This window comes from Zeus faber, assembly GCF_960531495.2.
Source record: "Zeus faber genome assembly, chromosome: 16".
Taxonomy (NCBI): Eukaryota; Metazoa; Chordata; class Actinopteri; order Zeiformes; family Zeidae; genus Zeus; species Zeus faber.
The window spans coordinates 12,470,818-12,614,996 of record NC_137202.1 but is presented as its reverse complement, the minus strand read 5'-3'; the positions used below and the strand labels follow the sequence as shown (position 1 = coordinate 12,614,996).

Genomic DNA, 144,179 nt, shown 5'->3' with positions numbered 1-144,179 from the left:
CAGGAGGCATCTGCTGCACCATGTGTTGCAGTTCAACTGCTCCAAACTATCACCGTTCTCGGCCACTCTCTCCATATTCTAAATTATTTAAGTGCCGTTTGTCATTTGTGTTCTAATGGAAACTAAATGCCGGTGGGAGTTTAAGCACCGTTTGGAATGCATCGTACTTCCATCCATTCATCTTTCACTCATATACTGTATGACTCAACTGTGATTCTACAGGAAATGTCTAAACAACAAATGTGTTCATCTGTGATAAAGTATGACTGCCTGTATGCAACACGTTGTACAGCTCTGTGAACCGCAGGAACGGTGCTTCATTTCTGACGGCTGGGACGTGTTTATGGGTGTGAATTCCACTTTGCGTCTGTTATTCCACCACGAGTGGTCACTTTGCTCCGGGAAGGATGTGGTCCGCGAATGAAAAGAACAGTCAACCTCAGGTGAACAGTGAGAGTGTCAGTTAATGGTGTTAGCTCATCCAAGGCAGTTCAGGACTGTGACTGTTAACTCTGACCAGACATTGTTAAATGTGGTAAAACTTTGTGTTTGAAATAGCCAATTACATCAGCATTAACTGGAAAGTTTATGCCGTGCGCGGACATGGAAGCTCAAACACAAACCGCTTGTTCTCGAGCTAATAGCTAAATGGAAGACACGCAGAGTCGAGCAACGTGAAAGGCTTCGGTTTAGTTCCCCTTAACAATGCTTATTTTAAATTAGACGTTGGAATAATTCAGGTTGGACGTAAAAGCCTTTACAACAACTATTTTCTGTATTCTGTGCGTTTCCAACCAGTAAAAGCTTCTTCCATCTACCCAGTTAGCCAATATATTAGCGACATTCTAATGCTAGCTATTGAACAACAACAAAAAAAGCAACATTAAACATACATTAAAGTATTGAACTCACCACTCATATAGATTCTTCCTCTGAGGAATACTTTGCTCCAGAGACATGTTTCAACAAAAAAAAAAAACTCCCAGATCTGACCAAAAAAGTGTTTTTTGATCAATTGAGACAGAATAGATTCCGATGCCAAAAAACAACCCAGGTTGACAGCTGATGATCAAGATTCGAGCAGCTTTCCTTTAACAAGCCCAAATTAAAACACCAACCGACATCCTCTGGATAGTACACTGATATATGATAATAATAATAAATAATAATACAAAGAAGCTCAGTGGGAAACATAAGGTTCCTGTTCAACTCATCGCTGCATGTGCACAGAGCTGCATTAATCTATTTAGACGCTGTTTGCAAATATATTTATGTTTAAGGGACACGGTTATTTTCATTTTTCATATTCGTTAATAAAGTATAATATGACATACAATATATTAATAAATACAACATTACCCACCACTCCTGTTCCTCTCTTTCTCTCTTGCTTTTTTCTTTCTATCTCTTGCAGTCTTTAACTAATGCTAAAAAAACAAAAAACATTGCAACCTTCTTCCTCTCTGTTGATGTGTGTGTGTGTGTGTGTGTGTGTGTGTGTGTGTGTGTGTGTGTGTGTGTGTGTGTAAATGTACATACAGCAGTAGAGAAAAAAACATAATATGTAATTATCTATTATATATGTAATACATTACATATATAATATATATAAAATTTACTATATACTGTATATGTACCGTATATTTACATTTTATACCTGTCAGATAAACTTCTCGAAAAATCTTCCCATGCGTTCTGACCATGTGATTCGTGCTACATGATCATCCTGTACATGGAAAATCTTTTTAATCAAACTATCTTGAAGTACAGGCACGGTCTCCAACCACAACTTAACTTCCACAGAGATCCAGCTTGGACTTTCACTTGAGTGCATTGCATAATAACCTCACCGGGGATCCCAACTCCCTCCCAAATCTTCTTCCATGCATCATTTTTTTTTGTTATTATTATGTCTCTGTAAATGAACAGAGTCACATCGTAAATCACGCAAGCAAGCTTCTCCTCCATTTTGGGAACAAACTTTTGGTAGGAACCAAGGCCAAGGGTTTGTTCAGGGTCTTTTAGCGGATGGAAATGCATTAACGCTGTTTCGTGGCTAATTGACATAAAGTTGAAATCAGTTCAACTTTCTCCCATCGCCTATTCTCTAAGATGGCGTTGCGTCACTTCACGTCGCTCTCCTTCGCTCCTCGTCGCCATCTCCGATTAGAAATGAATGACTTCTCGTCACTTCGCCGCCGTGTCCAGTAAGAGTATTGTCCTGATTAGATTATATTAGTGTGGGGGTCTCTGCCCACAGGTAAGGGTTTAGGGAGGGAGACAGAGTCTTTCCAGCCGCGGGGCGCCAACACAGCGAGAGTCTTTATTGTCACTTTAAACAATATGGTACACTGGCCACAAGTATATATAACAAAATTATGATTATTATTATTATAATAATAATGAGGTGGATAATAATCATCTCAGGCGCAGGAGGAATGGCGTTCCGCTGCTGACGAGCCTGTGCACCGATCCCCTCTGCAAGACAGACAAACATTAAGAAATCCATCTGCCTCGAGTCGGCCCAATCAGCGCCGCGCGGGTGCTGATTGGGCTGATTCGAGGCAGCTTGGCGGCTGCGGGAACGGGAACCGTGCTGTCGTCCGCAGCAGCCGGTGCTTGACCACAGCCCTTTGTCCGCCACAATTAGATTCACTTTTATTGTCATTGCACAAAGAACAAGTACTGAGACAACGAAATGCAGTTTAGCATCTAAACAGAAATGCAAGAGAAGCCGTAAAGTGCAGAGTACGTATAAAATATAAGTATATGAATAATATATAAATAGAGTTAACAGTAGTGGGTATTGATATACTAAATATGTACAGTATGAACAGAATTAACAGTATTGACAGAATTAATATGAATGCAATAAAATATATACAGTATGAGAAGTATTAACAGAATGATGAGCAGTATTAACAGTATTTACAGAATCGATATGGATGCACTAAGGTATATACATTAAGAGCTGTATTAGCAGTATGAATATGCTACAATATAATTCAGTATTAACAGATTGACATTAGTTTAAGCGGTTAGCAGGTTAAGGTGCAATGTGAAATGTGCAAGTTCAGTCACTGGAGTGCAGTTTGTATGTGTAAGGGGGTGGGCAGGTATTCCGGAGGTGGGTGATTTTTAAGGTGGGGGGGTGTAATCCAGGTATGGGGGGGCTGTCACCGTGGTGTAGAGTTCAGCAGGATGACAGCTGAGGGGAAGAAGCTGTTCCTGAACCTGCTGGTCTTGGAACAGAGGTTCCTGTAACGCCTCCCAGAGGGGAGGAGGGAAAACAGCCTGTGGCTGGGGTGAGAGGTGTCTCTGGCGATGCTGCACACACTCTGCAGGCACCGCTTGTTCTGGAGAGCCTCAATCGTGGGAAGTGGAGTGCCGATGATGTGTTGGGCAGTATTCACCACCACCACCACCACCACCTTCAGCCACCTGCCAAGTGGCAGGTGGCTGAAGGTCAGGGAGGTCAGGGACCTGGAGGGTCTAGTATAGAGATTACCTGATATAAATGAGGAAGCTAGCAAATGATTAGGATATTTGAAGAGCAGACTATGGGAAATGTAGTATCAGTAGAGGACCTGAAAGCACTGTTGGCATGAGTACTGGGGACGACCAAAATGGAATGTATACTGGAAAATGGAGGCCTAGGCGTGATGAAAAGGACAGTGGATGGGGATGAAACCACGTTAGACACCTTCAGACAGAATATATGGTGCGCTCTGAGGGAGGAGTACCTGACCCAGATAGATCCAAAAGCACTAAAAGATCAAATGCTGGGGGACTCAGATAATCCCGCCGCCCACATCCAAGATCAAGTCAGATGGTGGCAAATGGAGACAGAAAAGGACCCAGAGACAGACCCGATATTATCAGTCCTGTTCAGAAACTCAATGATTGAGACACTACCGGGGCCAGTGACAAAAAAACTGGATGATGTGGTAGGACTGACCACATCCAGGAGCCACAAGGAATACTGTGACTATGTCATTCATACAGTAGACAAATACCGCCAAAATGAACAAAAACTGGCAGAGCAGAGCAAAGAAATACGAAGGAAACTGACTTAGCTCCAGTTGGAGGAAATAACATAAAAGAAAAAGAGAGGAAAAGAACACAAGGCGTGGTGAACACTGCCGAAACAGGCACCATGGCACCAGTCGCTCAACCCGGTCCCTACCGAGTGCAGCAACCACAGGGTCAAAGAGCACCTACATAGACGCCTATACTCAAAATGCAGGGCGAGCCCTAAATCAGTGGGATAGGCTGAAAATTGGTCAAAGGGGACCCCAAAATAGAAATCATAACCAAAGAGGACCAAGGGGTCCACAAGGCAGGTGTCGGGGCTGTCACCAACCAGAACACATCCGTAGACAGTGTCCTGTCAATCCATGGGATCAAGGACAAGGACAAGGACAGGATCAGGGAGCTTGGCAACAGTCCCAGGGGAAGGCCCCCGAGGGCCCAGCAAACCCCTGGACAGGACAGGGTTACTAGGGGTGCCCAGAGAATACAAAAGGGGAGGGTCAGCTAATAGCAGTAAGTGAGCCGGCTGATTAAGAACCTATGCTGCAGGTTTTTTTTAAGGAGAAGAAGAAGAATCTTTAATCATCACACAGCACACCACACTACAACACATGCATGCACACACACACACACACACACACATGCACATGCTTTGGATGGTGGCCGGTGAAATGAGGCCTCTGCGTTTAACCCATCCTGGCTTGTCCTTCCTCCGGGGGCACAGCCAGGAGCAGTGGGCAGCATTCGTGGACGCGCCCGGGGAAGGTTCAGGTAAACAATAGAGGCACACCAATGATGATAGATGCAAGAGCTACTTAAACATGTGTAAGTCTGAATTATGCCTCTCACCTCGCCCAAAGATGCAAAGAGACTTGGATTCTCGGGACGAACGCAGCTTATACCTATGACAGCTCCGGTAACTCTTCAAAACACATGGCTGTGACCAAAATACCCACATTAGCATCAGAAAATACGCCAGTGAATTTACTCGGAAGGGATGCATTATGTAAAATGGGTTTGGAAATAATGTGCAACACTCAAGGAGTGATATAGAAAAAGCAGGATTATCTACACAGATGCCAAAAAGGCAGGTGCATGCACAAATTGTTTCTTGCATAGGAGAAATTCGACAGCCAGTGGATCAAACTGTGAATAAATGGGAAAAGTTTATTAAGGCACAACTTCCCAAAGCCAGAGGATCCAGACTAGGTTATCACTGCACGCTGCAGTACGACCCAAACCATGATCCAATATAAGAACAATTATGGCAAACGGAGGCAGTAAGAAGCAAAGCTTTGAGACAATCACAATATGTGATAATTGGCTCACAAGAGACAGCAATAGAGGTTCAGGATCAACCACAAGTGTTATAAGAATTTTATATGTCTATGTTTTGCTGTACTTTTTACATGAACTTGTGTCAACGAAACTGCCCCATTAGCGAGACTGTTTCATCAGAGGGACCCATGCGCAGGCATCGCGACATCTGCTGACCGACATCTCAACGACTCGTCAGCTTCGCCACTCCTAGAAAACTGTATAAAAAACTCAGACCTCCAGTGAGAATTGAGCACTTAGTCTGTGGCACTCTGTTGTGATGTTACACTGAAACTGCTCCTCTTGTACAAGATTTAATACTTTATTAACCTAAAGTATTTGTCTCCGATTCCCTCTGTAACGATTAGTCCGTCTACAAACAAAGTTTATAACAATTTAACTTTAACATTAATTTGACGGCCAACATGGGGCTCCAATATCTTCCTCTTCTCTCCAGAGTATCGGACCTGAAACCTTGCAAGGGGGACTCCTAAAGAAAGTCCTCAGCCGCGGACCGTTAAAGGTTCGTTTTGAGCAACAGAGGCCAGGCTCCGCTGGAGAGTGGAGCAGTGACGGAGCCAGGACTACAGAGGAAAAGAGATGGGTAGGAAAACATCAAAAGGTAAAAAAAATATTCATTTAAGGGTGAAAGCCCGGTTCTGGGAACCAAGCATTTAAAGGGTGAGAGGCCCGGTTCTGGGAACCAAGCATTTAAGGGTAAAGGGCCTGCTTCTGGGAACCAAGTATTTAAAGGGTAAACTCTGGAGTCAGGGACGCGGAAAGACGTTGTTTGGAAGGACGTAGACTTAAAATAATCCCCCAGGTCCTGAGTTAACCAAATATCGATGAAAGCGCTGACAATACCAAAAACATGAAATTTTAGGTAACGTAAAAATTAACCATAGCTAATATTTATGGCCCCAATGAGGATGACCCAAATTTCTTTCAAATATATTTTCAAAACTTTTAGAATTCTCTGAATCAATTATTATATTGGGAGGAGACTTCAACACAGTACTTGATCCAAATTTAGACCGTTCTCAAGCCAGAAATATTCTCAAATCCTGGCGTTCGACAGACACTATAAAACAATATATGAGTGATCTTGCTCTTGGGGATTGTTGGCGATCAAATAACCCACATTCTAGAGAATACACATATTATTCACCCCCCCCCCCCAAAGTTTCTCTAGAATCTACCTTTTTTTGAAAAGTACCTCCGCACTGTCCAAAATCACTAATCCAGAATTCCACCATATTGTAATTTCCGATCACGGGCCGGTTAGTTTCAACCTGATAAATGAAACAAACTGGAACCCTCCCTGCATGTGGCGGTTTAACACCTCACTTTTTACAGATAAAGAATTTAACCATTTATTTTCAAGAGAATGGACTTCCTTCATTGAACTGAATGACTCCCCAGAAATATCACCATCCTTACTTTGGGAAACAGCTAAGGCAGTTCTAAGAGGTAGTATTATTTCATTCTCCACTCACAAAAAAAAGAAAGGACAAGAATGCCAAAATAAACTTGAAAAGGAGTTGCACTTCCAACAAGCCCACTCATCTTCTGAGCAAATCCGAAATGAGATCAGGACAATTACATCTCAACTTGAAACTATCATCCATCAAAAGACACAATTCCTTTTGCAACGAACAAGAACAAATTATTTTGAATTCAATGACAAATCAGGTAAATTTCTTGCCAATCAATTGAAACGTGACAGAGAAAAATAACTTATTACAGCCATCAAAGATTCAAAGGGTAGAATAACATACTCTCCGCAAGACATCAATAACATATTTAGAGATTTTTATAATAGCCTATATCACTCGGATAATGAATCGAATATATCAAACATTCACTCATTCCTTGATGATATTGACCTTCCCAAACTTTCGACGGAGCAGGCTACCACCTTAGATCAACCACTTACTCTTGAAGAACTCAGGAAAGTGCTTCTTTCTATACCCAGCAATACATCCACCTGGATCAGTTTACCCAGTGGAATTTTATAAACACTTCTGGCCACTTATCTCCCCATTATTCATCAGAATGATTACAGAAGTCAAGTCAACCTCCAAAATGCCTCCGCACATGAATACTGCTCTCATTTTGGTTTTGCTCAAACCCAAAAAGGACCCAACCCTCACCTCCAATTACAGACCCATAAGCCTTATTAGTTGTGACCTTAACATTATAAGTAAAACACTAACCAACAGAATTGAAAAAGTAATTCCATTTATAATTCACCCAGATCAAACGGGCTTTGTCAAAGGCAGACGCTCATCCAGCAATATGCGTCGTTTATTCAGTCTGATGAGCATATCTAAAAGAAACAACTTAAATACTATTATTGCCTCTTTGGATGCCGAAAAAGCATTTGATAGAGTTAATTGGACATATCTCTTTTCAATCCTCAGCAAATTTGGCTTTGGAGAATCCCTCATTCAATGGATCAGAATCCTCTACAACTCTCCATCTGCTTCTGTCATCACCAATGGTTACACTTCACAGCGCTTCACTCTAAAACGCAGCACAAGACAAGGATGTCCACTCTCCCCCTTACTATTCGCCATCTTTATTGAACCCCTTGCGGTGGCTATCCATCAAAACAGTAATATTGTAGGCATACAAACATGAAATTCTGTTCACAAAATCAGTTTGTATGCAGACGATATCCTGTTGTACATACGGAACCCAATATCATCCCTACCGAAGGTGTTCAGTCTTACATCTAAATTCTCAGCTATCTCAGACTATTTAATAAATTGGACTAAAACCACAGTCTTACCACTCATTAGGGGGGACTGTAATGCTGCAACCCAGAAACTTCACTTAACCATCACAACGGGCAATATTAGATACCTTGGTATTGATATCTCCCCCAATCTATCAGACTTGTTTACCCTTAACTTCTCTCCATTCCTCAAATCCATTGAAGAAGCACTCATTCGATGGAACAACCTACCCATCTTACTAATTGGTAGGATAGCAGCAGTGAAAATGAATATACTTCCAAAAATGAACTACATATTTTCAATGACCCCAGTGTAACCAACAGTACATTTAATACTCTCGACTCAATAGTCAACAAATTTTATTGGAAATTCAAGAAACCGAGAATTAAACTAGCAACACTACAAGAAAACAAAGACTGTCGAGGCCTAGCAGCGCCAAACTTTAGATACTACCATCTAGCAAACCATCTTCAATTTATAATTAAATGGTTACAACCAGAGCAACAATTGGCCCGTGGATGGCGAGACATTGAACAATCTGAATGTCAGGAGTTATCATTATCCGATCTCCCATTCCTTACCGAATCTATAAGGAAACATAATTGCTTTAAAAACCCATTTATCGCAACAACTCTGTCAGCCTGGTGGAAATTCCTCAAAGTCAGTGGTCACACTCTAGCTCCAAACAAATTGACGCCAATCTGGCACAACCCAGATTTCTTAGTTAAAAACAGACCAATAATCTTTAGGTCTTGGAAAAGATAAGGAATTACTCATCTGGAACACAATTTTGAAAACAATTCCCTCATATCCTTCCCAACCTTAAGCTAAAGTTATAATATCGGTGGCCACGGCTTCCTTCAATTCCTTCAATTACAGCAGTCTCTAAAAGATAACAATCAAATTGAAGAACAACATCCTACAACCACCTGAAATGATTGAACATCTCACTCATATTTGTCACTTGAAAAATCAGTTTTCCAGAATATACAAACTTTTATTAAAAACAGACGACACCTTCTCTTTACCTACAATGAAATGGTAAAGAGACCTTGCTGTTCCCACCGATATCAACCTGTGGAAGCTTATTTGCAACAAAATCTTTTCTATATACATTTACATTACATTTAGTCATTTAGCAGACGCTTTTATCCAAAGCGACTTACAAGGGAGAATAACATTCAGCTACATTGCGACAGAGATTAGTGTAACAACAAATACTGCAAGGTGGTGCTAAGTAATTGTAGGTTAGGACAGGAGGTACTCACTGAAGAGCTGGGTCTTCAGGTGCTTCTTAAAGACAGAGAGGGAGGTCCCCGCTCTGGTCATTTTTGACAGCTCGTTCCACCAACGTGGAACTACAAATGAGAATAGCCTGGATTGCCGTGGCTGTATGGCCGGCAGAGCCAGGCGACGCTCGTTTTCTATGACCCGCAACTCCAAAATGCAACTCATCCAATATAAGATTTTGCACGGAGCCCATATCACAGAAAACAAAATGTTCAAAATGGGTTTTGTGGATGAAGACATTTGCTCTCACTGTTCCCTTGATACCAGAGATGACTACCTCCATGCCTTCTGGCTCTGCCCACCTATCGTAGCATTCTGGACCAACATCACCAAGAAGCTATCAACCCTTCTGGGTCGCAGCATTCCATTCTCCCCGTCTATATGTCTTCTCGGTGACCTCTCCTCAGTCGACCCACCACTGAAACACCATCAACCCATTTTGATCGCCTTAACAATGGCCAAGAAAACAATATTACTCAATTGGAAAAAGAGAGATAATCTCACCACATCCCAGTGGTTGCAGTTATTAATAGATTACATCTCAATGGAAAAACTATTGGCAATATCCCAAAACAATGTTGATTCATTTAATGAAATATGGGGGTTCGGCCTGTGGGGGTGCCATCTGCCGCCCTCTGTTCTGTAGTCCGCATGCTCGGCAGCTGGGGACTGACCAGGGGCCAGATGGGGGCACGGAGCTGCCTGACATGGCGGAGGCGCATAGCGAACGCTCTGCGCCCTTGGCTGATCGCTGTAGGTTGGCTGCCACCAGGTGCGGGAGGTGGGCGCACTGGGGCGCGTTTGGGTCCAGGGGGAGGGGGTCTGGGTGGTTGCTCCCCAGCCTGCTACGCCCCTGGGTCAATCCGGTCGTGACCCTATCTCTCCCAAAACTGCCCCCCCGACCGCCAGGGGGCGGTCGGGTGGGCCCCCCCCCCCCCGCCTGGCTGGAGTCCTGACGGCTTGCACCTGGTGGCTTGGGGAGTGCTGTGACCTGGTGGGGCTAATGAGAGCTCCGCCGGGTGCCTTCCGGGACCCCTGGGGGGACTGCTTGCAGTTGTGGGTGTGGGTTGGGGTGTGGGGGGAGGCTGTTGGCCTTTCGCTTCTGCGGCGTGGCTTCTCTGCGGCGGGTGCCCTGGGTGATGGGGGTGGGGAAAGGCCTGTATACCTGGCGGCCTGCTGGCATCGCCGGAGGCAGGGGAGGACTAACATCGAGATGCCCCGTGCTGGGCACACACTGCTATGTGTATGGGCACTTGGCACTCACGCCGGGCGGGGTGTCTGGTCGGTTGTGGTCGGGCGGGCCTCTCCTTTGTGTGGGGCGTGGGTGGACGTGGGGGTCTTGCCGACTCGCCCGTCAGGCGGGCGGCTCGGGCGGGGTGTTGGTCTGTTGCCGTGGGGCCGTGATCCGGCCCGTGGTCCGTGCCTTGCACCCATGGCCCGGGTTCTGTGCCAGCGGCTGCGTCTTGTGCCTGCAGCTGGGGGTTGGTTGTATGTGTGCGCCCCTGGGGTGCGGGGTCTCCTCGTGCTCCCTGGGACTGGCTCATGCTCCTCGGGGCTGGCGTGGGGCCACGGCCCTCTGGCTTCTCTGGGGGCCCGAGGCTGTTGAGTTCCGGGGGGCTTCGGGGCCCCTTCCGCTGCTTGGAGGCGCCACGACATAATACCCACCTTCTACACCAGTACCGATGGGGATAAGTCATGTACACTCACTTGTGGACATCTTACACACACACACACACACACACACACACATACACACACACACACACACACACACACACAGCTGCTTCAAGTGCACCCCAGCACCCTCCTGGTTTCATTCCTCTCCTTTCCTCCCTCATTTGCTGCCATAATTATGACAGGAAGAAGCCACGTGACCAGTTGTAGTTCCAGTTTTCTTGGACCTAATTCACTGTTTTTCAATACATGTTGTCATCCAGTGTTCATGTTTTTGTGTAAATGTTGTTTGTTTCTATGTTTATCTGTCTCACTGTGGTGATTCTCCCCGTCTTGGAGTAGTGATCAGATGTTTATAGACTCAAACATGATAAATAGTTCTCCAAAGAGGGGGGTTGGTGATGACTCTCCATAACCAAAAACTGTGCTCTTGTCATTCTACAAGTCGTCCACAGGACAGAGTAATTGCAGCAGTTCTTGATGACTTAAGAATTAATACAGAGTTGCATTGCAGGTTGAGAACTTGAACTCCACTTGCAGACTAACTCTGTCCTAGATGCAATGGCATACAAATACTCTGTGTTGTATGCCCAGCATGCTGACAGCACAGGTTAAAAAAATAATAATTATTGAAAAAGCATTACGATTTTCAGGGAAAGTTAGAGGTAGAAGAGTGTAAAAGGTTGGTGTCAGCAATAGATGACAGATCAAAAGGGAGAGAAAAGCTGAGACGAAAGAATGGGTATGAGGAAGTGAAAGCATGGTCAGCTGAAGCAGAAAAATACATAAAGGACAGCAAAGACAAGGAGAAAGAAAGGCAGTGGAAGAGAAAGAGAGAAAAGAAGCCAAACAAAAAGATAAAGATAAAGAAAAATCAGAAAAACCAAAGGTGACTGACATGTACACTGTTCTTTGTTCCTGCCAAGACAAACAAAGGAGAGAGTACGTTCCTCTGGGTGCCCCACCACATCCTCCACCCTATCCTGAACCACCAGTCTTCACTCCTCATCCAATGCTCTACGCTCCAGTTCCTCCAACCTCCTCGGAACCACCACGTCTCAGCCCACAGGCCACAGCTCCTCCAGGGCAGTACCAATCTGACGAGACCCCAAAAAGAATAACTCGCAGCGGTAAGTCATACAATCCTTTTTCCTCACCGATCAAAAATAAACCATTGCCGCCAGAAAGAAGGCGAACCAGTCATAATATCCAAACAACATGCACCCAAGTTTATCTGCTTTTGTAAAAAAAAAAAAAAAAAAAAAAAAACACCTAATCGCCACGGCACAGCAGGCTTGCGCGTCATAAGGGAGCACGCCCTGCATGTCGAAGGAGTGTAACGCACAAAAAAGAAAAAAGGAGGTGAGTGACACTTTTGTAATAAAGACGGAGAGGATGAGAATAATGATGGTCATGCTTCCGTGTATTTCCGAGGAAATGCACCTTGAGGACAAGGTGGCTGGCGAGGATGTGGTGGAAGTAGTGGAAAAGGTGGAGTGGGAAGGAGGAATGGACACGAGAGAGACGATGACTGCTACAACTGTGGCAGATCTGGACATTGGGCAAGACATTGCCGATCAAGGAGGGAACACAGAGGTGGAAGAGGTGGAGGAGGAGGAGAAAGGGGAACTAGACCGAACAATGACTCGCATCTGGCGTGAATGCCAGAGAGAAAAACAGGTCATGCACCCACACACACACACACACCCCTCACACACACACACGCACACACGGACTTGGATAAGGGCGATTCAGAAAGAAACCCAACCTAGGAAACGCAGACATGATGATTAGACCTGTATGAGCAGAAACCTGCGATTCGGGAGCATGCAAATCGATTATACGGGAAGAAAATGCAGACGGTTTAAAAATATCTAAAGAAAAATAAAATACTTAAATGAAAATAATTATAGTAATTAATAAACTATTAAAATAACACCACGGGGATCATTTAGGACATATATTTGTGAACTTATATTTATATAAGTGTGAACCCCGTGCATATCTATTGGCTGCAGGATCAGGATATTAGTCTGCCTCAGTGCATGAAATTAATCATTTTGAGACAAAAAGAAAATCTATTATCCCGTACAAACTATGATTACAGTAGGCCAGGAAAAATAATGTAACGTGCCTAAGTCTAACAAAGAACTGCACTGAATTTAATCTAACAGTTAATATTTTCTTCTCTGCATAGACTACTGTACCTTCTGTAAATTTGGAGCATTCATCATAATATACTGCAAGTGCCTGGATTATTCTGCTAAAAACAAGTCTTTATCAAGAATTTATCAGTCTATACGCAAACATTATGAAAAACTCATCTTGTATTGCACTCAATTTAGGTGAAACATCACCTGACCTCCAAGTGAACATAATATATTAGATAAAATGTAGAATAACAATAAAAAACAAACTTTAAACATGCGATTAACAATAAAAATAGGTATTACAACAACATACTGTTAGACAATAAGTGTAATTAACAATTAACTGTTGAATAAGCCAATAAATCATCAAGAAGTTAGAATAAATTGCAAAATACACTAACTGAGAATTAATTTAGAAATAAAGAAAGACCAATCGCTAACTACTCGGCAAGATTAGATACAATAGCGAGAGCATTACCGCCGTGCTTACAAGCTGTGCAAGCAGCAGCCCTCACGATCCAACAATCAGCACCAATAGTGTTGTTTCACTCTCTGACGTTAAAAGTTCCGCATGCAGTCTCAATGCTTCTCTTACAGAATAAAATCGCTTTCCTGTCCCCTGCCAAACATCTCGGGTGTATGTTAGAACGATGTACCACTCTGAGTGCATCCACCCTTTTACCATCTGCCGCGGACAGGGAGACGCATGATTGCATCTACCGATAGTCAGTACACTTTCGCCACCCTACACGTCTTCGCGGCACAATGGAAGAACAGAGGTATGGTCACATCCACGGGAAAACCAATTACACATGCGGAACTATTATTAGCACTACTAGACGCGATTCTCCTACCAAAAGCTCTAGCAGTCTGTAAATGCGCCGCACACACCAACAGAACAGATCCCGTTTCACAAGGCAATCGCTTCGCTGACGAGGGAGCGAAACTCACGGCCACCTCACCACACATGAACACAGACACATACACGGCTGAAGCTGCGGTGACGCATATACATACGATACATGCAAGAGACGGCTCCCGACAACGAAAATACAACGTGGAAAAACAAGGAAGCGAGATAAACAGATAATGGCATTTGGAAATGACCAAACGGTAAACCTATCCTTCCTAAATCTCTTTTAAGATTTGCAGCTTTTTTGCAACATACGGATTTCATAATTACTCCAAAAAAATGTTGTGATATCATGTCAAATTTGCTCCAAACAAAACGCACAGGGCAGATTACGACCAAAGAGAGCTACCTATCCGTTTCAAACAATATGCATGGATTTTATAGAACAAAATAAAGCAGAAGGTAGGAAGTATTGTTTAGTGATAATACCAACAGTAACTAATGATGCTATCACGGTGGCCACAGTGGCTCTGGCTACCATAAAATCACCAAGAATCGGGTTTCCAGAAACTATATATTGTGACAACGGTCCACATCTTAGAAATCAAGTCATATCAAAATTATCAGAAATATTTGGCATACAATTAAAATGTCATTGTACCTACCATCCACAATCGGCAGGTCTGGTAGAAAGGACTAATGGAACAATCAAAGCTAAATTAAGAAAAGCTATGGATGAAACAGGGAAAACATGGTTTGTGTGTTTACCAGCAGTAGCACTTAGCTTACACATTTTACCAAGTACCCTCAGCATATCACTATTTGAAATGTTATATGGAAGACCTTATAGAATACCTCTCATAGAAATGAAACGAGATGATACATTTACATTTACATTTACATTTAGTCATTTAGCAGACGCTTTTATCCAAAGCGACTTACAAGGGAGAATAACATTCAAGCTACAAGATTCATTCAAGATACAGAATTGACAGAAACAATTGTTGATTACATGAGTAAAATGTTGTCTCAAAGACTCATAGAGAATGCCATGACTAAAACTATGCTGTACACATGAGTTCCTAATGACGACAACAATGACAGTACAAATGCAAATTATGGATTTCTGATCAAACCCAATAAGGAGGATTTTAATGATCTAACCCCTGTTAAGGATATGCTCAAGATTGCAGGTTCAGATGTCGATCTCAACATCGCCGGACTCTTTGACGACACCAGAGTCTGATGGCCAAAAACGAAAGTTGACACAAACCACACCAACGGAAATTCTTACAATCACACAAAAGTTCAATTAGATAACAAGTTTTAGGCATTATGAAGAGTTTATAGAAAATCTCCAAAGGAAGTTATAAGTCTCTGATGGCATAATGTATGCAGCCAATTAAGATTGTTTATCTCAACTATGAACGTACATGTAGAAGGTTGATGTCTTATATTTTGTTTATCGTGCTAGGGAAAGTCTTACCTAGGCAGGGAAAGGTCCAGCTGTAGCATCCGATGGGACAACCAGTCTGTGTTGGATACCGTTTGATTTTTTATTTTGGACCTTCTTCCCTCTTATTACACAGAGATTAAGAATTGTATTATTAATGTTGGGTGGTCGCCTAGGCAGAGGGACTGTGAGAGAGTTTCCCTGTCTGAATGGATATTGAGTTTAGGAAACTGTATAATTGTACTGCCCGGCAGGGTTTTTGCTCTCACACTCCATATAAAATATAAAATGTTGTACTTGGAATAAGCATAAACAGGGGGGAATGTTATAAGAATTTTATGTCTTTGTTTTGCTATACTTTTTACATGAACTTTTGTACAAGGTATGTGTACTTTGCTTTTCTTATAAAGGCTAAATAGAGTTCATGTCTTTAAAAGACATGAACTACTCACTTTCTGTGCCATAATGTGAAGAGGAGAAAGGCAACATGTCTCGACCATCAGATAAGGGAACTTCAACAGACGACCCGTCTCAACGAAACTGCCCCATCAGCGAAACCGTCTCATCAGCAGGACCCATGCGGAGGCGTCGCGACATCTGCTGACCGACATCTCAACGACTCGTCAGCTTCGCCACTCCTAGAAAAACTGTATAAAAAACTCAGATCTCCAGTGAGAATTGAGCACTTCCTCTGTGGCACTCTGTTGTGTTGTTACACTGAAACTGCTCCTCTTGTACAAGATTAAATACTTTATTAACCTAAAGTATTTGTCTCAGATTTCCTCTGTAACGATTAGTCCGTCCACGAAGTTTATAACAATTTAACTTTAACAACAAGCACATACAATACAAAAATGGCACCACATGCCTAAGATAGCACCACATGTCACCCTACTGATAAACAAGGGGTACAAAAGCTAAAGATTATATATGTCCTATATGACCTATATGATGAAACAGAAAGAGGAGAAAGAATGGAAAGAAACAGATAATCCTCTAATACTCAGATCAAAATTCAACAGTCTCATTAAAATACTTTGTTTCACAGAAATGTCAGGGGAACTACAGGAAGTTGTGATAGCAGAAAAACAACAGATGCAGGAGATAGGAGAAAAAAGCAGACAGGAAGTGTAGAGGGAAGAAATGGAACGCGTAATCCCAGAACAGATATGGTCCAAACATGACACTGATGTAGGATGGGTGAAATCGGCTCTCCAGGTTCTGATACTGGTAAAACCAAACACTGCCACAGAGACTCTATGACAGTGCTACAGAAGCTAGCGATGGGAGGACATAGAGTTTCCCAGAAAAAAACTACAATACTGCCAACTAGAGGTAGAATACTTGGGTCACACGATAGCCCATCAAACGAAAGCAATACTGTAGCTCCTAGCCAGCTGGAAGGAATCAGCAAAGCCCCACAACCACAGACAGTGAGACAAATGATGATATTTTTAGGAATGACAGGGTTTAGCTCAGATTGGATCCAGAACTATGCCCTAAAAACCGCCCCACTCAAAGAACTAATGAAAAGTGTAGACCAGACAAACCTGCATGCTCGGTTAATATGGAACAGCGACGCAGAAGCAGCCTTTGAAAATATAAAACAGGAAATGCAGGGAGCTAGCACATTAGCAAAACCAGATTACACCAAACCGTTTTTCTTGTACTGAATGTGGCTAATCGTAGTCAAGGCTGTGCCTCAGCTGTTCTTATGCAGGAAACATGCAGTGGCCCCCTAAAGCGACCAATAGCATACTACAGCGCCAAGTTAGATGCAGCAGCCCAGGGGTACCCGCCATGTTACCAAGGATTAGCTGCCATACTGTATGCAAATTACACAGATTCAACGATTACAATGGGGTATCCAGTGACGATATATACCCATCACAACAGAAACGGTAGAACAAGGAAGGTTTGTGCTAACCAATGCTAGGATGTCACAATAGATTTAATGTCCACCTCTATAGTAGATGCGGACAATGAGTAATTTGTGGATGGATCATGCTTCAAAGATCACATTGGCAACCATGCAGGTTTTGCTGTGGTACGGCTCCAAGCAAACCAGCAGTTTATTACGATTCAAAGTGAGGCCTGTCCACAACCTTGTTCAGCGCAGTTTGCGGAATTAAAAGCCTTAACAGCAGCATGAAAAAGCGACGGACGAATAGTGAATATCTATTTGGATTCTGCATATGTTCATGGCGTTTGCCACCTGTTTGGGGCAGTGTGGAAACAAAGAGGATTTAAGAAAACTGATGGTACTCAGTTTCGTCAGAGTCAAATTTATGAGTTGATGCCAGCATTACTGTTACCAAAATGAGTGGCAATAATCAAGTGTCAAACACATAAAAAAGGAAATCATTACGTAAACACAGGAAATAACGCAGCTGATGAGGTGGCGAACCAAGTCTTAAAATGTGCAACAGCAATCCAAGCGTCGTCAATCATGCCTGAAGTGTCGCCAACCATAGACGACATCATAGAAATGCGGGAGAAAGCAGGCATATACGAACACAATATGTGGCTAAAAAGAGTTGCTAGGCGTGCTGATAATGGCCTATGGAGGGCCCAATATGGACGAATATTAGCACCTACAGCCCTACTAGGAATCTTCATCAACAATGGCAATGGTTTTGACCATTGCGCAAGGGGGGGGGGGATGGCGAGGAAGATTAAAATACAAGGATATTGGTCTCCATACCTTCAAACAATTATAGATGTGCGCTTAGCTGAGTGAAATTTGTACCCAAAACAATGTGCGGAAAGGCATTACTACATCATTAGGTCTTAGTGTTAGATTATGTAGATATGATCAAAAAGGTCCATGGTAAAAGATACATGCTGGTGGTAATTGATAGATTCAGCAGATGGGTAGAAGCAGTCCCATCAGCAGACCTCTGAGCAGGAACAGTGATACAATTCCTAACTAGGGAAGTAATGACCAGATTTGGCATTCCAACAGAAATAAGTTCAGATAATGGATCATCATATATACAGAAGACAGTGAAACAGGTGATGCAGTCCAGGAGGAACCAAACCTCTCCCCGGAATATCCTTTTGGTCAAAATGCTGCTGATATGTTGATGGCAGGAAAGGGGTGTGTGTGCCATATTTCATTCCCAACAATACCACACCAGATGGAAGTTTCACTTTAGCCATGAATAAGTTGAAGAAATTAAGACAGGAAGTAAAGGCCAATGCGGGCAGAAATGCCCACACCTGGGATTGGTTAGAAAACAGTCTAGAAAAAATGTGGAGCCATGTTAACAAAAATAGCAATAGCAGCAAGAGTAGAGCTTGTCATAGTTGGAATAATCTTCTGCTGTTTGCTTACTGTACTAAGGATCTATTTAACCAGGATATTGGTTGATCAGATGATAGTCCAGGCGGCTGTTCAACAGGCAATTGTTGTTGCTCATCACCGTGGAGCAGCCATTCCGGTGAATGGCAAACCAGGACATCATGTTACAACCAAAGGACTCCCATGCAATGGGAGGGTGGTCATCTCGACCGCCCATATCGTAATTCTGAGTGTGAATGGCCGCTCAGAATTGATGCTGAGTTATCCTGCAATGCTTACGCACAGAAGGTCTTCATGAAGTAAAAGCACCTGATCAGTTAAGGAGAGAACATCCTTGAATTACAGCTGTCTGATGTTTTCAGGACCGAATCGGGTGACGGGAGATAAACATACATATGTATATGTGCATATACGCATGAATGTTTAGAGCACAGTCGTGGATGGACGGTTGCTCATGACAGGACCAACACAAAAGAAGACGTATTAAAACTGTTCCAATTTGTATCTCAACTGTATTCTACTTTTACTTAACACCTGCTATATAAAGGTTTATATTTGGTAATCTTTTTTTGTTTATCCCACAGAGAAGATGGTTTTGCATATTTTTATCTATCATGAATATAGTATAAACAGCTTTTTCTGATAAGCAAATATAACCATGCATTACAATGTTTTCGTATTATTTGCAATGCATGTAGGCAAGAGCCCCCAGAAGATTCCTTCAGGAGATATCCACTTAATTGCTTAGTGTGTGTTTTTATGTGTTTTTGTGTGTGGGGCTAAGTGAGCCCCAAAGGGGGGATATACAGTATAATTTTAAGCTAAACTAAACATGTTTTTGCATTAAGTATGCCACATTTAGAAGTAGATGTGGAAGGCAGTCAGGAAAAGGGCCCCCTAGAAGGGGGCCCCCATAAATCATCGAGAGAAAGGAATGCAGGAGGATTTAGAAAAAGATTCTATATATTTGAAAACACTGAAAAGGGAGGTTTTTTTGCAAAAACAACCTGGCTTGTTACTCTGTAATAAAGTCTACCTGCAACTCAATCCACCTCGACAGCTTGCTTTATTTTGTAAACAAATAACTGGACGTGCTGTGCTTTTATCAGACTGGGGAGACAGAGGTTGATTCTGATGGCTTTTGGGGGGGTGTGGGGGTGGTCGTCGTAACTGTTACAATTGTGCCAATGGTGGAGGTGGACGCGAAGGGGGGTTTAGGGGAAAGAAAGTACGTACGTAAGTTGTACTTCTGATTTGTTACGGAAAAGTCCATCCTCATTAAAAAGATGTCTCCGCGGCCACAAAAAAGTTGAAATTGGCTATTAATTGCACTAAATGGCACTGGAAGCCATGTGTTCAGTGCCAACAATGTGCTGAATCTCTCAACTCCTCTTCAGATCGGTGGTAGAGGGCCACTGATTAACACCTCAGCATTCAAGGAACTGACTGTGTTCAACAGATCAATACAGTCTTGTTTCAGTACTTCATACTGTTGTTTCACAACATCATTGGTCTCTATGTGCACTATGATGGTTTTCACAGTTGGATGTGCAGCCACGACATGTCCGATTCTTTTTGTCATGTCAGAGACTATCCTTGAGAAAGCAGAGTATTTTGGTGTTCTTACTGCACGTGCTTCTTACATCTTTTACAGCTAAGTCACCCACATTCAGAGTTTGGGGCCCAGTTGTAGCCTTTTACTTTGAGTTACTCTCAGTGTTAACCTTGCTGTGTGAAGATGAGAGGTTTTCCAGGTTGTCAGATGGAGATCCAGGGTCCTACAACAGTCGAGAAAACTTGTTCTCCAGTTGCACACTGTTGTTGGGGAGGTTTGTTGGTAGTTCTCCCTTTCGCAGCTGTCCACGGTTGTGTCCAACCAAAGACAGGGGTTGAAGAGGCGCTATGCCTGGATGATAATGCAGGCCAGCTGGTCGCATCACAGATCTCAGGGCACTGGGCTCTGCCTGTTACTCATCCTCTCATTTCCTAGGGAAGTGATTTACTCTTAGGCTTACCACAGAGAGGGTCCCAGGGAGGAGATTTATGACCCGGTACACAGCCTTCCTGTTTCTCGGTCGTCTTATTGATGCTTATTAGCCGTGTGTTAAAATGATCTTGTCCACTGTTTTGAGTAAAGTGGTGCCATTCCCATATAGTCCATCCACTTCCACGTTCACTTCTAACCAGTGAATTGTGGTTTCCAGCACTGCAATTTTCTATAGAAGTTTGTGGAAGTCGTCTGTGGAGAAGGGGGGCATCTTGCTGCTAATTAGCTTAGCTTAGCTTACTGAAGCGGGGTGAGCCATGTTTACTCAGTTTCCTTATGTGTCCCCCCACTTCTCAAGCCAAAGTTTTGCCCTTGGGCTGACCCATAAGGTAGGGGCAATGTGGCGCCCACGGAGATCCCAGGGTCCAACAGGTGTGCTGTTCTTTCACCTGTGCACCTGGACTGAAAATGACCTCTGTATTTATGACCCCCCCTTCCTTTATTGTTATTGAGTTGTTGCTCTGTTAATAAAAGTTGTTAGTTCTATTGCAAAACAGCGTTCTTGTTCTCTTCATGTTGCTTGCCACAGTATCAGCGATTTTATTAACCTGTGGGCCGTAGCCCACAGTGGCCTCAGGGGGTACTGCAAATGTGCCACCAAAAAAAGATTGTAAACATTTATTATTTGTTGTGTAAATTTGGTAATTGCTAATATTTGTTTACTTTTAATTTTAATTTAGGACTTTTAAGATAATGTAATAGCATTTTTCTTTATATTTTGGTTGGGTGTGGGCTGTAAACACTTTCAAGTTTTTCAAGTGGGCAGAGAGTTTGAAAATGTTGGGAACCACTGCACTAAATAAAATAAATCAAAATAAGAAATTAACCCCTCAAGAAATAAACAGTGTAGTTATATATAATAATAAAATATTATAATATGAATATAAATATTAATATAATAAGTTTATTATAAATATTAAACACAGTAGTGACAAATGCCTAAGTTCATTCATTATTAGGGGGTAAACCACTGTCTAAATAAAATGTAGTAACGATAAAAAATGCATAATTGCAAATATTAATAGAGCTTATTGTAATTGGTTATTGCATAAATATATTATATTTTAGTTCTTCATTTGTCTACGTTATCTCTGTCTCTGTCTATGCTTTCTCTTTCCATGTGTTGCATTTCCTGTCTGTGTGAATCCACTGCACATACAATTTATTCAACACCGATTAATTCAACAACAATTTAGCGACAGAATGCACACCCTTCTGATTTACAACGTTATTAACAATCACATTTATTTGCAATGAAATTGTTGTTGTTATGATGTTATTTTTACGTTGAAACTCCATCTCGGGATGAAAGGAGATCCGGTGCATGGAGGCGAGATGACCCCACCCCCCCACGTCCCCAAAAGACTGAAATGAGGATTTTCACTTGTTTCACTGGAGCCAAAGGAAGCGGAGTCCTCCTCCGTCATAGGCCACCTCTTGTTTATAGAAAGAAAAAAAGACATCAAACCTCAAGAATTTTCCCTCCGGACAGAAAGCAAGCGGATAGGTTGAAGTGAAGTGGGACGTTTTAGCGATATAATGAAAAGAGATTACGAGGCCGAGACCCAATGTCGTGAGACTGAGACAAAGTTTGGGCGTTGTAACAAGGAATCCGGTGACCACCACGAACAATCGAATCAAGATTTTTTGGGGAGGTAAGCGATGGTGGTGGTGGTGGAACATGGCAGCACTATAAAGAGCACGGCGAGCCGACGTGTAATCGCTGTCGGCGATGATGCAATGTGAAATAGTTGTTGAAGGATGCAATCCTCTAGACGCTTCGCCGGTATCTGGGTTACAGGAACAGGGGATAGCATTCGGAATTCGGAAGGGGGGGAGGGGTCCGTTAGTCTCAGAGAAGGGGAGAAAAAAAAACGAAATACAAAAAACAAAAAAACCCTCACAGGGTTGGGACAGGAAAAGGACTCCAGGGTCAGATAAGTGTCTTAACGTGCTCATGGGAAGGGTCACGTCATGCTTTGGTTTTTGGTTTCTCCCTTAAAGAGAGAGCAACTCAAAGATCTGTTTGAGGAACGAGACAAAACTTTATTCTTTGTGATCCCAAGTCCCGATCCTGAGTGAGCCCTGCTAACATCTGGTATGAGTCATTGTTTTCAGTTTGGGATGTTGAAGGTGTTTTAGGGGTGATTTTCACTTGTGGCCAATGCGGTGTCCACAGCTTTTAACTTTATCGGGGCGTTCCCACGCTGTCCATCAAAACGGTCGTCCTTACAATCTGAAATGGGTACACCATGGAAGGTCTTAGTTATTTGAATTGCAATTTAACCTGTTATACCTCTGTGAGTGTCTTTTTATTACCTGTTTTTAGCTTTTTATTCTTCTTTTATATAATGGGACAGGTTATGCATCATTTAAAGCACTTTTAATTGGCTTTGTGTATGAAGTGTGCTGTACAAATAAACTTGCCTTCCCTCAATCGACAAATAAGAAAACTAACAGCTTTGGCAATCTTAAAAATATTTAACGTTAACTAATAAAAAATAAATAAATAAATCAATAAGGCTCTTATTCCCCAAGCAACTGACAAACTGTCCCCTCTTTATTGTGATATACAGTTTACACCGATCAGCCACAACATTAAAACCACTGACAGGTGAAGTGAATAACATTGCTCATTTTGTTCCAATGGCACCTGTAAAGGGGTGGGATGTATTAGGCAGCAAGTGAACAGTCAGTTCTTGAAGTTGATGTGTTGGAAGCAGGAAAAATGGGCAAGTGTAAGGATCTGAGCCACTTTGACAAGGACCAAAATTGTGATGGCTGGACGACTGGGTCAGAGCATCTCCACACCAGCAGGTCTTGTGGGGTGTTCCCATTATGCAGTGGTTAGTACTTACCAAAAGTGGTCCAAGGAAGGACAACCTGTGAACCGGCAATAGGGTGATGGGCGCCATTGACGGCTCGCCCGTCTGGTCCAATCCCACAGAAGAGGTACTTGTGGTGTGGGCATGGTTTGGTTTGAGCAACCACACCTGACTTGGGTCTAGGTAATTGTGCCCAGGATTAGTGTGGCTATACAGCTGTTGCTCATTAGAGTAATGAACGAGCAACAGTTAAAACCTCCAGCCTCACATACACAGGAGAGGAGCTCTGTCATGACATGTTGTCCATCTGCTGCAGGCTTGTTCCAACTTGGTGGAACAGTTAATGCCGCTATGATAGAAAGGTTTCAGAACATTGCTTGCTGTGTATGAGGCTGCGTAGCCGCAGACCGGTCAGAGTGTCCATGCTGACCCCTGAAAAACAGCCAAAGCGCCTACAATGGGCATGTGAGCGTTAGAACTGGACCATTGAGCAATGGAAGAGGGTGGCCTGGTCTGATGAATCACATTTTCTTTTACATCATTTGGATGGCCGGGTGGGTGTGCGTTGTTTACCAAGAGAAGAGATTGCACTAAGATGCACTATGGGAAGAAGGCAAGCCAGCAGAGTGGTGCCCTGGACAATGTTCTGCTGGGAAACCTTGGGTCCTGGCATTCATGGGGATGTCACTTTGACATGTACCACCTACCTAAACATTGTTGCAGACCAAGTACAGTACAGCCCTTCATGGCAATGGTATTGCCTGATGGCAGTGGGCTCTTCCAGCAGGATAGTGCACCCTGCTACACTGCAAAAATTGCTCAGGAGTGGTGTGAGGAACATGATGTTTAAGGTGTTGACTTGGCCTCAAAATTCCCCAGATCTCAATCTGATGGAGCATCTGTGGGATGCGCTGGAACAGCAAGCCCAATCCATGGGGGCCGCACCTCGCAACTGACATGACATAAAGGATCTGCTGTTAACGTCTTGGTGCCAGATACCATAGGACATCTTCAGAGGTCTTGTGGAGTCCATGCACCGGGGGGTCAGAGCTGTATTGGAAGAGGGAGGGGGACCCATAAACATTAGGCAGGTGGTTTTAATGTTGTGGCTGATCGGTGTCTATAGACCTGAAGTAAAATAGCATTGCACTTTATCCTTTCTGGTCCCTGATGTATTTATCTATACCCATGCTGTATTTATTTATATTTTTACCCTACATGACCTCACTGGGGTGTTTCTCCTCAGTGCGCTGACTGCTTTACGAGGCGGCTGCTCTTGACTTGGGGCAGCACCCAAAATCTCAGAGAGCTTGAACAAGCAGACCTCTGTTTTCTCACCTCAAAGGGAGTCCTCCTAGAGGCTCTGACATAATAGTGGCTGCGTCAAATAATTCCAGTAATTTAGAGACTTTTTTTTTTTCTCGGAATACTGCTTGGAACATTTAAAACAACATTACAAGATAGGCTTTTGACTTGTGTCACACTTGCCGTGTGCACGTCCTGGGGATATGTCTGTGGGGAAAAAAATGACCTCCAGAGGGGTATTTTCTCATCTTTTATTACAAGATGAAGGGACATTTCAGATGGAAAATACTCATGATAGAATACACAAACTCCTTTAAACTGTTGAAATCCTGTCATACACTAAAGAATTCCTCCCGACACGCATTTGTTGTAAACATTGTGTGACACGTTCAAATCCATCAAATCGCAACATGACATGAACCTCCATTACCGGTATCTGTGCGCGGAGCTCGGCGGATTGAGATAGCGCTCACGCTCGTATCTACCATGTAAAAATTCCTTCACTTCCTTATCAGTCATCTACAATTGGCTTTTTTTTTCTCCCTCTTGGACACAGCCAAGCAGGAGGCACTGCTGGTCAGTTGACGTGATATAGGCAAAAAGAAAAACATCCTCTCTGTGATGGTCATAAAAAAGGGAAGTAAGATTAAAAAAATAAAAATAAAACAAGGTGTCAAGGTCATTTAGCCGCCGGCAGAGAGAGAGAAACACATCTAAGAGAAGATTGTTGAGTCCTCCTCCCTGCCGCGGCCAAGGGGCATAATGATGAGGGACCTGGCCGACGCTGGATGCATCATGAGCCAGTGAGAGGTGTGTGTGTGCGCACAAAAAATACTCCTTCTATTCCAATGCCAAAGCCTGCGTGCTGAGAAGTCTATGTCAGTGTGCATGCGGTGGACGTTTGAACCTGTGTGTGTGTGCTTGGAGATGACACTTTCATGGCCGACTGCCCCTGCAGTGATCAACGTGCACGCTCAGGGCCTCAGCGTCTGGAATAGCTCTCAGCTTTCCCCTCATTCTTACACCTCTCATCCTCACAGCGGCACAGACACTTCTATTTTTTCGGGGCGGGGGGGGGGAATTGGGGTCTCAGAGGCCCCAGTCCACTGTAATAATAATAATAACAATGGACCACGGGCGAGAAAAGGTGTTTATACTGTTGCAAAGGAAACATTTCATACAAGTTATGTATTTTTTCATGCCGTGACAGTAAAAGTGTGAGTCAGAGTTCTCCAAGGGCCGGACACTACAAAACATTATTCTATAGTGATACAAGTTGGCACACCGGCTCTAAAACTATTTGACCCTTTCTGTGGTGCTGAAGACTGCGGTCCATTTTGAAATGGAAATATAACTCTTTCCAACAAGGGGGAAAAATTAAAAGCACATTATGAAAATAAAGCTTTTAGATACCCTTTGGGCTTAAAGTCATGAATATAGATAAAAGTTTGAGTGTTTGACAGTGCTGATGTTATGTTACTGTGAGGCCAACACAGATAATATAAATTCCACTTCAGTGATTACAGTCATTCCATTGATTGAATAATTTTGCATCACAAGTCAATGTCCGTAGATTTGCTCAAGTTCAACTCAGGAAGGTCAGGGATTCTAAAAAGCACACAAGGATCCAGCCGTGAGGAGTCTCTTTTCTTTTGAAGTCTGTGACTGCGCAGTCTCTCGGGGTGGTCAATCACTCTGAGTGTCCGCGCAGCTCGCCGCTCAGCTCCTGCAGCTCCGTGATCCGCCGCTCCAGCTCCGAGACACTGGAGCTCAGGTCTGCATGGATTTCGCCGGTGGTGACATCCGTGTGCGTTTGCTGGGGGGGGGGAGTGGGGGGGGGGGGTAGCGGGAGTGAAAATCTTTCTCAAACACACACTGCACGAACACTCGCAAAAAATCATAGTTCATTCAGCTTTAAGGACTCGGGGTGAACCGCCGCGCTGAGTTCCCTGGAATCGACGGTACCTTGGCTTTGGTGGCCAGACTCCTCAAGCTGAGGCGTGAGGAGGAGAGCATCTGGAGAGCTTCCTGAATGTTGCTCTTCTTCTTAGCACAGCTGATGGCAACTGGGCAAAGGAAAGGGGGGAAGAGAGATTGAGAAAGATGGGGCGAGAGAGAAACAAATGAGGGCAGTGAGAGAGGCGATTCTCGGTTTTGCTTTAAGTCCTCGATGTGATTTCCCCCCTGCACTTCGTCCTTACCTCAATGCATTTACAATGTCTGTCCATGCTTATCATACGGGATGAAAGGTGTGTACAGAACGGAAAGAGAAAAATCCGCAGGAAGTTTTAAATGGTCCCATTCCCCGCCCTCAAAAAAGAAAACTTGTGAGATGCCCTTGCTTTGGGACCTTGCGGTGAATGGACCGCACGGCAATGCAGGAACGCCTGCAAGTCCGGCTCACCCTCCCTCCACCGGTGAAGGTGTTAAAAGAAAAGGCTTGGCAGCCAAAAATGCAATAAATGAGTGCCATTTCACGTTATTGCGTTTCCATTTTAACACTGCTTCACAGATCTCCCAGCGGAGTGGAGGAAAAAAAAAAAAAAAAAAAAAACCTGCCGGACTGAACATTTCACAGATTCCAGGCTGCCGTCGGATGGGATGGATGACCGTCAGTGTGAATGGCAGCCAACAGTAGACATAGCGTGAGACGATGATGATGATTCATATGTTTGAGGGGCGTGGGGCGGTTGCCTCGACCTTCTGGGAATCAGGAGGGGATCTCTTGACCCCTCCCTGACCCCAGCAGAACCAACACACTCGGTATTTGCAGTGAACCTCCGCTGAACGGACGAGGACACAAGATGCCATAAAGGGAAGGGCAGCGAGTGCAACGTGTCTCCAGAGGCTCGGTGATGAGGTGTCCCTCTTCACCTTGCGGGGTGATCGTTATCCGCAGAGTGACAGCGAGAGCGAGATTGGGTTTGGCTGCGTTTAGAAAAATGAAACGAGCGAAACAAGGCGTGACGGAAGCACAAGACAAAACAAACAGCGAGCCAGAGGAGAAACCATGAAAAGCCTTCTTGATGATTTAAGAATGAATAAAGAGTCGCATTGCAGGTTGAGATGTTGAACTCCACTTGCAGATTAACTCTGTCCTCGATGCAATGGTATAAAAAAACTCTGTGTTGTATGCCCAGCATGCTGACAGCACAGGTTAAAAAAAACATTATAATAATAAAAAAAGTGCAAGAGGAATTATTCCATCAAGTCTCTTTGGATAGAAGAAGAAGAATCTTTAATTATCACACAACACACTACAACACACACACACACACACACACACGCACACGCTTTGGATGGTGGCCGGTGAAATGAGGCCTCTGCATTTGACCCATCCTGGCTTGTCCTTCCTCCGGGGGGGCAGCCAGGAGCAGTGGGCAGCATTCATCGACCTGGTGACGAGTGTCCATCGCTGGTCAGACGATGATGTGTGCATGTTTTTGGTGGGGGGGGGGTCCTTACTGACGTTAGGTGGAGGAAACCCCATGTGATCACAGGGAGAACATGCAAACTCGAACCCAGTTACTTCTTGCTGTGAAGGCAGGAGTGCAATGCACTGCGCCACCGTGCCACGATAAACCTACTGTATGAATTGAAAGGGAAACAGTCGGTTTTGAGGCGCAATGTCATAGTAGATGGCGCTGTATAAGATTTTAGAGATCATCTTATCGCTTATCACGATTGCACTGATTCTGTCTTCAGGACATATTTCAATCAAGAGTGTAGAACAACAACACCAACCGGCTTCAGTATAGCGAGGACACACAAACAAACACACGAGTGTTGCGTCTTGGCTGTTTTCCCAGCTCCCTCCTGCTCTGGTAGAAGCAACATGAACAAGTCGGCTCTTGTTGAGAACATGTAACGATGGGTTCGTTCACGCAAAAGGGAGAGAAAAAAACCGAGCTGGCTTCAGCGAACACGACGACGCAAGTTCAGCCGGAAAACCCGCCGCAGCGGCTCAGTGATCCGACAGGTCGGAGTTATCCGGGGAGCGGATCTACAGTATGTAAACATCAGAAGTTAGAGGGATTAAATCTCCGCTGCCACGATAAGCTGAGTTTCTGCGAAATCAGAGTCCTCGGCGCATCCCGACGTCCGACGACCACCACCAGCATGTGCTCCGGACATGACACCCACCCTGCGAGCCTCGCCCTCAGAGCCATGTGTTGGGATGACTGAACTCAAGTGTACGCGGCGCTGCACAAACTGTTTCCGCCCAGTTCCACCTGCGCTGGTGTGAATTTATTCACACGTGGAGGGGAGTTTGAGTGTGCGCTCAGGGGGGGTTCTAGTAAGCAGATTTTTGTTTTGCCACTGAAGAAAATATACATTCTGTATTATAACTATACTTAACTCTAAGTGTCGTTTGTATACACGGCTCCAATAAACAACTCATTATTCACACTGTGACAATATATAATCACGGTGAAGGGATTTTAAATGTAAATAATCGACTTTAAAACCATTTCAAGATTCAAGATTCAAGATTTTTTATTTGTCACATACATATACATACTTTCATACATATATGCAGTGAAATGTAGTTCAACACTGTTGTGTGACTTTTACTTCAAAGATTCTGTTGCATCTGAGAGATGCAGGCACGCCGGGACTGGAAGGACGGGCTTTTGGAATACAAGCACCAGTGAAACGCGGAGACAATCATCGAACTCGACAGAAAAGAGAGGTGAGGAGAGATTCAGGTGGCGAGACGAGTCAGAATGTGACCCGGCAGAGCCGCATCGACGCGCCAGACGCGGCACATTAATAATTAGCGACCTTTAGCGGGCGGGGGCGGCTTTAATCACACCGCCGTCACCGTCCCTGACAGCCAGATGAAACCGTCCGGTTCTGGAAGAGACGCATCGCACCTACATACACCCTCTGCCGGAAAGCTATTACTAACAGCCCATCATCGCGACAGATTTATGGATCTTTTCCCCAGGTGAAATTATATATATATATATATATATATATATATATATATATATATATATATATATATATATATATATATATTATAATATATCACAGAATTTAGGAAGTCGCCTCTGGCAGAGAGTTCTAACAAGAGCTCATAAGAAGCAGGTCAAAACAAACTGATATTGCATGATATTGCAGCTGCTCTGAGGCTACGTTACCATCCCTCCTTCCCTCCCTCCCTCCCTCCCTCCCTCGCTCCTCCAGTGCTTCTTCTGCATTCCACTTTGGCTGAAAAGGTCACAACGCGTAATTTACGAACGCCATTCATCTCTTGACCCTCCCTCTCGCACGGCTCCAGTCTAACTCTTCTCAGGAACCTCCCTGCAAACTTCCCTGTCCAACTGATTGTGTGTGTGCGTGCGCATAGTGATACGAGGCGTGTTCGCGTGCGAGCGTCACACTGAAACGCGCGGCCGTCAGGGTAAAATGGCCGCCCAGACGGAAACAGAGAAGCGTGGCTCCGCGGGGCCACATTGCTATTCCTCGCGTGTTGCCTCCGTGATCCCTCGACTCCGCGTCAGATGTTTAATTCATGGCAGCGTCCCGGTGTGAGGAAAATCAAAACAACACCAAAAAAAAACCAAAAGAAAAAAAACAAAAAACTAACCCCAGTGATTTCTGGAGATTTACAACTTGGACGGAGCCCGGGTACAGGACTTCTCTCCTTTCGTTTCTCCATCCTTTGCCCCCTCCTCTGCCCTTTAATAATCCCGAGACAGAAAAGCAAATCCAGGACTAATTGTTTGGAGCGTGGATCTCAGCTCGGCCAAGGGCGACGGGATAAGCGGGGCTTGTTTGTCTTCCTCTCCCCCGGTACCGCCGCCGTTCATCCATCACGGTGGAGCGGCAGGCGACTTGGGGGGGGGGGGGGGGGGGGGGGGGTGGCGTAGGCAACGTGACATTAAGCCTGATGGAGCGCCACCCGCCCCCCGTCCATCTAAACACCAGATAGCTGCCACGCCTCACGCGGGGCGTGCCGAGAAGTGGGGGCCGTTATCTGTGTTATTGCCGCGTTATTGTGTGCGCGCGCCAGAAAGACCGAGATACGGTGTGCGCCGGAAACGAAAAAGAATGGCAGTGGTGCGTAATTGTCTGTGAGGAGACGGGCTGAAATAAACAAACCGGAGGGGAAAGCTTCAACGGAGGGCTCTGGGGGCTGCTTCCTCTAGAAACGAGGTTCGGAGCACTCCCTTCCAAAATGATTATTTGATGTGGTTATTTGGGATTGGTTTGACGAGTGACCAATGACCAGCCCCTGGCGGGAGCAGACGTGGATTCAAAGTTTACCGCAACTTCTGACTTGCTGAGCTGGTTATTAATGTTGAGAAGATCAAATTCCTTTTTCCTCTTTCATTCGGTGATCAAATCCCTCAGTGGATTCAGATCTGAACGTCACCCTTTCACCGGATCATCGCCGCTACACACGGTACACACAGTACACACAGTGGGCTGATTGCAACCATTTCAGAATGTGGTTACAAGAATGAATACAATCTCATCCAGTTGGTTCCCAATCATATTTCTCCAAGTTTTTAGTCCCTCCCACCGGATCAACTTCCTGGAAATGGTGCTAAACACAGTGATCACATTGGTGTCCCTTGAACACATTGGGGGAAGATGGGATGGCCTGATGCTTTCTCATGTCATTCGCAAACAATTTTATTTGAATTTCCCGTCCACCTACACCTGAGCAAGATAACGACTCAAAGGTTGCCATGATTTGGTGCGACCATTGCGGATGTCTTTGTATAGTAATAGTTGTATTGTACTGTAATAGTATTGTATAGTAATAGCTTTGTACAGTACTGGATAGTAACAGTATTGCATAGTAAGTAATGGTTGTATTGTATAGTAATAATATTGTAAATTAGTAATAGTATTGTATCGTAATAGTTGTATATTAATCGCATTCTACTGTTATAGTTGTATTGTACACTGTAATAGTTGTATTGTACAGTAATAGTTGTACTGTACAGTAATAGTTGTATTGTATAGTAATAGTTGTATTGTACTGTAATAGTTGTATTGTACTGTAATAGTTGTATTGTTAGTTATAGCTGCATTGTACTGTAATAGTTGAATTGTATAATAATAGTTGAATTGTACAGTAATAGTTGTATTGTATAGTAACAGTTGTATTGTTAGTTATAGCTGAATTGTACTGTAATAGTTGTATTGTATAGTAATAGTTGTCATGGTGGTGGTCTTACCATTGCCCAGGTCGACAGCTCTCTGGATCACCTCCTTGAAGGTTCCTGGGTCCTTCTCCCAGCCGCTGCTCTGCAGCTCACAGCGCTGAGCCTTGCTCAGGAACTGAAGCGCCTGCAGACCAGGAGACAGCGTAAGTCAGAAAACAGCATTTCCCCATTTCAAAAGAATCAATGAAAACCAATTCTCAACTAAAAAAAATTGGACTAGATACATATATACAGTAAACATGCATATTCCAAAAAACTCAATTCTACACTCCATTCTTTTTCATTTTATTTTCCAAGAGGGGGAGAATCCCCACGGGTGAGACAAATAAACATAGAAACAAAGAGCATGTACATGGAAAAACATTAGCATAGAAACATCAGATGACAACGAGGTATTGAAAAAACAAAGTTAATTAAGTCCAGGAAAACTGGAACAGCAATTGGGCACATGGCCTCTTCCTGTCACAGTTATGGCAGTAAATGAGGGAGAAAAGGAGAGGAATGTAATCAGGAGTGTGTTCAAAGCAGGTGCTGGTGGTGTGTGTGTGTGTGTGTGTGTGTGTGTGTGTGTGTGTGTGTGTGTGTGTGTGTGTGTGTGTGTGTGTGTGTGTGTGCGCCTGTGATGAGCCCGCCTGTCTGTGTGTGTGTGTGTGCACGCACGCGCGCACACAATGTCTCCACTGGTGAGTGCACGGGACTTGTCCCAATTAGTTCTGGTGCATGAGGTTGGAATTATATCGTAGCCCCTCCAAGCAGCGGAAAAGGCCCCGAAGCCATCCCTGAGTCCCGCACCTGTATAAACACTTTACGACCTCAGCAAAAGTTCCGAGCACCGTGCCCTGGAGCCACAGAGAGCCCGGGAGCCTGTGGAACACCACCTACACACGGCCTTGAGGCGCATAAACCTGTCCCACAAAAGACGAGGAGACCCTTCCCCCCTGAAGCGCACACATGCAGCCCACCCCCACGTGCAGGCATAAGACGCACCCACAGGCGCAAAACCCGGGCCGCGGACGCCAGGCAGGGACCACAGGCCCGGAGCCAGACTGGCACCCCGCCACAACTGCCCGCCCCGCAGGCGAGCCGTGTGGGACTCAGGGATGGCTTCGGGGCCTTTTCCGCTGCTTGGAGGGGCTACGATATAATTCCGACCTCATGCACTAGAACTAATTGGGACAAGTCTCGTGCACTCACCAGTGGAGACATTGTGCCCACGCACACGCGCACGCACACACACACACACACACACACACACACACACACACACACACACACACACACGGGCCCCCACGCCCACCAACGACCTGGGCAAAGGCGAGGCCCACCATACTGCAACCGGCTAGATGCCCCCCCCCTGGCCAGTAAAAATGTATACTTCAAAAAATTATACTATGATACAAGTTTTCTAGATTAACCAAATTACATCCATTTTCCTGATTTGGATGAACCAGCAAACCTTTAAAAACTCTCTCATGCTACACTGGCGTGGTGAACTGATGAACTGGGACCACAGCAGGCACCAGTAGGGAGCAAATGACAAACGACATTCCATTCCGTTCTCAGGATAATGTCATGGTTGAAGTCATCTAAGGATGTTAGAGGAATGTTAAAGGACGCATACCGGCGTAATTACTAGTCTGCACACGTTACATTACCCCTGACCATTTGCCCGATGATAGCTGACGTCAGATTTTTAATATCTATTCGTCGCACTGACAATTACAGTAGATATCTTTGTCCAAGTTTGCATTTGTGAATTCCATTAAAAAGATGGAAACACTCCATTGATTTAGCACAGAATTAACAAATACAAAACATGGCAACATTGTCAATATGACAATTGATGAGTCAGTGGGAGCAGCAGTGAGATTATTTGAATGAAGGCTTCTCATCACGTCATTACAAATCCAAAACCCTATAGAGACTGTATTAAAAATCAAAAAAAGGGAGCTAACACCAGGGAAATGGTCATGGGTAATGTCAACGTGTGTGCTGACTATTAAACCTGCTAGAACTCGATTATAGCCGTATGGAGTGTGAGATGAACGCAGACCTTTTGGTCGTCCTCGGGGTCGGTGCTGTGGCCGTTGCCGTAGAGCAAGGCATACTGCCGCCATATCCGAGCATCGGAGCTGTGCCGGGCGGTGACGTGGCCCAGCAGCTCCTGCAGGTTCGGCCGTAAACTTTCTCCTCCCTGCCCTTGGCTGTCCGTCAGGTTCTCCACCACGACCCGCACCAGGATCTCTATCACCTGGAAATGTAATATAAATCAATTAACATAACCTTAATATGTGATGCAGAGTCCAAATTTGCAGCAGTGGTTTGAGGCTTGTGATTTTACTTAAACCTCCATGTGTGATGACACATAGGGCTTGGACATTCCGAGTCACAACTCAAAGATGTGACTAATATAAGAAGAGTGACTCAGACATATTGCGTGAACCTATTTTACAGCATCTCCCACAAGACTCTGACATCCCACTACTCCAGGCTCATACCAGTGAAAAAGGAAATTGTCTCCATCTGGTGATATATATTTAAAAAATGTGGTGATTGTTGCAACCGACCACACACAAAAGCAGCACATGTCCTCTGGTCACATGGTGGGATGGGACCGAGTATTCACCATGTCTGGGCATCGTAGATTTAAGTCGGAAAACAGATTTTGCTTGACTCATTTGTCAGTGCCAAAATCAAGGAAAAAAAAATATATATATATTGGCAATGTATAGGCAGCCAGGATTTTTCTCCAGCAATTAAAAACAGTGCAGGGGAAAACAGCCCACAGGCCTGAGCGATAAGAAATCATCATTTCCAACCGCCTTCATGTTTACATACATGAATTAAATATTTACTCCTGGGAATGGTGAGGCGAGTTTCATCTGATTAGAAAGTTAAATTGAGTAGGAAATTGAACGGCAAAGTCGGAATTCACGGTCTCACACATACACACACACACACACAACGGGAAGAAAGGCTCAGACTTCAATAACCGCACCGTACTCGCATCAATAAACCAAGGTTGCAGCACTCGCCTGCAAACCCAGATTCACAGATAGACAGACAGACAGACAGACAGACATGTTTTGTAGTTTTAGAGTGACACCAAGCCACTCGAGTGACAGCCCTGAGTCTGTCTTAAAATAACAACCTTTCATTCAAATTTGAAGCTATTTAGAGTCACGTCACAGAAAGCCGACGTCGTCACTTTTACACTAACGCCTTTCATATCATGAGTGAAGGGAGGACGGGGTGGAGCTGGGTGGCAGCAGCACTGTGTCTGAATCATCGCACATTTGGTTGTTATTCACTATGAAACATGGTTTTGCAGACGACGTAGGACACCCAGGCACGGTGACGTGGTTAAGCTGCCGAGACTCTTTCAAGGGACAGCCACACGGAACAGGACGCTGGCCGCGGACACTGAATACCGACTGTATGAGCTAATTTATGTACATTCATCAAGTGTTGGGGACAGGCTTCCCTCCAAAGTTGTTCTGAACCTTTCTATAGTTATATATAGTTATAGTGATGGTTCCCTTACACATAAACACATGAAATGGGTCTCATTTTAACAAACCTTTGTTTATCATATGATCTCATAAAATCCCAGCTTCGGAGAACTTTCTCTGGAATCAGAAATGCTTCTGGGAGGAGTATTTCTTTCTGAAGATACGACAAATGACTAGCCTGCGCACGTAATGAGGATTTGCACAAAATGAACACTCGACATCCTTCCAATGACATGAGGACCACGATGCATTTGCAAGTCGCAATCCATCGCTTAAGTGCTGATAAATGAACAGATATAAAATCAGATAATATCTCGTGGCTTCATGGAGATGGAAAGAAATAATAATATCCAATTACAATTCCTCCTGGTCGTGTTTCATAAATGAGGATCATGGTCGCTCTCCTGTTCGTGCTTCGTGCAGTGAAAATAAAATAAAGGACCCACTCGTTCCCCGGCAGAGAGAGGGGACTCTTGCTGTGAAGTCGTGTCATTCTTCGCTTTTGACCTGACTCGGCATTTTGTTTTGAATTGTTTCGATTGCCACAGGATGAAATATCAAAAATCACCGTTTCAGTACATATTTCAACCTAGCCTGTATGAATAACGGTTATAACTCAGAATGTTTTTATGCATCCTGTTACAATAACTATAATGAAATTGTCATTTGCTATGTTAACTTCACTATGGAGGTGCATATTATAGACAGAACCTTTTGAGCAAAAATGTGGGTGTAGAAAAGGACAAATAGCCATCTTGGCAAACTATTCCACAGTTCAAAGTTCAGAGACCTCCCTCTTTCTGCAATTGGTCCAACCGTTACATGGAGGGTGGCATCAGGGTTGAACAGATGTAGGTCTCCTCACATTAAGTATACTGACAACATGTTTTGACAACATGGTAGTTCTTTTACAGACACCGGGAAAATAACACTCACAGGATTCTTCACTAGATACACATCATCAATTCTATTACTAAACAAACAGTGCTTCATTTTAAATCTTATGTGAGCCACTGTGTTGCAGTCTCTCGTGCCCTGTCTGCTCTCATGGTGAACTCCATGCAATCATTCATACTCTTTTGCATACATCATTTGTTGTGTGCATAGTTTTCTTTGAAAATCAGCTCAATAATGTTCAATTTGAGCTGACAAGTGTCTATGTGTAAAGGGGGAAGCTATCAGGCTCCAAACCTTAGACCCGCGGAGCAGCAGGACATCACCGGTGAATGTGTGTTTACGAGAGTGCATGTGCATACTGTTTGTACCCTACCTGTGTGTTTGTGGGGGGATATTCAATCCATCTGTCTCAACCTGCCATCTCAACACTCTAATATAACATGCCAATCTCTCTCTCTTCTACTTCCCGCCTTTCAGGTAGTCCAAGCCTCCAAAGCGGAGTTCTAGCTGATATTTGCTTTCCGGCTGCTCTCTCACCCCGACGCTAACAAGACAAACTCTGAGCAGCATCCGCAGTGACAATAGGATGAATCGAATCAAAGGCTGCGGAGCGCTTGTGCATACTGCCCATTGGAGAAACCTGCAAGTCTGCAAGGCAAATCTGATCCAAACTGGGGAGTTCGGCTGCAAAGACGAGAAACTGAAACCCGGCCAGTCTCTATGGAGACAGGTCTATATTCGTAGATTTTATTACTTTATTCTTCTTAAAAATGCAGCTCAGACACTAGATGGGTCTTTTGCAGTGAAGGGTGCTTCGCTTGCCCTTGCGCTTGGAGGGAGAACGTTCATTCTCCCGAGGCAGAGAGTGTAGGACAGGTTGAAAATGATCACACTGATTTAATAACATTGCGTTAGGGTTATTGCATCTGGGAACGGGGGCTCTGTCCCCTCCAGTCAGTGGAGGGAAGAGTCCGCGGGGCAGGGAGACGGGGAGCGAAGCACTGGTCTAATAATAATACGCTTCCCATTGCGCGAGCAAGGGGAAGGGAAAGAATTTGACGAAAGCCTGACTCAAAGCTTCATGGTTACCCATTTAGAATGAATTTTACTTAATAAAAATGGAATATTGCATTTGGCTGCATGTGTGGATTGATTTCCTTTTGTCTAGACTCTGGTTATCTACCAGCTTACTAGAATTTTTTCGCCCAGAGAGTGGTGGTCTCTACTCGACTTTGTTTCAAGACAAAGAGGAATGATTTTGGGCGACTGTGATTCATCAATGTTGTCGTTTTTATTCTTTCTTTTTTTTTTTTAATACAGTGATACTAATTTAGATATTCTTGGTTGGCGGGTATATATATATCAACTTTTCAATTTGGATCTTCGGCAATTCTGAATTTCTTAAGATAAACATGATTAGGAGGTGTAATGAAGTCGAGCAAAATCATGATGCGCCATGTCATCGTCATTCTGGTAAAGATTCCGAACCTCGCTGTTTGTTTGACTCTATTATCACATCTTTTCATGTTAAACTCAACTAGCAGGCTGTTGTTGCTGAAAATAAAACGCAAGGTAACTTGTAAATGTCCAATTTCGATTTTTGGATGCAGATGAATAATTTTGAGCACCTCTCAAAGTAGATGTGTATCCCATTTGCAGTCTAAAGAGATATGTCTAAATGCACATGTGCAAAGCCCCCTATGCCTAAACACCGATCAGCCACAACATTAAAACCATCTGCCTAATATTGTGTAGCTTCCCGTCGTGCCGCCAAAACAGCTCTGACACGTCGAGGCATGGACTCCACAAGACCTCTGAAGGTGTCCTGTGGTATCTAACACCAACACCTTAGCCGCAGATCATTAAAGTCCTGTAAGTTGCGGGGTAGGGCCTCCATGAATCGGGCTGCTTGTTCCAGCACATCCCACAGATGCTCCATCAGATTGAGATCTGGGGAATTTGGAGACCAGGTCAACACCAAGTCAACTTTGTCGTGTTCTTCAAACCATTCTTGAACACACAACGCAGGGCGCATTATTCTGCTCAAAGAGGCCACTGTCACCGGGGAATACCATTGCCATGAAGGGATGTACTGTACTTGGTCTGCAACAGTGTTTTGGTAGGTGGTCAAATGTGTCAAAGTAACATCCCCATGAGTGTTAGGATCCAAGGTTTCCCAACAGAACATTGCGCAGAGCATCACACTGCCCAGAGCATCACAGTGCTTCTTCCCATAGTGCATCCTGGTGCCATCTCTTCTCCAGGTTAATGATGCACACACACACACCCGCCATCCACATGATGTAGAAGAAAACCAGGCCACCTTCTTCCATTGCTCCATGGTCCAGTTCTGATGCCCACGTGCCCATTGTAAGAGCTTTCAGCGGTGGACAGGAGTCAGCATGGACACAATGACCGGTCTGCAGCTACACAGCCCCATACACAGCAAGCTGTGATGCACTGTGTGTTCTAACACCTTTCTATCGTAACAACATAACTCTTTCACCAATTTGTGCTATAGTAGCTCTTCTGTGGGATCGTACCAGATGGGCGAGCCTTCGCTTTCCACGCGCATTAATGAGCCTTGGGCGGCCGTGAGCCTTGGGCAGCCGTGAGCCTGTCGCAGGTTCACCAGTTGTCCTTCCTTGGACCACTTTTGGTAGGTACTTGCCACTGCAAACCAGGAACACCCCACATGACCTGGAGATGCTCTGACCCAGTAGTCCAGTCATCACAATTTGGCCCTTGTCAAAGTGGCTCCGATCCTTACGCTTGCCCATTTTTTCTGCTACCAACACATCAACTTCAACAACTGACTGTTCACTTGCTGCCTCATATATTCCACCCCTTGACAGGTGCCATTGGAACGATAAGATCAATGTTTTTCACTTCACCTGTCAGTGGTTTTAATGTTGTGGCTGATCGGTGTATGTGTGAGTGTAGGGAACCTTTCTATCTCGGCCTCCATTACATAACCATTTAATAAAAGACAATCGGAGCACTTCTCTCCATCGCTCTGTCCTGCATGTTGGAGAAGAAGCTCTCTTCAAAATATTTTTTTTTTGGTCACAAAAAAACCCCAACCAAAAACAAAAAATATTAACATGAAATACAAAGGGTTGTTATTGTGCTCGAATGAGGGGGTGGGGCACATAGACAGCATGACAGACAAGTCATTCCCAAGAATAGATCTGATTAAAAGTTTAAACGACGGCAACGCAGCCAGTGCAAAACAACTACTCAAAAAATGAAAAAAGGTGCGAGCCGGGGCATCTGCAAAAAAATAGAAAGGCAGGAACAGGCTTTTGATGAGAAGAGACTTTGTAGTTACGCCTCCAAACACATTTTGACAAGTTTGTTTCCCCAGGAGAAGTAAAAAAAAAAAAAAAAAAACAAAGGGAAAAGGAGGACGAGGTTTTAAATCTTTACGACTGATGCTGGCAAAAATCTCTGTCGCAACACGACTGAGAAACAAAAGAGCCGGTTGAGAACCCCTTCTGAGGGAAAGAGGCCTTGCAAACTCTTGACGTGAGGGGGGGGGGCTCGCTCGACCGCTTTGGGCCGAGAGCCTGGAGGCCAGGAGCGGCCGGAGAAGAGAGGATCCAAGTCCGCCACGCTAATCCCAATTTCTCTGAGAGATCTACTTTACTGGAGTTGGCAGAGGCTGTTGAGAACGGTGCCGACCTTCCTCCACGCGTGTGCTTCTTTGAGTCTCGGGCCTAATTGATGGGACTGGCGCTGAACAACAGCAGAAGTAAATTAATGTTCTAGGCGCGGGGGGTAAGAAAACAACGTGCCAGGAAAAAAAAAAAAAAAAACAAGGACAGCGGTGGATGGAAAGACTGCGGTGGTGGGGGGGAAATAGATTAAAATGTAATAAGCTCATCCTACTAGTCACAATAGAGTTTGAGAAGATTAATAAAGAGATGCAGTTCCCTCTAGAGATAAAGTTCCTCGAGAGTGATGTCAGTGGAGTCGTGGGCGGAGGTGATGAGCTCGGCGTGCACGGAGGAGCGTGCACGTGCACGTGCGGCGCGGCTCCGCTCTCGACAGCCGAGCGGCAGTTCAGAGCGATGCCTCCGTACAATTTAATTGCTCATATTCCCGACGACCGCAGTTGTCACGGGGGGCGGAGCGCGGGAACAGCAATGCTCAAAACGCTACTGCTGGCCGTGTTCTCGATTTGAAGCGGCTCCTGTTAATGTTGATTTTCTGTTAATTTTCTCCTTAGCATGCGTTGGCGGATATGCAATTAGCGAGATGTGATTCAATGAGGCTTTTCACCTCCGTCCCCCCCTCGTAAATGCTTTTGAAAGTGCAACCACAAGGAGATTAATTAGGACTACGGGAAAGAATATACAATTAGTTTGTCTTTTGAAGAGCCGGGTTATTGCAGGATGGTTTTGAGTGTTGTTTGGAGTACCTTCATCGCCGCTTATGGAGGAACACGCTTTGAGTGCATCACAACACTGTTTGGCCCGGTACACGCAGCATCACTTCCTGCTTTGGAGCGCACCAGAGTGCCGTGTCCCGTATAATCCAATCATCTTCTAGACTCGTCAAAATCATATTCAAGACATTTTAAGACCCCAAATTCAGATTATTGGATGTTAGACTTTAAGACTTTTTAAGGACCCGCGGAAACCCTGTAGAGCCATGAAACCACTGTCATGGGAGGCTCACCAGGGTTTTGGCCACGTTTTTGCAATTGTCTTTATTTTATTCATTTATTTTATTGTATTTGGAACCAAATGTCCTCCTACCGGTATTACGTCATCTATTGCGCAAAAGACCTTCTGACCCAACCACAGAATGACATGGATTTGAACCCCACCCCAAAAAACACTGCAGCATTGAAGAGGAAGTTAATTTGACAGCTAATTTGATTTGTATATTACACTAATTTGAATTGCAATATGTACAAGGCCACATGATAATAAAACAAAAACTAGTTACCAGGCGCACCATCCGTACACTGAACCCCTCTTCTGGGAGAAGTTTGTTGCAATTTTGTTCTAAAGGGCAGTTTTATGAAGTACTAAGAAATGGATAAATCCCCTTTCTCAACAGATCTAAAAACCAAATGAACAGGATTCAAACGGTGAGCCAGACAACCGAACTAAGTCAATTTGCAGGGTTGGCAAAAAAAATAAATAAATAATAATTAAAATAAAGTTCATATGGAAGGCACTCAAACTTTAAATCTAAGGCCCTCCTTTCCAAGCCTGTATGATCTGTGTTAAGCTTCTCTCAAATGAGGTACGGAGTGAAATGAAGAATAGAAAAGGTGCTGGGTAGAGTGAGCGGACAAAACGTAACCGTGTCCTGGGCGGCGGCCGTCTGAACCTGGTCCCCTCCGTCATCCAGCCGCGAAAGCGCGGACTCTCTCCTGGAGCGACTCCAACGCCGTCGGAGAGTCAGGAATCTTTAAATCGGGAACGTTCTCACGCACACGACCAGCCACTCGGATCAAACGGCGCCATATATCCTCTGTCCCACGAGGCGATATCCATCCCCTCGCTCCCGACGGCAGGTCAAGGCGGCTTTTCTTATCAGTTTCAGCCCGGGCTGCGTATGATGGATTGTGGGTTTTTTTTGTTGTTTTTTTTTGCAATTTCTCTCTCTTATATATATATATTTTTTTTTTCAAGGATTTGGGGGTTATTGATTGGAGAGGGTCAATTTTGTTTACCAATATCCCACTTCAAGAGAGACTTGTTTGCTAAATATTTATTGGATTTCATGTATAATATATTTCTACTTGTGTTCTTTCTTGGTCTCAAATAAAACTTCAGAGAAATCCATACGCTGGTGAACTCCTGCAAGTATTACTACAGGCAAAAAATTGTATCTAACACCAAGAAATATTAGGATCGAGCTGTGAAGACAACTGTGATGCTGTGTGTCCGATACACCAACAGCTGTATCAGCTCCTGGGAGATATTAACCAAGTCGGACTTCGCACTCACACTCCTCCGGGGCGATGAGAGGGAAACAAGCCAGAGGAGTCCATCAACATGGTGTGACGACTCCCACATCCTCCAAAACAAAAGAGCCGTCTATTTAATTTAGGAAAACGCTATGAAAGGACTGCATCGGTGGCCACAAACACCTCAGATTCATCTAGTGTCATGAACCCTTTGTCTTCGGTCCTTTTACCTCGACGTCCTTGTACTTCTCGCGGATGTCCATCAGGCGGTGGTAGGCCTTGATGGCCTCGGCAAACTCCCCGATGTCAACGCAGACAGTGATGAAGTTCTCCCAGATCTGCCAGTGCTCATAGTTGCACTTCAAGGCCTCCCGCAGCGTGCGAAAGGCCTTGACCCTGTCGGCGAGAAGACACAGGAGGAGGGAGAGGGACAGAGAGGGAGGAGGGAGAGACAAGGAAGGAGCCTCTCTCAGTTTCCTGTTACATCGCAGATCCTCCTGTTCAATTTCAAAGTGCTGATTCCCCCCACCCCCTTCGTCTATTCTACAATCTCACCCATATCAAGTAATAAGGAAAACAATAAAGACAGCGTTGCTCAAAAGAGAACCCAAACTTGAACAATACATGCAATGCTACTTTCAACACAGCTGGCAATCATATAACCGAAGGTGGCAATTTAGAACTTTAAACTTTTTAAACTTTTTTTTAACGAATAGTATTGGTGACTATTGCTGCGTATTTATTATACAGACATAATGGAGTGTGTGATGCTTTCTTTTCATCACCCTTTCTTGTTCCATGTGCCAACGCTCATATCAACAGAAGGTTGCGTAACTTGGGACACACTTTTGTACCGTGACCTAGAGGTGATCCTGATAGGAAATTGGAAAAAGATTTTGCACCCTTTTTTTTTTTTGTAAAGAAAGTTACATATGAGGGGAAGGGTGGAATTGAGAAGGCGTGGGCGCCGTCAACCCCCCCCCCCAAAAAAAACCTGGTACCTCTCACCTCATCCCCACCATTAGAGAAAAAAAGAAGAAGAAGTGCTTCGACTGGATTAGAAGCGTTACTAACCACCAGGGTTTAATAGAAGCTTCCCTACTTTTTTAATTTCAGGCCTGAAAGCACAGAGGGCTGATTTGAATAGAAGCGAATGAGCAAGAGGGAAAAGGGAGAGAGAGAGAGAGAGAGGAAGAGAGACGAGGGAGAAAGAAAATCACAACAGGAGTAACTGCCTTTTACCTCTTAGGTAATCTGCTTTAAAAGGCAAAAATAAAGTTCCCGCGTGTCATGACAAGACATTGCTGTCGGAACAGTCAAATTACTAGTGAACAAATCACACGCAAAACATACTCCTCCATCTCCAGGAAACATGGCTTCCACAGGGTGACATTGGGTTCGTCAGATGAACCTGAGCTTGATGAATTGTGCTGTGGGGACGGGTATGATGGGGCTTGAGCTGGAGATAGGTGGCCGGGTGTGGGTGAAAGACATCCCACGAGTGGAGTAACAAGCGTAAGTGTGTGTGCGAGAGAGAGAGAGAGAGAGAGAGAGAGAGAGAGAGAGAGAGAGAGAGAGAGAGAGAGAGAGAGTGTCAGCCCCACGGAGGCATCAATCCAATGCCTGTGTCGAGTGAATCAATCAGCGCTATCAGCACAGCGGCCGGTTCTGTTGTCCGGCTGATGTTGTGTTTGATAAATTCGAGGTAATGTCCCTCTTCAATCAGCTGCCCTGTCCCTGTCTTTTTTTTTTCTTCCCCCAGCCAACTCTGCACTTCTCCCCCTTCAACCCCTCTAAACCCCCTCGCCCCCACCCCCCCCCCCCATTTCTCTGAAGCCTCTTACAGGAGACCAGGGCTCCCGTGAACCAATGCTGCCAAGCTAAACAGGGAACTGGTGGCTAATTCAATAGACGTCTGAGGTGGATTTGTGTTCATTCTACGTCTGGGTAGTAGACGCATGTGTGTCCAGGTGTATATATAAAAAAACAAAAAAAAACATGGCCTACGAAGGCGACTCAGAGATAAAGATGAGAGATGGAGAAGGAAAGCAAGGAAATCATAACGACAGAAGGAGGACAAGAGAGGAAAGCAGCGACATCTGAATTTAAAGGAGAAAGTGAGAAAAGGCTGAAGTCATCGCAGCAAAGACCAGGTGATTGACGGCGAGACGCTACCTCTTGATCCATTTCCCCCGACCCCGGAGCAAACTGCAATTCAAGCTTCAAATATAGCCGCGAGCAGTGATTAACGGGACGCAAGCGGCCTCATACAAGAATCGCCTCCCGACAGATTCTTAAATACTGTTGCTGGCGCATGCTGCGGTTGCACTGACATGGTATAGGTTTGAATTTCCTCAGGCACAACGCTAATTATAAGTATCTGATTTACAAGATTTGGTTACACGCCCTGCGGTGGGAACTCCCAACAAGTTGCCATGCATGTTGAGCTTTGGTGGTCCTGATTTCCATGAATATCTATTGCTACTAAAGTATAATTGACAGAGGAGCTTTGAGAGAACAAATACGAGGATAAATAAAAGCTTTGAAGGGCCTTCATAAGCAGTGTCCTAATATGCAAGTGAGTGCCGTTTAGTCAAATCATTCTGACGGTCAGAAATAATGTCAAATATTTTCTAGAATCAGTCGATTTATTCAATGTTCTTTCTATAGTACCTATTACATTAAGGCATTTAATAACCTTTTACTCTTATTTGCCTCCACGATGCAATGCATCTTAACGTGTTGGTGTTAAAGCTATGTGTTAAACCAGAGTAACACTGTACAACATACATACAACACAAGTTTTGCTATGTATATTGTAATTCCCCTGTTATCAGATGCATATGCAGATATTAAATCAGTGTGTCTGTTATTCAGTATTATATTATTCAGACACACTGATTGAATATCTGCATGTAAGTTTAATAGCTTCTTTTCTTTATTTTTTTTTGTTATTTCAACACCCTAATTAGGTATACATGGAAACATACTCTGCAATGTCCGGGAATACCGAAAACCAAAAAAGGTGTTTTAACTTGATTTTCCACACGATGCAAGCAAACCAAGCGTCAATGAGATTTTGTCTGAATTCCGGAGAATTAAACCAACATTCCCTCCGTTGGTGGAAAATAAATTCATTGAAATTGTCTCAGCACACATTTGGGTAATGAAAAAAAAAATTCAAGTTCCCACTCGGACTGTTCCAACGTGGGCAGAGAAGCGGCGGGGTGGCAAGGTTTCCTTCTACTCACTTCTGTTTGAGGCGGATGTAAGCCGTGGAGAGGTTGTTCCATGCCTCCGCATTCTGAAAAAGGGAACACGTAAACTGATGGATAAAAACTGTAATGGGAGCATTCAAGAGGAGACGTCAGACACCATAGGTTGTAGGAAGGCATGAGGATTTTCAGTTTTGGCATTACCAGCATGACTCCCAAATAAATTTGCATTGTTTTTGTCTAGTCAGGAAACCACTGTTTGGGATGACATTACACTTTAAGTTACTCAAAGAGAGAACACTGCTTAGGACTCTCTTTGCACACAAATTCAGCATCTAGATATTCTGTTATTGGGCTGTTGGAGTAGAGGAGCATAGTGGCATTGACCTGTCTCAGGAACAAATGATTAGATTTTTGGCTGAATGGCTTCTTCCAAACATTTATGTCAGTATATTCTGTAACACACACACACACCCAGGTGCGTTGGTGTGTGTGTGTGAGATGGAAAAGGCTGGAGAACAAGGGAGTGGGAGTGACAAGCGACAGAGCTATGGCACCGCTACGTTCTCCTGGTGTGACGATAATTTATTTTAGCCCAAGGTGGGAGGGGAGTACTTACATCTGGCTCCAGTCTCACACAGTTCTTGAAGGCCTTGGCAGCTCCTTCGTAGCCCTCCAGGGCAAAGTAGGCGCAGCCCAGGGAAAACCAAACCCCGAGCTGACGCGCGCGCACACACACACACACACACACACACACACACACACACACACACACACACACACACACACACACACACACACACACACACACACACACACACACACACACACACACACACACACACACACACACAGTTCAAAGAAAGTGGTGAACCTGCGTGTGATGTTCACAAAGATGCTGCGCTGTGTACTGTGTGAATGTGAAAAATGTTCGAAGATCACAGGAGGAAAATCAAACAACAACAAAATCAGCACAAACAAATGACCAAATAATCCGGTCCTGGGCATGTTGACGTGGGCTGTCATGACAGAGTGCTTCCTTTTCAATATATGCGGCGCAGCTGAGGCTCTAAGCTGCTTGGACCTCTGAGGTCGTACCGTGTCCTGACCTGCATTGGTTATATCCTGTTTTCCATTAAAGTTAAATCAATAAACCATTAGTAAGTGCGGACATTACTGCAGTATGAATAAATAATCCTCAGCGCCTTCACATATTTATTCATTATTACACTATATGGCATTTTATTCATTAATGCTTCCGGAACAAATTCCAATATGTGAAAAATGGCATAAACTAATCGTTTACCAGGCACCAACGCGTTCCCTTGATTCTTTATGGAACTTTGCCATTCTGGATTTGGAGTTTGTGTGTTGCATACTACTTAATGATATTGTTAAGGACTAAAAATCTGTATCTCAGTGTAACAATATGCTCTTAACAACATGTTCTTTTAAATAAACTACATACACTTTCACACAACAACATACTACGCTTAAGAGCTATACAAACAATGCTGATTTGTTTAAAAAAAAAAAGTAAACCATGACTTTGTTCGACCTCTGGGATGATGATAATTGGCAAAACCCAATATCATCTTATTCTGGTCATACACTTTATTCTGATTAACGTGTGCATATAAACGTACTGTGCTGTGTCGAGTACGGCGAGATGTTGCAATTTTTGTCATAATTATAGTCATAATGACATAATGAGAACTGATGCATAATTCTCACTATCAACATCCAGATCAAAGCTGGTCTGAACCGAAACAAACAACTTGAAATTGCTTCATAAGTTTAGCCGGCGGTCTAAAGATAAAGACTTCTCATTCAAGAATATGGAATATTCTGCTGAAGGTGTGAAAAGGCACATGTTGGGAAAAATTTCTATGATAATGTATATGAACTTAACTGATTATCAGATTATTAAAATGTTCTAACCATAACCCTGACAGTACACTTTCAAGCTGAAAAGGAACTCTTGGAGAAGATTCCCCCATGATTAACGTTTGGTTGTTGGAAAAATAGTAAATAGCTAAATACAACAAAATAGCAAAGTAGTTAGCAATATGGCTTGGTAATCAAAAAGCCATCGCTAAACACAAAACTATGAAGTATTGTCATATGATATTGTTGGATTTTCTCAAGGGTAAGGAAAGATGCACGCTTGCTCACGCCTCTCACGCCTCTCACAGAGAGAATTGACAGTTCAACACAGTGGCTTTGCGACTGACTGTGGTCACAGAATTAATTATGCAGGCGCTTCGTTCCAATTGCATTGGCTAGACTAACCGCTGTTTACAGTACCTGCATGGAATTGACGCGCAGCGACTGCTCGAAGCACTCCACGCACAGCTGGAACTCCTTGTCACGGAGGTGCAGCAGGGCCTTGGAGCGCATGGCCCGGGCGCTGCGCTGGCTCGACAGCTCCCAGGCTCGGTCGAAGTATTGGTGATCCCTGAGGACGTCCCCCAGCAGACAGTACAGGCTGGGGGTCTCCTTCTTCTCCAGCTCCCTGCGTATAATCTCCTCTGCCTGAGGGGAGGGAGAGAAAATGATTAAGAGTCTGAAAGAGGAGGGAAGAGAAGAAGATGGAGGACCTAGGGATGAGGAGAGCGAGGGTGTATTTATTATAAAAAAAAAAAAAAAAAAGGACGTCAGGGCAGGCAGGGCCGGCTCTAGCCATTCTGTCGCCCTAGGTAAACTGTCGACAGGGGTGGGCTGGGTGGTGGAAAGAAACTGACGGAGAAAGTGTTTCCATTACGCATAGTGCTTGCTTTGTTCCATGAGGAAACAGAAGAAAATAAAATAGCCTATATCTAAAAAAAAAACAAAAAAAAAACACGGCTCTGCCACACCGATCACACCTGGGTTGGCACCATGACCATGGGTAAATGATAATGACGGGGGCGGGGAGCTTGCGTAACAACTGCGGCAACCTTCAAACGACCTGTAGAAGGAAGGCTGGCATTCCTTGACATTCTACTTACACACTTTGGATTAAGTCTTGTCTGAGACCGCAATACACATCACTTATTGGCGGATGCTACGCAGGCCCAGATCAACAAGGAGCGGTTCCCTCGTCCACTGTGCCTTGTCCAGGCCGGACCCAAAACCAACACACACAGCTTAGCAGGAAGGTTGGTTCCCAGGGAGGCCCATGGAGTCAAAACACTGCTGTGTGAGGAGAATAATGAGCGGATTCCTCTGGTCTGCAAAATCCCTGTAGTTCAACTGTGAGATGGAGGCCAATCCAATTGGTGCTCAAGTTGAGGGCCAAGGGAGTTTTGGTTTTCACCACGTTCCCGGGCTTGATTCTCTTGTCAGGTGTGATGTGTGGCCAAGACTTCCCAACCTCCTTAAAACGAAAACACTACCCATAGTGGACCTAGAACTTGGAACTTCGTCGGAGACAACCGATATCTTGATTGTGAAGTTATTGAGACGTTGTTTCTGACTTTCGTAAAGACTGCTAGTTTTCTTGCAAAACAATTATGAAACCATCATCCGTGAATATTAAACACGTACTGCACATTTTGACGCAAACAATTCTAGAGTTTCCATGTAATATAAATACAAACCTCAGAAGCAGCATGTAATGACTGATCAAATAAAATTTCTGTGGCTATTTGACTGCGTGACTCCACCAGTGAGACAGGATGGTTTTAACAAATAAATGACATACTTTAGTGGAACATAATTGGAATGCCTGAAACTGTTAAGGTAACTGGAAACAAAACCTAACCACGGGGAGTATGACAAGAGCGAACCACTTCTCACTTTAAACACTGGGCCCTTGTTATGATCTGCGCTGCAAAATAAGCGTGACTGGAACAACTGGGCTTAGTGTTACACAAGCGAGTGGCCCTACAACCATAACATCAGCTTGACATTAGCGTTTCTGTGGACCAGTGATTCAAAGGAGGAGTAAGGAGTGAGGAGTGATTGTGAAGGAAGTTTAATTAACCACGGCGCGTAGACCCCAGTTGCTTTGTTAGAAAAGAGACAGAAATGCAGGGAAAGAGATCTGATGAGTGAAAAAAAACAAGTTGGAGTGAGGAAAAGGGCGATTAGAAATAGAGACGGACAAACGGTGGCCCTGGTTGGTGAGGTAAGATTATACTTTCTCTAAAAACTCTGGAGAAAACCCAGCCTCGCCGTGCCCATGTGGATACGTAGGAAGTTCAGTGAACCCATTGACCCGTTGCTTAAGATCGGAGCTGGGCAGTATTCGGCCCTGGGCTCTATCTGTTAAATAGGCCTTGTCCTTTTAATGTGAATTGTGGCCCCTTTCAGTGAGATGAGCGTCATTTTCCACACCACAGCAGCAAATTCAGTCAAGAGACTCAAGTTGTGAAAACGTCAAGTAATGAATAACGATTTCTGCGTTTATGAATGTGAACTGTGTGAATGGGGCCAATGTCGGCGAAGCAGTGGCAGAGACACTGACGTGAGATGAACTCTCATTTGTGCCGCACAGAGGTGCTTAAAATATTACCCCATGTCTCATTCATCTCACAATATTGCAGTTGGACTTGGAGTTGCCATACTTACCATAATTATCTGTCATTCAAATTGGGGTGATTCAAATTTATTACAAAAGTATTGCACCAGTACATGCAAAGTATTCAAAGCATGTTCACAATTAAGAATTACAAATGCAGCTGGAATAGTGAGTCATGTAAGGTTGACTGACATGACATGCTATTCATGCAGGTCAGCAATACAAGAGATTGGACAATCAGCACCAATTGTCGTGTGACTTCCAAAGCATCATGAGCCAACTAACAGAGTTCTAAGGAGGCCAAATAGTCTGTGTCTGAATTACAGAGGTATAGCTAACAGTAACTGCTGGATTATTTAATGTGTCAAAGAGTAGCTTCTCATAAATGGTCCAACAGGACTCCAGACTGTTTCCGCTAGTAGCACTGGTGCTCAATTTTGAAATTTAAGGAGCACCAGCACAAAATTTAGGAGCACCAATGAAATTGACATGCAACTACCATCTCAACGGTATTACTGATAAATGCTTTGGTAATGAATAGAAAATTTACAGCAATAATAATGTGCTGTTTAATTTTAAAGGAAAAAGTCACAAATATAAACATAAATAGTGTTTTTTTACTTTAACATAGACACCAAACAATAAATTAACAAAGTGTTTTGAGCCTTTCAAAAGAATCGGATCGCTTATGAACGACCCAACACTAGAGTAGAAGCAGCGTGGAAACTCCATGCTGCCAGTGTGGGGATCCACCGATCCCCACACGTTCGAAACGTTCAAAATGGGAAAATTAACATTGGGGGGGAAAAAACATGTTTTCAGAAAAAACATTTTTCATAAAAGTGTTGAGCGCGTACGTCCTCTTTGTTGCGCACAAGTGAATGAGCTTTGACCATGCGCATTATTATTATTTTTTTAATCCGCCAACTGAGCAGGAACAGGGACAGGTTTATGCTCATTAAATTATAAAAAGGTTTAAAAAAACAAACAAACACATGCAGTGTTCTAGGCTCCATCCGGACTCTACAGGTGTTCCGGGGTCTGCCAGCAGCACCCGCCCCGCACAGCACGGAGGATCGGTGAAAACATCGCCTGATTAGGCAGGTTTTTTTTTCTTCTTCTCTATTTTTTAGGGCCGCTTTCTTAAATCTCATATCAAATGACAGAGCTAAATAAAAGAACCATATTGTGTAAATTATCCCGGAGAACGGAGCCGTCCCACCCCCCGGTCTGGGTCTCTGTTCCTCGCAGGAGGAGGCGGCGGCGGCGGCCCTGCAATCGGATGATTGAAATTTTGCACGATCAGCCAAGCCTAATAAGCATCACAGACCGATTCTCACTCCTTACTAGTATTTCACATAATATACAATGGTAAAAAAATAAATAAATAAAATAAAAGTCTGCGTATTTGCAAAGTCAAGCAGTGCACTCGTGCTTCTAGCTATAGAATTTAATAGAACTGTCTCCAAAAATGGTCGCAAAATGCGAATAAATGGTCGCAGTCTGGAACCCTGTTCAAGCATGTACCAAACATGGACAAACTACATCAGCAATGAGGCTCAGTGGTCACATGTCAAAGCTCACCAACAGGGATAGAAAGTCACTGGCATTTATCCACTGTCTTGTCAAGCCTCAAAAATAAAATCATGATTCAAATGCATAATTGAATCAGCACCTGCATGTATGTAACCACAGAACACGTTCTGTGCTTAACAAAGCTGGAGTTTATGGCAGGGCTGCAACTCTGAAACAACTTGTATCCAACTTGTAACCTGGTGTTAGGCGCACAAATCTTGTATAGACAGCATATGACAGCATTCCAAGAAGGATTGCAGCTGTTATGAAGACGAAAAGGTTAGCCCCTCCTGTTATTGTGCATTAACATATCGCTCCAGTTCTGCTCTTTTGTGCACCCCAGGGCGTGTTGGAAAACACCTTTTAGTATATCCACAATCTATGCATTATATTTGTGTTGTGTCTTTGATGATTGCACCTTGGTATTTTTGAGGCTCAGACATTTGCAGGACGGGAGAAACAGAGACCATGTGTGGAACAACAAGCAACAGGCAATAACAAAGAAGAAGAATGAGACGAAGCACTGGGAAGACGTCAAGAAACTGCTGAAAAATGGACTGCTTGGCAACCCCTTGCAACTATCTCACAAAAAGCCCTCGCTGCGGCTGCAACAGTGACTTGTTTTGAGACAAGAAGAGCACAGCAGATTTTTATTACTGAAAAAAAAACCCCACTATAGTTCAGTAAGGGAGGCCTTGTAGCTTGAAAGATTCCCATTTGGCGGTCTGGGACTGGGGATTTTCTGGGAGAAACTGAGGTCCTTTGCCCACCTGCAGGATGACTGAGGGTTAGTAGGGGAGCAAACATGCATGTGGACCAACCATGCAAATATGTTTGAATACCTTATAGTTTCTAATGTGGTTGAATGCAAAACCAACACTGATTGATAGAGGCTATGTAGATACAGCATCTCTACACATGCGCATGTGTTTATGAATGTGCATGAAAAGAAAGGGATATGATATTGATGGACTCTTCGACTTAATTCAAAAACAGGCCCGTAAACCTCAATCAGTTGAATTGGATTAGTATGAAAACATGAGCAAAGCGCCGATTAGTGAGCAATAATGAGAACTCATCTGCTGTTTGCAACAGAGAGGTCAAGTGCTTGTGGTCCAGGGCTGGGTGAACGCTGGCCGAAACTACAGCACTCTCGCTCAACTGTGAGAATCGGAGCCTAAGATGAACCAGATGGAAATTACCTCATGGCTCTGGAGTCAGTACACTGTACAGCTTCACCGAAGGAAAAAAACAACAACGTTCTGACACTATTTGGCGTGTCCATTAGTTTGGAGCACTAAAAGGTCAGTGCCTCTGATGGGTCCCGCACAGGCCTGTGCCCATTCTGTTCCACCTTGTATCATCTTTACGTGTGTGTTGAGTGCCTAAAATCCATTAACAGCTATCAAATTACTTGTATTCATCTTCAATGGAAACAGAGAAAATCTAGAACAAATCTATTGACACTGATCAATTTGGCTCGTTGTTGGATTTGCTCCAATGTACAGATAACTGGAAAATCTGATTAAGGTGTTCCATTCAAGTGTTTACATAGTTCAAGGTGGTGCGGTTTCCTCCGATATCCCAAATATGCATGGATTTAATCGATGGCAAGAATAGTTTACTCCTAGAAGGATATGATGCAATGAGATCCTTCAGGTCCCCCCAGTATCAGATGAAAAATGAGACGATTGCAGAAGACGGCTTTGATATCTCGGATAATCTTGATGCATCTTGATCTTGATTCATCCAAGTTAGCTCAACACAGGATACAGTATCATGAACTGATCCAGGTTGTTATACTTTACTGTCTCCACTGAATAAACTAATCAAATTAATGACTTTTACTTCTGGCCCAACTCTATTAGGCCAGGATTCTCATATACACATCGTATATTAGGGTGTGTACTTGACCTTTTCATTCAGGTAACTAAACTAAGGTGTTTATGGGACACTTAAATACAAGTATTTTCTTATTTGGGGTAGATTACTTATGAATGTATAAACAAAGCTTTTGTTACAAAACACCAGACATAATGGCCTTTTATAGGGTAAGATAAGGAGTGCTGGAGTATTTTTTTTTCTGTGCACAAGCAGTAATTCGGCTGTTATCCTCACATCTCTCCATCACTCGACCGTAAATTCCTTCCTTATATGTGAACAAGAACTGCTGAAATGACTGCCCAAAAGTTGCGCTATCGAAAACAAATCAATAAAGACACTAACGTCGATACAGAGACATTACAGAAGCAGCGAGAGAAACCTACAATAGCAGAAGCTTGGAATAAACATTTTACAAAGGTTGGTATATTTTCATCCACCGTCACATGTAAAGACATCAAACGGTCTTGTTCCTACTTGACAATGCTGCAGCCCCCCCCACCCAAAAAAAGAAAGAATTAAAAAGCGTGGATCAGTAAAAATCTTCCATGAGTGTCACAGGCTGAAGAGCTGGCTCCAAGGAGGGTGCGTGTGAAAGGCATCCAACTCAAACAGGCTGTGTTCCTATCCATTTATCTGGGACTAGGGGTGCAGTGTGTGTCTATGTGTGTGCATATTTGTTACGACATTCCATGGGTGAATTACGGGACCAGACTAGGTTAATAATATTGGCAGGTAAAATCTGCCTGGTGTTTGTGTAGGTGAACGATAGGCTTACGTATCTGCCGGAGCAAATGGGTTCGTGTGGGGGGCGCGCGGCCGAGCTGCACACGACGGCGGTCAAATAGACGAGAGAAGGTGAAGGGAGAGCACCCGAGACACACCGAGAGCCAGCTCTGTCACATTAGTCAACAGATTGCGTCCTCTTTGAAATCACTGCCCTGTGTGTGCGTGTGTGTGCGTGTGTGTGTGTGTGTGTGTGTGTGTGTGTGTGTGTGTGTATTGAGATGGCAGTGATATTCAGTGTTAAAAATGGGCTTGTCTGGAGCGAAAAGCATTGGGTATTAAATGGTACCTGAGGGATCCAACTGTATGTGTGTGTACGTGTGACTATACCAGTTTATAAAAACAATGAAGATGTGTGTAAGCACCTCTTGCATACATTCAGAAACTGTGTGTGTGTGTGTGTGTGTGCACATAGATGTGTGTGTGTGTGTGTGTGTGTGTGACAATGCCTTTTTCTGACGTGAGCGTACCTTGCCGTGTTTGCCCATCTTCTCGTAGCAGATGACGGCATCTTCCCACAGCTCCAGTTTCTCGTAGATGAGCAGAGCGGAGCTGGTGCAGCCAAGGTCTGTCAGCAGGCTGGCCAGCTGTTTCTAGAACAGAGAAAAACAATTATTAGGAAATTACACTCTGACCTTGCTCACGTCCAGAGTGTTCAGGGTTAGATTTAGGCGTTGCTTCATATCCCACGCGAAGAATTGGGAGAATGATGAGATCGGATCACTATCAATAACTTAATAACACTCACAGTTAAAGGACCACACATAGCAAAGAAACCCTTGAGGCAATTTGTCCAATTTACCAAAAAAAAAAAAGGGGAATAGCTTATATAAGACCCAGCTAAGCAATCTCAAGGTTTGTGTTTTGCTTAAAATATAAAATAAAAATAAAAACCCTGATATGACTTATCTCCCTTTCCCACTGCATCACAAACCCGGTAACAGTCACGAACATCTGGCATTTGTCACCAGTGGGAAAGGAGAAACCCGGGTTTCAGTCCCAGGTGAAATGACCCTGCAATAGGCAGGTTTTAATCGGTTCCACCCCCGATCAACTCTGATGTGAACAGGACAGCCGGAACGACCTGCTAATTTTGGCCCCTTATTTGGTCGATCCCATTTAGAATCCAAAATCAGAAGGTAATGACTTTTTCCCCCTAAGTTTAAGCTGTAAGCTCCTTGAGTTGCTTTTGGAGTGGAGCAGTAAATCTACTGGTCAACCAGTGAGTGTCAAAAAGATTGAATTCAGAGCAGAGCTTCCAATAGGAAACCACTCGTATCCAAAAGATGGATACCTGATGTAAGGATCCAGAAAACCACAGGAGTATAGAGTGGGTGGGAAACTGGGGTGGGTCGGAAACGGGTGACTGTGAGGAAAACCTTCCCATTTTTTTGGGTCAGTCACCTTGATTTTTTCGATTTTCCCTTTCAACAAGACCACAGGAGTGGTTGACACCAATCTTGACAGTTAACCTTTTCCAATCCCCCAAGTCCTCATCTCGCCAAGTGATGGCTTCCACCCAGCAACTTGTTCAAGTTGCTGGGTGGAATATACTACTGTGTACTACACTAACTCTCTGTACTCTAATCTTCAGCCTCCCTTTCTGCGCTTCAAAGTGATCTGTCCCCCTGCGTCTCCATCTTATCCCCGGTGCATTTCCAGGCCACGATCCAGCCCACCATGCCGGCCCCATCATCTGTCATCTGTCACAATTCCCTTTAAAACAAAGGAGCACTGTATTAACAGGTAGCCGTTGCACCGTTATTTTAATCTAAATTAAATATACCATATACTACAGAATATCTGCAGGTATCAGAGAGTCCACTTTAATACTTTAAGACCAATCTTAATTAAATTCAAGACTGCTTTTTTGACAAATAATCTCTTTTCCTCCAAAATACTGCAGTTAAGTACTATACGTGTGGCACAATGCAGAAGTCAGTACCAGGGAGAAACAGGGTAGATTATGAACTATTTTTCCATTTACCTTTTTCTACAAATTGTTTTATTCTTATCACAGAATTTTGGATAGGATAGCACAAGGATTTTCATGGATATCTCTCCACAGTAGAATAGAAATGTTGACTCCGATGCAAGAACTTCCTTCATTTTGACAAAAATAAAAGCATGGATAAAGAAAATCTGACAATTTTTATATTGAAATGAAGACCAGATAAATTAAAAATGTAAGAGTATTAAATGTATTTTAATACAAATATTCATATACAAGTATTCATAAAATATTTGTAAAACCAAATTTAAGTCATTTTAAAAATTTTTTAAGGGCCTGCAGACAGCCTGACGTATGTTACGTTATGATTATGTTATCCACAAACAGACAAGCTACTTGCGGTTCATTACCAGCTGCAGGCAGCTTTAGTTACCCACTGAGGAAATCAATGAAACCTTGCATTATCATCTCACGGAAGATTGTTTTACCTTTTTGTCCCAGAACACACACACACACACACCTCTGCTGAAGGTGTGACATACCTACAACCCATCCCTTAAGAGATGATATGATCAATGGATTGGCTTTCTCCCCCCAGTCACCAGCCTGTGTTATGTGATAATGGAACACGGTGTTAGAAAAGTCTGAGGTGCAAGGGGTGTCGGCGGCAGAAGAAAGCAGGAACAACCTCCCTGGAACCTGCTACGAACCCACTGGCGATAACAGTACGGCCAAACTGGGAAAGCATGTAAAACACTGTCCAAAACAGCCACACACTGTCGGACACACATCGATGTAGATGCCAAACAAACAAAAGCAAAGAAAAACCTTCCCTCCACATCACAATCCAAACATTTGAAAGCGATGCTGAAAACTAAAATCACATTTCTCCCACCAACACTGCACACGCAGACAGCCCTTCGGCTCTTTGTTAAATGCCAGACACGCCTTTGCCCCTGCTGTGGAGAAAACGCATCACGGAGGCCAGTGTGATTCTTCTACACCGTTCCCCGGCATTCGATTCCTTGGGCGGCAATAGGGCGCCTTCAATTTCCGGCTTTATTGCCGTTCTCAGTTATTACATGCCACCCGGGCGATGTCTCCTCCCCCAGCAGATTCCTCTCCCCTCCGTTTCACCCCTCGTTCTCCTTCAATCACTCTCACACTTCGCAGCCCTAAATCTCCTCATTTACCCTCGGCGGTGGTTACACTTCTCTCCCTCGGGCCTCCTCCTCACCCGGTTCTGTCTTTGTGCCGTGTGCTATTGATTTGCATCTTTCAGAGTGTACTGTCTCTCCAAAAAAGAGAGAGAGAGAGAGAGAGAGAGAGAGAGAGAGAGAGAGAGAGAGAGAGAGAGAGAGAGAGAAGAGAGAGAGAGAGAGAGAGAGAGAGAGAGAGAGAGAGAGAGAGAGAGAGAGAGAGAGAGAGAGAGAGAGAGAGAGAGAGAGAGAGAGACAATGAAAGAGAGACTGCTTGAAAGTACAATATACAGTACATCTAAACGACACTTTGTATATGCTGTTAGGGGTTTGTTTCTGTCTGAAGCTATAGACTTGGTGTTGCCTAAACCACCTACTATGAATTAAAAGTTGATTTACTTAATCTTCCAAGAGATTAATAATTTCTTACTCTCCCCTCTATTCTTTCAGAATTGGCTGAGCGCATTTACATGGGCAGTGTCTGGGAAGGAAACACACCCAGACACATTAAATACACACAAAAACATTACAAAACAGTTGATAACCAAACAGCATCGAAATAATACACATTGAAAAGGTTTTTAAGGGGCTATTGCTTACAACTTTTGGTGATGACGTGATTGTATGTTTCCGAGACAAATGTGTTGAATTATATTTATATTTTTAATCAATGTGCATTTACATACCAATTACATGTGCTTAAACAGCTCAAACAAAAACTAATTTATACACGCCTCGCAGAAAAGGAGGCAAAGGTGCTTTTCAAAAAGGACAGGGAACTTTGATGAAGGGATACGTCAAGCTGCAGGAGAGGGCAGTGTTACGATTCCCCCCAGAAGCTGCCATTACAGATGCAGATTACACTTCGAGAAACTCCAACAGTGGCATGTTAGCCCACACTGGGGTTAACTCAATGCATTTCTAAACAGCAAAAAAAAACCCACTGGAGACCCGTCGAGTTAAAAATGGAAGGTGATAAAAAATGACCTGCCAAGGAGCTGTCATTTCAATAGAGCCAAGTGGGAGAGGAGAAACTGCGGATTTTGTGGCATGAAAGGCGCTTACAGCAACACATGTGCTCACTGAGCCATGCTCACTACTGCCACTCTGTTCAGGAGTTACTAATAATAGACCAACCAAAAGCAGACCAAACAGTCAAGAAGTGTCACCTCTGTTCAAACAAAACATATAGGCTTCACAAACACTTGAACATCAACTTTTTTTTAGATTACCTATATATAAACATAAAAAAATAGGGCCGAATTTACAAAAGGATTGCGCGGCTTTGCGGGCGTATTTATTTTAGTCCTATTCCTAATTACACAGAACAAAAAAAGCGTGTGTCACGTGTCAGGCTCTGTGGAGCCATTGATACTCCCCCTGCTGACGCGCAGATTATTTACTTTGCCACATAATTGCGATCAGACGCGAAACAAGGGCAAATTGCACTTAGCAGCAAAACTTTATGGCCGTGTTGGCGATGTCATATTAGCGCAATATCTTTTGTGAATCGGACGCGGAGACGGCGCAGATAGAGGGAGCAATTTATGCGCAACTCATGGCGCTATTAGTGGCTGCAATTAATTCTTTGTGAATTTGCCCCCATAATGTTAACGCTTTAGTCATGGATAACATTTGGATCCGTGATGGTGAAGGAACGAACCTCCACATGCGTTGTGGGTCTGCAGGATACGTCTTTTGAGTAATGCTTAATAATTTTGAATTGGTTGTTAAGATATTTTGACAAAGACCTAGCCATAATTATCTTTGTATCCTATGGTGAAACAAGCAAAATGCTTCAATTCCCCACAGATATTACCCACACACTTAACAAAAGACAAGGCAAGGAGTAAGGCAGTCTTGTATGAAATCAACTTCATATCTAGAGATTGTTAAAGCTCAAATTGGGCGAATGTGGAGCCTAGGGTACTACGGTTACATCCCAAGTGGAAATGTTGAACTTAAACAAAGGGCTTCATCCCTGGGGAAACATCACTAAAGCCAACAAGAGTCTTGATTGTTCCAATGGCTCCTGAAGGAATTACAGGACCACAAAGCAACACTTTGAGGAAATTACATTTAGCCTGTTCTCCACTGTTTGCAAGCTTGCCATTTCTAAGTAAGTGTAGAACCTTATAGTGCACTTTAAAGGGTTGTGACCACACCCTGAGGTAAATGTCTGCCTACTTAGATTGACCTCTCAGCAGATGGAGACACCACGACCCTGTGTGGCGATGAACTACTTTCCCCCCACTTGTGACTGATGGGGCATTTTGGTCTGTAATAGATGGGGGCAGCGGGCATTGTCACTCCAGGCTTGTTAGAGCAGTAAGTGGGCTCTCTGCTGGTAGCTGATCTCCAAGCTCAACCAGGCACAAAACCTGATATGTCTGCAGTCAAAGGCTGCTCAGGGCCCTGGCTTCTCCTGCCTTCACACAAATATCATCTGCAGCTGTATCCAATAGAATGTGAGGTATTTACTGTAAATTGATATATTGAGATATTGTCCATAGCTGGGTACGGTAGAAGGGGGCTTACCCAGTGATGCCCCAAAACAGGAGACAATTCATTTATTGCTATTATTTCTGAGAGGGAGGAAAAAGCCTGCAAACCTTTTCGGCTTCTGAGTCAGCAGGTGTGACTGTCAATCCAGGTCCTGCTCCTGAGACGCACAGCGGAAGAATGATCCTGACTGAGCAGGGTAGCAACCGGGGTAACCTCAACCGCTAGCAGCGTCTGCTCATCCCCAAACAGTCCATGCTCTTGGAATCCAAGGTTGAGCGCATCCTTGTGGAGCACATCATTGACACGACACAGCAAGGGCAGTGGAGGGTCCAGGCTCCATCTCTCCGGTATATCCAAATAGTTATTTTGTTCTGCCCAATGATTAGAATTAGAACTAGGAAGCTTACGCTGGAATTCTGGTCCAGATACTCTATCAGACCCAGACGACACCGCCCATAGGCAACAGAGCGCATATGTAAGCTCAATCAATACTCTCGATCAACGCTCTCCTCCGGAGACAGGTGGGATAGGCATGGTGCTTGTTTATTCATTCAAGGCAAAGCCACGCTACTGATGACAGGGGCAGACAGAAAACGACTATGTTTCAGAGTAGCATACTTTAATTTAACGAACAGCTGATTCATCAACCTTGACAGTTCTATTCTAAGGTTATGCCGAGTTCAATTTTTTTTGTATCCGAGCATGCTAGCAATAGCCATAAAGAGGAGCACATGTTATGATGTGGGTGTATAAATGTAAGGCAGTCATCACAGGTCATCTGATTTACTGGAATAAAGGGTTCTTCAGTCTGACCCATATGAGAGTGATGGTCAATTAATTCAGTACAAGGCATGCAGTAGTGTAGGATGAGGTTAATGTTTCAGAAAAGGACAGAGGCAGACCACATTTCTTCAAAACAGGAAGGTCCATAGAAAACCAGCAGCTGGTAGAGGACAAAAAGTGTACTGTACTATAACAATTCACCTGGTGACCTCCAACTGTCTGGCACTGTACCTTCAACAAGATACTATCTTTAACTCAGTCTTCAGCATGACGCCGAATTTTAGCTTGCATGTCAAGCATCCAAATGCTATTGGGTCAATGAACCAACAGGAGGAAATGAAAGATGGCTGGCCCCATGCTGACAGACACTGTTAATAGATCCCCCACAGGGAAATTAAAGGACATAGTCACTTTCCAGCAAAAAACAGAAATAAACAGTGAATATAATTGATCATTTTGGTTTTAATTTAAGTTTATAATATAATAAAGATGCTTTATCAGTTCATGATAATTTTATATTTTAATCCATATATTAACTGAAATGTTTTGGGTTTTTTTTTTTTTTTAACCCCTGAAATGCCTCGTGCATACACTTCAACCTGATCTCAAGTTCACTACAAACAGACACACATTCACACAGCGATATGCAACAGTATATTTGAAAATGTAAGGTACCAAAGAAATATGAAGAACAAATAAAAATCCCAAAACATTCTTATAATTCACAAAACAAACAAACAAAAAAAAAAAAAAACCCTGACAAATGCAGAAAGGTTACAAGTACCTGGACGGCCCATCTGGGCGGAGCTGGGCAGCAATAAAAAACCTTGAGGCGCTCGGTCACAGGACAGCACTGATCCTCGAAGTAGTCCACAATCACCTTCCAGGTAAAAGACAGGAAGAGACAAATGACCACAGGTAACAAAAACAAAGTTAAATGTACAACTGTTTAAGAATACATGTAAAACGTAGAATGAAATGTTTAATTTAGATTTAAGCCCCAAAACAATAACAATAAACTTGTGTTGACGTATTGGTATTTTGAACTCAAGCCAGCACCTGTTCAGCTATAAGTGAACAGCATGAACGTTGAGCTTAGAAGCAGCAATTATGTCAAACAACAATCTTTTTGAAAATCTGAATTAATAAGACAGCAGCCAGCATGTTTTTGTTTTTTACAAAATATGAAATATGAAAAAACATTATGAAGTAAAACATTTTAGGAGATATAACTGGAGGCAGGCACCGAAAAATCCCAATAATTGGGGTTTAAGAGAACTGCGACCACGTGATGTTTCTGGCAGTTTGTTTGGAAGAACTACACAAGCACTACTCGGTGAAGGCACATAGTTTAGAGGCCCAAGATTGAGATACAGCCACATACAATCACAGGCTGTTGCTACAGGGTTACATGATAGGGGGATCGGGGGTCATTAAAGGAGGTACTCAACGGAGACAAGCATGTCCACGAAGACGAGAAGGAGCAAACAAACATCTATTTCCAGCTCTTTCACGCCTTGTCAGATGAGCTACAGTTGACCTCCGTCCCATTGCTACTTTCTCTGCTCTGAGCTTCCACTGGCAATGATAAAATTGTCTGTCTTGGTGCCGTCACGCAACACCTCTCACACCAGCTCTCTGATGGAATGAGATTTCGCTATACACGCCCAGAATATGGGGGAAAAAGCAACGGTGACAGGCTTTGTGGCAACGGTGAACCTTTAGAAAATGTGTGATCCATTGCAATACCATGGACCATGGAGCCGTCGTTCCTCAATGGCTCCACAACAGTGTTGTGGTTGCAACTTGGCAGGGAGGGTTATCAGAGACGAGATGGTTGAGCGGGTGAATGAGCCACAGCCCGCGAAGCGTTTGTCATTTGGTCTACATCCACACATTTCCCAAACGCTCATCTGAATTTGTTAATCTGGGGGAAACAATTATTTTGGAGCAATCGATACATGTGGAAAATACAAAATACTTATCACAATAACAAGTATTGTGGCATATATGAAATGTTGGCGTTATCCTTAAGGAAATAAAAAACAACAATTCAATGTTTGGAAATATTTACATATAGATATGGGGATCAAATAAGTCCTGGAACGCTACCTGACCACACAAACCAAAGCAGATCTGGCATGGGAACAAACTCCCTCAATCGAAACTGTCATTTCAATTTTCCTTCCAAAACAAAAGAATTGCAGCTCTGAAAAACTGGAGAAAATTTGTTTAAAAAAGGGTCACTATTTCAGACACGAGGAGTGAACCTTAACAACTCTGAACATCTTCATCTTAGTTTTTGTACCTTTCAAGGAGGATAGCTTTCAGGGCATCTTTTGTGTTCCGGAGAGGAGTTTAAATGATTTCCAACTCTGTGTCTAGGCATTCCAGGCTGTCGTGAATAATGTAATTTGCAGCATTTTTTAGAATAAAATGAGTTGAGACAATTTCTTAAGGATAGTAAAGATTATTAGCAGAATATGGTCGTGGTCTTGTACTGTAAAAATAAAGCTTAAACCATCTTCAGCAGGTATCAGAACGTAGCCAGAGCTGTCGGCTGCCTTTCAGGACCAGAGCAGTCTGGTCACTCACGCAAGGCTTTTAACTGGAATCTCAAACATTTCTTGCAGAGCTGCTTCTTGGTATAGTCTCGCAATCAAATTGATGATCAATTTGGAATTCTCATCAGCTACAAGGCACGACAGGGTTTGACTGCACCATAGAGAGAGCCTGTGCCAAGTGCTCTGTAGTACTGTTCCGGAACAGGAGATTTACTGTTTACTGTCAAGTTGTAAGTAATTTATGACTGAACAGGAACAGGACCGGTCCTCAGTATCCACAGACTTCTAATATAAAATATATTGAAAATATATTTTGTACTACAAGTACTCCTCACTTAACGACTGAGTTCCGTTCCTAGGACCAGGTTGTTACGAAAATTGGTCGATAAGCGAGGACCCGTGTTATTTAATGGTAAGGGGGAGTGGCTGGTATATATAGTATATATAGTATATATAGCGTATATAGTGTTATTTCACGTTAAGGGGGCGTGCCATTGTGAACGCTAGTGTAGTGAATACTGACAGACTGCAGGAACGAGACTGAGAACGGTGATGAGATGAGATGTATACTTATTGTATACTTTATGTATACTTTAAGTAATTTCCCCCTGGGATTATAAAAGTATTTCTGATTCTGAATCTATACAGTGTATATATATATAATATAAAGGGTGATGCGCGATGAGATGCTTGACGCTGAGACACCCCACACACAGGGCGCCCGCCTATTGTACACAGCGCACAATACCGACTGGTTGGAGAGCTGGTCCTAAGACTGAACGGTCGTTAAACAGGTAGGTTGTTAAGTGAGGAGTACCTGTATTAAAAACAAGATCATTATGAATTGAAACTGAAATGTATCATATATGACATAATTAAGCCAATAATTACAAAGTTTTAGGTCTGCATTACTAAAAAAATACAGATAGAGGGTTACCATCACTATAAGTCACATAGGAAAGGCAAAAAGTCAGTACACTAAAATTGCAGAATCTGGTGACTGAGGTTTATGAATGCAGCACGGTCTACAGGTCTACAGAATACAGACATGATAGGCACAATTCACGACAGCATAGTGAACACGTATTCCATACGACCAACCCTCGGCTGTTGAGAACCGGGGTCTGGCGCTCTATCTATGATGTATGTTCGTCGGCGGTAGGACTTGAGCGCTTGATGTCTTCCTTCAGGCAGTGACGGGAGGGTAACTTCTTTCCCAGCTTCCTTCCCCCGACCCACCACCATCACCCCACCCCTCAACAGGGACGCCAAACCCCACTCGGGTCTGACTAAACAGCAGCAGGTGTCTTCCACCAGCTGCAACGATTGAAACAAGACTGTCTCTCTTTTGCTTCATGTTTGGGAGAATAGGGGGTGGGGGGCTATAAGAAGAGAGAAAAAAGTGAAAGCCCTGTGTAACAGCTGTACGGTGTCTGGACGCTTTAAGAGCCTGCTGCACGAAGGCTGCCACCCAGCACCCCCCCCCCCCCCCCCCCCCCCCCACACACACACACACTTTATGGCTCTGACCTTGTCTGTCTGGGGCCACGGTGGATCACGGAACACCTGGACAGCATGTGAAAACAGGCCGGTTGCTCATTGGCAGGCTAACGTGTGTGCGCGAGCGCACATGCACACGCTCACATACACACACACACACACTGAAGTCATCCGACTGCTTTGTGAAGCGTTTACCGAGGGGAGGGTTAAATCCAACATCTCACTTGGAGATTGGATTTCTTCATTCTTCCTGTACAACAAATACTCAAGAGAGAGAGAGAGAGAGAGAGAGAGAGAGAGAGAGAGAGAGAGAGAGAGGTATGACCGAAAAGAGGGAAGGGAGAGGGAAGAGGGGAAACAGGTGGTGCGAAGTGACAGAGTGCACTGGACTGAAAAGAGGAATGGGAGCTGAACAGCCTAACGAGTGACGAGACACTGCTTTCAGAGCGTCTGCGGTTGTTAAATGGACGACGGGTGTGGGCGTGGCTCCGCTTTAGATATACACCATAGAATGACGGACTATAGCAGAGAGAGAGAGTCTGTGGCCCTGTTCACTGTGCCCTGTACCTGGCATTAAAATGCATCTTGGGTGATCCGATCACAAGTGGACAGCTCCAAGTACAGGTGTGAACGCACCCAGGACGCGTTGAGGACGCATTGAGATCCGATCGCTCAGGGCACATTGGGAGGTGGTCTTGGCCGCATATGGCCACATTCTTTTAGCAGTGTGTAAGCGAATGTGTCCTGGGACACATTGAAGGTCCGCCTACTCAACTGACGTCCTCTGTGGAAGTACGTACTCAAGTCCCCCCGTTGATAGTGCAGGATTTATTATTTAAAAGTATGTATAAGTATTTGTAATTATATCCATCCAGATTTTACTATATTAAGTCTCAAAGCAACGGAGAGCAACGGAGAGACGTGTATGACATGGCACGGCTCAGTAACACAAATACATCTAAAATATAAACACACTTCTAAAATTATTTTGGTTGGATACACAGGGATCGAAATGCGCAGGGATAGCTACCTCTCCATTACGCAGTGATCCAATATGGAACAGGACAGTCCCTTAGATGTGTTCAAAAATTTCCTTTCCGACGAGGAGGAAACGAACGAAAATAATAAATATAAAAATATAAATTAAAAAAAACAAAACCTTTTAAAAAAAAAAAATGTTTTGTTCGGCGACACAGGGAACGGGGACGCGTGGTGGACAGGGCGATCGCTCCTTCTCCACTATTCCGATCCAAGGTGGAACGGGGCAGTCCCTTAACTCGGTCATGTTTAAAAATTCTGTTTCAAACAAGCACAAAATAAATGAAAATAAATACATCTAAAATAAGGAAAGTAAATAAAGCTGTTTCAATCAAAATTTCAGTCTGTATTATTTTGATTGCGCGCCAAGGTCTTGGCATTTGTTTTTTGCCAACGGAAATGATGTAGGTGTTTCTTTGCATATAGAGCAGGGAAGTGAGATCCGGTCACAAGCGGTCACTTGAGACGCATGTGGAGACGCATTCTAATGCCAGGTGTGAACAGACGTACTCAGAACTGTCCACCTGTGATCGTATCGCCCAAGACGCATGTTGACGCCAGGTGTGAACAGGGTTCTCAACGTGGGGTCCTGGGCCACCCAAAGGTCCTTGAACAGATTCCCACAGGCCCCTAGCAAAATGATTAATAGTTCAACTCCAGCATTATTTCATTGACATATTTGCGGCATTAGTTTGCGACAAAAGATGGGGAAACGATTTAGCTGTTCCGATAAGAGGGAGAAGCTCATTCAACCATCGTGGCGTGGATGAGAGGAGTCACAACTGGCATCAAACGGATGGATCAAACAGGGGTAAATCATCTGATGAAATCACCACCTCCTCTTACCTGCATTTGCATCATGGCTCTCTCCACCCTCCTGGAGCTCTCCCTTTCCAGTTTGGTCCTCAGGCAGAGTGCCGTTACCTCCACTGCCCAAAACTTGGGCTGGGACAGCAAACCCTGATGGGGGAAAAAAAAACAACCTATGAATAAATACAATTACATAACCAATGACAAAAACATTCGTGATCAACTGAATCCTGCTTGCATTGGATGGAAATAACACTGGGGGATTCAATGAAAAGCCAATGTCTGTAATAATTCCTTTCACCAAGTGACGAGCAACCAATGCTCCAGAGAGATTGATCAAGCAATCCACCCACCTGCTTCACAAACTGTCACTACAGTTTATGGTATTCCCTCCGAAAAACGGCTCCGACAAACCAAGCCGAGAAGAACAGCATTTGATAACTCAATACTAGGAAAATTAAAATCTGGAAGGCTTAATGGCATTCGGTGGAAATCTACATCAATTAAGGGAGGCAGAACTTGGCATTTCGAGTCCGAGTCGTTCCCATGGGGGAGAAATCTTGATTTTGAGATGGAAATGATGTGCCACCAAAATAATCAAACAGGTCCTTTTGACACCTAAACCAGACATCCTTAAGCTCAAAGAAGGTGCAATCTTTATAACTCAACCCTAAATAGATCATCTACTCTGCATGGTTTGAATGTGTTTTCCAGATCTTACTGTACGTGTGAGGCGTCATTTATACTTCTTTGAAATCTGTGGCACATGGCCAGATGACGTGCACCTCCCGAAAGGTTAGCAAGGATTAGGGATTAGGTTACAAATATATCCCAACCATTTCAAGACACGATAATATAGAAAGTTTGAATAAAATCCCATCCGCCCCCCCCCCCTTTTTTTTTTTTTTTTACAATCCAGATAAGGACTTAAAATAGTGTCATTCAACGGGTGAAGCAGACATCAGGTAAACTCATATCCTAATGGAATTAGAAACCGGCTGCACTTCCTGTCCACAGGAGGAAGTGGACATTGATCACTCTGGAGAGCGCTTCACAACACTGACCAACACTGTCCCACGACATGCCTGAGGTCAACAATATAGCTTTCATGTGGAACAAAACACATAATCGGGGTGACGGCGGGTGCGCGCAGGAGGAGGCACACCCACACTTTCTGAAAACAATTATTGAAAAATACCGTAAATAAAGTGCTTTGTTTGTCGGGCCGGGTTTCCCCTTCATTTCTGGTTTCGTGGTCAGAGATATAACGTATTTTTTATTTTTTTTAATAATGGGGGTCGGGAGTAAGGTATTTGGTGTGACAATCAGAATGTTATGTTCTAATACTGCAACATGTGCGTGCAACAGCGCGTCTCCCCCTCCCTGCTCCCACCCCACACTTCAGCGCATTCATTCATTCATTAGGATCCTGTGTGTAATTCTGAACTGATTTCTGTCATTCAAATTTCTCTGTAAGCCATTAAGTCTGATGATTAATTTCTCGTGTAAATTATGTTTTTATCAACAGCCAATCAAAGGTTACGATTTGAAATGTATGTGTCAGGTTTTCGCTGCCTACACTATTCAGTAAGATCCGGCAGGATATTTTGGAAAGATTTTTGTCATTCAAACAACTCAGAATTAGTTAGTTATAAGCAGCACACTTACTAAGAAAATTTCAATTTTGAATCAGGTCCGGGCCGCCGATGCAACGTGCCCATGCGGGACATGCTCAGACAGAACGTGCACAGGCTTGGACTTGTTTTTTTGGGCCTGATCTAAGCTCTAGTCTGCCTGGAGAGGAGGGGCTATTCACAGACGGTCCGTTATGTTTGTGTGAGAGAGAGCGAGTGAGCGAGCGAGAGCCAAAGCTCAGATCTCAGAGCAGAGCAAAGAAGCGCTGAGTGAAACAATGCTCTGCGTGCAGTTCTACGATTTTAGTTTAGAATAGTAAAAAATAAATAAAAAATTAATAGAACATTTATATGTGGCGGTCAATGGTGATATTGTGGTGAGCTGCCACAAATAAATCAATGTATGGGAAACACTGCCGTGCATAATAGGGAAGCGAGATTGTCTTGCGTGTATTGCGTCATCTGATCGGCTCCTTCTAATCGGCCTTTAAACAGATCCCTGATCAAACGATTAGATCACCGATAAACTACCAGAACGGATATCAGCCAATCAGGATTGACGGCCAATCGATCGGAGCACCCTTAGTCCACTGGCTTAAAAAAAGTATATCAACGTATCTCAACAGGAGACATGTTGCATCGGGCTGAAATAATTACATATTGTTTTGCTTCTCAACAGTCTTGATAAAACAGAGGCTACACTACTGCGGTGCTTTGTGAGTATGGAAAGAACCGCAGAACCAACTGTCGAAATGAACATTGGAATTAAACATTACAAGGCAGCAAGCAGTAAATAATGACGGCTTCAAAGCTCTTGGCTGGGCTGGTCACTCTCACTCCGACATAAAAGGCCATATTAAAAGTATGAGTCAACACTAGTCATCTGATGGATTGCTGGCTCAGCATGAGCTAGTAAGTGGATACAGTATACTCGGGCTGGCCGCAAAAGGCTCGACGAGAAGAGTATTAGTTGACCAAGCCTTTCATTGGTCAGTAAGTCGCAGGGGAAAATAAATAAATAAACAAACAAATAAATAAAACAAAAAAACTCCTGCACCTTGTCAAAATTAACCTTAAAACAGACAATATATGTCTGGACTCATGTATCAAACGTTATAGGGCTTTTCATTTGAAACAAATTTGAACAAAAATTAACGTTCAGTCTCCTTGCTGGTTGTTCCGACAGGTTTGGGAAGAATAATTACAGCTTGTGCCGGTAAATAACAGGTGGCTTGCTTCATGCGTGCACGCCACGTGAAATCAACTAGTCTAAAAGTCCGAATAAATATTGCGTATATTATTAAAAATATTGCATATATTACAAGACCAATTTGAAACCGTTAATCACATTCGTCAATAATAAAATCATATTTTAAATGCCCGGACGGCGGCGGTGCGCCCTGGCCCAAGGGGGCCGGGGACTGGGAAGGCGCAGCAAAGCCGGCTTTACAGTGGGGAGCGGGAATTTACAGGCGGGAATTTGCGGCCCCGGAAAACACGCCTTGACGAGGGGTCCGTAACGAGGGGACGCCGACACTGGGAAAATGATCTTCCGTACGCATCATTTCAGTGGAAATGATGTCATTATGTAATTTAAATGTGTACATTCATAAAATAATAATAGGGCCTAATAAGTTTAACTGATGTAATGTTTAACCGGTGCAATTAACAGGCGGCTCGCTTTATGCGTGCGCACCCCGCAGCACTTGTAAATTAAATCGATATTTTAAAGGCTGGTTATTAGGTTTTGTATTTATCGGTAATGTGGCACAGTGTTAACGATGTTAGTTATAACATTCTTTCTCAGCCCTGGACCTCACACCACTTTCATAAACGTGCAACGATTAGTCAGCTGACGGCTTGAACTGACAAATAATAGTCGACTATGTAGACTAAGGGCTGTTTTGCAAGCTGATGCCCTGGTGCTCAAAGCAGACAAGAGGCGATAGACGTTTATCAAAGATGCGTTTCGTGGTTTCCAAATAGCCCATGCAACAGTAGTAACTTGAAAGTGTCGGATTTTAATTGCCTCACAATTGAGCCTTCCGTTTGTGAGATTTAAGCATGGCAAGAAATTGTCAGCACTCCATGAAGTTTGCACATCCAAACTTGTGTTGTAGAATTTATGACTCGGCTGGATATTTTCACAAGGATTTTTTTGAATGCACATACATGAAAGTGGTGAGCGCACATTCACAGGCAATGAAAGTGCAAATCAGAGAAATTGATTTTTATTGCGCAGCAGAACCGTAAAATTCAGATCAATGTAGACACGCAAGGCAGCCATCAACTTTCTCCGTTACAGTTTATTTTTCCACACCAACTCAATTAATATAAAGGCTATCCTATTCCGACTGACCTTTCGGGGACGAACCAGTGGGCCTGTTTTCTAATGTTTGTAAAAGGGGAAGAATCAATGTCAAAGGCAGCAGTGTTGAGGGGTTAACGCGGTCCCCGTCATCGACGATTGTTTCCAAAGAAATATCGTCTCCATAACCCCCGAGCTGTTCTCCGCGTCTTGAGAGTGAGTTTTGAAAACAGCTCTTAAACTTCACCGGAGGGGCGGAGTTGTAACTACGCTCCGTCTGTGATGTCACCTGTCGTTTTGAAGCCTGGAGTTTGGCTTTACGCTCATTGCCGTCAGCAGGGCAGAACCTCCCCTGCCAGAGTGTGTTTGGCGGGGGAGACTGAAACCAGACAAGTCTTCCAGAAAGGAAGAGACACACCCATCTTGCTCTGACACAAATGAGAGTCCGGTCAAATCAAGGCAACGATGTCTTCAACCATATCTCTGTAAACCTAAATATCCTGTGTATGTAACAATAATTTTCAAAATCACAAACAAGACGCCCATTAGAAGAAGTAAACTTGGTATTGAGACACCAATGGGCAATGGAAAAAAAATTGCACTTGTATTCATCGAGCTTATTTACTTATTTTTCCATTATGTGAGACGGTTTCTGGAGCATTTTGACAGCAGTTTAAAGCACTTCCGCATTGGCATCAACACCTGGCCGTAACGGTTGCCACTCGAAAGGTACCGCTTACGCAACTTAATTGACTCAGCAACCTGCACTGGACAAGTTTGGCGATAAGACTTTTCTGGAAAGGACAACAAAATACCTTTACACTCAAATCATATGGTGATTTGAGTGTAAAGCAAAAGCCAATTTTGAGGCTCTGCCTATAGACATACTCACGTTTTTGGAATCCTGCAAACCCCCCCCACTCATTTTTTATCTCCGGGTTCAGTTAAGATCCACTGGCGTCTGAACATGAGCACTGATCGCACTCAGATGCATTAAAGAAGTTGGAGGAATATTAACATCTGTGTCTGGGTCAGAAGGAGCAAGAGAGACCGCTCACCTCCTGCCAGATGCCCCGGGCTGTAAAACACAACCTAGACGGCGGGTTCAGAACAGACGAGTTAAAACAATGTACAGCAAGTGTTTTTAATATGATAATGGAAGCATGACGATGACGTGATGCAGACTGTGGTGGTGGTCAGTGCCAGAAGTAGAAAGGGCGATTAAAGAAAAAAGAAAGGGAAAAAAATAAAGAATAACCACTCCTCTGACGAAGCGTCTCTTTTTAGAAAACCTCCCGACTAGATTCTAAGATCATTATCACAATCAGCTTCCTCTCTGGGGCAGGGGCTGTTCCTGGAGAAATTTAATTTAAGCTAAACAGGATAATTTGGCTGTCTATCCCCTCTGTTCAACTGTTATTCCACACATTCCCAAAGAAATAGCCTAAATGATTTCCCAAGTTTTGGGAAAGCAATCTTCAACTTGTTCAATCATTCAACTCGACACTAATAATGCACATTTTTCAAAGCAGTTTGTTGTCCTTCCTGCCCCTATGACAGCTTTTTGTAGTAGGGGCAACAGCTGTGTCTGTAACCATGGTAATCATCTTTCTGATGTGTAATACACCGATCAGCCACAACATTAAAACCACCACGAATAACCACTAATATTGTGTAGCTCCCCCTCGTGTCACCAATACAGCTCTGACCCGTGGAGTCATGGACTCCACAAGACCTCTGAAGGTGTCCTGTGGTATCTGGCACCAAGGCGTTAGCAGCAGATCCTTTAAGTCCTGTAATACCCCTTTGTCACTGTGCCAAAAACCTGGCAACACACTCTAAAATCCGGCATTTGTCATCAGTGGGAAAGGTAAAACCCGGATTTCAGCCCCGGCTCAAATGACCCTGCAATAGACACAGGTTTTAATTGGCTCCACCTCCACCATGTAAACAGGACACCCGGGTGGACCCACAAATTTTGGCCCCTTCACCTACGCGATCCGTGTATCATTCTATCATTTCGTATCCCATTTAGAATCCAAAAATCAAAATCAGAAGTTATTTACTTTTTTCCCCCCCGCAAGGGGGACCCTGAAATACTTTGAGTGTGGGGATCACAGCGTGGGGATCACAGCGTGGGGAGCACGGCGGAGAGCCCCCACGCTCCCCGCCGTGATTCCAGCATTGCCCCAAGCCGGTCCCTGCTCCCTGCCGTCGAAGGACCGGTGTGGTGTGCGCACCGGCATGGATACTCCATGCTGCTTCTACTGTAGTGTTGGGTCGTTCATAAACGATCTGATTCTTTTGAACGATTCAAAAAACTTTGTTTTACTGTATTACGGTTTTAGTTCATTGTTTGTTTAACAACGACAGAACAGCTTGCTGTCACCTCTACTGTTTTGTTCCCAATCACACCATGCGCCATGACACGCCCCTTTTCCGACGTGTTTGTGACGAGTTAAAAAAACCCACGGATAAACCCGCAAATTTTGGTGTGAAAACAGTATAAGTTGCGAGGTGGGGCCCCCATAGATCAGCTTGTTGTTCCGGCACATCCCACAGATACTCGATTGGATTGGAGGCTAACCCCGGCCATCCACATGGTAGAAGAAAACGTGATTCAGCAGACCAGGCCACTTTCTTCCATTGCTCCAATTATTGCTTCGATTCAAAGGTTATTATGCTTGCTCCTTGCTCCTCCCAAATGAACACCTTTTTTCGCAGACCACTTTGCAGCAACCCATCCTTTGCTTTACTCTGCCAGCAGAGAGGAGGCCCAAGAGGAAGATTGAAAAACAGAGCAGCAGCAATTATAACGCTAGACAGCACATCAGACCAAGAGCGGCTTTTCTCAAGTTACAAAAAGTAAAGCAAAAAAGATTGTGTATCCAGGTGAAGAAAGAAACAATATGTTATATATAACATGTAATAATATATTGAACATTTCATAGGGAAGCTGTTCCACAACTGATGAAAAGTCCACGGCTACTTTGAGAGAAGCATCAACAAATTTATTGTTTTTGAATCAACACTAATCTTGCCATTCCCATAACTTGAATACAGCCAAAATCTAAGCAACTCAAAATTCACACACAACATGGAACTAAAAGTACTAATGATATTCCCCAATTAACTGAAGACAGTCAAGCTTATACTTGTTTGAACTGGCCTTTTAGAAGAGATCATAGTTTGTTTTCCTGAAACAAGAAAACCACAGTCTCCAATCTAACTTTTCAACACAAATACTTTTCAGGTTTTTGCTTGGTATTACATGGGAGATAAGAGATCACAGAAGATCTCAACAATGCGATGGCTCCTGAAAAGCCCCCGCAAAACAGCTATTTGGGATCCCATCTTGAACAACACTTAGACCTTCTATGTCAATATGCCAATATGGCACAGCTAACAATCTGGCTAAATGGATCAGCCATTGGATTCACACTGGGTTTTTTTGTTTTCCTGATCATGAATGCTTCTGAGAAGTCACACGGCAATGGCACAGGACTTTTGGAACCGAAAGTGAAACGTGATGCATGGTCCTCGTCAAGGTGAGTGAATGCTTATCGCATGTTGTTTGCGCACACATAATGAGTCACGCTGGAGTTCAAATGAGCCATTAGCGAAACTGTAAATCACCCCGATTATGCAGTTGTCGCAGTGGTAACATTAATCATGAAGTAATTAAAAGTAAATTATAACTCCGCTGAGCATTTGTCATGCAACTAATCACACAAACAAGGAATCAGTGTGTTTCAAAAAGCCAAGCTATAAAGTGCACGCTATGGACCACAAGTTTCTCTATTGTTCTTATAATAAACAATTAACAAAGATTTGCAATTTGCATAAAGTATTTATATAGAATAGATTTTATGAGAAACTATTAAAGTACATGTTCTGCTGGAATTGATGGTGTGCAGTAGCCTGGCTTCGCCAGACCAATTCGCAAATGCAGATTAGTCTGGAATCTTCATTCTCAATTTCCAAGGGGCGTAACCGGGTGCAGACCAAATGTCTCTGTTGGTTGCATTGGATAGACCTACAACAAATCAGAGCAATGAAACGTGTGATGTAGCGCTGAGCAAGTGAGCTGATAAATTAAACATTTACCAAATCCTGTTGGAAGTACGGCAAACACATCTTGCTTATCAACAAAAGCTTTTTAGAGAAAATATACCGTCCAGTATGTTCACTATTGTCGTGATAGCTGATTCAATAGACCGTTCCACATCAGTGGCAGCCATCTTGGTTTAGTACGTACGTCAACGGCTGTCCTCTGCATCATCATCATCATAGCCAACCCGCCGCATATTAGATAAACTGTTGTGATTGGCCCATACCCTGGCAATGTCGGTGGATATCTGTGCAGTAGAGGATTCGGATGGATGCATTGTCAGCCGGACTCCAAAACACATTGCACTCTTGCAATGTTGCATAACAACTCACCTATCTGGATATCCCAGCTTTTGCATTTCAGCACGTTCTGCATTGGTTCTCAACACCTGGTTCTCAACACCTGGTTCTCAGTGCCCAAAATGAACACTTAGCCAAACTGGTGAAGCAGAACCCAGGTCTCCAGTCTATGTGGAAAAAAGGTGTTTGCTGACAGAAGGGGTCTGCCTAATGGAGTGGCCTTGTTCAGAAGTACATGCCTTTTTGTTTATTACCTTAATTAAAATACTCTTTTGGCCTTGTTGTATTGATCGGCGTCCCAGCAGTAGGAGGATGATATAAAAGCGGGGAAAACTACAAACAGGCTGAGAAATGGATGGCATTAGAATAGAATCACGATACATGATAAGATAGCAAATACTAGTATTGTATATATTAAACATTATTAGTAGAAATTAGTAATCCAATAACAATAGACTGATTATTGACAGAAAAATATTAAAGAAAGAAAGAAATCTGGCAAACTTGGAGAAGCAAAAATAAATTAAGTCCGTAGGGCCCTTGGAGCCTTGGAGAAGTGGACAGGTTTTTCCCTTTCTTTTGGAGAGGTTGGAGCTATGGCAGTGGCCCAAATACAAACGACAAGTCTCTCTAATTGAGAAAGACAAGGCCACCCTCAAAATCCCGAAGCACCTTTCTCCACAGCGTCCTGAGTCGGTGGAGAAGCACACACATTTGTCAAGCTGTAAACGCGCCTCGGTCAAGACGGAGAGTAGTGTGTGTTTCGAGGAGTCAGGCCCGGTGATCAAAATAGAGGTGACATGAGGGTGAGAAATTTTAACCTTCTGGGCTGGGCTGAGATGTGGGCGCTGAGCGGTCTGAATGCCCGCAATGTGACAAACGTGACAGGGCAAATTGTGTCAAAAGGTCCTCTAACTCAGCTGTGTGTGTGTTTCACAGAATCGTATTTTTTCCCATTATTTTATTTATTTATTTATTTTTATATCACCTGCAAAACTGACCGACTGACCGTTACCCAATGATGAGAGAACTCTCACATGTTTAAGTTCGCCTGCCAGCTTTGTTTTTCTTCTAAGCAATGCTGAGAAAACACTTAAACTATAAATTACACCACAACATACATGAAAAGGACAGGCCTGGTAAAGACATTAGCTGGGAGATGAAAGATTTATGGCAGCGTAGAAACATAAACTCTTTGGACAATAAATTGACCTGCAGACTACTAAATGTGTTCGCTCTAAAAAGTAGCACGGATTGTCCAAATAGATTTCATGGATTGAAGATACTTGCCCAGCATCTGTGAGCAGGCTGAAATGTAATTGAGGCTTGGTCCAGGAAGGAAGGTTATCAGATATTTGGACTAGCGTACCATTTTTCGGGGTCCAATGAGCGGTTCATAAACCGTCTGTTACGGGACCCAAATGAAGGATTACAGTATTACACAACACTAACCAAAATTGAAATTCAAAAATATGTACTTTACAATCTAATGCCTTATGGCTGTAAACAGTTTAATACAGCCTTGCAGAGGCCTGGCAAACTTTTAGTAAGGCCCCCATCGTACATTCCCGTTATTCAATGTGAAAAATCGAAAAGTTCTCTAAGGAAATGCAGCTTATTTATCTTCTCAATTAGTTTAATTTGATGTGTTTGACAGCAGCAGCAGTTAATTTATAAGCTTCTCATGGTATGTCCATCATGTCAGTTGTCATTGTCGGTTCAGCATCCTAAAATATTGAATGGGGAAATAGGCAGAGTGGCACCAGCAGAGGTGAGGGTAACCTGACAAGCATAATCCTGAAGGGCTTTGTGTCTTTGGCCTACAACATCTTCGGGTGTGGAGAAGGGCTATAATAAACTGCAGGAACACACGCACCACACCATGCTTCATACCGCATTCCCCTCTCCTCATTCGAAATATATTTTTGTGAAAGTGACAATGTTTTAAACTTGCCTAAGACAGGCCGAGATATGCACAACATTTTTTTCAGTGAATTTCATTATGACTCAACTCCTGAGTCTGAAGACTCCCGGTACAATATATGGGTGAAAAGTTCTCAAGGGATGTCGAGAGAAGAAGTGACATTTTGGCTTCAGGACTTCCATTGCAGTGGATAACAGAAGCGTCGGCTGATGAGGAAGGCCGGGCATGTGACAACCATCTAACCAGCCTGCAGATTCCTGGATCCACTTGTAGGCTGGGAAGATGCCTGCTCACAGGAGCCGGCATCCGGACAGTGCGTTTCAGCACCAAATCAGTACCAACCAGGCATGCCCCGCCAGGTCAGTGCTCTGTCTGGCCCACAGCTGGATCAATAATGACCAAGAGACAACTTGGTGAGGATGAAAATTCATAAAGAGATTTGATTACCATATTGTAAACTTCAACAGATTTTTTGATGGTATACCAAGGTAATTTAGAGACTACAGCCAAGTATGAAGACTGTGTTCCTCAACCAAATTCTAGGATATACTGAAAGCACAGTAATTGTTCAAAATTTAATTGTAATTGTTAATTAACCATTCGGTCTTTATCTTGAACCGTTTTAAAAATATATATTTGAACAGTTTCCCTTGTTTCATATCTTTTTTCTTAACACATTATTCGATAACCTAAAGGCAAAGCTTGATCAAAACCATGAATATGCAATCACCCGCATATCTGGGATACTGCACTCCTAAAATTTGGAGATATTGATTTGGATTTTGAAAGAAAGGATAACAGACACATATGCTAAACTTTGGCTCAGATTGTGTGAGTAAATGGAGTACGATCACAAATGGCAGCAGTGCAGTGCAGCAGAGTCAGGTCAATATTAGCTCTATCGATCAAAGTGCCATTCAACGCTATTGGTAAAAATGTGGCACGTGTGTAACCCAGGCGAAATAATGGGTCACTCTGCTCTAGTTTGTAGTTGTCCGCCTAGCCAAAATCACTCAAACTCTGCAATAGTTTATAGTTGTCCACCTGTCCAAAATCTATCATGCTAATGCTATTGGATATGTTATCTGCCAATCAAGACACCTGAGCCAATAGGATGCAGTCTCTTTCACTTTGCACACAGCCATTTCCTTTGTGAAGCAGAAACCAACGCCTACATTCATTCCACGCCGGTGCGACAACCTGTTACAGTAGGACGCCAACTTAGCACTCTCAAACTGCTTTCACACATGCACTCCAGACAATAGCTGGATAATCAGGTCCGGAAATTGTCTGGAGTTGTCCTTCCACACATGTAGAACACGACCAGAGATTGTCCGTGTCAGACGCGCAAACACCATCTGGAAATACTCCGGTTGGTTAAGACGAGGGGCGGAGCCTGGGTGGAGCGTGCAGGAGGCGGGACGTGATGCTACGGAGTTTTACAGCACAACCAAGATGGCGGACAATGCTCCCGGCTTATCTTTTCTGGCGTGGTGATACTCCATGTATTTGGACATTATATGAAAAAATAGTGGAAAGGAATATAAAAGAAAGCAGAAAGGAGTACGAAGCAGCTACACCCTGTGCTGGAAGATCTGCATGAAGGTGCGAATGATAGAGACGTCATCAACACGCTACACGCCCACTTGCTCACGGTAAATGCTCCGGACAATCACCTGCTCTAGTCACACATACCGCTCAATTGGACATTGCGCAGACTTTGTACTAGGGTGCTGGCTGTAATAAGTCTGGGTAATGTCCAGTTTAAATGATTCGGAGATTTCTTTCTTTTAGAAAAGAAGTCATGAAAGTCACGTTCTTTATGAAAAGTTTAATGCTCAAGATTTCTATGCCTTACGTAATCAGGTTTCATGATGGAGCAAATAATTGGGTGGCGAGCAAAAGGAAGAAAATCCCTGTTGAAGGAAAGAGCCCATTCCCTACTGGTGTGGTAGGACTGCACACTATGCCAATTCACACAAACAAGCCTTCTGCACTATATTCACCTTCCTGGGAACTAAAAACTTCTATGATAACACTGATATTGATGGATTTATCTGATATTTTAAAAGTCTAACTTCAAGTGAACTTATATAACTACTAGTAACTGAACATACAAATATTGTAATACCACAACCTCGCTGTTTCGAGAAGCCTTATTCTTTATATTTTGAGATAACCTCTCTAAATAATGGTTAAAAAAACATAAAAATCTTTCTTTCCTTGATTTATTTCAAGTGATTGTTGTCCTGCACCCGAATATGCAATACACCTGGTAAACGCAGTCAGTGTTTCATTAATTTTCAACGAGCTCCATAGTCAAACCTACTGTAGACTAGTCCCTACTCCATGCTCTATCATTTATAACACACACACACACACACACACACACACACACACACACACACACACACACACACACACACACACACACACACACACACACACACACACACACACACACACACACACACACACACACACACACACACACACACACACAGAATCTGGTTCATAATTCAAAGTTCTGGGTACTCATCTCAGGGTTCTTTGAATTAAATTATCCAAACGGGTTGCACTTAAACAAAAATGTTGTGCTTTGTAGTGAAGGACAAAATGCCTTTTTTTCATTCTGTTAAAAATAATACAGCTTCAGGCTTTTAAATTTAAATGCCACTTAGAGCCCAGTTGTAAAATAACCTAATCAAATGTTCAGAAACTGTTCCTGCATAGGGTCATATGTGAACAGGAGCAGGGGTGGATATTCTGGGAAATCAGTACCGGCAATCCCCCCCCCCTCAAAAACTAATAACATTTCCGGGAAAGTGCCAGTTCGGCTGTGTTGTGAATGGGAGCAGTAATAGACAAAGCACCAGGAGGTGCACAAATACTGGGTTTTTATGAATATTTATTTTTTACAAATATTTTAAAAGTTATTTGTTTTCGGGAAGATTTTTTTTTTCCCTGAAAATTGGTGAGTTCGATCTGAGCCGTGGCACCCGGCTGCAAAGATAAGAAACTACAACAGTCCAGTGTCTATGGAGATCTTTATATTGTTAAATGTCATCCTTTTTCTTCTTAAAAATGCCATTCAGACCCTAGACGTGTCTTTTAGAGTTAGGGGTGCGGTGCGGGGACATCGAGCACAAGTGCTTCGCTTGCCCGCTGGCTGGACCGGAGCGTGGAGCCGAAGTGGGAATGAGCAGACAGGGAGAGGGCAGGTTGAAAGTGATCACAATGTAGGTAGGAATGTGGCAAGCCAGCGTGATCGCTCCTGCCTTTGCGTGCTTAACGACTATCCTGCACGTTTAATACCACTCAAACTAGCTTTGAACACATACACACCTGGACAAATCTTACTCCAAACAACACATCACCAGACCAGGGTCGGAGGGGCCGGAGGGGTGCGAGCGATTTCGCAGGGAGATTTCCAGGGCCCCTTGGTGGCTGCTTGGTGTCATGGATGTGGGAGGTTGCGGTTGGCCTTATTCCCGCTGCGATGCTTCTCTGTGCCCCGAATGACAGCAGCGTGGAGGGGTCACATATCTGGCTGTTTGCGAGTGATGGCGGTGCTCAGTTCACCCCAGGTGGGTTGATGTTGGGGTGCCTGCGCCATGCGTACTTGGCTGTGTAGATGAGCACTCAGGGCTTGTGGCCGGGTGGGGCACCTCGCCGTTTATGTTATAGCGGGCCTTGTCTTTGAGCGGGGTTTTGGTGGGTATGGGGGCCCTGTCGGTTCACCCGCGGAGTGGGCGGTCCTGGCGGGGTTTCCAGTGTGTCAGCTGCGGGGCCCAGCTTCGGGCCTGTAGTTTGTGCCTGGAGCCCACGGCCTGGGTTCTGCGCTTGTGTCTCATGTTTGCACATGGGGGTGGGTTGTATGTGCACGCCTCAGGGGTGCAGGGTCACTTTGTACTCTAGTTTGTGCACCTCAGGGTCGTTTGGCGTTGCTCCACGGGCCCCTGGTTTCTTTGTGGGTTCGGAGGATCTTCTGTGGCTGTTGTGCATTGTGCTCAGAGCTTTCTTGAGGTTGTGGGGTGTCTATATAGCTGCGGGACTCCTGGGTGGCTGCAAGGCCCTTTTTGCTGCTTGGAGACGCTACAAAAAACAGTTCTGACCCAAACACTAATACTGCCGTTTATCCGTCTCACCTGTGGTGATTCTGGCTCCCCCTCTTCGAGAAGTAATGATGATTAGTTGTTTATAGATCAAAACATGGTAAGATCGTTCTCCAAAGAGGGTGATTGGTGGCGGTCTTGTATAACAAAAAAGTGAGTCTTGTCAAGTTCAAGTTCAAGAGATTATTTTTAATCCCAGCAAAGTTAATGCAAACAGTTATTGATGATGAATAATGATGAGTGGCATTGCAGGTTGACAATTTAAACCCCACTTGCAGATTAGCCACATCCTGGGCGATCTGAACGTGGACTTCTCTGGATGTGGGCTTCATGTCCCTATGCCTCCGCGAGGCAGAGTGGTGCCTCCACCCGGATATAGTGCTCCAGCTTTGGAGACTATTCAGGACAGCGCGGGTGACCCTGTTTGGGTCGAGAGACTGCTCCGTGCCCCCTGTGGTTATCCCTCCACAAAGGAGACAACCCCCTTCTGGGGGTGAATACGTTTGTGCACCACCCGTGAGTCAGGGGTGCGCATTCCCACCGTCAGGGCTGCTGCCAAGACTGATGGGACGAGTGCATTTGGAGGGGCTGTCGGTGATACTGGTAGCCCGATCATCCCGGGGCACTTGTTTCACAGAGCTCCAACAGTTTGCTGCCTGGTGCCGCCCCCTGTGGTTGCCTGTGCGAACGTCCCATGTAGATTAAGTACATTTTAGTATTTTTTTTCGCTTTACAACATCATGCCCGTCAAAACCTCATCGGCAGTGATCTCCTCCAACCACATTGCACTCGTGGATATAAAAAAATTCTCTGAAGGAACAACTTTGGGACATTTTATCCGCTGATCCAGAGTAGCCGCCGTTGGTTCCAATTCAGGGTCTCGTGAGGATCCTCAAGTCCTTTACTCTGGAGCAGTGGAGAGCATCCTGACAAGCAACATCACTGCCTGGATTGGGAACTGTACTGCACAGGACAGGGAGGCCCTGCAGAGGGTGGTGCCATCAGCCGAACGTACCACGGGAACTACCCTACCCTCCCTGCAGGACTTGTACACAAGGAGGTGTAGTAGCAGAGCCCGCAGGGTCATGAAGGATCCTCACCACCCCAACAATGGACTGTTCCAGCTGCTGCGGTCGGGCAAGCACCTCCGCAGTCACACAGAGAGAACAGAGAGACTGAGACTGAGTTTTCTCCCGCAAGGCATAAGGACTGTTAATGCTGAACTCACCAGGGGCCCTAACTGAGAGACACACATAGGCCCCACTGCCTTACTGTACTCTATGTTGCATTCTGTATCACTGTACTGGGTTATAGCATACTGTTCTGTAATGCTGTTCGGTGTTACTGCACTGCTGTGCCGCACTGTTGTATAGTGTACTGTATATCTCAACCCACACTACCTCGCTTTATTCACATGGCACTTTACTGCACATATGTGTATACATAATAATCTATTCCATTCATTTCTAATTTGCATTCCCACTTAGTGTATTACCTTTTTTACTCAAATTTTATTATTTTTAATAACTGAATTAGGCTTTAGGAATCAGTTTGTTTAGTCAGTTAGTTAGTTAATTAGTTAGCTATTGTGCATAATCTCTGGGTGCGTCGCAATGTCATTTCACTATATATATGTATGCTTGTATGTACATCACAAATAAACATCTTGAATCCATTAGTGGTGGCGGGCCCGTGGCAGATCCCTATGTGCCGCGACACGCTGCCGCAGGCCTGGGGCTTGGTGACCTCTTGGGACACCCTCTTTTGGCCTGGCGCCTGAACAGCACAGGCTTGAAAAACGTGGACTGTCACAGGCTGTGATCTCCACCATCGTGGGCTCTTGCGCACAGTCCAGTTCTCGGCTTTACATAACAAGTCTTTTGTATGTAGTGAACACCGTGAACTTTGCTGGAGTGCACTGCCCTTGGCTTGAATATGATGGTGAGAGCAATAATAGTGGAGGCCGCAAGAATGGACAAGGGAAGCAGTCCAATTTAATAAACAATGGCTACGTGACACAACCCACCATCATTGTTCAAGCACTGTCAGAGACAGAAAGCTCAATGATCATGGTATAAAAAACAGCAAGAAAGCCAGTTTGCTTGACACACCCATGGGTGGCAGCTCAGAGCTTCCATTGCCAGGAAAAAGGACCAAAAAGTGCTGGTTAGTAAGGAAAACCATTCAAAATCTTCCAGGTCAGCTTCGCCAACATGTGAATCAGACAATGACGCCAACAGGGTTGTGTCCCAGAACATATCACGTCATAAACATAAGAAGTAGGCCGTGAGATCCTATTTGATCTATTATTGCAGATAGCCGTAATGCCTGAGATCAAGCTGGTGTTGCAAAACGTCCTGATGGGTGTGACCGGTAAAACCCAGTGTCAACAGGGTTCACTACCCTCTCCAGATATATCCATATTATGTTAATAGTTCAGCAATTAAGGGTGTAACTTCAATGCAAAATGGGCAACAAAACAGTCAAAATATTTGAATTGATTTCTGAGAGCTCAAGCTTCACTGCAGCAAATTCATCTTGGCAACAGAGCAAAACTTGTTTCTTTGGTGTGAGGGTAAATTTATATATAACTATAATGTTCTAAGAATTTGTTGGAAACAAATGAATGTTCAAATATCTATCTACAGTATAGTCCAATACACAATCAATTTCCTTGGTTGTGGAAATTCAGGACCTCCCTTACAATGGGTTATTGTCAAGGCTCTTTCCCCCAGCATTGAATAAAATTATCCGCAGCTCAATCGTCAAAACGATGACAGACACAGATTTATGAGATGAAGAAGGTACTTTTTGACACCTAAAAGCACATTGTGAGTCTAATAGGGGAAATATGAATTAGAACCTAACTCTTATATGTCAAATACTATGTTCTAATTATGTCCTTGAAAAAACAGATGCCAGTTAAAGGTTTTATAAAGAATGATGAAAGCCTCCCAAACGTTAATTCTGGGTCCAAACTTTTGACCCTAGTCTTTGACCACACTTTAATTCGATCTAAATGTTTAGTTTGCCATCAAATGTTTCAAAAGTAATTATACAATAAAGCAGCCCTACATTGGCCTTGGCATGTCTAAACTAAGTTGCTTTCTGTAGCCTTAAAAAATAATAGTGGACAACATTTTGCTTCAAAACACATGGATCACAAAGAAAATCAAGCAAACATGGTGATGTTCCTCTGCAATGTCACTTTAAAAAAATTCTCTTCTCGAGGGCAACAGCAGAGCAGAGGTTAGAGCCATCCAGTTGCCTGTCACACCGTGAGACCTCCGCTTGGCAAGACGCCATAGGCACAGTGGCTGATATGTCAACGCACATTTGCTTTACAGGAAGCAAATGTTCAGATTCACAAATCCTCTCTTTTTCCAGAGACATTTTTTTTTCCCAGTTGCAAAGGAATCGGGGAACTTTGGCCCAAGGCAATGCCAACCCTGGGTCGGCCTCAAGAGAATTGTTGACTTTTAATTATTTTATTTCTCTCCAATTCCTTATTTTTTGCCTTCAATTTCCCGTGAAATTCCTTCCGCCAAGGGTTCTCATCGCACTAAATAGACCTACCTTAAGATCTCCAGGGGCCAGTCACTACTTGGGTCGAGCGCTCTTTTGATTACTGAACATGACGTCCCTGGAGTGGGAGAGTATCTCTGAACAAGTTTATGATTATTGGAAATAAGATCCCTTTGTCACATTTGCCAAAATTACTGAATATACCCAAAGTTGCACTTATGGGAAACTGCAGCTGTAAGAAAGCTCACCCAGATCTGCTCTCTGTCATGGTACTAGGGATGATTTCAGGAATTGCGGCTCCCTTGGCATCACAATTGGGGCCAGCCTTTCAGCCATCGAATCATGTGGTTTCAGAGGCCACGTTTGAAAGGAAATTCTGAACATTACAGGTTCAACGGAGAGCGGATAGCTGCATCCTTACACTCAGCAGATAGGTTATCCAGAGAAATGGACTTGACCATGGCATGCTTTTAGGCATTTTTGCTCTTTGTGCACACTCAATATCAGCAACTCAGAGAGTAGGACCTCATCCTTCTCCAAAGCTCTAGAAGATCTACTGATGTCACGGTCGACAGAGGAACTTGAAAAATAGAGCACTTTGTTTGCAGACAGACTTGGCTCGGCTCTCATGACAATTGCCAATATATTTTGAAGCTTTGGCTGGATGACTGAAATAATTCTGGAATAAATTAAGGAATAGACAGAAAAGACTAAACAATGGCCCTCAAATTACAACTCATGTATATCAGTCTCACTTCATGGTATTCATTCTGACATCCTTTGTTATTAAAAAGGCAAAATATAATACAACTTTGAGTGCGTGTGTTATTCCTTGAGGTCATTAAAATGTATCCTTAAAATTATTTATTTAAAATAAGTTATTCTATTTGCATTCTCTGTGTTTGTTTACTTACACAGCATTCCTCCTACAAATGCCCTCATTTGTGTAGGTGCTGGCTGTGTTTCCCATTAACCCATGTTAGATTCATGTTGTCAGGGTATGCCACGCATGCCCAAACACTGCGGTCAGCAAAATCTGGATAGTTCTCTTCTTAGAAGAGACACCTTCAAAAAAAACAAATAAAATGTCTACATTTCACCAACCATACTTTAAACTTTCAAGGATTGGGTCAATATTGGCGTCAAATAGTCAATAAAGAAAATAGCATCACATAATAGGACAGGTAACATTTGGTGCAACACTGGTAGGTATCTGAAAAGCTTTATTAATGTGGAATTTCTAACAAAATTTATGGATGTAGCGTTCATCACAGCTAATAGCGTAGGCCTATGTCCAGCAGTTTGGAAAATCCAGAAGCCTTGGCTCAGATTGGCTTGTGTTCTGAGGTTGGCTTCATGATGTTCACATGAAGGGAAAGAAATCTAAAACTGGGGTCAACAAAATAAGGGGAAAATACTGATTCCCTTTCAAAACAACAATGCCCAAGAATCTTAGCAATGTTCCATTCTGTTTAGGCCTTAATTAGATGATATAATGAAGCCCTTTCCTGTCCATATTCCATGTTACCCCAAGCTCTGATCATCTTGATATTTTCATTAAATGTGTAATGATATGAAAGTCACTTATGTGAATTGTGGGCAGTCCTATAAGAATGTCATATGAAATCTCTACCAAATTCACAGCACCGGCGCACCGAGACGCTAATTGCATGGCAGTGCAGTTCACAGTTTGCTTGGTACTTGGTAAATTAGACACATGGTTTTTCTGTTATTTGTGCCGGTTTAGCGGCCGCAAAAGCCGTGCAATCGCATTGTGAATTCGCCCGAGTCTTTAAACAATGGAGCAGTTGGACGTAAACATAACACAGGTACAGGATAGAACGTCACTGCATGTGATGAGAACGGTGCTTAAAAGTTGAATCATCACCATGACATGTCATATTTTTCTTTTAAAATCTGTTTAATCTGTTGTTTTTGAGAATCTAGGTTCCGTGAAATTTGGCTAAATTTACCCTGAATTTGGTAGAGCCCTTCATGTGATGATAAATTTCTTAAGGTTCCGTTTGATTCAATTCACCCAAATACTGGTGTGTTTACACCCTTAATTTGGTGACTTTGATTGGATAATTGGTGTTTACTGACTCAAGCACCTTTTCAAAGTGCTCCTCAAAATGTGAGTCTCGATCCATTTCCAAACCACCTCATGTATTGTTAGTTTGAATGAAATGCAGACTGAACATAGACCTCATTAGGTTTCCTTATATGGTGGACATTGCTCATTCTTACAAACTCGCTGGAAAAAAAAAAAAAGTATTTTTTACACTAACAAAACATGCATTACTCTACAGTTTTTGTTTTATTGCAACTAGTGATAGTGAGAGAATTCAAACTGGGCAAATGCCAGGTGACCATGTGATTCACAACAGACGAAAATGACCCATGGGACAGGCATATATGTTAATGCTAGGACATTTGATGTAATGCTATCACCTTTTGGAACACAGATGTATCTCTGACTGTGCTTAGCCTATGGACTCCCTCTTCACTGAAAATGGCAAGATGGTCTATAATATTGCTTTCTTTGCAACTATCTGGTTCAAATATCTTATAATTCTGCTTCAAGTCGAAACTTTGAATAGCACGGTGGATACACACACAGCACCATATGTTAAAAATACTAAATCTATGTGGAACTAAGACGGGGTCTTAAAACATGAGTTGCATGAAAGAAAAACAAAAGGTGGTCTGTGTTTAATACTATTCTCACCCAGGTAGATTCCCAAGTGAGAGATTCCAATGTCAGTTAAAATGGACCAGATAGGCAGTATAGTTCATAACGATGGTCTGATCACCTTCAGGTGGAACTGACGTGCACAGGGCTTACCGACGTGAAGGCAAGGAGTTCCTCCGCTGTCAGTTTGTGGACTGGATTGTTCTTCTGGAAGTCCGTGCTGGAAGGCAAGCGACCATCATCAGGGCATTGTATGCACACAGCAGAACCACATTCAGAATAAACACATTTTACACAGTGCACAATAAAAATCTACATAAATCGACATTGAAAACATTTAGGAAACTGATTCATTCATCATAATGTTTTGACATGCAATTTAGTCCCCTTTATTGATTTATTAATGGTTAAAAGCTCTGACTGAGACAGGCTGACAACACATCAGTGTCCTGGCCATTAGACAGAATTGTGCATGTTGTGATTTATTTGTTAGGGACAGTGCACATTAATAAACACTGCTGTCAATGCACTAGAGGCCATTCTTCATCTATAGTCCCTGGATAGATGTTACAGATTCACCCTAAAAACAGAATATAAGACTGAAATTTCAGAGTTATTGAGATTGAGATTTATAAGCATGCATGCAGTTACATTAGGGCAGACTGGCGATTGCAAGACAGCCACAGGGTGACTGCAGACAGCAAGGGACGTTCAGAACAGACAGACTGAGGACAATAGGGTGCAATAAAGTTTTCAAGTTCTAGCGCTGATACAGCTAGTACTAATAAAGCATTTCTTTAAATGCACTCTAAATATATGTGTATGCGTATGTGTCCAATTCTCTGATAGTTGCTGGGATGGAGTTCAATTCTAGTGCAGCTTTAACAGACAAAGCAGACCGACTGAAAGTACTTTTTCTGAGTGGAATAATACAATCATCTCTTGCTGCCCCTCTTGTGAACCCATCTGCAGTTGTTCTTATGTTTACAAACTGACTGAGCGGAGGAGAAATTAAATAATAGAATAATATAATCTTGTACATAAGACAAACATTTAAATATTTAACCATATTTTTCCAACTCAGCAAAGTATATTTTTTTAATACAGTGGTACCTCGACTTGTAAGTCGTTCTATTAGAACAGTCGTATGTTAAAACAGTCGTACGTCGAAGCAATCTCTCCCATATGAATTCTGAAATCATGAAGGGTGAAAATAAACAAAATACACAGCACAAACAAAAAAAATATCGATAAGTCACAAACTACGTACACACACGATGTAGGTCGCCCGCGGATTGACTGCTGACTGGCTGCTGACTGACTGCTGACTGGCCACAAATTTTCGCGACTATCGCTATTCGTATCTTGGATTAGTCGTAAGTAGATGCAGTCGAGTAAGTCGAGGTACCACTGTACTGGGAAATGATGCAAATGTACCGTTTTCTTGTCAAGGATTTTTAAGTGTTTGTTTATATAAAGACTCTAATGGATTTCTTGTAGTCGTGCTGGCGGCCGACCAGGTTGTTTAACAGTAAGTGAGATGGGAAATGACCATAGAGTGCATGTACATCGTAACCGCCTCTGTTGACATGTAATCTCAAATTAACTTGAAGTTTGAAAGGTTTAATTTGACCCAGTTTACGTACCTTTTTTCACCTGAGCCTTGAAAGAAAGTTTGGAATCAGTCAGAAGCCCATGGTACTTGCATTGAGATACCTCTAGCCTCCCCCCTGATAGAAAGACATCTGGCTCTACACTAGAACTGTTTGGCTTAGTGAAGAACATGCATGCTGTTTTAAACACATTTAGTTCCAAACAGCATTGCTTTAACCATGCTGTTACATGAACCATGGAGTTTGTGAGCAACTTGTGTCATACTGCTACCATGTAGATAAATTACAGTGTCATCCACATACATTTAGATGTTGGTGTCAGGACATACAGATGGAAAATCAATGATATACAGTATAATGTAAATAGCAATGGGCCCAGGATAGATCCTTGTGGGACACCTGTGGACAGACAGAGGGCAGCTGATTGATGATTCTGTACTCAGCCATACTGAGATTGATTAAACAGATTATGATTCTATCCATTTTAGTGTATCTGAAGAAAAATTGGAAGCTAGATAAAAAAAAAAAATAAATAAAAAAAAATAAAAAACAGCTCTGACACCACCTTTATCAAATAGAGATTTGATTTTTTTTCTGTGAAAAAGCAGTTGGCTGTCTCAGTTGCATAATTTAATCAGTTTTAAAATATCTGCATTCACCCAAATAACAGTGTAGATGATATTTTTGGACCAAAAGGTTCAGTTAGAATGTTTAATAAAACGATCCAAATTCTTTGGAGAATATTTGACTGTTTTCCTCATGGTCTATTCCCAACTATAGATCATTCAATGTGCTGAACTGCACTTCTTTGACTTTGACCTCATGCACTGCATGAGGTCAAAGTTATCGGATGTCAGTTTGAGATTCTTTCTAGATGATTTGTCGTCCCCATTAATGTTAAATTCCTCCATAATAATCGCCTCCTAAATTATTTTAATAATTTCTCAAATTTCTCATAGAATCTACTCTTGGAAGGATGATAAATTACAATAAGAGCAAAAGACATTTGTGGTGAGAAAATTATATTTAGACCAATACATTCCAATTTCTTAGAGTTTGACCAATGCATTTCATTACACTGGATACTATCTTTTAGATAAATCATAACACTGCCTCCCCTTGAGCCCACTAGCTTTCCTGTAAATGTTGAAACCAGACACTTTTAATGATGCTTGCGGGGCATTTTTGTGGAGCCACGTCTCCAAACAAAGGAAGTCTAAATTAGAATCCAGTAAAAGATGACGGACTTGATGACTTTTAGATGCAACGCTTATGTTCAAATGCCCACCTAAAAGACCCTTTGGCTGAGCTTAAGGATCCCAAACTGTTCTTGAATGATTGAAAGTCCAAAAGACACCACTTCCTGTTCTTTGAGATTGCCGGATTTACCAGTTTCCTGTTTACATAGTGCGCAGACTTTCCAACTCCACGTGGATTACTTCAACCAAAGTCAACAATGGTCGGAATATTCTGTGGTTCATCCAGTGCAGTGTCCCCCTCGCTCCCCGAGTCAGTCTAAACGCATAGACAGGCCGACAACCCTGCGGCACTCCCGGCCATTACGCCGGCATCCCAGCTCGCCTCCGGCGCCAACAGCCCCCCGAGGGCATGTCGCGGTCTGTGAACCCAGGTCTGGGAAGCCCTCGGCAGCCCGGCCACCACACCAGCTCCAACACTCCAGGCAGGCAGCACACTCCCAACAGCGCCCAATGAGGAGAGGCAATGAGGAAGGTTAATTTGATTAAGCAATCCGTACCCTTTAAGAGCTGTGATTGCACCTGCTCTACCTGCCGCCATGTTCAAGGGGTTTCAAGGGGCTTTCATTGTCCCGCCAAGACTGGAAGAACATTCATCTATATTACGGCACAATTTCAGAGAGGGAGGGGAGGTAAGAGCATTCATTGCCAAACCTGTTGTATATGCAAAGTGAATTTACTCCTACTATCTTTAAAATGTGCAGTCAGGGTGACCAGGTAATATGAGCAGAGTGGATAACGTTCCATGGAATTTATAAAAATGCTGAAAATGTGTACAATTTATATTGATCAAAAACATATCTACAACAAATATAGCATTATATTACAAACATATGTACAAATACATATAGAAACATATATAATATTTAACACAAAAAACACCAAAAGGTGGTGGGCAAAAAAAGTCCTTGCATCCAGAAAGAGACTTGTTTTACAAGAAAGGCCTCTTTCCAAACCAAAATCAGGATTTGGATTTCAGGGAGATTAGGTGGAATAATAACCGGTGTTCCTTTGCAAATTTTGTTTATTATTTTTCCGACTTAAGCACAGTTGGTGCAGAGCACAGAGCCTGCCAGGTGGGATAGAGTGCAAGGCTACTGTGGCCTTCTGTCCTTGGACACGAGCCACACCCCAATCCCTTCCCACAGGCCTAGTGCCTTGCTGTTCAATGAAAGAGGGAAGGAGCGAGGGGAGAGGAACGCAGGTCTACGAGAGCAAGCTCTCTGATGAACTGCTGGCCGATTTTTCACAAGGAGCGACAAATGCAGGTTCGGACAAAGATTTGCATTAAGGAGGGACCAATCCCAAATCTTAAGCGCTTTAATTACAACATAGATGCTGATCAGGTGGAGTATCATCTCCTGAAAATGGAGCAGAAACTGACAGACTGTGTTCCTGCATGTTGGTGTGCATTCTCTCGGTGGCTGCTGTGGTTGAGGGTCTGTGGGAAGGTCCGAGAGTTCATTAGGTTTCTCCTGGCTTGGACACACTGCAGAGACACGGCGAGCCAAACCAGTGAAATATGTACATACTTTACTCCTTTAAATACCTGCTGCGGTTTCCCCTTCACATTTTCATTACATTCCTATCAGGCACATGAAAAAACATTTCATCTCAATATCTATCGCTATATTTTTATTTATACATTGTTTGTCTGTGTTGCATGCCCCACCAAAACAGAGTTGGAAAGTGTTTTGTTGTTCAAAGAGTGTCCTTAAACGCAGCTTGAGGTCTGCTTCATGACATCTACCTCCCACACAATCTGGAACACACAACATTGGCACACCCTCACAAAGGAACATGTGTGTTTGGAGTATACCAGATCACCGACCTGTAAACTTCCAGCATTGAGAGTGGCCCCTTCTCCGTTCAATTCTCTGATTCAATTATATTCCAGCCCGGGCCGCAATTATGCTCGCTAATTGTTTCACTCCTGCCTCTTGCACTCTTAATGGCAGCCAGCCGTGGAGACAACCTATTAAGCGAGGGCTCCTCGCCCTTCGGCTGCGTCCCGAGACGTCGGTGGCACAACTCAACGGCATCCAAGGACGAGGAAAACCGCGGCATTAAGATGTCAAGTGGAGGCAGGCTTCACTGCAATTCAAGGGGTTTAGTGCGGGGTGGGGGCTCAACATAGATTGTTGTGCTCGTAATCTTTCCACCCTGTAGAGGAAAGAGAGAGATGAGGCACTTCGAGTTTTTTGTCTGTGTGTGTGTGTGTGTGTGTGTGTGTGTGTGTGTGTGTGTGTGTGTGTGTCTGGATAAGGTCGAGTGCTTGATGAGGCAATGCAGTTTTTGCAGTAGCAGGATCTCAGGGGACCAGAAGGCGGATTAAGGGGGAGTTGCACTTGTGTGGTGGAAACACACGATGGAATCCACCGCTGCCGGTGAAGTGCTGCTGAAGCCCCGTTAATGATCGACGCAAGAAAATCGAAGGAGAGCTCTGTGGCTCCCTGTGCGTGAGCCGAAGTGTTCCAACTCTCTCATAACAAATGCTTTGTGACGCACAATGATTTATGTACGTGACATACCATGTTAAAGAAGCAGTTATCAGGTGGTGGCTTTTAAGGTTAAAAAAAATAATGTTAATATGGAATATTATATCCATTTACAGTAAATATAAAATGTCCCCAAACAGAACAGATTATTATTCACATGCTCTGGTGGTTTTGTCAGTAGATGGATCTTGGTAGGTAAGGAATAATCAGTGAATGTAATTTGGCCCAAGACAGGATGGAAAACCAGACTTTTGTTGCCCAGGGTTCACTACAACCTCAAAGCCATGACTCGGCTCGTCTCTTCTGTTCATTTTTTATTTTTTTTTATAAGCGTTCTCCCTTCCCCTGTTGTTTCTGTCCCTTCTTCCCTTCATTCTCGGCCGGTACTCTGCCTGAAGCCAGCTCCGGAGCTATATTTCTTGGTCTCAAGACAAGTTTTATTACAGAGTCTTACACAGTCGGATTTGTTTTAGATTTAAGTGTGTACATTCTCAAAGTAATGCTTTATTTTGAGGGGAATACAGATCAATGTCCACAATACTCCCATACAGCACTGAGGATGAGGAAATCACTACTTGTCTCAAACTTGTCTTGGTCTAGATTAAGACTTGCAACAACCCTGGCCAGCTCTCAGCTGTCCGTCAGCAGGTCCTTTGAGAAAACTCCTGGAAACTCACTCCTGCATTCCTCTAAGTTCTGTGTCCCTGTCAAGGCTGAATACCAATACATTTGTCTCTAAATCAAGGTTAACGCTCAGTGTAATATATCTGCAGAAAATGTTTTCCTGTTTTTCTTCTGGTTCTAGATTACATACTGTAAGAAGGAAGAAAACACTTATATTTCCAGTAATAACATGTATTTTGTTCAAGCAAAGATATTACCCAATTTGCCTCATTTAGAGTGCACTTCAAAGTATTGTTATGCATTTTTGTGCACTATACAAGGGGTGGACAAAATAATGAAAAAACTATCAATATATTTCTATCAAGGACCAAATAAGGAGTTGGACCACACATTGCCTCCAGAACAGCTGCAGTCCTCAACTATGTGTAGTGGAATATAGCACCATTCTTCAAGAGGAAAAGCCTCCAGGTGTTTGAGGGAGGAAGGAGGTGGAAATCGTCTTTGTAATTTTCGCTCCTGAACTTCTCACGGTCAAGTAGCAAAATCTTAAACTCAATCTGTGATCATATAGGGAGCGTGTGCATTAATAAAAATGATATATATTTTTTAACTGTCCAAAGTGCTTTGAGTATGTGCAAATTACGCTTTTTCTCTAGAACTTCCAACTCTAGCAGCAGCATTTTAAATGAACTGGTATTTATTTATCTAAAAATAAAAGCATACTATAATAAACTAGTTTGTGCCAAATTTACTAAAGCAAACATTAATTATTTACATTGCGTTACTTCCAATTTCATCTGATAAATAAATGTGACTGTGAAATGGCTGCATTATGAATATTTTTTTTCACAGTACATTAAAAACGAATATTTTCATTGAATTAAAAAAAAAAGGAAATGTATTGCAGTGCATAAGCTTTTATATTATTGGCACATAAAAAAATTACACCTCAGATGCCGCCCAACCCCTGGCCAACATCTGTCACACAGTTTGTAATTTGTATAGCTCGTATGAAGGGGTGATGAAAAGTATATGGCCCATATGGGATTTTCCATTTTGTATAAAGTAATGCAGGGGGACAGCAGTCTCACCATTTGAGAAGCCTGCTGCACCGCTACAGTTACATTTTTTTTTTATTTTTTTTTTTATGAAATATTGCCTTTTAAATCCCATGTTATGATATATAACATAGCTTAAAGAAAAGCATGAAAGAGGGGTCATTTTGAGACCAAGCTCAGGAAACAACATTTAGAAACTACATTCTGGTTAAATACTGTATGGGTGTCTTTGAATCATGTTGTCAATCTCTCGGTACCCACCAGAAAGCCCATTCACTTCATGCACAGAGAGGATGTTTGTGGACGTACAGTATGCCCGCAACAGCAAGGAAGCCGATGGAGGATTCGGACGGTGGTCCAGTGATTAAGTTGCGGCTCCAGGCTATGAATTGTATTCAAAATTTATATTATAAAAAAGGTTTTTTTAATAATTGTCATACAGAGCTGCCAAGTCTCACGATTCCACCGCGAGACTCACGCATATCAACCAGTCCACACGCTACACCTCGTATTTCTCCTATTTTTGAATATATATTGATATTTGGGCGGAACTGCATCGCAATAAAATTTTGGGTCTCGCCCAAGCCTAATTGATATCAACTGATATCCATCTCAATCTATCACTATCTGCTGTGCTCTGGTGCAGCTCTTGAAAGGAGAGAGACACAGAGAGGCTGAGTGGAGGAGGAGAATGGGGCTGAGGCATCATTCTTGAGTAAAAGCCTGGGAGGAAGCCTCAGAGAAGAGAGACTAAAGACACACACGTTCACACACACACCAAAGCAGCCAAACTCCCTGAAGATTTGGCAGCAATGATATGGATATTTAAGTCTATACAAGATAAAAGAAGAAAAAAAAAAAAAAAAAAAAAAAAAAAGAAAAGGAAAAAAGACGCTTTCCTGAGTTGCCGGCTGCCAGACGTCTTACTTTATCTTTTTCTCTCCCATGAGAAGGCTGGCTCTCTTATAACCCTGTGACAAAGGGGAACGCTAAGAATATGAAAATGAAAATACGATGCTGAGACAAGGGACAGGCAAAGAAAAACGTAAGCTATCCTACAGTTCCGTCAAGCATGATCAAGGGAAGCAGTCTCACTCACACACAAACGCTATTTACAGGCTGTTATCAGGGGGGGGACAGGAACCAAACTGGGGCAGACGCAGCAATGCCTTCCAATTGGGTCCTTGGTCAAGCTCCATTTGACCTCTCTGCTCGCCGTTGACGGCAGAGAATTGTTGATCAGTGTGCCTAATGAGAGGTTTCATAATCAGTGGATGTGATTCAAGTGCGGTGCCTTCACCTTTCTCCTAATGGAGTTGATGGAGCTATACCAGGAGGGGAAAACACACGATCAAACAGTTCCGTGCTTCTTTCATTTTCAAGCTCAAGGTTGCTGGCTCCATTGCTTGGCTGAAAAAGAATGAGCGCGGTGAGGGAACTAGACGCCTGACCCTTTGTCCTTGCGTGCCCGACTTCACGGTCGGGTGTGGAGGACTTACCAGACACCCAGGATGACGGCCTGCTCCTCGGCAGTGAGGTCGGGCAGCTGATGGAGGCGCGGCTCGGCGAGATTGACCTGGTTGAGAAGGGTGTCGTCGCCCAGATCCAGGTCCTGTGGACACGCACAGAGGCAGCACTGTCATTCACAGTTTACCTTGCATACGAGGTAACATCCCATCACTCAGCCAAAACAGAATGAACCAAGCAGGCCGATGAAGTAGCATCGGAGAGAATTTATGAGAGTTGACAGAGGTGTTGTATCCATCCGAAGACGTGACATCTTGCATTCGTATGCTAAAGCTCACACAAAAGGAGTCGTTATTGGGATCTTTCCTGGCAATATCTTCCCTGCTTAATTGAAATTGAATGAAAGCGCCAGCGTTCATCACCAAATAATGTTAAATGATCGATGACAGGCTATCCTCTGTGTAATAGCTCGCTTTGATTTTGTCCTTACATTAGGGGGAGACAGAAAAAGGGTGAAATTGATGAACACAGCTTTGTTCATCTAAACATGCAGAATTTCATTGCCTGAAAAACTGAGAAGTGACAATTATGGTGAATAGCATCATCTGTGTTTCCCAGTGAGGGTTGTGGTGCCCATCAAGCCCATCTAAGACACCGACACTGATGCAGACTGTAACAGATGGTTCAGAATGCATCATGGAGGTGTTCACATTATGTCAGTTTGGGAGACTGACCTGAAGACAAAATAGCTGATGCTGTGCTCACCGAGTCCACACATACACAAACATTTCACCTTTAACTAGACTAAAGTGAGCACATGCGGTTCTAATCTAATGCACGGTAAGGCCCCCGGGGATGTTCTCAGCCTCATCAAGTCACCTGTCTGTCTTCTCTCGCTCACTGATAAAAGAGGCAGCCATCTGTGGTGAATTGCAAATATAGAGCTTGATCTCACATTGTATTCTTTTATCATTATCAAGTGCTTCTTTCTTCTTCATTGACATTCCAGTGACTCAATCCCTCCTTTCTGATCCGGAATTTGCTTTGGTTGAGTTAAAAAGAAAATATGGGTCACACTCACATTCAAAAAGGATTTTTTGTGAAACCAAAGCACCTTGATCGACATGATGCTTTGTCTGCAGCTCAAGACATAATACTTGGTGATTGATCGGAGGAGACAGGCAAACCAAGAAATAGCTGGCTGAACTGAGCTGTGCAGGGAATAAATGTATTTTTCTCTAAAGTGATGATTTGTATGCTGCAACTTCTATCTCTTCTGAGGCAACACGGCTAAAATCCAACCTCTGACACAAATTGGAGGTTTGCAGAGTTTTGGGGCTAGAAAGTTGTGTGGGGCCAACGGAACGTTTCTTTTACCACCTTACCTCATTAAAAAAAAAAAAAAAAAAAAAAAAAAAAAAAAAAGACCTAAATGTCCTCCTACCTTAAGCTGTGGCAATGCGCACCAGCAATCACACAAAGATATTAGACCACCTCTTTTCATTACAATGGAGACCACGTGCCAAATACAGTCGGATCAGCGGTGACAGACAGGGCCCTGATTCCTGACGGCGATTATGTTTGGCTGGGGACAGGGAGCATCTGCCTTTCCACTCTCCTCCACTTTGGCATCCCCCCCTTCCCCGTTGTGTCCGTTCCAGACAGGCGGCAGCCAGCGAGCTCTGCTTAATGACAGTCTTGATTGAGCCCATTTACTCCCCCTACTCCAGTAATGAGGGCATTAGTGGTCTGAGCACAGCAACAAGGAGATGGGCTGGATCCCAGCCACGGCTGAGATGGAGCAAGTCGTGGACCAACTGCAGCACTGTTTAGAGGCCTCTTCAAATAGTACACAGGGATCGAGTGGCATGGTTAATACGAAGAGCAAAGCCTCCAGGAAATGGTGAGAACATGAGTTCACGGTGGGAGCAGATTGATTAAAAGTACACCTATATGAATTATTCCTCTGACAAGTGTGGCTCAGGGCCAATTTCGATACTTTGCAAGCGGAGATTAATGGGTGAAAAGTGTTCTGGATTTAAGTCATGTTGTACACAAACAGTCACTGCTGACAAAAGGAATCCCAACTGTGGTCAGCTGTATGGTGATTTAGAGTGTGGTGATCCACTATCGACCCTCTAGAGGATCCAGAGACGCAGATGGACATAGGGGGTGTGAATAAATTATGACCAAAGAAAAAAACATGACAAGAAAGGAGACAAATGGTAGCCATGACAATGAACCACACTCCCCCTTCAGAAATAAAAAGCAGAATCCTACAGAAATCAAGAGTCTACCTTTGCCATCTCTGCCCCATAAACAACTTTTACTACTACCACACTAATAATAATAATAAATAAATGTATTCATTCAAGGAGTCTCATTGAAATCAACATTGACCCAAGTTACATATAGTATATAATATCAAACAATACTTGTCAGTCACAGTCTTACACACACACACACACACACACACACACACACACACACACACACACACACACACACACACACACACACACACACACACACACACACACACACACACACACACACACACACACACACACACTTATTATAGCAATTAAAACTGATATTGAGGATTGAATGACTATAACTTGAAGTAAGTTGCATTTCATTCCAACAGTGGGTTGCATAGTGCCTCAAACCATCAATTCTGCATAGGCCCGAGGAACGTTTTAGAACCAGACAGTGCCGGGTTTTGGTGGCCATGACCGATGATGTTACCGCTGAGCAAAATTCAGATTTTAGGCATCCAGCAAGTTCTAATGGCAGGGCCTTGCATATGAAAACAGAGATGTGCAGTTGACTTCTAAATGTTAATGAGGACCACCAAACTTTTCCATATAATCACTTTTCGGGCCCCTCCTAACGTCATCACCTTCTTCTCCTAACATCTGGAAAGGCAACTCCGTCAGTGTACACATGGAAGAATGTCAGAGTGTGTGTGCGTGTGTGTGTGCGTGTGTGTGGTTGTGGTGAGGATGAGGAGAGACCTAGGACTAACACCTCCTTTCCGTTGACCTCCCTTGAGCCCAATAAGGAACCGCAGGGACCCGTTGGTCAGTGCGTGTGGGAGGAGGGAGCTCTAATCAGCACTTCATTAAGAGGCCAGCGACACATTCGAGTGTTTAAAGGGCCGTTTCCACCACACACTGAAGTGCGCCGGAGAACAGGAATCCTTGTGTTGCCATGGCGACAAACAAAGCGACACACTGCTGGTGGCCATGGTGGCTAGTTCCACGGAGATCTCGTTGGGAGATTCCCAGCTTGGGGTTGCGGGACAGAACGGGCGAACAAAGAACCTAAAGGGTTGAGACGATCCGCACTCATCTCCGGTTTTGAAAAACTCAACATTAGCCGCAGAGTGAGCAGCATGGCTCTCATTTCACTCAATTTGGACTTTGCAAATGGTGTATCTTGGGTTGTGATGTATAGCTACAGCCCTCCTTTACTGTTCGTTGAAACTACCGTCACTGAAAGTGTCGCCGGATAAACATCAGAACTGCAACTTCGGTGAACCAAGCGGATAACAAAAGAAAAACTGGAAAAACAAAGGCTTGTTGGCTTCTTCCACCATATTTGTCTTCAGTGTTTTACCCATTCCAAGTTGTGTGCTCGGATGATGCGAAGTGGCAAATTTTATGTTTTTTTCCCCCTGTTATCTCTACCACTGTAGTGCAGCCTCCATCTTTTTCTTGAAGTGAGCAAAAAAGAGGAACACATCACTGAATTCCGCTAGTTCCCCCGTTGTTAGTACCAGCCCCAGAGGGTTCCTGTTCTATTGAGATCCAGTTTATTCTCGGAACTGGGAGGGTGTTCCACAATGGGGAGGGGGAAATGGACAGTTGAACTGTTCACTTGCTACACGGTGGGATCGAAGTGGCTCCTGCAGCGATTTATTTCCGAGCAGCCACTTTTTATAGGTTCGAGAAGGAACTCGCCAAATGGGTTGCGCGACCTCGATGCACGGCGCAGCAGGGTTGACCTCTGGCAGGGGTTACAGGTTATCCTCCCACACACTCCGTGATGATACACACTTTTAGTAAATTGATCTGATTTTGATTTGATCAATAAAATGTGACAGGACAAACATAAATAATTTTATATTTATTTTGGACAAAAAATATGGTTTATATGGACGATTGGCCAATGCAACAGACAGTGCTGTGGATAGCGGTCATTACAAATTTCTGCCCACGACTTCCCAATTCTTTCAAATGGTGTTTCACAAATGGGGATAAAAATGTGATGGTGCGCCACAAATTCCTTCAAAGAGCTGAAGGTATAATTCTCAAGTTTGCCACTGCATCGTCCAAGATAACGCCGTTCGATGAGACGGCCATTCAGTCTGAGGAAGAGACACAATCACAAGAAAAACACCGGGGATAAGAAAAAAAGGAAAAAAAAAAGAAAAAGAAAGCCCCCGGGGAGAAAAAAAAGGTTTTATAACAGTATAGAAATCTCTACCATGTGATTATAGCGCTGCAGTGACCTTGCACTGTGGCTTGGCGACGCATCCGATTTGGAACAAAGCGGCTCAGAGGGGATCTGGCCTGAGAGGAGTCCTCACGGATTAGGGGGCTGGAGGTTGAGGAGCCCTGAGGTGGAGAACCGAGACAATGCGGAGGAACAGGTAGCACGTGTGTGTTTGTGTGTGTGTGTGTCTGTGCGGCTATTTGTGCATGGGCGGCTAGGACATGGTGGGCCCTGGTGTGTACTTTGCATAATTGTACGTGAAATTGTGTATGCCTTTGTGTGTCTCTCTGTGAGGGTATTAGCGGAGTATGTGTCAGAAGGAAAAGCCAAGTGGTGGAAGACGGAAAAAGAGAGGAGGGGAAGGGGGGTGGGGGGAAAAAAATGCAGAGCGGGGGTAGAGCAAACCGAAGAAATGAAGACTACGTGATCGCATGCATGCATTTTGTGATTCAGGCAAAGCTAACAAGCACAAAGGCCTTGGCAGCCCTGTTCCTCCTCTGGGTGAAAGGAGGCCCATCGCCCCATCACTGGGGGCCTGCTGGCCCTCTGACATCAATACCGACCAATCCAGACAGTACAGGCCTTTCTGAACCTACATGAGAAATGACAATTTTCAGGGATACACTTCTCATGTAGAGATACATGGCCACCGAAGTCGAAATCAAGTGAAATGAGAGCATGGCTTTTCACTTCACCTGAAAGGAAACACAAACCATTACAAGGATTTTGATTAGTAATGAATAATATGCCTTGGGTCTAATGCGGATAAAGACGAGTTGCGATAATCTAATTGGGATTTTTTAGACCAATATTGCGATTTAGTATGCAAGATTTTTTAAGTTCCTTATCTTGTGTATTATTCAGTAAACACAAGCAATAAATCATTCTATAGTATGACCACCACAACATTGAATACAGTCAACAAATAAACTGTTCTTTCCTGTAGGCCAGGCCTACGTGTCATGTTGAAATGAGATGATTTGATGCATGAATTGATATGAATAACGTATCTTGATTTAACTATTGAATTGTAAAAGGAAAACCTTCTATAACAGTAGAATATTGACTCAATGATTTAACTTCTAGCCTTGTAATTGTTCAAATCTGAAAATGAACATTCAAAATAAATATGCAGTGTTTCAGCAGAAACTTTTTTTTTTTTTTGTGATAAAAGTGTTGCGCGCATTGGTTGACACATACATTATTTTTGTACGTGCAAGTCAATGAGGTCTGTCTGTGCGCCGCTCCGTGCACTCTATTTTTTTGTCCCTGCAGGTGCAGAAACAGCTTTATGCTCATTAAAAAAAAAAAAAAAAAAAAAGAGCCTTGCGTCCGGACTCTACAGGTGTTCCAGGCTCTGCCAGGAGCACACGCCCACCACAACGCACCGCGGCCCGGGGCAGAGCAACGGGTCTCACCAGGGGGCAGTGCGCAACTTTGGTTAAAATCTTCGCTTAATTAGCTGGGGGGTCTTTTGCTTCTCTATTTTTTGGGGGCGCTTTCTAAAATCTCACAACGAAGGATAAAGAGCGGAGTAGAAAAATAAAAGGACCAAATCATGAAATTATCCCCAAGAAAGGAGCCGTCCCACCCCACGGTCTGGGTCTCTGCTCCCCGGAGGAGGTGGTGGCGGCAGACACAGCCCGAAAGTTGCTCAAATTACAACTTTTAAAATTGTAATAGATATTCTAATATATTAGAACTTGTGTTTTTTTAGAAGGAATATTCTAACATGGTTTTTGGCCACTGTTGACAGCCCTATTGGTTATATTTTTGAACATAAAAAAAAACAACACTTTATTTTATTTTTTATTTTATTTATTTATTTTTTTAATTGCAGCCGCTGCAATTTGAAAATTGCGTTCCATTACGATGCCGGTTTCAGTTTGATTAATCACTCAGCCCTAATAAAGAACTGAATAAACTAAAACAGATTTAAAAAAAAAAATGCAATTGGAACACAAGTCCGAGAAAATGAACTTCGGGGGATGAACCTTTCATGATCATCCCAGACCAGCATGACACCGGTGCAGAGGTGGACGTCCCCCTCTGCTGACCTCGCTGGGTACTGCAAAGGTATTTGCCCCATTTGCACGACGTGGGACACAGGAAGAGCGCAAAGGAAACCTGCAACCATCTGCAGTCAATAGTAAGTGTGTGTTGAATGAACTGGACAGGGTACCAAGCAAGGATCCCAATTTGCGGAGAATGACATCTTGATCAGAGGATTTCATAATCAAAACACCGATTGATCTTGTTATTGAGAATGTATCTCCACTTGTTTCAACAATTACCACCAATCAGTTGTGGGAATATGTATATTTTCAAATTAGACATAATTCCACAACGAGCAGTAATCTGATGGAGGCACCTCCATATTGTGTGTCTGAGCTGACCTTCCCTTTCTGTGTTTCTCGGTATCCTTTGTCGAGAAAATAATGATCCGTTGAAAAAGGAACTCAAGAATGTGTCGCTTCTTTTTCCATCAAATTCTTTCTCAGATTGAAGTATACTGCCTGCTTCTCCTGACCGAAAACTCACAGAAGGAGGAGGGTCAACATCAAAATCATCTTCATCAAACTTCCATCTCATTAACAAGCTTTTTGTAAACGGTTAGAGAAAGACTAAGAAAAAATTGTCTTGAAAATAAACACTGCACTTTGTAATCACAAAAGCAAACCGCTCATACCTTGGGTAACTTGGCTGGAAGGGTGGGAGTGAGGGTTGGGGTCAGTGAGTCGTTTGACTCTGGGCTGTCACACTCTTGGTTCCGCTTAACTTCCAAAATAAGCTGAGCCAAGAAGTTCTGCTGGAAATGCGTCCGCTTGCCAAGGGCACCTAGACGTGAGCAAACAGCACCAGTCAAATCGAAGACATTTATACTTCCAAGTCCTCGCCCACAATTTCTGCTTGACCCATCTTTCAGTTGGATCAGAGTTTCCGTTATCTTGTAATTGCTGGTTTTTGACCGGGTAAAATCTGTCCAAGTCTGACATGTTTAAATCGCTCCGGTCATAATGTCCGGTGAAAATAGTTCCCTCGAAGCACAAACTGAATTAGTACTGGGCGATAAAAACAATCGCCATATTTTCTTCCGCAATGTTGAAATGAAATAGACTCAATCATTCAGATAAAGAATTCCGCAGATCTGTTCATTTCCACTTTGACAAGTTGCAACGGAAAGTTAATCAGTTTGGACAATCTCAGGCTGACCTTTCACCTCGAACCAATCATGATTGTCGATATAGGAATAAGCCCCGCCCACAGGTTCCGCTTACACACACACACACACACACACACACACACACACACACACACACACACACACACACACACACACACACACACACACACACACACACACACACACACACACACACACACACACACACGGCAGAGCGCAGCGCCCAAAACTCGGGAGTAGGAGACATCCCGATAAAGATGGACAACACCACACTTTAATATTTATTTAGACCTACTTGGCGTTTTTATTTTGTTTTGGATTCTATCAAAATTTTATTTTAGTGAAATGTTAATTAAAGCAGCTGCACTTTTTACTTATTGTTCACGAATGGAAATTATTTGGTTTCAAGTCATCATTTTCCTAATATTTATTGCTTTATTTTGAAAATACCTTAACTGATGCGACTAATTTTATTTTAAATATTCAGTAAAAAAATATATAAATCGAGATGCCTTCATGATTTTATTCTTTATATAACCCGCCTATCAATTCTTTATAAAATCAATAAACACAAATGGACGGAACCTCTCCCATTTGTCGGGGACATTGAAATCTTCAAGGACACGTGGACCCGCACCAATTTTATCTTAACGGAAACTCTGAGTTGGACAGCACCTTGTATACTGAACATTTCAGAAGGATTGATTTGAAACAGTAGTACGTACCAGTCATGTTGACCTCCAGCCCAGAGAGCTCCTTGGCTTTCTGGATGTGTTCTTTGGCCAGATGGTATTCAAAATAGGTCAGGTTGGTGTACACGCACTCCAAGTGGAACTGGATGACCAGGTCTCTGTGGCATTTGTCCGTGAACAGAGACTCACATTTCAGAACTGTAGGAGTGGGAAAAAAATTAAAATAAAATAAAATGGATGGAAATGGATGAACAGAAAAATTCTGAGTGCTGGACTTGAACTGCTTTAGCCTCCTGCCAGTTAATGGCAACGTTTTGCCGAGCAGCCAATAGTGGCATAACCCATTAAATCGGTAAACTGACAATATACCAAATGCATCCTTCTCTGCACAGTGTGATCTCACGCTACAGTAAAGAGGTCTTACGCACAGCCCGGTACCTCTGAACAACGGAGAGCTTGAGGTGGGGAAAAGGGAACCGAGCAGAGATGCGACTGAGAAAGAGGATGCAAGAACTGGTGTTCATCCAAGTCTCGCACTGTCCCCTCTATCTTACCATCGCCTCTTTCCATCTGATTTGATTGTTAGTTTGGTCTCATCAAAGGCCGTTTCGTGCATAGAGAGTAACCAGGCTAAAGGGAGGGGAAGACAAAAGGAGAGAACGTGAATAATTCTCATTCACTGAGGAAATATATAGCCCGCATCTCCTCATTTAGCATTTATGAAGCAGAGTTCATTTGGGGAGGGGGAGGTCCCCTGGGCCCGAGGGCCACAGGGCACGTAGGAAGAGGGAGATTTGCTCATAATGCCTTTGTCACCTTCAATGCCGCAGGCTTCAGATGGGTGGAAAATAAGATTTATGTTGTGGTCTTGACACTTCTTGGGATGAAGGAGGAGAGTATTGAAACTCATACCACGACACCCCCTGAAGCAGAGTCAAAACACTCCCTGATACTAAGGTTGCCCTGGTTACCGGTGTTAGACGCTGTTTGGGCATACACCAATTAGATTACTTGCCCAGAGCCCCCACTCTAATTTAGCCTCTTTTTACTTTTTATACAAATAAAACCCGCCCACATTCATCAAATAAGAAAACCCTTATTTGTAAAATACTAAATGTTTTATCAACACTTAGTCGGACAAGGGATGCTACAATTATAAACTGAAACGGTCTGATCTATCTGCGCGCACAGCAGGGTCTAGCGGAGTGATTTCACTTATCACGGGTTGAGATGGCGGCGGAGCATTTGGTGTCAAAGCCAAAGGCTATATTGCCTATTTAGAAATATTTCGATGTGGCACTTTCCCTGCCACATGCAACCCAAGTGGCTTTTCCCGGGCTCCCCGACAAAGAGAGACAAGGATGTGAAGGACTAAACCGGTTTATTAGCAGGATGTTATATGCCCGGAGCGGATGGAATGGTGTCATGAGCAGAGCCCCCCCGTGTGTGTGTGTGTGTGTGTGTAGGGGGTGGCTGATTTAACCCGTGCTCATTGATTGCTCTGATGAGAAACAGGCGCACAGCCACCACTGATCCCGGGCCCAATTAGCTAGACCCAAGACAGGTGTGGCTGCCTAAATCACACCACATACTCCAAAACCAGACTGAGGGCTTGGAGGAATCCCTGGCCGAAGCCGCCCACCCTCCCCCTTCCCCAAACCAAGCAGAGAAAAAATATATATATAATAAAAAAAACTGGACTCTGACACAGGGTTCCCATACCTTCACATCATAAAAAAAAAAACTGGACTCTGACAGAGGGTTCCCATACCTTCACATCATAAAAAAAAAAACTGGACTCTGACAGAGGGTTCCCATACCTTCACATCATAAAAAAAAAAAAACGGACTCTTGAAACAGGGTTCCCACAACTAACATAATAAAAGACCAGACTCTGAAACAGGGTTCCCATACCTTAAATAAACAAAGGTGCCCAACTAAAACAGCCATATTTCAGTCAGGGAGGTTGGCTACAGTCTTATGGACTTCAAACTTCTTAATTATATTCGCAACTCTGGTCACAGGAACATCAAGCTTCTTGGAAATTATCTTATAGCCTTTAACTTTAACAAGACAGTTGTCTGAGAGGATCAGAAAGAAAATGATAGACAACATTTTCTTTCTGATCTTCACAGACAACTCTTTCCTTTGCTTTCTCTGGTCCATGTTCGGTGTGGTGCACACGATGATACCAAACAGCAGAGTAACTACTTTTCCCCATTTAAATAGGATTGAATTATAAGATTATAAGATTGAAGACGTTATAAGATTGAGGACGTGTGATACCAGTTAAAGAAAAAAGTTAGTTTGAAATATCACTATAATCAATTATTTATTATCTTTTCTAAGGGGTACCAACAAATCTGTCCAGGCCATTTTAGAATATAATTGATCTCTTTAACTTATACTAATAATTTATCCCTTTTCACAGTTTCTTTGCTTTACTCTATGACATACCAAAGGCATGCAGCTGTACATGAGAAAATTGCTTTTAATTTCATCGCTTTTCAGGGAGATGAAGCATTGTTTCAATGAGCTGTAAAGGTATCAACAAATTTGTCCATGTCTGTGTGTATATATAGATATATGTATATATACATAAAATGCCATTATGCTGGAAATGGGATTTTAAAATCTTCATGTGGCCTATTTTTATTTTATGTTTTTATTTGAGCACTTGCCCCTCTTAAGGTTCCTGTGCACGCCTGTACCACACCCGAAGTATTTTTTTTAATTAAGGTTGGTAAAATTGTGTATTTATTTTCACCAAACAGGACAGTGAAACTCATTTGGGCACCAAGTAGAAAATAATAAAGAGGATTTTAGAGCAGAGGCAGGCCATCAATGGAGTCTTTGCAGATGACTGTATAGTCATCTGCAATGTGAGCCTCACATGGCACGACGAGGATGTGTTGCTTTCGATGAACAAGGCGCTGAAGTGAGCAAGTTCACAGACATTGTGTCTGGCAAGAATTATGTCACCAAATCATCTTTACTCCCTGTGCTGCATCCGATTAAAGGGGACCCATTGGCCCCATTGAAATAAGACACGAAACTAACAGCCGACCTGAAAGCCGGCATCATATTGATATTTGGATGAGAAATATGAAGCTCTACCAGACGCAAGCCGGTACGCAAGGCTAAATTCATGGACCCGCGCTACCTGTGTGACGACGACTCAAATGTGGTGGGGATCAAGAGGATGATATAGGCAGAAAGGGTTCATCCTCGGGTGGAGAGTGCACCCCGTGAGAGGAGGAGATTAAGAGGAGGAGGAGGAAGGTGCCTCCTAAAAGAAAAAGAAAAACTTTAGCAAGTATATCAAATTGAAAAGCAGGCGCTACCGCAGCAACTGTTCCTGAAAAGGTAGTCTAAGATTGCCATGTGTGCTCAAGAGTCCGCCATTGACATGGAGGAGGATCCTCTGGAAAGATAATCAAACGAGGCTTGCCCTGCTGGCAAAGGCAGGCAAAAAATATCTTTGTATGTGTGCAACAAGCTGCGCATTCGAGAGGGTATTCAGCATGATGGGGAACATAGTCACCCCCACAAGATCCCTTCTTAAGCCATAGAAGGAACTTCAAGAACTGCCTTTTCACTTGCTGCCTAATAAATCCAACCCCTTGACAGGTGCCAGTGTAACGAGATGATTAATGTTATTTACTTCACCTATCAGTGGTTTTAATGTTGTGGCTGATCGGTGTATGTGAAGGGCCACTCGAAGGTCTAGCTATCATCTTTTATTCATACCAGTCTTTTGACTGGAGACTTTCAGTGGAAAAATATATAAAATTCACCTAAATAAAGTTATCTTTGTTTCTAAATGGGATTGAACAAAAGTATAGAACACAACCTCCTCCGCACACAAACAAAAATGGATTATATAGACTTTTTTTTATCTTCCCTTCCTGCACTGGGTGCTCCTCCAGAATATAGATTGAGCAGTTGGGTTATGTAGCCTGTGGAGCCTTCTGACCCTTCACACTCCATTAGCCATTGCACAATGGAATGAACTTCAACAAACAAGCCTGCGCAAACACTTCATACAAAATCATGCGAGCCACGTTGCAGTCCTCTCTTAAAAAGGTCAACAATAATTACACAAACAACACGACAAGGGCCAAATTGTGATGACTTGACGACTTGGTCAGAGCATCTCCAAAAACAGCAGGTATTGTGGGGTGTTACCGATTTGTCGTGGTAAGTCCAAGGAAGGACACGTATGGGCCTATGTAGCCGAAGACCTGTTAGAGTTCCCAAGCTGACCCCTGTCCATCGCTGAAAGTGCCTTCAATGGGCACATGAGCATCAGAACTGGACCATGGAGCAATTTAAAAAGGGGGCCTGGTCTGATGAGTCACATTTTCTTTTACATAATGTGGATGGCCGGGTGCAAGTGCGTTTTCCCTTTGGGAAGAGATGGCACCAGGATGCACTATAGGAAGAAGGCAAGCCGTGTAGGCAGTGTGATGCACGCAATGTTCTGCTGGGAAACCTTGGGGCCTGGCATTCATGTGGATGTTAGTTTGACAGGTACCACCTACCTAAACATTGTTGCAGACCAAGTACATCATGGCAATGGTATACCCTGATGGCAGTGGCCTCTTTCAGCAGGATAGTGCACCCTGCCACACTGCAAAAAATGTTCAGGAATGGTTTGAGGAACATGACAAAGAGTTCAAGGTGTTGACTTGGCCTCCAAATTCCCCAGATCTCAATCCGATCGAGCATCTGTTGAATGCGCTAGAACAACAAGCCCGATCCATGGAGGCCCTTCCTCGCAACTTACAGGACTAAAAGGATCTGCTGCAAACGTCTCGGTGCCAGATACCACAGGACACCTTCAGAGGTCTTGTGGAGTACAAGCCTCGACGAGTCAGAGCTGTCTTGACGGCACAAGGGGGACCTACACAATATTAGGCAGATGGTTTTAATGTTGTGGCTGATCGGTGCAAGCTACACATTCAATACAAAAAATGGATGGAACAATGGATGACATTATTCTCAATCTTTAACCAGTGTGATGAATAAAACTCCCAGAATGTAGGACCTTAATTGGCTTTCATAAGGTAAACTTTCGATTATACTTATTTTGAGGCAAAAATAAGTCTAAACTGAATAACTATAGCTTTGAGGGTGTCACCGTCTACGCAAAGGATTTTCTTTCATCAATTACAGATCGATAGGTGCAAAGGCTCTGCTAATCTAGCTACTGCCAAAACTAAATAGCCTTTTCACATTAAATGGAGGCCTGCCATGAGGGATTAACAGACAGCCGCCATCGCAGAGAGCTCGAAGGCATTCTCACCAAAATGATCGAGGCTCAAACAACTCCCTGATGGACAGTTTAGATGAGCTATTGCTGCCAGGCAGTAAAAACAATTCCAGAATAAAATAATAACATTCTGAAGGGAGGCTTTTGATTGAACAGTTGATGGATTTAGTTCTTGGAAATAAAAAAAAAATAAAAAAACAGAATGATTATAATTGCCACCTAACTACCACATCTCACTGCTGATGTAATGCTATGGCATCATTAAGCCAGCATCAGCAGTAAAGCACCAGTCTCCTCGTGAATGATGGGATGATGGGGGGAGAACCAGCCTGACTCTGATCCCCAGTCTACGTTTGATGGTTTCTGGTGAGACGTTGTCGACAATCCACCACCTACAGATGTTGCGCCATCGACAGAAAATAAAAACATCCCGGTTCTCTTTTTCCCCTGCCTGCAATAATTCACTTATTAAGTGGGGGGGAGTGGGGTCAACTGATTGTTGAGTGGGGTGGGCGGGGGGTCCTAACATCCAACCCACACACCATAGCTCCTTCCTGAAGCTGCTTTCTGCAGCAGAGGAATGAAAGAGAGCGGAACGGAGGATGCTGATGAGTGGCTGGAAGAGCGAAGCTAGTTGACGAACCCGCTTGACACCCCCCCCCATCTCCCTCTTCTTCCTTTACATGGCTCCTGCCCAAAGAGCGTGGGCAAGACGACCTGTCAAGAATGAGTCACTGGCTCCAGTGTGGAGGGGGGCGGAGAAAGGTTTGAATCTTGTCTCCTCACACCCAAAGATAGAAGCAGGGGGCGAGAATTGTCACCTCCCGAAAAAATGTAATAAAATAAAAAAAATCAAATAAATTAGTGGCCATGTAGCACTGGCGACGCATGAGCAAACACCAATGTGAACATGAAAACACAGGCCATATAAAATAACATACAGGCTCTCTATAAAATAGATAGAGCTGGTTAGTGCCCACCCCCTTTTGTTGGTACACTGTTTCCATAAACATTTTCTCCGTAGGCATTCTTCAAAAGGCTGTTTAAACAGCATTGAACATCCAAACAAACTGTCAAATAAGCTATCTGTCAACAAGAACAAGAATAAATAAAAGAAAGGCATGGGTACAAAAATAAGAATGTTACAAAATTATGCGGACACTCCTTTCGATTCAATTCAGTGGATTGGACAATTTAAGCAAAACAGTTTTCTGACAAGTGCACAAAATTAAAGCCATGCCATTGTCAGTTAAATGGCCAAACTGAAGAGCTAAATCAATTCCATTATAGAATGTCACCTTTCAGTTAGTTAGTCAAGTTCCCACCCTGCTAACACTGCCCTGGTCAGCTCTAAGTGCTGTTATCGTGAAATGGAAAATGTAGGAGCAACACAAGCTCAGCCACAATGTGGTAGGCAACACAAGCTCACGGAACGGGACAATCGAGTGCTCTACCATGGAAAATGGTAAAAGGACTGCATCTTATATAGTGTTTTTCCAATCTTGTGAGCACTCAAAGCACTTTACAATACGTACCACACACACACACACACACACACACACACACACACACACACACACACACACACACACACACACACACACACACACACACACACACACACACACACACACACACCTCAATGAGAGCAGTTAGGGGTTCAGTGTCAAGGACACTTTGGCGCACTGCCGGGGAGGAGCTGGGGATCGAACCAGGAACCCCTCTGATTGCTGGACGACTCGCTCTACCTCCTGCGCCACGCCCAAACTGCCTCTTTACTGTCAACACAAGAACTGTTAGCAGGGAGTTAGAACAAGCCCAACATCAGCTAAAGTGGTGTAAAGTACACTGCAAATGGACTCTGGAACATCGGTAACACATTGTACGTAGTAATGAAAAAGGCTTCACGATCTGACAGTCAGACCAACAGTCTTGGTCAGGAAAACTTTTTCTCGATGAATGCATAGTGCAGGGCTCCAGACTAACTTTTTCCCACCAGTAGCACTGGTGCTCCCTACTGAAATTCTTCGGCGCACCAGCACAACATTTAGGAGCACTACTGAAATCGATGTGCGACAAGCAATTCACATTTTTTCCAACTGTATTACTAATGGAATGCTTTGGTTATAAATATACAACTTACAGAAATAATACTGCGCTGCTTTATTTTTGAAGGAAAAAGTCACAGAGTGAAGTAGAACTTTCATATAAAAAAATATTAAATTAAATAGTGCTAGTTAATTTGTTAATTTACAGGCACCAGTAATGTTTGTGCAAATAGACGCGACTTATTTTGCAGCAGAAAGCCACAGCTGCTTTATTCACATGTAAACGGAAAAAACAGAAAAGACAGAATAAGGTAACAACCGGAGACGCAGCTCCAACATGTCATCAGACTGGGACCTTTCTTAAAGGGGTACTAACAGTTCATGGAATTATGTAGTCCCGTCTGTGTGGGTTCCTCGGATCACCACACACCAAATCATAAATGAACAAATGTAAACATAAGGTATGTGGTCAGCATATTCTGTCAGTAACAACCACAGCAAAACAAGTTATCAAGGAACTCCCTCTTATATGCCTCTCCTTCCCCTCCCTTTAGAGCACAACCACCTTAGGGCGACTAGTTCTAGGACCCTCTTTTACACTGACTGAACCACATCTGTACAGCCTCCTTGGCATCAAACTCCTCCAAGCCAGTTCCCTCAATACTTATTCTAATCAGGTCCTCCACTGTGTTCACACTGTGAGCCCTCTGACATGTTTTCATATACTTTTCACATGTTCACAGATAACTGAGTTTGTACGAACCGGACGTTACCGGCAGTGAAAACTTTTACGACCCGCCTCTTTTATCTGCTCGGCTTAGGGACCATAATGTGACATTGACGAGCGCCGCTGCTGTTTGGCTCTCGACCAAAAGTTAGAAGGCGGGTCACACCGTTCACACGGCAGACACATTTTCAAATGTGGCCAATATCAGATTCCAGTGTGAACTGGTCACGGTCCTGAACCGGCCCGCATGAGCAGAAGTAACAGCTGTCTACGGAAGTAAACATGGCAGGCAGATGAACGGTGGTTGTCGGGCGGCACAAGACCGTGTGCCTCGGTTCAAGCTCGGGGATTAAATTTGCTGTTACGTTCAATAAGGAAATTTGGTCAAATAAAATACATCTAAAATAAAAACACAATGTGCGCAAATTGCGCCCCAATCACTCCCTCAGAGGACACACACTAACTATTTTAGATTCGGTGCTATTCATAAAACAAGGCGGTCGGTCTTTTTATCATTCAGTTATTATTTTTCCCCTCCCCGCGGCTCAGGGGGTAGAGTGAGTTGGCTCGTAACCGGATGAATGCCGTTCTGATACCCGGCTCCTCCGTGTAGCGTGCTGATGTGTCCTTGAGCAAGACACTCAAGCCCCTAACTGCTCCTTGGGCACCGCTATATGGCAGCCCACTGCTCCTAGATACGTCAGTTACTACAACGGTAAAAATGCAGAGAAATGCATTTCTTTGCCTCAGTACTTGTACTCTGTGCAATGACAATTAGTTGAATCAAATCTAATCTTATGGTGGCGGGCCGCCGCGGTGCACCTTGCTCTGTTCGGCGGTCCTGAAGTAGGGGACGGAATTCTGAGTTTATTCTCTAAACACGGGCACTTATTTCGCATGACCCCAATACTCTTTTATTGTAGATGTACTCAATGTATGTACACTGGGGTCAGCCCCCGTCTGTCCGCCCATCAGTCCGTGAACATTTTGTTCCCGTGAACATTTTGTTCCCGTGAACATTTTGTTCCCGTGAACATTTTGTTTGTGATATTAAAAAGGCTGGGAGCCCCTGCTCTAGAGTGATGTAAAAGTCGCATGAATTCCAATTTGACTGTTCAGACTGAGGTCGCTTTACAAAAAAAAAGTCAGACCTGTATCCGATTTTGGACCACATGTGAAAGTGGCCCAAATCCAAATTGGAAAGATCAGCTTTAAATCATCCAAACTGACTGGCTTCCCGTTCCGAGCAGGGAAACAAACAGATCTCCAGACTTTATTTTTTATCGTAATGTTCCACCCGGCACTATTCAAATTGTGCTCGGAGGGAATTATTTTCACCGGACGTGATGCCGGAGAGATTTAAACATGTCGCACTTAAATTTTTCCCCTCAAAAACCGGCAATTAACCGATAATGGAAACGAACGTAGCATTTGCGTGGGTACTAGCGGTGGGAGTTTCAGAAACGTAGAATGTGGCAGTAGGCAGGGGTCTAGTGAGAAGTCTGCCAAATGCGCAAGTAGTCTGAGGGTTTTACGACATGAAGCAATTTGATTTAGTGTCACATTAAAATGTGTCAGCCTCTTACAATGACCGATAGATTGATCAGCCTGTTTTCGCATATCCATCATTGTGCTACCCAGCCCAAGAGAAGCCTTACAATGTTAATATTACAATTGTTCTCATACTCAAACTACTTGGAGTGATATTCGATGGGTGACGTGATTTATTTGAGGGTGAGGTGATTTATTTGAGGCAGGTTTTCATTTTTTTTGATTTGAATAATTAATAACCGCTCCCCTCGACTACAACCTGGAATAAATTACTTCAGACAGGTGATCGACTCTCAAATGTGAGCTGCGTTCAAGAGCATGAAGATGTCACACAGACAAAACAGGGAAAGAAAGAAAGGGGGGGAATTATGCTCTGTGTTCGATCAGGTTTTTTTTTTTTTGTGGAAACAAAACTTGTTTACTTGTACAAAAGAAGGAAAAAACACCTTGAAAATGAACAACAAAAAATGTTGCATCCGAACTGGCTGACAGTTTTACAGAAGACGGTGTCAACCTCCAACAAACAAAACGAAGCTCAGAGGAAGCGTTATCCAAAAATAAAAAATAAATACAGAGCGAGTGCTGGCTGCTAAGGGATACGCTCTTTGATTCCAGAGGCTGACGTTCAAAATATGACAAAACTGATTTTGCCAAGAAAGAAATAGAGAGAGGAACGACGGATGAACAGTTGTTGAGGAGGCTGGGTCAAATGAAGCATGGATGCTGATGAGTATGGAAATGGGGGAAGCAGCTGAGTCGGTCGGAAATGGCTCCGTCTCAGTGGGAACACCTGTCCGTCATAGCTGGAGGCAACTGGGGAAAAAACCCAAAGAGCCGCACCCTTCAGGTGGTCCACCCATCTGTGCCGGATTGGGTGTTAAAACAGTTATTTCAGATTCCAAGCTGGAGGAATATCTATAATGAAGCAAAGGAACTTCCCCGAAAAAAAGATTGGTATTATATATTCAGACTAGGAACGTGAAAGAGAAAGCAATGACAGGCAATCTCAGGACCTCGCAATTAGACGGCATGTTCCTACAGCCACTGGGTGACTGGGACATTAAAGGTCGTTATTTCAGAGTATTATACAATTGTTTTGGCTGTGTGTTCAGTGTTTTGATCATTTATCATGCAAAACAACCAATTGAGAATAACAACCACTCGGGTGGATTCTGGCCATAAAGCTATGCAACATTCACACTGCAAGCTTTAGTGCTCAATTCGGATTTATTGTTGAGATCCGATTTTTTTTTGTTCGTGGCCAATATCAGAATCCAGTGTGAATTGGTCACAGCCCTGAACTGACTCGGATGTGAAAAAGTAACTTCACCCGCAGCACGCTGTCATACGGAAATAAACACAGCAGGCAAATGCACAGCAGCACGGTGGTTGTCAGGCAGCGTGTATTTCGGCTCAAGCTTGCGGATGAAATCTCTGAATCCAGACGGGGGCATGGTGCTTTTTTTTTTTTTGTTTCAATCAATAAGGAAATTCAGTAAAATAAAATACATGGAAAATAAAAAACACAATGAGCGCAAATTACGTTCCGATCGCTCCCTCAGTGGACACACACACTTTTCGATCCAGTGATATTCATAAAACGCGGCGAGCGTGGGGCGGTGTATTTATCCATCTACTTATTTTCCCTCCTCGTGCCGTATATGCTGCTTAACAGTGGTGGCCAGTCGCGGCGGGGGTGGGGGTGGCCGCGGCGTGCCTCACTGTGCTTGCCGGTCCATAAGTCTGGAGCAGAATTCCGAGTTTATCCGAGCAACACAGGGCTACTTTTGTTTGCGTCCCCAGTCCGTGAACATTTCGTGCGCTGCAGTGTTGTCAGTGATAATCAAAAGGTTGGGAACCTGTGCTCGAGAGTGGTGATGTGACTGTTCAGACTGAGGTTGCATTGGAAAAAAATAAAATAAAAAAATCAGACCTGCATCCGACTTAGGACCACAAGTGAAAGTGGCCCAAATCTGAATTGAAAATATCAGATTCCATGGGATTTATGCTGTTCACAATGCCATGAAAAAACTGGTCTGAGTCAACAACTGTTTAACAACTGATCTATGGGCTCCGATTCAAATTAGTTTGCAAAACTAGATAGATAGCCTGGCTGCCAACCCTTCAGAGAAAAAGAGATCAGAGAAAGAAACTATTACTCTCCGTCCTTTCACGACAAAGCCAATGTCAAAGACACACACCATCAGAAAACACATTTTTGCATCAAGGCTCATTTTACGTGGTAAATGTTATGTTATATTATTTCATATACCGCCATATACAGTGAATTGACCAAAGTGGCAAATTAGAAACCTCACTACCCATTTTTTACGTTACCAGTGACAATACTTAAAATAGACATTTATGATCATGCGCAACAAGGTGTTAATTTGCAGGTTAATAAATATCTCTACCTCTATCTATTTTATGCACATTTGCATTAATGGCACCATAAACCATTTACTGCAGCCCTCTGCATCTTAAAGTGCCAGGCCCAAGTACAACAAATCATCATCGTTGTCATCATCATCATCAGTCAGCCAGTATCAGAAATGTTTAAAATGAGCCAAATATTTGCTATACTTGCTGAAAGATGCACCAGTATGCAATTATGTGGCAGTAATGTTTTACAAGAACATCCATCCAGCTACAGCCAAAATCAACTCAGGTAAGACACACATTACCTGAGCCACCTCACAATATGCCCAAAATGATCAGTTAACACTTTGCACTTCCAGCTTTTGGCTCATTTTTTTGCATGATATCCTTGATTTCAGACTGCTGCTGTGAGTCACAGTGGCATGCTGGAGGAGAAGTGGACTCCAGTGCCAGGCAAACTGATTTTTGCTGCTTATTCCTGTGTTTTATACTTGTATATGTGTGTATATGTGTGTGTGTGTGTGTGTGTGTGTGTGTGTGCTAATCTGCTGACCTTTCTGCATGCTGCTCTGGGCCAAGCCGAGGAGCTGTGGGGAGCGTTCCTCCAGGATCTGCTGGTGGAGGCTGACGTAGCGCATGCTCCACCAGGGAAGCAGCTAAACCCAGACGGAAAAAAGGAAGAAATAAGGCAGGAAATAACTAGGCCACAAACAACATGTGAGACAAATGTTTAACCTGAACAAAGGTGAAACAATAGAAAAGTAAATTAGTGGTTAAATGGGCAGGTCCACCTTAATAAGAGAAAATATATCCTGCACACTCAATGTAGCTCCATATGGTGTTTTATTCACCAACCATTCAACAGGTTTGTCTTCATACCCTGATGAAGAAAAATTTGTCGAAATAGAATAAGCTCTGAAGGCACACCGCGGCCGCCCACAACCGTTAAGTAGCGTATACAGGGCGGGGAAGGAAAAAAAATAGATAAATAGACCGACCCGGTGAGGGGGCACCCACGCTCGGAGCATCTTATGAATAGCAGCGTGTGTCCGCCGAGGGAGCGATCGGGGCGCAATTTGCGCACATTGTGTTTTTATTTTAGATGGATTTTATTTGACTTCATTTTATTATCGAACGAAAGAAAAACCAAAAAAAAGCACGTGCCCCTGTCAGGATTCAAAAATTTCATCCGCAAGCCTGTAGGCCGAAGAACACGGCCCCACGTCGCTGGGCCGCGGTGCGGATCAGCTCAGGGGCGTGGACCGCTTCACACTGGAATCGGATATTGGCCACATTTAAAAAAATAATGTGAACAGCCAAACCAAAGAAAAGTTGAATCCGAGCAATAAATCCGAAATAGAGCACTAAGGCTTGCAGTGTGAACGTAGCCTATCTGACGGGGACGGATCGTGACCTTGAAAATTGGTCGAAAGGTCGGGCTGTGATAACAACTTCAGATTTAAATGACCAGTTCAAATGTTGCTCCAGGCACGACAGTTTTACACCGTAGCCCTGATACTACGTGGCGCACCATCATCGGGTTTTTTTTTTTTCCCCCAGTATTGTGTCTGCCCTTAAGTGGACGACACTGTTTTTTGACACCTCCAACTGTGAGACAGCTTCAAAAAGTAAATTACTTCGCTCTGAATGGAAAAACAAACATAAAAAAACCCCTGAAACAGTCGTTGACTTGAGTTAAGTACCACCCCCCACTGCGACATCTCACCACAGCAGCGGTAAAAGTACCCGGGGTCTACCTCAGACAACAAACAAACCTTTTGAACCAACTGTCAGGGATGCATGCCAAATATTTAAGTCAAGGCTGTTTCTGTTTTTTTATTTTTTCAAACTACTACTAACTCAGGAGGCTGAATCAGTCCGTCCCTCTTTGCGTTTCACACCTGCTCCACTGAGTCTGTGTGGAGCTTTGGTTTAACAGCTTAGCGTGGCTCACTCAACACCATCTGGAAGATTTCGCCGGAGAGGGTGATATTGCGGACTTTTACAATCATTGGAAAGCAGCGAAGGGCCGTCAGGGAGCTTTATGAGGACTGTGCAATCAAGAAAAGAGGAGAACACATCATGGATCTTCCAATGCATTCCTTAAATCATCACTCAGACTCTGCCATGGGGGTGGAGGTCGGGGTGTTAACTCTTTTAAAGTCAGACGTCGCCAAATCAGCGTTGTGCCAATGTGTATGAGGTTACTCAACGACTCAAAAACAGCTAACAACACAAATTGGCTACAAAGCAGAAGGTTCATTTTGAAAATAACATTACACACACACACACACACACACACACACACACACACACACACACACACACACACACACACACACACACACACACACACACACACACACACACACACACACACACACACACACACACACACCTGGAGGCGGTCCATTTTGGAGGAACAGTTGATGAGCACTACCCGGGCCAAGAGCAGGAGGAAGGGGTTGGCCACAAGGCTGTACACCGACTCCCCGTCCAGCAGCAGGCTTCTGCGGAAAGCTTCATCCAGGGCCTGGAGCTGGCAAGAAGAAAGAAAAATAAATAAACAAATAAAAATTTTAAAAAAAGAATGAAAGAGAGAAGGAAAGAAAGTAAGAAATAGGCAGATTCCAGAGTAGTCAGGGGGAGCGAGAGAGATATGGAGGAATGGCGCCCGTAATCTCTCCTGACACCTTAAAAAAAAAAAAAAGCTCTCCATTTCTTTTAGGTGTGCTGACGATTGGGAATGGCAGCGGGCTTCTTGTGGCAGAGTCAAGGAGGAGGAATGAGATGCTAGAGCGAGTTAGTGTGTGTGTGTGTGTGTGTGTGTGTGTGTGTGTGTGTGTGTGTGTGTGTGTGTGTGTGTGTGTGTGTGTGTGTACTGAATCTGTCCAGCAGGAATAGGTCTCTGGCCTCGGCCGGGGGGGCGTGAGAGACAGAGCAGTCGGTAAGTGAGGAGAGCAGGAAAGTAAAGAGGTGTTCAGGGTGAAGGCAGGGAGGACAGGGAGCACCCCGGGGGAAATGGCTCGAGTAAAACCAGTACAATTAAATCCATCGCTACACGGACTCCTGAATCAATGTTCCCGTTGGAGCATGGCTGCTTCTCCTTTTTCTGAATTCTCTTCGGAACAATGAGTCAAGTGTTTTCCACAGTGTGATATTAGATGACTAAAATGGCAATACATTTCAATGCTGAAATACAACACTTAATGTTTATAAGAATCACAGAATCTCACTACATATCAAATGAGCAGCTGGGAATCATAATGATATGGAATCTGAAATTCGATTCAGCGACTCGAGCAATCTACAGCATTTTGAATAAAAAAAAATTAAAAAAAAAAGAAAAAGTTAGAAATTTCAACATGAATTTTACGTGGAAAAATAAAAAAATAAAAAAATAAGAGAAAAATGACAGCTCTTTTTGACGGGTGGAGATAAATCACAGCCCCGCCAGGAAATTCTTAACCCAACAGAGGTGATGCCTCGGGTTGGGTATGAAGTCCCGATACCACTATGGCACCAGTTCCATGACAACCGGTACCTACTGGACCGAACTGCAACACAGATTTGGTTGCCTCATTTCTGTGCCATGTACGAGCTGCGATTGAAATATCCGCCCTCCGGTGCTTCGAAACCGCCACGCGGGCCTTCACTAGCATTATTGTTTGGTGCACGCTGCTTGAAATCCTCTGGATGACGTGCCGCCATTTTCCTCACCCGTGCGACTCGCCTTTTAAGTTTTGGTCAAGAGGCAAAACGGCAGCGGCGTCAATGTCACATTATGGTCGCTTAGACGATCAGATAAAGGTTTTCACTATCGATAACGTTCGGTTCATACAAACTGTGAAAAGTGTATCAAAGTAATTAAGGACAAACGGGTTTAGTTCATAATAAAAAACTTTGAATAACGAGAATAAGTTGCAGATGCGGATGATGTCAGGAGAGGAGGCATATTTTGCTAGAGAAGCAGGCATATTATATTTATTATTGTAAAATTTGGACAAAATAACTGTTGAAGTAGAGAATTTGTAGAAGATCGGATGAACCAACAGACAATCTTGAATAAGACCCATATTTGAGGCAGTTCCAACATGGCGTCGCTCGAGTTTCATCCAGATTGGTTCAGTATCGTGGAAGAAGTTTGTGATCAACAATCACTACCTCATCAAGATGGCGGCACGCACATGGAACGCCACACATGCACACGTTGACGATTCACAGATCATGGGATAGCACTGCAGTCTAGTGACACAGATAGAGTCGCGATTGGACTTTAACTAAAGGAATATAAGATACAAACTCTTAACCATACAAAGTTAGAAATTAACAGGTATTCATTTATTACTATTAAACTTTATGTTTGAAAAAATTTTAGTTAAAGTATTACCAGAAGACAATTGGATTAAACAAAGGGCAGCGAACTGAACATCATAAATATATATGCAACTGACACGCACCAGAGTAAGCTCTACAAAATAAAAAACCTGATAGCACCACTGTGAGAATTTATAGATATACCAGAAATATCAATGTACATAAACTTCCTGAATTATAATTACTGGAAACAATAACCATAAGAAATAACATAATACAAGGAAAATGTATTTATTCTGTATGTGTTTTGAAGTATTTTCATTATTTTTGCAATTTTGGGTTCTCTTCCAGATGCCTGAAAGATTTGTTAAAAATACAACAAAAATGAGCCTACAAGACAATTAATTTAATCATATATCCTCTAAAATTGTAGTCAGTTAAACCACTTAGTTTATTTATTTATACGTACGTTTATAATTCTGTTCCCCAAAATGGATGAATAATCATGCTCACACACTGGAACCAAAGAGAGCCAAAGCACACTCGTCCATTGAACTTTAACGAAGGGCCGACTATCCTGCACCCCATATATTGCTGCTTGCAGCTATAACAAGTATTCTAACTGTTATTTACTGTTAAATCATTGTAGTTGACTTGAGTTTTATTTAATATTTATTTATTGATATATTGTTCAATTTCTTTGCGTTTGCAATGAAAAAAAACCCAAAACAACCACCAAAAAAAACCACTTCTTTAATGTTGATTTCAAATTTAATTTTTTTTTTTTTTTTTTAAGTATCAGTTCAGGCACCGGTACTGGTTTACCAATATCGTTATAGGTACGGTATCGTGAAATACAAAACGATACCCATCCGTAGTGAGGACCGCCCCATAACCGCCTCCCCAAAGTGTAATGGCCGCCTGCTATGGACCGCCATGTGATTCGGCTCAACTCTGTCTTAATTGGGACCCCCAGAGATCACTTTTTTTCTACGGAAACGCTCCTTCTCAGCCACACCCGTCCACTTCTCGCTTTCCTTTTCTCATCTTCTCTTTCCGCCGCCCAACCCCATATATCTTTCTGCTAATTCTTCGGTGACTCTATAGCGCCTCATTACTCGGAGCAGAGGGCACTGGGAGGGAGTCAGACATTCAGGTTGTTCATCACGCCATGTCAGCCGTTGATGATGCAGACACACGCACGCACGCACGCACGCACGCACGCACACGCACACGCACACGCACACACACACACACACACACACACACACACACACACACACACGCACACGCACACGCACACGCACACACACACACACACCTCAATAAGCAGGTTCCCACAGTGGCGATGATTGGAAAATTGCTCTCCTGATGACTGAATGGGTTGGAAGAAAAGGAAAAAAACATATGTATAAAAAAATTTAAAAAAAGGCTCCGGCTCCCGGTGGACGTACTCGGAAAGTGGTGTTGCTCACGGGCCGATTAAAACTAACTAACCACCGGAGAAATAATTAGGGGGCGGAAAAACCCCAACACGACTTAAAAACATAAAGGCTCAGCCGTTCTTCCCCCCCCCCCCCCCCCACCCCCCGATTTGATAGCTCATTGTGTTTTGTGATTTAATGTTGACATTTCTTAAGGTTGTAATAAGTTTTATAAAATGTCTTCATGTCTTTTAGAAAAAGACACTCAGACAATTTTGAAAACTGTGAAGTGTTGTAGAAAAAGAAACACTCCACAGATCATCACCAGTGACTTCCAAACGTGATGTTGTGCTTCCATGCATTGATATTGAATAGGTTCGGAGAATTCAGAGGTGAGAATGCAGTACCAGGAGCAATGTAGTCTTTTTGAGTAGCCTATTACGTTTTACTAGCATGACATCGCCAGACCAGACACATTGGTCTGGAATCTCTACATTCATTTTCGATTTCCAGGGGGCGTTACCAACACGCGCCGACCAAAATGTCTCTGGACGCAACTGGATGGACCTACAACCGATCAGAGCAATGAAACGTGTGACGCAAACGCTGAGCGATGGAACATCGGGACATCTTTCTTATCAAAAAAAGCTTAAAGTGCAGTCATTTGTTCATCTTTTATGGAAAATTTACCGTCCAGTTTGTATAATACTGTCAAGACAGCGGATTCAACAGACCGTTCCATATCAGCAGCATCCATCTCAGTTGATTATGAAAATGCCTCGACGGCTCACATCTGCACAGTCTTTGTATCAGACCCGCCACATATGAGGTAAACGGTGGTGACTGGCCTGACCCGGGCCAGGGCGGCTGGAAATCTGTCTGAACGGGAGCGGGACCGGACCCATCTGACCCATCTAAGAGCAAATAAAACATGGGCTTGCAGATTTGTCTGGTTCCCAGGCTAAGGTTTTTCATATTTGAAACAGTCATTTAATTAGGGGACAAAAATATAGAAATTCTAACAATGCAAATTTAGTTTTGATTTGGGAATCATGGAGGTGATGATAAAATGACTCCAAATTATCTGCCGTGTGCCTAATATAGACATAGTAGTTTGGATATTTTTAACCGCTTTATACTCAATGCTCATGTAGTACGTAGGTAGTTTTGATTTTAGCTTAAAAAAATTCACAACTAATCATTTAAAGATACAGTATACAGCCACATGTATGTGTAAAAAAACAAAAAAAAAACAAAAAAAAAAAACAGACAAAGATACATACAGACCCCAAAAGAACGATGATTTGCCATTGACTCATTGCCGAGCCATGGTTACACAAGGTGTCTGTGGTGTCAGCGTACCTGGGAGAAGGGGGCCAGCAGGGCGGGGGGAAGCAGGTCCTGGACGTGGATGGTGACAGGGGGACCCGTCCAATTAGTCTGGGCAAAGAGGTGAAGGCAAGCCACCATCAGAGCCAGAACAACCAGCAACCTGAGAGACGAGGGGTGGGAGGTAGTTTAGGAGTGACACGCCTGTCAAAGTTTCAAAGTGGAAAAAAATGTAATGCCAAGTATGGAGGATAAAGGATATGAAGATGCCACATATTGTTGACCATGGAGGTTTGGGGCGGGGAAAGTTAAATTAGCGTAAAAAATAAAACAAATAAACAAATAAACAAATAGATAGATAGATAGATAGATAGATAGATGGATAGATAGATAAAATAAATAAAGTTTTGAGATGTGGTATATAATGTACAGAATGAGTTTAATAATTAGAAAAGTCCAACAGACATAACATGTCTGTTGGACATGTCTGTCCAAAAGTAGACTTATTTTAATCTCTAAAACATCAAGGTGCCAGCTTGAAATACATTCCACTTACAAAACATCATATGTATTCATTTCATGCAAGATATAAATTATTGTTCCACGCTCTCATTACATACATATTATGGCAAATGAGGGGGCGTGGTTAAGCCGCGGTTTGCGGGCTGCAGCGCGGGCTCAGTCCCGCACCGGCGCAGCTGTTCCGACTCGATCAGCCTGCTGCCGCTGAGTGGTCGACTGGGAGAATCTTCTTTTGTGTTGTTTGTCTTGCAAAGAGGGCGCGCGGCTCAGGATCTGAGAACCTGCGCACCGGATCGCGGAACGGACCCTAACGCACACAAAGAACTCAGATTTATCATTAATGTTCCCGTTTGGCCAGCGGGCCTTTTTATTCGTTTATTTAACCACTCGGGTTTGGCACCTCACTGCCACAAAGTCTCCCGTCTCCCTCCCTGAACCCGTGTCTGTGGACAGAGCTGTCCACAAGCGGCACCTGAACAGGGACTATGGAGGGAGGCAGCGTGAAAGGCAGCTCCCCGTCCTCGCTTGAGCAGATGATCACTGCCCTCGCCACCATGCGGGCAGCGCAGGCTCACCAGTTCGAGGAGATGGCAAGGGACCGAGCGCTGGACCGGGAGGCGATGGCGGGGCTGCTGCGGGGCCAGCGATGGACCCAGGGTGAGGAATGTCCAGCCGCCCCCCTTCTGAACAGCTGTCTACAGAAGATGAGGGGGGACGACGATCAACGGGGCGTTCCTGGCAGATTCCCTTGTTGTTGAGTCCAAGGAAAAATCAGTCAACCCCACTACGCGGGGGTTGTACCAGATTGTCACGCGCCCGTTAGGGTTGTTCGGGGCCCCAGCCGCCTTTCAGAAACTCATGCATTGACGTAATTATTAATAGCGTGAGCTTTAGAGCGGCACATTCAGCATGTGGGTGCAGTTGAAGAGTCCCTGAGGGGGGCGGGGCTCACCGCCAACCCTCAGAAGTGTGCGGTTGTGCAGAGGGGGGTACGGTATCACTGGGGGGTACGGACCCCAGATAGATAAAACTGTGGCGGTTGCGGGCAGTCTGCGGCCCAAGACAAAGAAAGAGGTAAAGCGGTTCTTGGGGCTGGCCGGCTACCACAGGAGATTTGTAGCCCTCTTTTCAGAGCTGACCACCCCTCTGTCTGATTGAACTTGAAAGGTTGCGTCAGATCAGGTCCAGTGGACGGAGAAGTGGCAGCAGGCGTTTGAGAAAGAAAAATCAGCTCTCTGTGGGAAGCCAGTGGTGTTAACACCTAACTTCTCTCTCCCTTTCTGCGTGCAGACTGACGCGTCCGAGAGAGGTCTGGGGGCAGTGTTGTCCCAGCAGGTGGAGGGGACCGACCGACCGGAGCTGTACATCAGCCGGAAGCTCTCCGAATGGGAAACAAGGTACAGCACGGTCGAGGAGTTTCTGGCCATTAAGTCAGCAGCCCCGCTGCAGTGGTTCCACTGCATGAAGGATACCAATGCGCGGTTGGGCATGCATTTATGATCCCGTTTGGCCAGCGAGCCTTTTCGTTTGTTTATTTAATTATAATTAAAAAAACAAAACAAAACCCCCAGTCTCCGTCTTCCTCCTTGAACCCGTGTCTTTGGACAGAGCTGTCCACACGTATTACATTACCCTGCACTGACTGGACAGCTGATTAGATTCACTCTGGCAGGATTTCCACATCACAATTTCAAAAAAAGCAAAGCTCTTTGTGAAAAAACAACCAACATGCATTCCCTTGCAGCCTTACAGCACCAGAACGATTGGGACTGGATTCCAATATGGCATGGAACCTGCATTTCATTTCAGAAAGGTAATATACAGGAGATGAAAAACAATGTCCCTAAATTTGTATTTTAATGTCAAACAATGCTGGGTTATTTAAGAGTTTTGCTTTTCAGGGATTGGCATGATAAAAGCACAAACATGATTTAAAACAACGGCATGAGCAAATTGTTTTTCAATGTTTCAACGATGTGTATTTTCAACAAAGAATACTGTTCCAATATGTCTACAGTCTAATACAACGAGATGAAATACAAGCAAGAAAAACAATGTACAGGACAAACATTTAAACTCTTGATATTTTTCCAAGAACTACACAACAATGTTTTTTTCTTCAACGCGAGCAGAAGTTCGCAACATCACGAACACAACCATCTACCTCATGGTCAGCAGATATGTTTTTTCCTTTTCTTGATTAAATTCTCTTCATGATCGTATCAATAAACCAGCATCATCATTGTGTCAATTGGCACCTTTGGATTTTTTTTTTTAACTGCAAGGGAAAAAGGCAGAGATGCACCAAAGATGGGATTCCCAGAGAGGGCCGCTTCCTGATAGCATTCCCAGGTGCCCATCCATCAGGGTGACAAAGTCATAGAAGCTGGTGTAAGTCGGGAAGATGGATCCGGTGCAGAGGGGGGGAGGGAAGTGTGTGCGTGTGTGTGTGTGTGTGTGTGTGTGTGTGTGTGTGTGTGTGTGAGGGGGGGGGGGGGACTGGTGCAGGCGACTCGTGCTGCAATCCAGATTCCCCTCTTCAGAACACAAAATCCCAGAGGGACAGAGGAGGGAGATGTTAAGCTGTCCTTATTAAAAATTAATAATTCATGACAGCCGGAATAGAGAGGAGTAGGAATAATAAAAAACGCTTAACAAGAAAAAGACTCCTTTTTAGTAGCTTAGTGAAGTGCTGATTTCCTTCCTTTGTGAAACATCCCCAATGGTTAAAAATAAATATACACATATACTGTACACACACCCACACACACACACACCCACACAAACACACACACTAGGGATGCACGTACCGTTGGGTACGTGCTGCTTCCTATTAAATCCATGTTAATCCACAGCTGCGGCTCCACCGGCCACGGGATCTGTGCGCCACCATACAGCATTTCTCTATTTTTGCACAGGTCTATTTTTTTTAACTAACTGCCCACAGCTACGTGAGCATTTTCAATAGAAACAAGCTAAAAGCCACATAGAAATGTTTTTGTGAAGGGTGCAATCAATTTACATGTGTTTTATATGAGCCTACATTGTACCAGAGTCCTAAGAGCTGTTGTTGCTGATTTGCTTATTGATTATTGACACGTTTTAAATACAGAGAACAATGTGTGTGTGTGTGTGTCTGTGTGTGTGTGTGTGTGTGTGTGTGTGTGTGTGTGTGTGTGTGTGTCTGTGGGGGGGGTTCAAGTTCATTGTTATTGTGTGCATAAATTAATCTGATAGTGGGTAGGTGTCCAGGATAGTGTGGATGGAGAGGAGAAAGGGAAGTGAGGAGAGTGCTATGTGTGAGTGGAAGGAGAGAAAGTGTCTGAAAAGAAGTTTAGAATAAGAAGGGACACAGCCATCCCAGGTTATTTTCCATCTGCACACGGTGGGCACAGTGCATTGCACTGCTGCCTCACAGCAGGAAGGTCCTGGGTTCAAATCCCACCTGGAGCACTGTTGGCATCGTGTTCCAGTGGGTTATCTCCCAATTAGGGGCCTTTCTGTGTGGAGTTTGCATGTTCTCCCCGTGCTCACCTGGGGTTTCCTCATGTTACATCTGTAAGGACCCCCACCTAAAACATGCACAACATCTTCGTTGTCGTCTGACCAGCAATGGACATATGGAACCAGGTCGCGGAGCGCGTCGTTGAATGCTCCTGGCTACCCCCCGGAGGAAGGACAAGCCATTTCACCGGCCACCATCCAAAGCATGTGTTTGTGTTTGCATGAATGCATGTGTTTTAGTCGTGTGCTGTGTGACGATTAAAGATTGTTCTTCAACTCCGGGGTAGTATTCAGGGCAGGTAAAAAAAGCGACTTCGGCTTTACACAGAGGTTCTGTCTGCGCCTCCTTCATTGTGTCTCTATGGTCGACCGGGCCACATGTCCATATAAAAATATTTAAAAATATTTAAAATCACTGTCATGGCAAGGGACGGACTTCAACCTCCCTTTCCGGGTCATTCGATCTCCTCCTTTTCCCGGGTCATCAAGCTTGTTTTTTCTGGAATCGCAAGATTCGGAGCATGTTTTATAGATACCGTATCTCCTCAAATATTAACCGGTTCTTAAATAAAAAAGGGTGATTATCTCAGAAACGCAGTTTGCAGCACCCTCGTCATTAACAAGTCATAGCTTTAAAAATATTTCCTTGATTCACACAAGTGACATCTTTTTTTGAAGCTCTGATTCAAAGTCAAAGTCAAACGGTACAAAATGTACCGCGGTGGGTCACATATGTATTTTTTTCCAGCACTGACAGCTATGCTATGTTTGACTATCGAGTCATGATTTGTAAAGAAAAAAACTTGTTTCTCAGTTAGTAACTTTTATTTGAATATTAAAAATTATAAAAACAACAAAAATATGAGAACACGCCGAAACACTTAAGAGCTTTAGCAAAACTATATTAAAGAATTATAAACAATAAGTTACTTATTACACTACATTTGAGTTACTCACCAAAATTAGTACAGCAAAACGGAAGGGAGCGCTGGTAGTAAAAGGCAAATACTATCTGAAGTTCCAATTAGAGCGATCTTTCGTCCAAACAAAGCAAATCAAAACTCTAGGTGTATTTAATTTACTACATTTCCAGTTGCTGCTCTGCTGTGGAGCAGATCGCAGATCGCTCGTGGAAATCCTGCCCGTGTTCCCGTGGTCAAATAGTCCGCGGCCTGGCACAGTCCGCGAGCCGCGAACCTCAGCATTCGAGGATATTCGTCGGGTTTATTTCCCTCTTTCATCGTCACATCTTTGGAATTACTGAACATTCTGGTCAAAGGCGCACACTCCTTTACACACAGTGAAACGCGAGGAGAGGGAGACACGCCGATCTCCAATGTGCCCTCACTCTGCAACAAACCTGATGAATTTATATTGAACCTTATTGATTTTTTTTTTTGCAATATTCCAATTTTTGTTCCTGCAGCCCTAGTGCCAGGTCGATTGCAGTGTGCGTTGAGGGATGCGACGCAGTGGACCTCTCCCTAGCCGACCACAGTTTCAGTTTCTTGGCCAAACTCCCAAGTCGGTTCCGAGCCGCAGTCGACTCCGTGGAGGGGCCCACAACCCCCAGTGCACACTGCACTTGTTTACTGGCAGATCTTGACCGCCCCAATATGATGATCATGTCGGACAATATTAACCACAAAAATACAGGGAGAATCTCGAACTCGCAATTTTGATTCCCCAGTTGGAAATGGAACGCTCATTTGGATAAATTTTTGATCCAACACCCTGAATAAACAAACAAAAAACGAATATATATATATATATATATATTTATGTTTTATATCCCAGTAAAGAGCAATAGAGCAGGAGAAGCGATTCCAAGCACTTCATGAAGACATGGTGCACTGGACACTACGCTGAGGCACCGAATCTCTGTATCGAGGTGTGATCAGACACAATTTAACCAGAAATGAAATCACAGACGCAATTTGTTTCCCTGTGTAAACATTCAGGCTGCTTAATTAGTTTGTTTTCCTCGTGCCTTAGATACTCTTAACAATCCCTTAGGGGAGGAGGGCTTGGTTACCTGTCATCCTTGGCGTCCGACAGGTACAAGAGAAGTCGTCGCTCCAGGAAGGCCTCGATGCTCTCCCCATCCTGGCAGCCGCCGTCTCCCCCCAGCAGCTCTAGCACCTGTGGGCTCAGCAGGACGCCCTCAAAGTCACCCTCCAGCAGGGACTGCAGCAAAGGGCCCACATCTGCTGAAAACAAGAAACATGTTCAGAGCAACCACGTCCAAACATTACATGTACAACATTTTTCCTTGTAAATAAATCTTTTGTTTCACTGTTGCCTCCAAACTGCACATCAGTCAACTGACCTAACACGATTAGCATGCAGCCCTTCATTATCCGAGTAATGGACACAGGGATGAAATTGCTATCGACCTTCTCATCTCAATCTGGGTAAAATAGATCAGCAACTTTCCCTTCGAGTAAAACCTATTGATACGGCTTCCTGTGATAAAGGGCAGTGCGCTCAGCCCCAGACATCTCTAAGCACCTGCACACACACACACAATCTTGCATCTGCACTGGAGACGAAACTGCAAAAGAGAGCGGAGATGATTTGAAAAAACAGAAATGGCATCGGCTGATGGAACAGGCCCCACCAGGAAGGAGGAGCTCTCAGCCTCAGCCTTCATTAGCATTTTATTTGAGCGAGGAGACCAGTTCTCATTAGAAGTGATTGTGCTCTGCTTGCCCAGGTGGATAGAGGGAACGACGGAGAGAGAGAGAGAGAACAAATGGACCAGAAAGAAAGGCGACGGGGGCAATGGTACCATTGTTTGTTTGTACCACTTATTTGACAAACTCCAACGCGTTTATTTTGATTCCTTCCCAACGAGCGTTCAGAAACACAGAAACAAAACCCACATGAATAATAAGTAGTGAGCGATGCAATTGCCGGACCGACTACATTTGAGGAGATTGACATGCCTATTTCCATTGACGAGAAGAGACATGTCACAACAGAGGAATAACAATGTCAACTTAAACTCTTTTCCCAAATGCCTTTCTTCTTCTGAGGGAAAAAAAACAGCAAAACAATCCTTTTAGCTCAGTCCGCTCCCAGAGAGCGTTGTTCAGCCAATCTCCAGGCGGACAGCACCTGACAGCTTGACATGCCTTGAATGCAAAATCAAAGACGGCTTTTGCTGGGGATGGTTTCGGGGGGGCTTCTATCTGCTTTTCATTACCTTCAGGCCATCATAATGCCTCATTGATAACATGGATACAGTCCAAAAGGGCGCACCATCCAAACATGAGACACATATCCATCGGCGTTTTCGTCGTACAGGTAATTGCCGGTTTTTGACCGGGAAAATCTGTGGCACGCCGACATATTTAAATCTCTCCGGTCATCATGTCCGGTGAAAATAATTCCAAGCACAATTTGAATTAGTGCTGGGTGGACCATTTCTCTAAAAAAGTCTGCAGATCTGTTTATTCCTGCGCTCGGCAAGTTGCAACGGAAAGCCAATCAGTTTGGACGATCTAAAACTGATCTGAAAGCTTCACCTCTGACCAATCACATTTGTCGATATCGAACTAAGCCCCGCCCCTTCCCTCGTGGACAGGTTGCACTTGTAAACACAGTTGACAGGAGCCAGCGTCTAGAACTCTGAGGAGAAACGGAAATGTGATGTAGCGTCGGGACAAATACATCCATAGTTTGGCGTTTTTTTGGGGGATATTTAAGTTCCGACCCAAAGCAGACGGTAAATAGTGATTGTGTAACATATGCCAACCGAGACGTCCGAACACGACAAACTTAATTTATTAAGACCTACATGCCATATTTGTTTTTGATTTGATAGAAATTGTATTTTAGCGGCATCCACTTGTTACTGATTGGTCATGGACGGAATTTATTTGATTTCATGTAGTAATATTCATAATTTTTATGTATTTACTTTTAATATGGCGTCAACTGACGGACTTGTTTTATTTTTAATATTCAATAGAAAAATCATATACACATACATGCCTTGATGATTCTCATTCTCTATATAGCCTGCTATTTAATTGTTTTTAAGCTCAATAAACAGATCATATTTGAACGGAATCTCTCCCATTTGTCGGGGAAATTGAAATCTTCCAGGACACGTTGACCGGCACCAACTTTTCCCTCACGGAGACCGATATCCATGCAACCTTCTCAACCTTCTCAAGACCAAATCAGCGCCACCATCTCCCCCAAACAACTGGCGGCCAGTGGCCCTTTTAATAAGCAACTGCTGTGCAATCAGATCCCGTAAAGGTGCTGCCAAAATATTTCACCTTGGCGCTGATCTAATGAAATCCAAGGGCCTTGATAATAGCACTCACCTCACTGTGGAGATGGACAGAGAGAGGAAAGGAAGGAAAGAAGGAAGGAAGCAATAACAAAAAGGATTTAGCGTTATGAGGGAGGGATAATGAAAGGCAGAGGAATGGGCACTGCCGCTTGTAAATAACATCTCAGCTGCCTGTCAGCTGAGATGCCAGCTTTAATGGCACTGGTGGAAGTCATTGGGGGAGAAAGAAACACTGTAGAAAGCCAAATTATTCCCCAATCTATGAGTTTCTTGCTACAAACCATAATTATTGCAAGCCAACACAAAGCGGAATTGTTCTTTTTACAAAACTGTCTGGGGAAGATTGGCAGCGTGGTTTTGGGAGCTACAATGAGGAATTTCTAAGCCAGCCACTTCCAATGTCCACGGTAACTATGTTTCAAAGCGTGAACAACACAGACATACTATTCTTTATTCAGTTAACGCCAAACTTAATTTACCACCACCCCACCCACTCTAGTACTTCGCAAATTAGCATTGCACTCCCAAACATACGGGAAGACATTGCATGCAGTGGCTTCTACTTAGTACACATTACCATATCTCATTAACACCTCAGTGTTTCAATACATTTTAGACCTAATAGACTGAGTACAACTAGGGGTGTCACGATTCTCCAAACCCATGATTCGTTTTGACTTTCGATTTTATCTTTTTCCGCCTCCAGCACTGACGGCTATGCCAGTGTTACACGATTGAGTTTTGATTTGTAAAGACAAACACTTATTTCTCAATAAGTAACTTTTATTTGAATATTAAAAAATATAAAAACAAAAATATGAGAAGATATATTTAAACACACCTAAACAGTTAAGAGCCTTAGCTAAACGGAACTTTAGAATAATAAGCAATAAGTTACTAATTACACAAGTTGCTCACAAAAATAGGCGCAGAAAAACAGATGCTATTCTTGCAGGAGGGGAACGCTGGAAGGAAAAGGAAAATTACTACCTCCAGCTCCAATCAGAGCAATCTTTTCTCCAAACAAAGCAAATAAAAACTCTAGATGTATTTAATTTACTCCATTTCCTGCTGCTGCTCCGCTGTGGAGCAGGTCGCTCCTGAAAAAACCCCACCCGTGTTCTCACGGTCCGGTGGCAAATCTGTGAGCCAGTGGTTGGGAACCTCTGCACTAAAGGATATTCCGTCAGTGATGGTCGGGTTTATTTTCAACTTTCATCTATAGAATTACTCGACATTCTGGTCAAAGGCTCACTCTCCCTTGTACACACAGTGAAAAACCGGAGGAGAGGGCAACGCTCATGCGCCTCTGCCAAATCCCGTTATCGGGTTTCTCTCTAATGCGCGTCAACTGTGCAACAAAATGGATGAACTTATATTGAACTTTATTGGGTTTTTTATAACAGTCAAATTCTATTCAAATTTCGTTCTTGCAGCCCTAGTGCCAGGTGGGGGGGTGCAGTGTGTGTTGAGGGATGCGGCGCATCAAACTCTCCACCGCATCGCTCCAAACCCCAAGTCGGTTCGGAGCCGGAGTTGACTCCGTTAGAGGGCCCCGCACCCCCCAGCGCAGACCGCATTTGTTCATCAGCTGATCTTGACCGCCCCAATATGGCGACCATGTCGGACAATATTACCCACAAAGTACGCAGAGAATCACGACCCCGATTGTGATTTCCAAGTTCGAAAGTGAACGCTCATTACGATCAATGTTGGATTCAAATCACAATCGTGACACCCCTAATGACAACCATCATAACAAAGCTGGTTCAAAGTGATTCGTGATGATATTGATAGAGCAGGAGTGCTGTCAAAGCAAACATCAATAGCAGATTTACTTTTATTGAACCACTTGGTTCATTGTGCCAGGGGGAGAGAAAGTGTCTTCAGGGACCAGGCAGATGAGTTCTCTGATAGCAATTGCCTATTTGGGTATTTTCACCCTGGCTTAATTGCACATTCAATTTGCATGAATTTTGGTGTTGACAGAGCATCAACCCATTACACCTCAACATGAACAGGCACATGAATCCAGTTGAGAAATAACTGGGTTTCGTCATCTGGTACACGGGAAGCATGACAAAGATGGAGGGTCTCCACGTGTTTCACGAATCCCAGGTAGGTTTTTTTGTTTTTCAAGAACTCGAAAAAGAATTTAAGGAAAGTTTTACTTGCAAAGCAAAATATTCTCTTTTTTCTCTCCAGGGCTTCCGCTGCATGGCTCTGATAACTTAGTTTTTTTTGAATGGTAGTTTAGAAATGCAAATCATGAGCTATGACACAACGGGGGAAAAAAACTGCGAATTTAGAGAGCAAATTCCCCCAAAATATAAGCAGGATATTGGTCTTCTTTATCTGCAACCAATTGTAGTAGTTAGTTACTGAGTCAATAACATTACAGGTACTCCTCACTTAACGACCTACCGGTTTAACGACTGTTGGAACTTACGACCAGCTCTCTGACCAGTCTGTAAAATACCACGGCGTCTCAGCGTCAAGCATCTCATCGTGCATCATCTTTTATACACTATATATACACATCTATACACTATATAAACTATATACACTGTATACATCTCATCGAATCACTGTTCTCAGTTTCCTCCCCGCAGTCTGTCAGTATTCACTACACTAGCGTTCACAGAGGGCACGCCCCCTTACCGTGAAATAATACGGGTCCTCGCTTATCGACCAAGTCGCTTAACAACCTGGTTTTAGGAACAGAACTCGGTTATTAAGCGAGGAGTACCTGTAGTGTTCAAGAAAAACTGGTATTTTTACCGAAATACTGTGCAATGGGGCAACCGCATCGCTGAAGAACATGGTCACGATTGCCCCATCGCACGACAGTCGGCTGAAGCTCTTCTCTCAACGCGGGATCAATGAAAATCTTTACGCCAATCAGTCCAGTTGACTCCCACAGTTTTCCTTTAGCTTTCTGTTCCAAATGAAGTAAGAACATAAGAACAGCTACTGCAAGCTACCAGACACTTAGGAAACAGTATTTGGCCAGCTATTTGAGAGAAGCACTGCTGTTTTGTTCTCTAATAAAAGAAAAGAGGATGCTGCTGGTGACCAAGTCTCCGTTCCACTTTTCTATCCCTGGGGTTCGGGGGGCGAGTACTCGTCGCATTCATTCTGTTTGGGCAAAAGTCTGAACTTAGGATCCACCGCCTTAGTCGTTACGCACACAGTACATGTGGTTTATTGCCTTCACGGAAGGTGACTGCCTCATTAATAACAGATTTCCCCTTGGGGGGGGGGGGCAGTTTCACCTCACGCAATGATAATCTGTTCCAAAGGCATCAGCCAGAGGATGACAACTGAGCATCACTCAGGTGCGGTCGACACAGCAGAGTCCGGCGGTGAAAAATATCCCTGTTGTCTTCGGCTTCACTGTCACCTGCCCAAGCACAGCACCCACTGTCTGACAACAGCAAAGACTAAATACTCAATTTCGATTTTGATTACGTCTTGGCAGGTGCACCTCTGCTTACTTAAAATTTTAATCCATGACATTATTTTGATAAAAAAAAAAAAAAAAAAAAAAAAAATGATCATTTATTTAGCTGGCACTTGAGCAGCCACTAAATGTATTTGGGTTCTGCATGTGCTCCTCTATGTGCCGTTTCAATCGTTGGTGGCGGGGTCCGCTTTGCCCCTCAGGAACGCAACTGATCTGGTACAAGCAGGAAGTGAATGGCAGCTGCGGCGAAGTTTTTGAATCGTGGTTCCAGTGGTCATCACAGCATCATCACATGAAGATGACAACCTGACACAGCATCATCACATGAAGATGACAACCTGACACAGCATCATCACATGAAGACGATAACCTGTGACAGCATCATCACATGAAGACGATAACCTGACACAGCATCATCACCTGAAGACAACATGTCACGGCATCATCACCTGAAGACAACCTGTCACAGCATCATCACATGAAGAAGACAACCTGTCACAGCATCATCACATGAAGAAGACAACCTGTCACAGCATCATCACATGAAGACGATAACTTGTCACAGCATCATCACATGAAGATGATAACCTGTCACAGCATCATCACCTGAAGAATACAACCTGTCACAGCATCATCACAAGAAGATGATAACCTGTCACAGCATCATCACCTGAAGACAACCTGTCACAGCATCACATGAAGAAGACAACCTGTCACAGCATCATCACATGAAGAAGATAACCTGTCACGGCATCATCACCTGAAGAATACAACCTGTCACAGCATCATCACCTGAAGAATACAACCTGTCACAGCATCATCACCTGAAGAATACAACCTGTCACAGCATCATCACCTGAAGATGATAACCTGTCACAGCATCATCACCTGAAGACAACCTGTCACAGCATCACATGAAGACAACCTGTCACAGCATCACATGAAGACAACCTGTCACATCATCACATGAAGACAACCTGTCACATCATCACGTGAAGACAACCTGACATATAATCTCTCGAACTTGAACCTGTCACAGCATCACATGAAGAAGACAACCTGTCACAGCATCACATGAAGAAGACAACCTGTCACAGCATCACATGAAGAAGACAACCTATCACAGCATCATCACGTGAAGATGATAACCTGTCACAGCATCATCACGTGAAGATGATAACCTGTCACAGCATCATCACGTGAAGATGATAACCTGTCACAGCATCACACGAAGACAACCTGTCCATTCATCACGTGAAGACAACCTGACAAATAATCTCTCGAACTTGAACCTGTCGCAGCATCACCTGAAGAAGACAACCTGTCACAGCATCATCACATGAAGACGATAACCTGTCCTATCTGACACAATGTACAGCTGCTGCTCAAGATGCCTGTCATGTGCTGCGATGCATGCACGACTCAAAAACAACTTGTTCGTGGCGAACAGATCATTTAAATGACTCAGGCGTAGAGTCAAAGCTTGAACAAATACTAACGAGAGCTTCTGCTGCCTACTGGTAATATTCAGTCACTCAGATTCAGTTCATAGTGAACGGTTGTGAAGGGGGTCACAGAAATCATTCAATTCTGTCAAGTCTATTATTTGGACGGAAGAATAGTGGAAACATCTTCCAGCCAAATTCTCTCAAAACAGTACAGATTTTGGCAGAGAACTGAAAAATGGGAATCACAAAAAAAAAAAAAAAAAAACTCAACATTTACTTCTGTCAAACTTATTTATTATTGGTTGAGCGCCAAAGAAGACACGTTTGACGTTTTTCTCCCCGCACATCAGTTCAATCCCCACTCGTTATTTTCAAAGGCTCGCACACTGAGCCACTCTCTGGCCGGGGTGCCCACCCTCGAGTCATGTAAAAGGATCCGTGCGTTCCCTTCCGAACGAATCGTTCCTGAGCCGCGCATCCCCACCAGCTAGCCAAACCTGCCGTAACTTACGTGCGGCGGCGTATTCACAAGCCGCCCTACGCCGCTCCATCCCGCCGAAGCCCATAACACATCGCCGGCGGTGGCTTAACGCCGCCGCGGCCGTCACCTCCGTCGCCGGTTGACGCTTTAGAAACGCGAGCCCCCGGGAACGAACCGTCTACGGGGGGAAATTATCCAGCCGTAAGGCGTAATTCCTGCGCTCGGCCGTTCACCACCTTTCGCCGCCGAACGGATCCTTCAGCCTCCCGCCGCCCGCCGCGTCTTACCCGCGGAGCTGAGCGTCTCCCGCTTCCACTCGGCGGCGTCGCGGGCCGTGGAAGACCCGCGGAGAACCGGGACCTCGACGTCCCGCAGCATCCCCCCCGCGCGGCAGCTCCTTCCTTCCAGCTCGGGGCGGGAGGGGAGTTCGGAGTTTACGAACAAGAACAGCGGCGGCAGCGGCGCCGGCGGCGGCGACAATCCGCGCGATGTGTCTTTGTCGCGGGCCGACGCACGGCAGCCTCCGGGCGGACGGTGGATATGTGTTCGCTAACGTTTTCCACCCATGTGGTGTGGAAGCGGTGTCAGTGAGCAGCCATGACAGACGCGCGGTGCATCGTGGGAAAGCGGGTCGGCGTGCGTGTGTGTGTGTGTGTGTGTCTTGATGTTTGTGATGAAAGGTTCGACTCTTTTTTCGAGATTCGGTTCGTGGCGAGTGACTCAGTTGTAAAAAAAAAAAAAAAAAAAAAAAAATACAAATAAAAAATAAAAGAAATAAAAAAAGTCGTTCGATTTCGCATGATTATTAAGAAACAAGAGTTAACGTTATTATTTATCGTCGTGGAATGCAAAGTGTGAATCGGTCACTTTCAATATGAACTATGGCAACCCCCCCCCCCCCCCCCCCCCAACCCATTCGTTTAGTCCTCGGTTTTTGTTTTCGGTTCGCTCAACCCAAACCTAAGGAGCTCGCCTGGCCGCGTTGCTCCTCTCCTCCGTGGATCGAGGTTCGAGTCTCAGCGACAGTGAACGCACGGCGTGTGCCCGGCTTCGCCAGGTCACGAAGGAGTGGCTCTCTCCCCCCCCCCCCCCCCCCCCCCCGGGGGGCGCGACTCCCGAGTCACCGAGAAGCGAACGTTCGCGACGGACGAATCGTTCGCGTGTCTCGCATCGTTTCCCGAGGTAACGCGCCGTCAGTGGCGGTTTGGGCCGAAACCAACTTCCAAATTCCAGCAAGATAAGACAAGAAAGTAGCTTTTTTTTTTGTATTTATTAATAAAAAAAAAATAATAATAAATGGTTACAATAATAAATACAAGTCATCAAAAATAATGTGACGCGAGTACAGATATAAAAGTACATCCACAAAACACTCAAGATACATAAAATACACAAGGACTAAACATCTCAAGAATAGACATGTGCAGTAGTTATTTTCAATCAAATGCAAAACAGAATGACAATTACGATCACAACGACGACTGTGCAACGCAGCAAGTAAACATTTGAAAGTAAAATGTGGGGTTTCAAAATAGGCCTCACAAACATGTTGCCACACGTGGCAACCCCTGCAAGTGCGCGGCGACACATTTCGTCGCGGCGTTGCCGTCGGCCGCGCTCGGCTCCGGTCGAACGTATGCCTCCCCGTCCTCGACGACGGCACCATCTGCGTAAAGAGGTGAGGGGGAAAAATAAAAAATAACAATCAAAACCCTGTCGTCATGATATCTGACCGCCAGGAAAAGCCCAGGCTCCATCTTTATTGACCCCCCGCAGACAGGCCTCCCCTCTTGCCCCGCTCCACCTCCTTGAACGGTCGTGAAAGGAGAGCGTGGATGCCTCGAGGAGGACGGCCACTCATCACAGGTGTTTCCCGGCCGCCGGTGTGAACGGGGCCCGTTTGCAAGCGGCGGAGCGAGCGGAGTAAACGTGGCCTCCGCTCCACCCCCGCCTCCGCACCGGGAGGGGCTGGCGTTTTTTGTTTGTTTTTAGCGCGCTGACACGAGACAGCAGCTTCGCTCTCGTCCGTTGACGCCACCGACGTCCTCCGGGGGAAAGCCTCGTTCGCCAGGACGCGCGACCCGCCGCTGCAACGCGGCGTGACTCTTCATCGGAGAGCGGCGAAGTAACAAAAAATAAAAAATAAAAATACGGTAGCAGCGTTGAGGCCGAGAATGGTTCACACCTCTGAGGGCCAATGAGTTTCATGAGTACTGGGCGACAGACCTTTATTGGATGAACATTGTTTATGCACAATACAGAAGCTGTTGGTATAATGTTCAAGATGTACCACAATCGGCTGAAAGACGCTTATCGTCACGTGTCAGTGGTAGGGGCCCTGCACCCAGGGCACGGGTGACGTTCCTTGGGTTTGTCTTTCAGGTCTCGACCGAAGGGGATCCTCTTGTATTTGTAGGCCAAGTCCTTGCCTTCCGCAATTTCTCCAAAGGAACGGGGGATGTCTCGTGCCATAGTGAAGGTAGAGTACACACCGATCAGCCACAACATTAAAACCACTGACAGGTGAAGTGAACAGCATTGCTCATCTCGTTCCAATGGCACCTGTCAAGGGGCGGGAAGGTATTCGTCAGCGAGTGAACAGTCACTTCTTGAAGTTGATGTGTCGGAAGCAGGAAAAATGGGCAAGCGTAAGGATCTGAGCCGCTTTGCCAAGGGCCAAATTGTGATGGCTGGACGACCGTATCTCCAACGATAAGTCTTGCGGCGTGTTTCCGGTATGCAGGGGTTAGTGTATACCAAAATTGGTCCAAGGAAGGACAACCGGTGTCAGAACACAGTGCATCACAGCTTGCCGTGTATGGGGCTGTGTAGCTGCAGACCGGTCAGAGTGTCCATGCTGACCCCTGTCCACCGCTGAAAACACCTACAATGGGCACGTGAGCGTCAGAACTGGACCAAATTTTCCAGGAATGGTTTGGGGAACACGAGAAAAAAAAAAAAAAAAGAGTTTAAAGTGTTGAATTGGCCTCAAAATTCCCCGGGTCTATCTGATGGAGCATCAGTCGGATGTGTTGGAACAACAAGCCCGATCCGTGGAGGCTCCCCCTCACAACTTACAGGACGTAAAGGATCTGCTGTTAACGTCTTGGTGCGACGCCACAGAACACCTTCAGCGGTCTTGTGTAGTCCAGGCCTCGACGGGTCAGAGCTGTTTTGGTGGCACGAGGGGGTACTACACAATATTAGCGAGGCGGTTTTAATATTGTGGCTTATCCAGCTGTCAAGAGGGTTTCAGAGACAACAGCGTCCATTCACCTCCTCATTAAGCGCTTTTTAAAGGGCACTCTGAGAAAGAGGCCAGCCTCAAGCGGGCTCACCCTGCAGTGTCGGAGGCTTTGAGCCATTTGAACGGATCCTGATCAGGCTGCGGTCTATTAAGATGGCGGGGCCAATTGCTCCGAATTTGCTTCAAAGTCAGTGATCTGCGAGCTCTGACCGTCCATCAGCTCTCTCTCACTAAAAAAAGATGACCAAGTATATGTGGTGCTTTGCCAGAACCCGTCCTTCATGCTGGAGAAAATTGACAGTTGTTTCAGGTCAAGAAGCATCAGGCCAGAAGCTTCGCAGCCTCCTCCTCATCAGGGGGAGGAGAGGAAGGGAGTCCACTGTGTGTTCAGGAACCATGAAGACTATTTCAGCCACAGATTATTCTAATTGTCAATTTATTGGACAAAATATTTCAGATTTTAAAAAACGTGCCTCAGGCATACTGGAGAGACCGGACAGAACGGAGTCTCTGGGTTTATAAGGATCATTGAATGGCTGTCAATTTATAACGTCACGCATAAGTGCTCCTGCCATCCCATTCTGACACCCCGGCTACAGCTTTCTGATTCGGACTGTGCTGCATCCCCCAGACCGCCCCTAGAATTCAACATGACTATGGCCGTGTGCTCGCCTCCTCTGACTTTGAGAAGTATTCATTTTTTTTGTTCTCAACTATTTCCCCAAACTGACTTTTATGCGGAACGGAATCACTTTGTTATTAAAGAGTTCAAGAGTAGGATGCCCATGACTGTAATGTGCCATGCTGTTCTTTGATTAGCAAATGACTTGCATGATTATGTGTGATCCCAATTTCAGGCCTTTACACGGCAAATTACCCGCAGAAATATAGACTTGAGCAGGATGGAGGGCTTTGGACGCGTCTGTCTGCCAAATAACTTTGTTAAATGCCTTTAGTCACACACACACTGTTCTTCATTGATTGTCATGGCAGCACAGAGAGAAATGTGTTAAATACTTCTCTAGACAATTCTTTGTTGGCATCATTTGCTGCTCTCTAAAGTTAGACAGACAGGATGCTTCCAGGCTCAGGGAAAGAGTAACCTGCAGAACTTCATTGCCGCCATATTAAACATGCCCCTTCCAAGTAATTTCCCCCTGGGATTATTAAAGTATTTCTGATTCTGAAACACCCTCAGAGGTGTTAGAAAAACATGTAGATTGGCGACACAAAACATGGCGTCCTTCCCCTACAAGGCCGCCTGGAACATAATGCGAGAGCAAGTTTTCACCTTAAGAATATAAAGCATATTTGAGAAAATGATGCATGGTCCAAGGGGTTGGTATGCCTCGCGCTTCGTAGTTGTAATACCTTATGACAATTTCATCAAATCTAAATTGAAAACGGCTCGTCGATCAGGTCTTGCGCTATTCAACATCCGCTTGGCCAAAAGCTTTTCATGGGAGGAAAAAAAAAAGTTTTAATGGCTTGTGTCTGCTGTGGTTATTTACACTTTACAGGTGACATTGCATGCACATCGTTAAACACTGAGAACTGGTTCCCGCTGAGGATCCTCTCCTGGCAGTCGAACGCAAAATGTTTTTTATCCGCCCCGATATGAACCGTCAAGTTCGACAATTGCCCTGGCGACACCCGCTACGGATCGGGACCGGGCATCTCAAATGTCTTACTCAGGTAAGAGAGCGCTGAAGGGAGAAGGGGGGGAAGAAAAAAATAAAAATAAAAATAAAAATAAAAAAGCAGAAAGAAGCATTCGCACAATCAATCCACATTTTCAAGCTCCATTTAATGTCCTAGCAAAAAAAAAAAAAAAAAAAAAAGGAGGAAAAAAAAAAAAAAAAAAAAAAGCAGAGCGTGACTGTTTGGGGAGTGAGTAAATATAGAAAGTGCATTTTGTTCACTGGAATCAACATAATAAAAAGAGGTCAAAGCAGTTTATGCTAGACGGAGCTGAATTCTTAATTTGTAGAAATAGCGAGTAAATCAGTAAAGGTGCTCGTTCAGAGCATTTGGTGGTGTGGTGTAGATCAAAGGCACATCACAGCTTTTGCATCTCACTAGGGGGGGGGGGGGGGGATTGTTGCACACGCACGTAAAACACACATACACATGTGCAAGCCTTCAAAATACATATCCCGTGTGCATCTCAACACAGACCGACTCTCATGATCTACACAATCATGTCAATGTACATATCAGGGCAAAGTAAAACAGGCTGCATTTATTAAACTTGCATTGAGTTTGTGAGGCAAAAAGAAAATAAAAAAAAAATTAAATAAACGAGAGGAAAAAAAAAAAAAAATTAAAAAAAAAGTTTCTTTTAACCATAGCATGATTTATTTTCTCCTGTGTAGCCTGTAAAACGGATAACATCATAGCATTTAAGAATGTCCATCTCAGACTTTATTGAAGTATACAGGGTCCTGTAGTAATCAAAAGAAGCGATGCCAGCGGGCAACCAGAGGGTTTCATCGAATTCAGTAGAATGTGTTTTTCTTCCTCCCATTTTTTCCTTTCTTTTAAATAGAATTCATAAAGAACGTTCAATATACATCCTCGCTCACAACTGTTCTTGCTCTGACAGACAAAAAAAAAAAAAAGGAACAAAACATCCAGTAAACATTCTCCTCTAAAGTTGTTTTCCCTTATATAATCTGTGACTTCCTCTGTTGTAATGTATACACAAACCAGTTTAATAACATACCAATCAGTGGTTATTTCAAAATTGGGAGCGGGGGGGGGGGGGGGGCGGGCACAAAATGTTTACACTCTTTTACAGGTCAATAAAAGTTGTCGTTTTTTTTTTTTTATCAGCTGTGTTTTCAATAAGGGCGTAGCATAGTTCTGTTTGTCTTATTTTTCTTCAAGTTTCATCAAGCAACTGTTTTCCGTCTCGTCGCCCTCCTCCTTTACAGCTATTACACACTTCCTTTCTTTACAAACATTATCGACAGGGGGAGAAAAAAACAGCAGCTTGTGCTTGGAAGCCTTCAAGTCTACTCTGTGACGATAGTAATAGTCGTGATGAGGATGGGGTGCGGGCCGGGGGGGCGGTGGGGGGGCGGAGGAGGGCGGGGGAGTCTCATAGCTGGCCCCCGCTGCAGTGAGCGTCCTGGCTGCCGCCGGGCTTCTCCGCGTCCTGAGCGCCGGGCAACTCCTTGACCACCAGGGTGGGGGCGCCTCCGCCCTTCTCCGCCGGTGAGAACTCCTCCTCCCCGTTGGGCTCCAGCCCCTCGGGGCAGGGCAGCTTGAGCAGCTCCTCCCGCAGCTGGGCGGTGTGCCTCTGGAGGGGGGGGGAGGAGGGCGGAGGGGGAGGAGGAGGAGGAGGGTTAGCGCCCGGAGCAGGAGGAGGGCTCTGGATTTGAACAACTTTCGCAGAGAAGTCAACAAGACCGAACCCGCCCTCAAGTCAACGTTTCTTTGATTATTTATTACGTATCTCTGATTTATAAGAGCTACCTTCTTGTTTTCATGTTTCCTCTCTGTGTTATTTTTAATATTCAGTCTACGTCTGTGCGTAGCGTAGCGTGCGTGCGTGCGTGCGTGCCGAACAAGGTTGGGCGAAGTTTTTGACGCTCGCAGCTTTCTGCCTGGAGCTCTGAGCCCGACGCGGTGCTGCAAGCCCCTCGCTAGATATTGCTGTGGGAGGGATTATTTACAGCGGGGATTAATTGTGGTTATTTACTTCCAGAGGGGGAGAGAAGCTGCCGGGAGCATTTGTTTGAATAAGACCGGGTCCTGTGTGCGGCGGAAGCCTTTGTTTACGTGCGCGTTGTGTGTGCGCATGTTTGTATGTTCTACTGT

General features: G+C 43.8%; 2 protein-coding genes across 4 annotated transcripts in view; both read right to left on the bottom strand.

The window, feature by feature from the left end:
• Nucleotides 1-25,263: 25,263 nt before the first annotated feature.
• Nucleotides 25,264-139,579, bottom strand: ttc27 (tetratricopeptide repeat domain 27; the record flags this gene model as incomplete). The annotated part of the gene is made up of 22 exons (XM_080016375.1): nt 25,264-26,807; nt 26,957-27,057; nt 32,191-32,302; nt 34,232-34,429; nt 42,747-42,912; nt 45,768-45,820; nt 46,351-46,449; nt 48,039-48,266; nt 54,948-55,070; nt 61,700-61,795; nt 66,864-66,977; nt 87,589-87,655; nt 95,984-96,096; nt 103,141-103,289; nt 104,361-104,525; nt 116,861-116,963; nt 118,706-118,846; nt 123,411-123,540; nt 129,439-129,610; nt 137,395-137,628; nt 138,666-138,773; nt 139,468-139,579. The coding sequence occupies 22 exons, from the start codon at nt 139,577-139,579 to the stop codon at nt 26,682-26,684; spliced, it is 2,910 nt and encodes a 969-aa protein (XP_079872501.1). The 3' UTR covers nt 25,264-26,681.
• A 2,629-nt stretch (nt 139,580-142,208) lies between these two features.
• birc6 (baculoviral IAP repeat containing 6) overlaps nt 142,209-144,179 on the bottom strand; it is a 148,882-nt gene continuing 146,911 nt past the window's right edge. For all 3 annotated transcript variants that reach the window (XM_080016188.1, XM_080016189.1, XM_080016190.1), the window contains one exon: nt 142,209-143,658. In XM_080016188.1, coding sequence (XP_079872314.1) covers nt 143,458-143,658 — 201 coding nt within the window. In that variant the 3' untranslated portion in view covers nt 142,209-143,457. The remainder of the gene's footprint in view (nt 143,659-144,179) is intronic.